The sequence below is a fragment of the Zalophus californianus genome, chromosome 10 (assembly GCF_009762305.2).
Source record: "Zalophus californianus isolate mZalCal1 chromosome 10, mZalCal1.pri.v2, whole genome shotgun sequence".
In the NCBI taxonomy this organism is placed as follows: Eukaryota; Metazoa; Chordata; class Mammalia; order Carnivora; family Otariidae; genus Zalophus; species Zalophus californianus.
Genome location: NC_045604.1, coordinates 112,184,819 through 112,306,714, shown reverse-complemented (window position 1 = coordinate 112,306,714; position 121,896 = coordinate 112,184,819). Strand labels below are relative to the sequence as shown.

The following is a 121,896-nucleotide window of genomic DNA, read 5'->3' as shown; positions in this document are numbered from 1 at the left end:
CAGGCTGGAGGCTTCGTGGAAGGGGGCCGTGGACGTCACGGTGGGCGGCGCTCTCCTCTGTTGCCCTTTGCCTCACGGTGTTTTTGCGCTCAGCACTGACCTGACACCTGGAAGAGAACATGGGCAGGAGGGGACAGCTGTGCTGACCCGGAGGGAGTCACCTGAGCTCGGCCCGCCGCCGCACGCAGCTGCAATCTCCAGGTCGGGTTTCTCAGATGTGAACTTACTGGATCTGGCTTCTGTGGGACTTTTATCAAATGTAGGATCAGCTTGTGCACGCCAGTTGTGGTTCTCATCATGAGGGCGCCCTGTTTCACGACCTGGCAGCGGCTTCCCCGGAGGCTGCTGGGAAAAGCAGGGTGCAGCATGGCCTGCCCGTGCAGACACCTATGGTGAATGCCAGTTGGGCCCGGGGTGTGGCATAGATTGGCAGCCGGCCTGGGAAAGGCAGCTAAAAACCACGTCCTGAGCAGAAACCGGAAGGTCACTTCAAGTTGTTCTAGAAATGCATCTATGGGGAAAAACATTTATAGTCGAGATGAATTTCATTAGATGTTAGTTGGTGGGATTGGCCCCCCTTTGGTGGAAAGGCTCCAAGGCCAAGCCTCGTGGCCCTCAGGCTCACCTGTAGACCAGGTGAGGCAGTCTAGGAGCCCTGGCGTTGCCCTGACAATGGGTGAGAGCGCAGACACAAAGGCTGGGCCGTGGTCTGGAGCCCGACCCCGCGTCCCAAGCACGCACCTGGCTTATGTCCACTGGGGCCTGGGCCACCCAGCTGCTTGGGGCCTCCCGAACCACGTGTGTAGTCCCACACGTGCGGTCCCACGTGTGCAGACAGTTAAGGACTGGCTGGGCTCCTGGGGCCTGCTGATGTCACCAAGGCAGGGCCGGTGGGGGAGGCGGCATAGGCCGGTCGCCTTGCCTGCCAGGAGAGCAGGGAGCACATCATGCCCGCCGGTCCCACGGCCGGCCCCGCTGCTGGCCCTTCCCCGGCCCGGGGCAGCCCAGCCATGAAAGAGGTGGAGCCCAAGGACCAGCAGCTCATGGTGAGCATCTTCCCTCGTGTTCCCGGATGGCCCTACGGCTGTGTGTCCCTGAGGCTGCCTGTCCTGACCCACTCACTGCCCCCGGTGCCGGTTGCTTGGCACAGGTCAGGTCTCGGGGTACTGGTCCCCGTCTAGGGCCCCACTTCTGCTCCCCTTGTTCCTGCCTCTCCCCTGCCCCCCCCCAGCCCTGTGATCTCCCCAACAAGCTCCAGGCCCTGCGAGGGCTGGCCAGACCCGTCTGCTGGGGGGCTTGAAACTTCAGCCCACTTGGTGGTGGGTGGATGAGCTGAGGCCCGGGCCTTGCCCCACACCTGCCGGCTGGTTACCCTGGTTACCAGAGACCCCTGTCGTGAAGCGGGGGGGCCCTGGTACACTGGGAGAATGGGGAGCAGCCTCGGTGGGGCCCCTGGAAGGCAGCTGCCCCGTGTGCTGCCCATAGGTAGCGCTTCGGATCCGCCCACTCAGTGACACAGAACTGGAAGAAGGGGCCACCATCACTGCCCACAAAGTGGGGGACCAGGTGAGGCCGTGGGGGCACGGGCGTGCAACCACGGGGTTGGGACGCTCACCTTCTGCATGCGCTTCACTGACCTGCTCCCTACCTGGCTCAGTGCTCGCAGACCCCCGGTGGAGCTGAGAGAGACAAGGGGCCGTCCCCACTGAGCTCCCTTTCTAGCCAGCCAGCCACTGGGGAGTTCAGTGTCACAGAGGATCAAGCCGGGCAGAGGCGGTCACTCTCCAAGACCTGGCGCAGCGCCCAGAGGAGGCGGGAGGGAAGAGTCAGGCGAGGGGGGGGGGGGTCGGCTCCAAGGTGGCGGCTGGTGTGGCCGCTCAGAGGACACGGGCAGGAGGGGCAGGTCTCGCTAGGGCCTAGGTCCCCCGACTGAAAAGGGCCCCAGTGCTGAGGGTCACAGTGGGGTCTGCGGTGACCCCTGCTCCTTGGAAAGCCCTGAGATGCTGGCTGAGCGGGGTTGCGGGAGTCATATGGTGGAATGAATGCCAGATGTGGGGTAAGACAGATTTTGTCAGAGGAATTGGATTTTTCCACTTGTTATTAGAAAGGCAGCTCTAAGGAGGGATCGAACGTCGTGTCTAGAAGGTTTGCACTTCCGAGGCGAAGGTCCAGGAGGCTGGGGAGCCCTGAGTGCTGCTCGCCACCGGGCGGGGGTGCCCAGCGCTGACCGGGCAGGTGGGGAGCTCCTGAGGACGCCGTGGGAAGAGGGAACAGAGCGTCTCGGCTGTGCAGGCCCCTCAGGGTGTGCTGGGCAGAGGCTGCAGCGAAATTGTGCTGAGTTCGTAGACCAGTAAGCAACACACGGTGACGGCCGTTATACTGGGGGGACCAGGGTCGCACAGGACAGAGTCTGGCTCAAGGTGTGCAGAGTGTATGTGTTCGTACTGTGGGAGCATCGATCCCGCTGAGGTCGTGCTATAAGGGGCTCAGGGATGCGACAGGGGACCCAGCGGGGCCGGTGTCACGTGGGCCCGGTGACCACCCTCAGCAGAGACTGCCGTGCACGGTCAGAGGAGGGGAGCGCCCTTTCACATAACTCTGAAGGCAGCATAACAATTTGCTGGAATCGACCGTGGTTCTCAGGTTAGTGTCAGTAGTCCCCAGACCTTGGCGCTGGCCCATCTGGGGACCGATGGGTGTCCTCCCAGGGGAGCGCCCCCGCTGTCCCTGGTGCCTCCCGTCCTCCCTGATACCGGAGGTCAGAAGGACCCCTTTTTGTCCTGCCGGCCACAGAGCTGGGAGGTGACCGACCCACACGTGCGAAGTGTCCCCTGCTGGCCCTGGTCCCGGGCAGCTAACCCGTGGGCATGAGGGCTCACGGTGGGAATTTCTCCCGCTTCCCTGGCTTTGGGGATTCGGTGACTTTAGGGAAACAGGACACTTCTGGATGGTGGGGGAAGGAAGCAGCTCTTGTGAGTTGGAGCTTCACGTTTCCCGGGGCTGTGGTCCTTCCGAAGCCTCGGACGTCGTGACCTGGTTGGTCCGCCCAGCAGAGGTGGGGCTGTGTGTGCGAGGGCGACTGCCCGTCCCCAGGCCTCCCCGAGCCCTCGCCGCCCTCCCTCCCCCCACATTCCGTGGCAGGGTCCTTTCAGAGCCCACCTGGGGCCTGGCTCCAAGGCCGTCCGGCGCTGCACTGCACAAAACACAGCTGGGGTTTTAAAAACCGGAGTGAGACTCCCAACATTCGGTTCACTGCTTTAACCTGAGCAACTCAGGGGCCACTACGACATGCAGCGTTGTGCAGACCCCATGTCTGTCGGGTTCGAACCGTTTCCATCTCCCCAGAAGGAGGCCCTGCCCACTCCGAGCTGCCCCCACCCCCCTCCCCGGCCCCGGCCCCCGCTGGTCGGCTTGCCGACCGACCGGGGTCCTGCGGGGCGTGGCCTGCTCTCACCCAACCCGGTGGTTCTGAGGCTCGTTCGTTTCCATTTAACACTGTGTTTCGATGTGACTTCACACTAGGGGCGGTGGGACCCACGTATGCGCTCCCGTGTCGTCGGCAGCCACGTTTCCCACGCAGGGGTGCCCGGCCACGCCTGCTCCATCCTCCTCTCCCTGTGTGTGCGCTCCTTTTCCCTGGGCCGCTCGAGACATCGTGCCCTTCCACACCCAGACATGTCTGTGTTCCTTAAAAACGGGGACATTCTGTGACTCCAGGACAGCGCCCAAAGTCAAGAAGTTAATATCGATATCACCCGAGCTGCACGTGTGTTCACGGTTGGCTGATTTCTCTCAATCGTGTTACTTATAGTAAAGAAAAAAAATATTCTTTTGGGGGACAAGAGCCATTGCCACGGATACTTCTTGGACACTGAGCACATGATCGCTTGTACCCCTTACGGCCGTGGGTTCTTACAGATGGGAGAACAGAGCCCAGGTTGGTGGGGAAACTTGACCAAGGCCTCCCCGCTGGTGGGAGCCCGTTCTGAACCCACCCGGTCCCCCGACATTCTGGCCTGGCGCACAGCACACTCACGTGGTGGGCACTGCATGGATGGGGGCTACCCCCCGGGTCCCTTTCCTGAGAGCCTCTCCACAGCTGGATGGACAGGAGCATGAAGTTTGAAAATGGTTAGCTTATGTCATGGAAAACGTGCTGGCCTGAAGCCGGGGCAGGCCCTGGGGGCTCCGGGCCCCGCCTGACTCCCCAGGAACCTCTGGGCAGCCCTTGCCTCCTGAGGCCTCTATTTCCAAAGCTGTGGATCAAGGGAGGGGTTGGCCAGGTGGCCGGGGGTGGGGGGACACAGGATGGCCAGGCTCTTGGTCTGCCCAGTTGTGCCCCCAAGATTCCCCCGGGGCCCACGCTCCCCACTAGCCCAGGAGCTCCTCCCGGAGTAAACAGAGCTGATTGGTCTCTAATTGCCCTGCCTCCACCCCCCCCCCCCCAGCCCCAGAGGCCCTCCTACAACTTGCTTCATAATTACGTATTTGTGTGAGATGGGAGAGGCCCCGGGGAGGGGGCCACCATGCACTGGCTTGGAGAAGCAGAGAGGGGGCTGCAGAGCTTGGGGGGTAGACACGTGAGGGGCATGGACGCATGCTTGGGCAGCTCGGGGGACGGGGGGCACAGAGCACAGCAGCTCCTGCCGTCCCTTCTTCCTGCCATTCATCAAAGGGCCCCGTCCCTGTTGGGTGGGTGCTGGGGGGCAGAGCTCAGCAGACCCCAGGGGTGCAGGGGCGTGGACAGGAAGCGGAGAGGGTGCCCAGGGCTGGAGGACCCCCGCCTGGCTGAGCACAGAGGCCTGCTGCCCTCCTGGGACACAGACCAAGGACACAGACACCCCCGGTGTCCTCGAGCAAGGGCCAGGCCTGGGGTCCTTCAGGGTGCACGGAGCCCGCCCTGATTCTGGGAGCAGCCGCTCCTCTGACACCTCCCTCCCGCTGCCCTAGATGGTGGTGCTCATGGACCCTGGCGAGGACCCCGAGGACACGCTGCGTGCACACCGGTCGCGGGAGAAGACCTTCATCTTCGACACTGTTTTCGACCAGCATGCATCACAGGTACCCCGCGCCCCACGCCCCCTGCATCCTCCCGCGGGGCTTCACCAGACCCTGGAGCCCCCCTGGGAGGGCTTGGTAGCCAGGTGGTCCCGTCCACGACTTGTCACAGGAGTGTCCCTGCTGAACAAGGAGGTTGGCACGTGGGCCGTCCCAGGGGCAGGTAGTGGGAGGGCCCGGGGTTCACACACATTCTCGTTCGTCCATCAAGACAACAAGGCGGGGTCCCCTCTGCCATGTGGCTGGAGCACACTCCCTGCCCACAGGGGCCCCCATCCAGCGAGGGAGGCGGGTGCCCAGTGAGCTGGGACGTGGAGGAGGGGCGAGCCAGCGGGGCAACGGCAGGGGATGAGGGGCCCAAGCGCAGGCTTCAGCCGGCCCCTTCCTCAGACCGAGAGCAGGAGTTTGGGCCCAGTGTCAGGTCGCACGCACCAGACCCCTGCCTGTGAGAGCCCGGAGGGCCCGGCAGAGCAGGATTTGGACCCGGGCTTCTGGAGGCGGGCTGTCGCACGGCCAGGGTATGGCGCCTGGGGGATGTTTGGCCCCGAGACCCCATCCTGCCCCTGCAGCTGCCCGCTGGGCCCCAGCACGGCTTGTCTCGGACACACCGGCCCTCCCTCCGGACGCAGCCGTAGCTAGAGGACGGATTTGCTCCACGTGAGCGGACTCGCGGCTTTTACCCCTGAGATCTTCCTGGGGCTGCAAGCAGGAGGGGGCTGGCCATCAGCCTCTGTTGAGCAGCGGCTGCCTGCCAGGGGCCGTCCTGGTGTGCACGGCTTTGCCAGCCCCTCAGCAGCCCTCTGCAACACCCTGTGATGTGGTCCGCGTTTTACAGATGGGGAACCCGAGGCTTCTAGCCTGAGGGTTGCAGGCCAGGTCTCGGCTGCTGACGGTGTAAGTCCACAGTTGAGGAAAACAGTTACCCGTGCTCAGGTGCCGCCGTGAGCCGCGTCGCCGGCCGGGGTTACTGGGACAATTCAGGGACACGCCAGGAGCAGGGTCCAGATGGGCGCCCAGGAAGGGCAGTGGAGATGGGACTGTCGTTTCTGTCTGGGCCAGCCACAGCCACACACCTGGAGCTGCCCTTTCTTGAATACCCCTGTAGGCAGGGAGCTCACTACCACACCTGTTGCTAGGCATTGCTGCCTTAGTGGGACTCTGCCGGCCTGAGGCGCTCAGGCCTCGGTCCTCGTGGTTTTGTCCCGTGAGGAGGAGTCCTGATGCTCTTCCCAGACGTGTAAGTCCTGTGCTGCCTTCCAGTCCCAGGCACCGTGTCGGACTTCTCTCGGCTCCTGAGAAGCCCCATCCGCGGCCAGCACCAGACCCATGTCAGGCCCCATGGCGCGAGCTGTCCTGCGCTCTCGTGTGATCTCCCGGACGGCTGTGCTCCGGGGGCCCGGCCCCCTGTCAGCCCCTGGGGCGGCACAGCGGCAGGAAGGAGACGGCAGCCCACGCCGTGTCCAGGCTGGCCCCCGCCTGAGGGTCCCGGCACACACGTGTCCGACTCCGGCCAGGCCGCGCATCCCACTGTCTGTCCTTCCATCCATCCACAGGAAGACGTGTATCGTGCCACCACCCAGCACCTGGTGGAAGGTGTCGTTTCTGGATACAACGCGACGGTGTTTGCCTACGGCCCCTCAGGTACCGCCGAGGGCAGGGCCCCAGGAGGGCGCGGGGCTGGTGGCAGTGGCGCTCTCCCTCCCAGACAAAGCACCTATGGTGCCCCGGCGTGTGCTGCTCTCTCTGCGCCCACGGGCTCCTTCCAGCCTCGTTGCGGCCCCCACGGGCAGGTGGAGCCGCCCCCTTGCCACACGCAGGAAATCTGAGCCTCAGGGGGCTCACCCGGCTGGTAGGAGTGCATGTGGGGTCCGGCCGCACCTGCACCTTGCTGCCCGCGAGGACCCACAGACTTCTCCGCAAGGACGAGCAGCTGGGCTCGACAACGGTCCACAAAGCTGAGCCACCTCTCACGTCCTGAAAACTAGGATCGCCGAGGGAGAGGGCAGTTGGGGAAACAGAGGCAGGGAAGCGCCTGGTCCAGAGGCACAGCCTGTGGATGTCATCCATTCGCTCAGTAGCCGTTAGCGAGCGCCCGCTGTGTGCCAGGCTCTGGCGGAGGAGGGGCCATCCGGTCTTTGGGGAGCAGGGGCGGGGCGAGCAGCATCCCTGTGACAGGCATGAGTCCGGCGACTGTAGGAACGGCTCCCGCGTCTTCCTGAGAGCTAGAGGAGGAGCATGCACCCCGTGGTTGCCCCTCATTCCACCCGTCCGGCCCGCGTCTGTGCTTCGGTCCCGGGTCTCCCGTGTCCACAGTTTCTTCCACATCGGACTCTTGAGGGCTTCCCCCCTGGTTTCCGAAACGGAAAACGAGCGTGTCTGAGTGTGCGGGACCATTTGCCCAAGGTGGCGGAGGTCTGAACCATCTCTGGTGGCGAATGTCCAGGCGGGGTCAGAGCCCGCCTCAGGAGTCCCCGCCCTGGCGGCTGTCTGCCCGCCCACAGGCGCAGGGAAGACCTACACCATGCTGGGCATGGACGCCGAGCCTGGCATCTACCTGCAGACCCTCACCGACCTCTTCCGGGCCATCGAGGAGAGCCGCGACAACGCGGACTGCAGTGTGTCCATGTCTTACCTGGAGGTGAGCCTGCCCCCCAGCCTCGGGGAGACCTCAGCCCTCGGGGCGTCGGAGCCTTCTCAGGAGACCTACATCCTGTGCTGCTTTTGCCCCAAAGCTGCTGCATGTCCCGCTTCTGTCTCTCCTCCCAGATTTATAACGAAGTGATCCGGGATCTCCTGAACCCATCCTCGGGGTTCCTGGACCTGAGGGAGGATTCTCGGGGCAGCATCCAGATCGCAGGCATCATGGAGGTCTCCACCTCGAACGCCCAGGAGGTGAGAGGCACAGGGGCCCACGGAGGGAAGGGGGCCTGGGCCTCGGCGGCCGCGCTCGCCAGAGCTCACAGAGCGGAGCCGGACACACGACGCCGCGCTGTTTCCCGGCTAATGGGGTGCCAGACAGTGCGCTCAGGGCAGACATCACTGATAGACCACCATTCTTCCCCCTGCACCTGAGCCCCTTCCCACGTGGCGCCCCAGCCAGTCCCAGCCCGTCTGAAATCCCCCACAAGCTCTGCGGTCCCAGCACCGCCCGGCAGACGGCAGGTGCCCCGTCGAGGCTCGTCGGCGTGGCTCCCGCCCGGCGGCTTACCCACAAATAGGTTGCAGCCCACCTTCCAACCCCGGCGAGCCCATACGGGGGTCTGTGGTGGAAGGTTCTGGGACCGGCTCTGTGGGGAAGACGTGGGTGATCCAGTGGCCAGGTGTGCCCTGGGTAGAGGAGGGGGAGGGTGGCACAAGTGTGTGCCATCCGCCCTTCCGGCTGGATTGGTTGGCTCGGTCACTTAGTCACTCCGTGCCGCAAACCGGAAATGGCTTGCGCTGGACGAGGTTCTGTTGCGAAGAGCTGCCCAAGAGGGCTCGGGGTCCAGCGCTCCTCCCTGGCCCCGCGTGGATCTGGAGGGCGCGTGTGGCCACCCACCCAACTCCGCCTGTGTCTTCAGATCATGCAGCTCCTCACCAAAGGCAATCGGCAGCGCACACAGGAGCCCACGGCCGCCAACAGGACGTCCTCCCGTTCCCACGCCGTGCTGCAGGTCACCGTACAGCGGCGGAGCCGCGGCACAGACATGCTGGAGGGAGTGCATGTCGGGAGGCTCTTCCTGGTGGACCTGGCGGGCTCGGAGCGGGCATCGCAGGTTCTCTGGCATCCCCCCCGCCCCCTCACACGCCCCCACAGTTACTCACCCCCTCACAGCCCGCCGCGAGCGGGGCCCTGCCCCTCCTCGTCCACCAGCCTCTGCAGCTCCCAGGGCAGCGCCGAGCCGCCTACGGAGTGAGTGGAGTCTCGAGTGTCGAGAGGCGAAGCCCACGGAGCCGGTATTTACAGATTCACAACTGCCACGTGGCAGGCTCTCCTGACGACGATCGGCGCCCAGACCCACCCCCAGGGAGCGCCGAGCGTCTGCGTGAGCTGATAATTACGGCACGGGGAGGCCTGTGCTTGGAGATTCCGGGTCCGCACAGAGGCTGGGGGGGCCCGGAGGGGGGCACGGTGGTGGCGTGCGGTCTCAGGGCCGAGCCTGAGAGGGTCATTAGGAGTTTGGTGGGGTGCAAGGAAGGGCATGTCAGATGGAGGGAACAGCATGTGCAAAGCATGGCTGTTGGGAGGACGGCCCCCAGTGTACTCCAGCCCGACATGGCTGTAGGCCCCGACAGTCCTTCCGAGGGTCCCACCTGCCTGCCCCCAAGCCCTTGGCTCGCCTGTGCTTGGAGGCACCTGTCGCTGGGAGCGGGGGCTGTGCTTTACCTTGTGCTGCCTCAGTGGCCTGAGCGTTCCTTGAGGGTAGGACCTAGCCCAGGACCCGGCACAGAGCGGTGCTGGACAGAGGCGGTGTCTGCACAGTAATGTTATCGCCAAACCTTAGCAGGTGTAATCCCCATAATCTCCCAACACAGGATAAGGTGGGCGGCAGATGCAGGGCCGGGACCCAGGCGGTGCCGCGACTTGGCCGTGCACGAGGTGTTTGGTGCTGCATCCAGGCTTTGGACCCGGGCATCTGGCCCAAATCCCTGCGGTCCACTCCTGTGATAGTTGGCCCCCGGTTTGTGCCAGATGCTCTGCGTCCTTAGGGTTTGACCACTGAGTCGTCTCATCCGTTCACTGCCCTGCGCTCAGTGCTCTGGGACCTGAAGTGAGCGGGGCCAGGGCAGCAACCGGGGGCAGACTGGTCTGAAATACCGTGTGTTCATAGACAACTTGAGGCACAGTAGGGCCAGGAGACCCGGAGATGACTGCCATTGGAAAGATAGTCCTGCTAACAATTCCAAGAGGAGGGGGCTCGGGATTTCACGCAGGGAAGCACCGGGGCTGGTCAGGAGGCAGAGGGAGGCCGCGCTGTGGGCGAGGACCCTCTGCTGGTTTCCCCGGGAAGGAGGGGGCAAGGTGGGGTGAGCAGGCTCAGGTCCGGCTAGTTTGAGTAATTCCAGGGGCCTGGGGCATAATGGCTATTTGTCTGGTCCCTGGCCCTGGGGGATCAGGGCAGGGGGACAGTGGCCCGGAGGCAGGTGGTGGGGGTGTGGGCTCTGGGCTGGCGGTCTGCATTTGAAAGGCTCGTTCTGTATCTCTGGGAATTGGCTAAGACTGGGAGGGGCAGTCCCTCCAGGGTCAGCAAGGACTCCAGATGTCAAACATCAGAGCACGGAGAATAAAGGACACGGCTGACCCACGGACAGATGTGGGTGCAGACAAGTTCACGCAGGGAGAGCCCCGTGTGACAGAGGTCTGGGACTCTGGCCTGTTCTAGCTGAGCCCGGCTGCGTCCACGGGACAAGATGGAGAGGGCTGCAGGGAAAGGGTCCAGGGTCTGGGTCCTTGCTCTTGCTCTGTTCTGACTTGCTGTGTGCCTTTGGGTAAGCCACTGCCCCTCTCTGGGCCTTGGTTTTGGTTTAGTTGTCTATTCAAGTGGCCTACGTGAGCGACTTTTACAATCTGCTTGGCTCTCACGAGCTGTCATTTTTTCATAGAAAATCACTCTTAAAGGACTTTGTTCTAGGGCACGAGGTCTTTGAGAAGGCCCTGAACTCTGTGACACAGACACCAGCATCTACGGTCCTGCCCTGCACTGGCTCCTATGTAATGACCATAGTAGCTGGCATTTACCGCTTGCCTCTGTGGGCCCAGGCCTGAGCAGGCCTGTTGCACATGTTGAGCACTAAATCCTCACCATAACCCTGTGAAGTCGGGAGATTGCCCCTTTTGGCAAATGAGGAAGGTGGGACAGACTGGGAGATCTGTCGGAGATTTGCAAACCACGCTCCAGGTTGGCTCCGAAACCCATGCCCTTAAAGAGAAAAAGATTTGTGTGTATGTGTGTGTGTGTGTGTGTGTGTGTGATTTCCAATGTATTAGAAACACAGCACAGAGAATGTGGAAAATACAGACAAGGGGAAGAAAGTTAGAGACCCTGCCGTGCTTGCACTCAGAGGTGTTCATCCCGAGGGCATTTTGGCTCCTTCGTGCGGCCCCCCGCTGAGGCCTGGGCTCCGGGGACGCTTGGCCGCCATGGAGCCTGGGATCCAGTGGGGAGCGGGCAGGAAGACGTGGGACCCGGCAGAGAGCAAGGCAGCTGCCGGGGAAGTCAAGTGGTGGAGGAAATAGGCTAAGGGACCGGCTGCTGCGGCCCCCACTTCAGAGAGAGAGGCCGGGGTGCCCCTGCAGGAGGGGACACTGAGCCGCGGCCGAAGGACGGCAAAGTTCTGGCATGGGGGGCTGCCGAGGCGAAACCCACACGCCTGTCGGTGTCTCGTGCACCAACAGCCCCCTACCCCAGTTCTCATGTCACTTAACGAGCATGTGGTCACCGTCAGCACGCAGCTCGGCCGCGTCCCCTCCACGCAGAGTCCTGTGTCCTCGGGGCCCCAGCTAGTGTGGTGCGGGCGGTCTGAGCCACTCAGGCCCGGGTGGGATGGGTCGGTGCACCGCCCGACCTCTCCTCTCCCGCCCAGACCCAGAACCGCGGCAAGAGGAGGAAGGAGGGCGCCCACATCAACCGCTCCCTGCTGGCTCTGGGCAACTGCATCAATGCGCTCAGCGAGAAAAGCGGCAGCCGGGCGCAGTACGTGAACTTCCGGGACAGCAAGCTCACGCGCCTGCTGAAGGTATGGCCGCCCGCCTGTGTGGGGCCTCCCTACCAGGAGGGATGACCAGACCTGGGTCTCAGGGCCCCGCCAGGAACCCCTGGAGGCATGAGAACCCTGTAGAAACCATGGCTGGTCACTGCCTGACTCTCGCTCCATCCCCCTGAGTAGGGGCCAGCCCGGGCTTGCATACTCCCAGCCACAGGGAGCTCACTACCTTACTGAGGCCGCCTGTCCCATCCTGGATGGTCAGACAGTGAGACATTCCCCTCTATTCTGAGCTGGACACCGTCCGCTCTATTCCGTAGCAAAGGTGTAGGTGAACAGACAGGCAAAGCAATACGTAAACGTTCCCATGGATTCGGCTTCACGGTCTACTCTGTTCTCCTCGGAGCAGAAGTCTGATGGGGTGGTCCAGGAACAGTTCTCACTTCATCCTAGCCTCTCCTCCCCGAGCACCAAACCCTTGGTCCTGGCATCACCTGCCTTTCTCGGGGTTTGGAGCAGGAACTGCAGAGGGCTGGTCCAGAGGGGCCTGGGACGGGAGGTGGGGGCCCCGTTCCCCTTACCCCCACCTTGGACCTTCTGCTGAGCAGGACGCCCTGGGAGGGAACAGCCGCACGGTGATGATCGCGCACATCAGCCCAGCCAGCACATCCTTCGAGGAGTCTCGGACCACCCTGCTGTACGCCTACAGGGCAAAGAACATCAAGACGCGGGTGAGGCCCCCACTTGCTGAGTTCTCACTCGGCCCTCCCTCTGGAGCCTCTAGCGGAGGGTCCCCTCCACCCTGGGGCTCCTGGCCGTGCTGGGCGTGTGGTGCCTGACCTCTCTGTTTCTCCTTTCTCTTCTCTGATGAGGACACTGGCCTTGGGTTTCAGGCCCCCCGAATCCAGGAGGGTCTCATCTCAAGATCCCTAATTACATCTGGGTTTGGGGTGTTTATTACATGGACTTAACCGTCCTCCAGGAGCACTGTGAGCACTAGATGTCTTCATTCAATTCTTTACCTCCTTCTCCCCGGGAGGTGGGGCCTATTATCAACCCATTCTGCAGCCTGGGCAGGGAAGCGCGGAGAGAGAGAGAAAGCCACTTCTCCAGCCTTCCAACAGCCCGAGCAGAGCTGGGCATTGTGGCGCAGAGCGCCTGGATCCGGAGGCCGCACTGCTGTGCTTGGAGCAGAGGACTCGCATCGGAAGGCTGGACGCGGGCTCAGGGACGCATGCCTAGTGGTCAGCGAGTGGAGGTGTGATCCTCACCAACAAACCTGGGATGAGCCCTTCCCACCGCACGGCTCTGAGCTAGGCGCTAGGACAGCCTCTCTCTTAGTCGAACTTCGAGCTTCGCTGTGGGGCGAGGCAGATGACAAACACGACCTCCCACAGATGAGTATGTCCCTTCCAACTGTGGTCAGTGCTGTAAACGGGAGCCACGGGGTGCTGCAAGGAAGAGTGGCCGAGAATATGGAGTTGAGTGGCTCGGTCAAGGATGCCGGGCCCCGAGTGAGGGAGGGCAGGGTGTGCAGACGCGGGGCGGTCAAGCGCCTCTGTTCGGCCTGAGACCAGCACTTGCACCCTCCAAACCCACCAGAGAGAAACTTGGACCCATGTGCTCTACTTGAAAGCCCCAAAGTACCCATGGAAGGGGACGGGGCGTGCAAACTGGTGCATCCGTCCCGTGGACCACTGTGCAGCTTCAGAGAGAATGGGGTAGACCCATCTGTGCAGACGGATGGCGTCCCGGCCCCAGCGCTGGATGAGGAAAGCAAGTTAGAGAAGAATAGCCCCAGGGGGCACCTGGCGTCCCAGTAGGTGGAGCATGTGACTCTCAATCTCAGGGTCAAGCCTCACGTTGGGCTGGAGCCTCCTTTAAAAACAAAAACAAAAACAAAAACAAAAAACACAACAACATGAAAAAGAAAATAATAGCCCTGGTCTGATATAATTTACGTAAAAAACCAAAGCCAAGCCTATACCAAGAAACTCCCCGTGTGTGTCTCTGCACGTATATACGCACAAAACTGCACAGAGGATGGTCCAGAGGGCACAGATGAAAGTGATCGCGGTGCTCACCCTAGGGGAGGGGTTTTAAAAAACTCTTGACGGATCATTTGAAATTTCTTGGCTGGGGCAAAATATGCATGACATAAAATTTGCCACTTTAACCATTTCTAAGCGTCCAGTTCAGGGGCACCGTTCCCCCCCCCCCCATCCAGCTCCAGAATGTTCCATCCTGTACACGGAGACCCTGTCCCCGTGATGCACGGACCCCCCCCCCACTCCCCCCAGCCCGGGCCCCGCCGTCTGCCCTCTGTGTCTGTGAGTCTGACGACTCTGGGACCTCGTGGGAGTGGGGTCCCCGTGCGTGTCCTTCTGTGTCTGGCTCGTGTCCTCGGGGCTCATCCCCGTGGGGGCAGGGGTCCAGTTCCCTTTGTCTTTAAGGCTAAGTTGTATTGATCTGAGTTTTCCTAACAAAATGTGTCGGCGTCCTTGTAGCATGAATACCTCACGTGGCGGGGCAGTTCCTGCTTGCTCTGACCTTGGCCGTGGGTCCCACCCACCAGGTGAAGCGCAATCTCCTGAATGTGTCCTACCGCATCGCACAGTACACGGACGTCATTTCCGACCTGCGCAGGGAGATTGAGCGCCTCAAATCCAAAATTGAGACGCAGGAGATGGAGAAGACACGTGAACCTGGCGTCCGGGATGCGCGAGGTAGAGCCGAGGTCCCGGGGCCCCTGTGGTTTTGCCGTCCCCTGCCCGGGACGCGTGGCCGTGGCCGTGGCCGTGGGCTTCAGTCCCAGCCCACCACGCGCTGCCTTCCATCTCCTGGCCCGCAGCATGCGGAGCGAGCGGCTGCCTTCCCGGCCTTCTCCTGAGCTCTTCCTTCCTACCTTTCCTCTCCTCTCACCTCCCCACTTTTTTGTTTCTTCCCTCCTCCCAGATCCGTTTTTTTTAAAAACATTATCTTCCGTTCCGGAATAATTTTAGATTTACAAAAAATGTTGCAGATAGTGCAGAGAGTTCTTCACTTCCCCTAATGTCAGCCTCTAAATTTGTATTTATTTACTGAGGCAAAGCTCACACAACTTAAAATTCACCATCTTCACATGCACAGGTCCGTGGCATTCGAGGCTCGTCCACGGTGCTGTGTGGCCACCACCTCCATCTGGTCCCAGAGCATTCCCGCCTCCCCAGAGCAGACCCCATGCCCATCACACAGTTTCTCTCCATTCCCTGCTTCTTCCCAAACCAGCCTTTGGTACGCCTACCTTAGGGGTAGGCATATCATAGCTCTTCCAAAAATTACAAAACGAATCAGTAAGTTAAAAAGGTACCCTTAAAAATGCCGGTAAGAAAGGCATACGTATGTGTGTACATGTACATACGTACCTACATGCGTACGTGTTCTTTTGGCTGATTAAAATAAGCGTTGCCATAATAAATAAAGGACTTTTGAAAACCAATAAGAAAGAACCACCAGTCCAGAACTGAGGGGAGGAAATGAATAGGTGATTCAGAGAATTCCTAGTGGCCAACAAACACAGGGAAAGATTCTTAATTGCGTCAGGAAACAGACACACATTGAAACAATTTTCATTTATCGGATTGGCTAAAGCCACAACGTCAGGTCATAGTAAACGGATGCTATAAAATGCAGGATGTAGATGGCAGCATAAACACTCTTCCTGGGTGTGTGAATTACCCTGTGTCTCTGGGAGGCCGGCTTCGTGGCAAACTGTTCACACAGCGTGTGCATTCTGTGCTCCAGCCCCCTCACCCCTCCAGATCTGCGATGAGGCACGTGCCCTCCAGTGCCCAGGAGGTTGTGGGACCGTAGTGTGCCCCCCGAGGGGGTCCGGATGAGCAAACTGGTGTGTTAGGGAGGGGAGGGCAGGGCAGGCCCGTCTGTGCATCCCGACCCCACGCAGGCATGTGGCTCATGTCTTTTGTTACGGGAATTTCCGGCACTGGTGGAGGAGAAAGGCCACAATGGCAGCCCCCGACCAGAGCCGCCACTCCTCGCCAGGCTCGCTCTGTCCTCCCACACGGCCCCCATCCCATCATCTCGAAGGGTTAGGGTTGGTAGGCATGCATGTTTCTAGCAAGCCCATCGGTGTCATCGGGCCACACCTCAAATGTGGTCTCTTCTATTAAGTGGGCATCCCCACTTAATAGAAGAGAAAAAAAGGAAAACCCTTTTTGTGGTTTTCCTTTTGAGTCTTGCTGAAGAAACTGAGTCATTTGTCCCGTGGATTTGCCGACAGCTCCATGCTCTGAGTTCCTATAAATCAGTAGTTGTATCTAAATGTTGGGAAGAGGGGGCGTTCCCTGAGGCCACTGCTGTCATTTTGATGTGAGCCTGTCTGGATTGTGTTCTGTGCAGCGTCCCTAGAGAGGGATGCGTGGTTTGTGCGCATGTACGCGTGGGGCAGGGGATCGGCTTTGGGCTGTTAGGTAAGTGACACCAGCCTATGGCCGTTGCTCTGTTCCTTGTTTTCCTCACCCAGCGGTGAGTCCTGGGGGACATCCACCTGCGCAGTGGGTCTGCCCCATTCTTTCTAACAGCCACGGAGCATTCCACTAGAGTCTGAGTATCTCATCCTCTTTGATGGGTACTTTGGGGCTTTCTAGCTACTCTGCCTCCTTGGGCACATGGGTGCCCATTTGTCTTAGGTGATTTGGAGAGCTCAGAGTTCTGTTGGAGCAAGAAGGTGGAGGAAGTGTTCCATCAAGAGGGGCTGTTGCTGATGGCAGACTGAGTCCCGTGGGGCCAATGGAGGGCTGGGAGGCCGGTGGGGGTGGAAGATGGGGTTGTTGTAGAGCATTTGCAAAGCTAGGTGGTGACCAGGATGCTTGGGCTTCTTTGGGGCTGGGGGTGAATAGGGAGGCATGCCACAAGGGCCTTCACCCTGATGGCCTCTTAATTATTGGGGCTGGTCCTAGGTGGTCTGTACTGGGGAGGCGGGCAACATCATAAGGGGGTGGTGGTCTCATGGTGAGCCCTGAGGGTGTGACGGGCTTCCCTTGGGTCCTGTGGCAGTGGGACACTGTGTGTATGCCTCTGCCGGGAGCATTATGAGAATGTCCAGGGTACCAAGTACTCCCCCAGAATCGTGTAATGACTACAATGGTCCAGTCTCTGGATGCGTTGCTCATTTTGCCCGTCTCAGATCACTTGGCATTTAAGGAAAAGGTGCCCTTGATCCCTGCCCTCCAGGTCAGGGGAATAGACCATGTGTGGCCAGAGTGGAGCTACCAATGGGACAGTAGGGGAATACCGTCAATTAATCGTGGACAACTATTAGGTAGGGACCTACATGGGAAACAAAAGGACAAAACTAGGTTGCTCTGTGGAACTTACATTCTAGCAGGAAAGAGGTGTCAAATGTATCACAAAACATTTATCAATTATCGATATGCAGAGGACTGTGAAGGAGAAGGCAGGATGTTATCAGAACAAGTGGCAGGTGGACCCAGCTTGAGATTCTGGGAGGGTTTCCATGAGGAAGTGAGGTCTGAACTCAGATGGCTAGCCCAGCCACACCCCTCCTTGGATCCCTGAGACTCAAATCCAGGTAATCTGACCCCAAATCAGGCAAAGAGACCATCTAAACCATCCATCCAATTATCTACCTATCCACCCACCCATCCATCCATCCAACCATCTCTCCATCCATCTCCTCATCCATCCATTATTCATGCACCTATTCATCTGTCCATCCATCCATCCATTTATCATTCATCTACCCATCCACCCATCCATCTCTCCATCCATCCATCCATCCATCCATTATTCACCCACCCATTCATCCATCCATCCATCATCTACTCATCCATTCATCCATCCATCCATCCATGCATTATTCACCCATTCGTTCATCCATCCATTCATCATCTACTCATCCATCCAGCCATCCATCCATCCATCCATCATCTACTCATCCATCCATCCATCCATCCATCCATCATCTACCCATCCATCCATCCATCCATCCATCCATCATCTACCCATCCATCCATCCATCCATCCATCCATCCATCATCTACTCATCCATCCATCCATCCATCCATCCATCCATCCATCATCTACTCATCCATCCATCCATCCATCCATCCATCATCTACCCATCCATCCATCCATCCATCCATCCATCCATCATCTACTCATCCATCCATCCATCCATCCATCCATCATCTACCCATCCATCCATCCATCCATCCATCCATCATCTACTCATCCATCCATCCACCCATCCATCCATCCATCCATCCATTATTCACCCACCCATTCATCCATCCATCCATCATCTACTCATCCATCCATCCATCCATCCATCCATGCATTATTCACCCATTCATTCATCCATCCATTCATCATCTACCCATCCATTCATCCATCATCTATCCATCCATTATTTATTTATTTAAGGGAGAGAGAGCGAGAGAGCAGGAGCAGGGGAGCAGAGGGAGAGGGAGAAGCAGGCTTCTTGAGCAGGGAGCCTGATGCAGGGCTTGATCCCAGGGACTCTGGGATCATGAACTGAGCTGAAGGCAGACGCTTAACCGCTGAGCCACCCAGGCACCCCTACCCACCCATTATTTACCCATCCATTGTCCATCCATCCATCCATCCGTCCATCCATCCATTATTCACCCATCCATTATCCATCCATCCATCCAAACATGTGTATAGAGTTCCTCCCTGGTGCGGACCCGGTATTGGTGGGCAGGCATGGAGTTCAACCCTGGCTTAGGTAGCACTGCTCCTGGGGCAGCTGGCTCTCTTCCTGCCCCCAGTCATGACTCCCCCCCATGATGGAGAGGAGGATAGCCACCTTCAGATGAACAAGATACGGGCGCAGCTCCTTGGGGCCTTCAAGGAGCAGTTGGAGATGCGGCGCAGCCTGGTGGAGCTGGAGAACACCAATATAGAGCTGCACGTTGACACATCGCGCCACCTGCTGACCATTGCAGAGTGAGTGTGCCCACTTACCGTCCCCGTGGGGCAAGGAGGCCAGCCAGAACGCGGGGAGCCACTGGTACGAGTTCCTCTTGTCCAGCTTCTCTCTACTGCCTGCAGGTTGCCAAGGGGAACTTCAGTGAAGGGCTCCCTCTCTTCCCGGGCAGGACTCCTGGCCCAATCCCTCCCTGCTCTCCTGCCCCCGTAGCTAAGCTGGGCCAGGTGGGGGAAGGCTTCTGGGTCCCTGTGATCTCTCCGTCCAAGGCTGGAGTCCAGAGCCAGCCCTGGCAGGTTAGGATCAGCCCCATTTCACAGAAGAGGACGTTGAGGCTCAGAGGGGATGTGGGTTTGCACACCCACCAGGCCAGGACTCTTCTGCCGTTCCACACGTCCTTGCTGTTTGGACCTACTGCGAATAGACTGACCACATGTGGAGGGACTGATCGTGCTGTTTGTCATCTGGAGCGGGACGCGTTTGAGGGGGGAAGGGGCGCTATTTACAGTCACACAGGGAGCAGGTGTGCCCAGCCCTGCCCTGCACAAAATGGGATGCCTGGCTTCCCCTGCTTGCGGTAACTTAACGCCGAGCGCTTTCTTGTCCGGTCCTCCCCACATTTCTCCTCCTCCTGCTGCTGCTTCCTCCTTTCTGTTTATTTTCTGAGTTATACAAACAGTGTGATAGCTGCACCGGGGGAATTCTTACACCAGGAAATGCCCTCCCTCCATGCGTTGCGCCCGGCCCTGCTGCCGCTTCTGTCCTCCCTTCCTGCCGTTCTTCCCCCATGGTGCCCACCGTGCCCCTCTGAGGGGTTGCCCTGAGCGGGGGTCATCATGTCAATCCTCAGAGCCCCGGTGCACTGTTGCCCTCCTACGGCCACGGGAGCCGGGCTCAATGGGGGCGCGTTTGCGTACAGGTGGCCCGAGGTTCCCGGGCAGAGCCGGGCTTGGAGGCAGGGGAATCCTGCGCTTGATCGTCCGGCAATCCTGCTTAATGGTCACTGCCTCTTTATTTCCTTCCAGTTTTTGTTCATGCCTTTTTGTGTTTTACGAGTGTAGAAGCGATGAGGCGGCAGACCCGATTCTGCCCAGGCCCGCGGGTAGGCCCTCCCAGGCGTGGCTTGCACCCTGACCCCCGATCCCTCTGTTGCGGCTGCAGCTGGGAGCGGGAGAAGACCCACCAGCACGCACACAGTGACGGGACTCCAGAGAGGGACGAGGAGCCGGCAGAGACCGACGTGGACGGGGACGAGAGCGAGTCCGCGGAGCCACACGAGGTGGCTCTGGCCAGAGAGGAGGTCAACATGCTTCTCGCCGAGCAGCGGAAAACCGCGGCCATCAAGGTGGGGGAGGGGGCTGCACATGCAGGTCACAGCAGGGGTGTGGCCACAGCGCACCGGGTCGGGCCGCCAGCACCGTACTGCGGACGGGGACGGCTCAGGGAGCCGAGATAAGCTGTTCCGCGTCCCTGGAGGCGGGAGGAGCTGAGCCGGGATGGGACCTGGGCCGACCGCAGAGTCCATGCCCTTCCCGCTAGTGACGGCCACAGGGGGGCGCAGGGGGCAGCAGGGGGCAGCACGCAACAGGGGCGGCCCCGGCTGGAGAGCCACTGGGTCTGCACAGTGGTTCCCGTGCGCAGGTGTCTGTTCAGGCTCGTGGAGGAGGCATCTGATGAGGTCGCGCTGCTGATGGCAGGTGGCACTTACTTCACTTAAAAACCACGTAGCCAAGCTGAGAACTCCTTATGTTGTCGCATCTCCCCGAGCAGTTTGGAACCTCCCTAGCACTTCCTTTTGGAAGTTGCGCCCTCCCAATCTGAGGAGGAAGTGAAAGGCTGGAGCACGTGGTCCTGGGCCACACTGGGGGTGTCATCCCACCTGTGCCTGGTACCGGGACCCAGGGGGTGGGCACGCACGGCTGCTTTGGCTGCAGCACTGGTTTCCTACTGTGCACACAGCAGTGAGGGCTGAGTCCTGGGGTGTGTTCTGAAGTGTCGTGTGTTCATAGACGGTCTGAGGCACAGTAGGGCCGACAGACCAGGAGACGACCGCCGTTGAAAATCTAGTCCTACTCACAATTCCAGAAGGAAGGGGCTCGGGATTTCATGCAGGGGACACACAGGGCCGGTCAGGAGGCAGAGGGAGGCCGCAGCAGGGGTGAGAGCCTCTTCTCGTGGTTTCCCCGGGAAGGAGGGGCGAGGCTGGGTGAGCAGGCTCAGGCCCGGCTAGTTTGAGTAATTCCAAGGGGCTCTGGGGCTGAGGGGCTGTCCTGGGTGTCTGGTCCCTGGGGGATTAGGGCAGGGGGGACAGTGGCCCAGAGCATGAGAGCCCCATTTAGGAGGGGGTTGGGGTGCAGGCTCTGGGTTGGTTGGTCTGCTTTTGAGACATGTGTTTCCTGGGTGGGTGGTTTAGGATCCTCAGGAACGAGCTCGCCTTGGGAGGGGCAGTCCCTCCAGGGTCGGCGAGGCCCCAGGTGTGAAAGCATCAGAACGCAGATGATAAAGGGCGTGGTTAGTGCAGGGTGATGGCCACACGTTTTCGTGAGGCCAGGGTGCGAGGCCGAGCCCCCTGGGACGTGCTGGCTGGGAGCATGGACCGTAGGCGCCCGCCCGAACGCTCCGTCCCCCCACAGGCCGGGCTGGAGCAGCGGCTGGCCAATGCCAAGAGGAAGGCGTTGCAGCTGGAGAAGCTGCTGCCCACACAGGTCATCAGCGAGGACCAGCGGGAGGTTCTGCGGCTGCTGTGCTGGGCGCACGAGCTAGAGCTGGAGAACACCGAGCTGCAGGCCGGCAAGCTCCGCCGGAGGCACCTGCTCTGTCAGAAGGACTTTGTGATCCAGCGTCATCACCAGCACCGGCAGCTCTGCGAGCAACTCATCCGTGACCTGTGGCAGCTGATTCAGGGTGAGGCCGCCCTGCCCCGGCCCCAGAAGGGGGAGGTGGGCACCGCATGCACGTGCTCGGACAAAAGCCTGGTCCCTGGGTGTAGGAGGGGACCCCCGTCGGCCTTTACCCAGCCCTGTCCCCTGCCCTGTCCCCGGCCCTGTCCCCCACCCCCGGCCCCCAGCCCCGGGTGTGAAACACTCTGCGATGTGAGGGAAGGCCAAACACAGTGTCAGAAATCCACTCAGATGCACACACGGGGCACAGACCGTCCATGGGAGAGTGCGGGTAGCCCCCCTCTCTGGAAAATCCTCCTTTATCAGGTTGGAATATCTGCCTTCAAACTTCCAAAAAAAGAAGACACTGTCTTTTGCCCAAGTAGGGATGTCTGGCCCATCTGCGTGCTCTCCCGTGTCCTGCAGATGGCGGCATCCCAGTGCCGGAGGCCCTGGACCGGCGCTTTCGCCGGTACACACGGGAGCTGGGCGAAGGCTCGCTGAACCGTCTGTTGTTGCTGCACTCGGTCATGTCCAGCTCCCTGCAGGTGAGTCGCCCTGGGGCCCCTCCCGCCAGCCCCGTGAGGGGACTGACCCTGATACGGGGGCAGGAAATTCAGGGAGCCCCCAGCCAGGTGCCAGAGCCGGCAGCACCGGGCCGGCCGAGCCAGTGGCCGGGCTTCGGGGAGGTCTCGGGGGCGCCCTGAAGGTTTGCGAGGAGGGTGTTCTGGGGCTGAGCCCGGGGCCAGCGTGCCCTTCACCCCGCAGGCCTGTGCCCCTTGGCAGCTGCAGATTCTGTGTGGGAGACCGGGGGCGGAGGGGAAGGAGGCCAGAGCATGGGGCAGACCGTGGTGCCTCAGGGACCCTGGGAGGGGCGTCTTCTGGGGAACCTCAGTCGGTTTAGCTCTCCTCTGGGGCGTGCCGGCAGTCTCCTGCATGTTGGGGGCATCTGGGGTCGATTCTGGGGGCTCCCCAGGGAAGAGGGCCGGGGGGAGGGCCCTGCATCCAGTCTTCGGAGGACTGCTGTTGTCACCACCTGGACCCCTGCCTGCAGCTAGGGCCTGCTGCCCCTGCCCCCCTGCTTCACCTTCTTAGGGGAGAAAAGAGAGCCCCCCCCCCCAGGCTTCAGGCAGAGCAGGCGAGGGGCAGTAGTCCAGAAGCGTGGCACGGGCGGGGTCCAGGGATCCAAAGGTGTGTAAAGCCGCTTCCCACCCCGGTGAGAGGTCCCGGGTACCCGCAGAACGCGGCCACTGGGGGCTCTCCTTCCTACTCCTGCCGTGTGTCCTGTAGTGCATGTCAGGGTCCCCAGGACCACCCCCAGGCGCACTTCTCTAGACGCTCTCCCAGAACTCAGGAAGGCTGTTTTACCGAAAGCAAGTCCGTCCCCAGGGAGCACGCAGCCCCTGCGCCACCGTCTACTCTCTGTCTTTATGGGTTTGGTGACCCGGTGACCTGATAGTCCTTGTCCATCTGGCATTGGCTTCTTTCACCAAGCACGACGCCCTCCAGATCTGTCCCTGTGGGAGCCGGCCTCACAACATCCTTCCTTTCTAAGGCCGAGGGATGTTCTGCGGTGTGGATGGGCCGCCTTGTGTCTGTCCAGCCGTCTGCCGATGGACGTGGGGCGCTTCCACTGCGTGGCTGTTGGGAGTGATGCTGCCAAGAACATGGGTGTAGCAGCATCTGCTTGAGTCCCTGCTTCCGGTTCTTCGGGTGCATGCCCGGGGGTGGGATTCCCGGGTCACATGGTGACTGTGTGTGGCTTCTCGAGGCTGTGCCCTGGCGCTCCGTGGCACTCGCCCTTTGCACAGAGCATCCTTTCTGTCTCTGTGCCGGGGAGGCACAGCCCGAAGTGAGCCTCTCTGCCTGTCCCCAGGATGGCTCGGTTCTGAACCTATCCCCCCCACCGCCGGACGAGGCTGGCCACGACCAGCCAGACAGGAAGGACCTCCCATGGGGCGCCCAGTTTGAGCTGCCGCGGATGCTGCTGCAGACGGACAGGTACCCACGCCCTCCCCTCTCCCGCCCGGGCATGGCCGTGCCCTTGGCTGGTGGGGTGCAGCCCCAGGGCTCATGGCCCCGAGTGTCCTGTCGGGAAGTCCGGCTACCGTCCCTTCCTTGCAGGGCTGTTTAAGATGAACACACACGTCCCAGGAGGTGCTGGCTGTGCAGGGAGGTTTCGAGGCTGGGGAGCTGGCTGCTAGAAGGGTGGCTTTCACTTTGGGTGTATTTTGTTCCCTCGGCGTCCCACCGTGTCCCACGGCCAATGCTTGTCCGCCCTCCTGCTGACTTTTGTCTTGGTGACTTCCACCACCAGAGCAGAGCCGTAGTCATCACTCACAGACTTGCCCCCAGTTTTCATGTTAGCATTGACCAGGTTGTGTCCCCGTCTTAGCCGCTCGTCTGCCTGATGGAACGTCCCGGGCAGGCGGGCTCACACCCGGCGCCTACCTCTCACGGTTGTGGAGGCCCGGCGGCCGCCGTGGAGGAACAGCGGGGTGCGTTTCTGGCGAGGAGCCTCTCCCCGGCCTGTGCACACTGTGTCTGTGCCACGTGCTCATGTGCTGGAGAGACCCCTCTCCTCCTCTCTCGAAGGACGCAGTCCTGTGCCCTCAGAACCCCCCCATGCTGACCTCCCGAAGGCCCCTCTCCAGATCAGTCGCGTCGGGGGCTTCAGCACAGGAGCTTTGGGAGGACCCGGTTCAGGTCACACACATCGTGACACGTCCCCCCAGAATGCAGTTCTACAGCTGGGACACCTCCGTCCATGACCACAGTGCAGTTAGCATCCCCAGCAAAACTAGCGACACGTCTTCGGCGTCACCTCTGATCCTTGCTAGGGTCACAGTTCTCCAGTTTGACCCCAAATTCCTGTGCCGCTGGTTTGTCTAACTCACGTGCAGCGAGGGAATGGGGGAATGAAAACAGCAGGGCTCCAGCCTTGGGGTGTGCATGTGTGTGTGTACATGCGTGTGTACATGCGTGCACACGCATGTACATGGGCTTCTTGGTGTGCAGGTACCTTTATTGTGCAAGTGCGTGCATGTGCGTGTTTCAGGGTGCGTGTGTATGTTTGGGAATGTGTGTGCACGTGCGTGTGCATATGAGAACAAAGTGCCCCATCCCCCCAGTCAAGACTAGATGTCTCTTCCACCTGCTCCTTGGCCCACACCTGCCTGAGCTTGCCGCTTGACCCATGGATTAGAGAGGACGGGTGTTGGCCCCACTCTGACACAGGGCTGATCGCAGGTCGGTTGTGAAGTGGGCCCTTCACCTCCAGCCCTCAGTGTACGGAGGAGGGGGTCTGCCCTGAGGCGGCCCAGACTGTGGCAACACAGCGGGCCAAGCCACCTGCAGGCCGTGAGCCAGAGTGCGGGCTCCATGTTCCAGACGGCACGAGAGGAGCTGGGTCTCCCCGCAGCCAGGCTGGGCTGCTGACACCCTGCCCTAACAGGGTCGAGTCCCTGGGACCCTGCCTGTGGGCCGTGGGCAGCCAGCCTTTAGGCCAGGCTGACCGGTGCTTGAGTCCCTGGTCTGCCAGTCACCTGTACCATGATCCTGATCAAGCAGTTGCTGGGGTCAGCATACCTCCGTGCAGGGCGGCATGTGCCTGACGTGGTGGGGACGCACTACGCAGAGCTGCCGTCATGAGGGCAACCCGACGCGAGGGGGTGGAGGAAGGAAGCCGGTCAGCCTGCCTCGCATGTGAGCAGGACTCCCGTACTGGAGTTGGGCCTCTGTCCCCAGACCCCTTCTAGCTTTCCGGTCACTGTCGGTCCTGACAGAATGCTTTTGGCTGCAGGTAACAGATTTCTCAATGAGATTGCTCTAATCAACACAGGTGTGTATTATCTGACGAGAATTGGGAGGATGAGGGGGCTCAGGGCCATGATTTAAATGACTTGATGATGCCCATGTCCCAGACATGTAAATAATGTCTCCCCTTAGAGTCGAAGAGGCTGCCACAGCTCCACAGATCACACCTCCATATAACCACAGCTTAAAGAGGAAGGGAGGGCTGGGCTCTCTTTTTCATCTGGGAGAAAAATCCCTTCCAGAGGCTTCCCCTGTAGATGTCACTAGGTCAGTGGATCACCTGCTCTCTGCTAGGCCAGTTCCCTACAGAGAAGGGAAGAGGGGACCGTGACAGGCTCGGGCTGAGTCTGACCATGTCTCAGGGCGGGCCACGCCGTCACTCTGAGTCACACTGGCGCTCGTTACCCAGCGAGAAGGGGCGGCCGCTGGGCGGGCAAGCAGAGTATCTGCAAACCTCACTACGTGTTCATTGAGCACCTGTGCCAGGCAGTAAGAGGTGAACAAGATGGACGTGCCCCCTGCCCTCGACCTGCTGTCCCTGTGGCTACAATGGGCAGGCCGGCGAGGAGAGGGTGCAGTTTGCTCCCAGACCCCAAGGGGGTTCCCATGGCAATGTCCTGAGTCTGGAGCCGGCATAGGAAACTTTGCTGCCCACGTCCGATGTGGCCTTCGGCGGGAGGGAGCTGGGCGCTCCGACGGCGTGGGGCACCCCGCACCAAGTGCATACATAGTCTTATTCCACAGGTGCCAACAGGGCTGGAGGGGCTCAGCAGCTTGCTAGAGGTTCACCATGAGGAAACGCCAGCCAGGCATGTGTCTCTAGTTTGGAGTCCTGGCCATGGGGTAGGCGGCCCTGCACTCTCCTGATAGCACCCCAGAGGCCTCCGCGGTTCACACGGTGCTTAAACCCCTTGTCATCAGCCTCATGGTGAGCGAGCAGTCTTCCCAGCAGCTCGGCCTATCACCACTTGGATCTCGTAGACGAGAGAGCAGAGGTCAGGGGCGCAAGCCCACTCGTCAGGGAGCCTGGGTGTGACGTGTGATGCTTTGTTCTTACTCTCGCGGACGACCTGCCTCGACAGGAGGCTCCTAGAAAGCCCTGTTCTTGCAGAGTAGACCCATAGGACCGGGGCAAGTTCTGGAAGGTTGTCTGCAGTTCCTCCCCTTCCAACGGCCAAAGTCTTCCACATGCAGGGTCCTGAGCCAAGTCTATGTCTCTGTTCCATCCTCCTCTCCTTGCTGTGTCTTGGATGTGCCAAGCTGGTCCCTGCCCCAGGGCCTTTGCCCGTGCCATCCCCCAGCACTCAGCACAGCTCTTCCACTGCCATTCCTCGGGTCTCAGCTTGGACGTTCCCTCCTGTTCCGTTTCTCCCGTGGCAGATCTAAGGCCAGCTGGGTGTGCGGCAGCCCAGTTCCGGCACTAACCACCCAGAGTTGGTGTAGACCCCACCAGGTAGGGTCTCCGTCCTCTACAAGATTGCCCCCGTGTCACGGAGGCCGGCGGCCCAGCCGGCTGCAGGTGGAGTCCCCGGGCCACCCGCGCTTCTGTCCAGCTGGCCACCACTTCGGGGGTTCCTGCGGCCCCCTCACGTCTGATAAGGACTCAGGGCTCACGCGCCCAGTGTGGCCCCCGACCTTGCCCTGGCCCGACGTGGGCCACAGCGTCCCATGCCTCAGGCTCTGCTTTCCTCGGCTGGACAAAGGGCTGAGGGGCCCCGGCAGCTGGCTCAGCAGATGCGTCTGTGTGTCCCCCGCAGCAGCGGCTGCAGATCGTCGCAAGCCACACCATCGAGAGCGCTGGGCAAGCCTGATTCCCTTCTCCCACCACCGTCCCTCCGCATCCTGCTAACCCCACCAGCTCACGAGGTTTGTGTGCCGCCCTAAGCAGGGCCCGGGCTCTGGGGAGGCCTCCCCTGCCCCCGCAGAGCTGCGGGACTGGGCAGACAGCAGATGGAGGGGCTCCGGGGAGGGGCAGGCTGTGAATATTCACGCCTTTCCTATGAACTATGAACTATCGTTAAGAAGCTGCTAGATTTGTGATTACCAGTGGTAGTGTGAGTGAGCACTCTTACCCTGGGTCACATGCTGGGGATGCCCCCTGTCCTAGTGGGGGTGCTGGGAAGCTCAGGCCCCTGGAAGTAGGCCCATCCATGACTCCAGGTGGTGCGGAGATGCCCTGGGCTCCTCGGCCCTTGGGAGTGCTGACCCGTGGCTCCAGGGTGTCCTGGACCCAGGGACTGGCTTCTTCACGCACCTTCCTTGGCCCTCCTCCCACCCCACTTGCCCCGAGTCACTGGCCCCGAGTCGGTTTCTGGGGCCCAGCGGGGGGCGGGCCAACCGGGGCAGCCTGGTGATGTCTGACCATCGCTGACGCTGGTCCCTACAGCCATCGAGCTCCCCAAGTATGAAGAACTTGGTCTCCAAGATGTGCCCCCCGACTGGCCTGGACCTGGGCCGCTCGCAGATGGCGGCAGAGGCCGGCGGCCCAGCCCTGAGCGCTCAGGCCCTCAAGGAGATGGCCATGAGCACCAAGAGCATCGCTCTCATCGCAGCCACCCGGCGCTCCAAGGCTCAGGACCGTGAGGGTGGCAGTGGCCACTCCTCCCTCCACCTTCCGCAGGAGGTGGCCCTGGACTCCAGGGACCCGAAGGCCACTGTCACCCCGGAGCCGAGCCCAGCAGAGCAGAGGTGGCCCCTCGCCAGCCCAGGCAGGGGTGGTTCTGCAGAGAGGAAGGCCAGGAGGAAGCGGTCACCCTCCCTCACCTGGAGCGTGCAGCCGGTGGGTGGACATTGGCTGGCCTCCTAGCCCAGTCGCGGGGTCGAGCTGGGATGGCAGAGAGGGAGGGTCGGACTGACCCCCACTGTTATGGTGGAGGCAGGAGGGCCCCAGGTGCGGAGGAGGAGGAGAAAGGACACCTGGGCCCCCACCCCTTCTTCATCGGAAGCTGGGTGCGTGCCTGTTTTCAGTAGCCACATCACAGGGCGGGCACCAGCTTCTCATCTCCTGTTCTTCCTAAATGTTCGTTTATAAATTCTCAAGTGCCCACGTGGTATTGGCATTTTTACCCTGAAAAGGTACATTGCTTGGTTCTAGCTCCCGTCAGGCACATAGTAACCGTGTGAGTCGTGAGGCGCTGCCCACCACGCGGTGTCTCTCCTGCAGGAGCCTGGCCCCGGGCCTGGCCTTCCTCTCTGCAGAGAGGTCCCTGCCCGGGCTGGCGAGGGGCTACCTCCGGTCTGCTGGGCTCGGGTCCGGGGTGCGCCTCCACTGCTGGGACTGAGCTCCACGCGCTGTCCATTGTGCGGCCCCTGATGGTCGTCTGCTCCCCATCCCGAGGCCAAGTAGGCCGTCTTTCATTTCTGACCACTTCAGCATCCCTCTGTGGGCAGTGTTCCTTGTTTCTAGTTACCTTTTTGGGACACTGGACCGTGTTGACCTGTGGAAGTCTCCACAACATTTAAGCAGAATCCAGCACACAGCAGAGCGCCACACTGATCACTCCCTGGCCACACTGATCAACTTGCTGACCACATTGATCACTCCCTGAATGCACCGGTCACTCGCTGACCACACGATCAACTTGCTGACCACGCTGAACACTCCCTGGCCACACTGACCAACTTGCTGACCACACTGATCACTCCTTGACCACACTGATCACTCCCTGGCCACACTGACCAGTCACTGACCACTCCCTTGCCACACTGACCACTCCCTGACCACACTGATCACTCTCTGACCACACTGATCACTCCCTGGCCACAGTGAGCACTTTCTGACCACTCCCTGGCCACACTGATCACTCACTAACCACACTGATCACTCGCTGACCACACTGACCACTCCCTGGCCACACTGATCACTCACTGACCACACTGATCACTCACTAACTGCACTGATCACTCTCTGGCCACACTGATCACTCACTAACCACACTGATCACTCGCTGACCACACTGACCACTCCCTGGCCACACTGATCACTCGCTGACCACATTGATGACAATGGTGTGAAGTAATGTTTGCATGGGGGAGAGGGTGGGTTTGGCACAGGTTCTAGTCCATATGGGAATGGTGTTCCCTTGGTGAGGTTTCTTTCCATCCTACTCTTGGTGAAATAAACTGGAGAAAGTTAGCAGGTTCTCTCTGGGCGAGCTGGCTGTGGGCCAGGGGCCTGACAGATGTGGCTCCGCCTCTGCCAGGTGCACAGTGGACACTTGCTGATTCAAGCTGAAACCACTCTGGCAATCAGGCAGTAGGATTGAAGGTAGGACCGTAGCAGGGGTCAGAGGGTGAGCGTACCAGTCAGAGCTCTCCAAACAGAACCAGTAGGGTGTGTGTGTGCGCGTGCATGACACAGATGCTCACACACTCACACATGCATACATACTCTTATACACACTCATGCGGGCACACACACACACACACATTCACATACACAGACACACACACGCATTCACACATGTGCACACACACACATATGCATACACACACACACACAAAGCTTTATTATAAGCAATTGGCTCGTGTATTTATGGAGGCAGACAAATCCCAGAGCCGTGGTTGGCAAGCTGGAGACAGTTTAAGTCCAGAGCCAGGAAAACCCAAAGTCCCATCTCAAGGCAATCAGGCAGGAGGAGTCTCTCTCACTTCCAGGATGGTCAGCCCTTTTGTTCTATCCAGGCCTTCAACTGATTGGTCGAGGCCCACCCACACAGCTGTGGGCGATCTGCTCTACTCAGTCGATCGATTTATTTATTTTTAAAGATTTTATTTATTTATTAGAGAGAGAGAGACAGTGAGAGAGGGAACACAAGCAGGGGGAGTGGGAGAGGGAGAAGCAGGCTTCCCGCGGAGCAGGGAGCCCGATGCGGGGCTCCATTCCAGGACCCCAGGATCATGACCTGAACTGAAGGCAGACGCCCAACGACTGAGCCCCCCAGGCACTCCTCAGTCAATCTATTTAAATGTTAACCATTTAACTCCCCCCCCACCCGTTTTCGGGGGCACTGAGAGTAGAACATGGGAGGGGAGACAACCAACAGCCAGGAGAGGATCATTCATTCATTCACTCATTCATTTCTCTCTGGGGGTTGGAGGAGCGCACTAGCAGTGATCCTGCTTCTGTCCACTGAGGTATGTCTCGTGCCTGCAGCAGACTGCCACATAGTAGGCCTTGATCCGTGCGTGGCTTTGGGTCAAATGCCACTGACATGTTACCTCTTCTGTGCCCACTCTCTATGCCCTGCCCTGCTGTGTGCTTGTCCCTGCAGGTGGTCAAGCCTGTGGCTGAGAGCCAGCCACCCCCGGCCCTCCTGCAGCTGACAAAGTCGTCCGGAAAGAGCTTCTTCCCCGCTGTCCCCATGGCCTCCAAGATAAAACCCAGCCTCAGTGTCCACGCAGGTACCAGATCAGAAAGATAAGATAGCATGTTGGGGCTTCGTCTGCCCCTCCTGCCAAGGGTGAATCTTTGGAAAGTGCGACGTTTTGGGCTGCTATCAGCTGTGTGCGCCTTGCTGTTAGTTTGAGGTCTTCAGGGCCGGGAGTGGGCCAAGGCCACTGGCTTCACGAGACGAAACATTCCCAGGGGCACTCGGCTTCACTTCTGGCCCACCTGGCACCCCAACAGAGTTTGAAGCGGTGGCTCAAAACACGGTGGGCTGCCTGCGTGCGGTCCTTCTTGGTCTGGGTTTGAATTCTGGCTCCTGAGCACAGGATGAGCTCGTGGTGAGAACTTTGGAATGCAGGTAAAATCCTCCGCGAGAGAAGACCGCTGGTGTACTCCCCCGTAAGGTGGCCTCCTCCTGGGTGAGTGGCGGCACAGACACCGGCCCCTGTTGTAGGCTAGCCAGTATGGCTGGCATATCACAGCTGCAGACACAGAGTGGGGGTGTCGGCGCTCCTCCAGGGGTGCCCACAAACTGTGCCTGACAGAGGATGTCGAGACCCAGCTTCTAGAAAGCGTGCCACCACTTGGGATAAATGGCCTGCATCCTGTCTCTTTGAAAATTTTCCCATTAGTCTTTCTAGTGATTCATCTTTATTCTATTTGCAAAAGTATCAGCCCCATCGAGGCTGGGAAAAAACCCACAAGCAGGTCAGTCCTGGCCACGGATGAGCCTGTTTCACTGACCATGTAATCAGAGCTCACGGTGACAGAACGCTTGCTCTGTACCAGGCGCTCGGCGGGTGTCAGCTCACTTGTCCTCACAGCAGCCCTGTCCCCGTGGCACAGAGAAGGAAACTGAGGGACCAAGGTTCAGGGCCCTGCACGAGGTCACACGGCTGGGAGCGGCAGACCCGATCCCTAGTGCTCGACCGGACTTTTATGCCTTCCCTCACGTCTGGTTTCGGTATCAGGGCATGTGTGGGTCAAGGAGGGAGTGCATCCTAGGGCCGTGGCCGCGGACTTTGAGGACCGTGGCAACGTGCTCTGTCTCGCTGGTGGGTGTGCACCTTGCACAACCCGGCTCATATCCGTGCTCTCAAATTCTTCAGAAGTCTCTGATCCTGGGACAGAGTTGGGACCCACCTGTGATTTCTCGGTTCGGCTCCTGGGACGGCCACTGGCGACACAGGCCTGCGATAGCACCGCAAAAGCTTAGAAACTCTTCAAGCGTTCTCCATCCGCATGGGATTTGCCACTTTCAGGAGCTTTTATTAACTCGTCCTCCTGTTTGCATGCTCGTGAACAGTCACACGGTCCCGGAGAGCGCAGTGGCATCAGGCGTGCAGGGCCGGGCGCGTGCCCACCACTGTCCTCCCAGCGGGCGGCCAGGCGCCCCAGGCGCCCGTCCCCAGGCCCTCCCCTGGAGGGGCACCATGGGAACACCTGCTGGGGCAGCTCTGGAGAGGCCTGGCTGTGACCATGTAGCCAAAGCCACTGGGCTCCTGTGAGCTCCCGTCCCCTAGAGACAAGCCCCTTGGAACCTGTCTCTACAGGTGATTTAGAAAGGAGTTTGCTTTGTCCCCCCTCCCCCGTTGTATTATGAAATTGCTAATGGACCCAGAAGTAGGAGCAGCTTCCCCGTGCAGCAGCGGCGTTCTCCACCCACTCTGCTCCTGCACTCCCGAGACGCGTTTCCATCCACTCGAGCGTTGTCTGCTTTCCTGGAGAGGTTTCAAGGAAATCCCAGAGCGTGCCGCGTCCCCCGTGAATCTTTCGAGAGCTTTCCCTCTGCGGTGAGAGAGCGTTTATTGCACATGACAGCTAGACAGTTCAGTGCGCTTCCTTTTTGTCTGTGTGCAAAAGAAACCAGCCTTTTTCAAATAAACCAGAGTGGGTGAGAAAGGGAGGTGCCGAGTCCCGCTTTGTGGGCACCCTAAGCAAAGGCTGGGCCCACCCCACAGGAAACAGAGGTTCCCCTCTACAGCCCTTTGTTTCTGTGGTGGAAGAGTCTGAACCTGTTATAAGCATCATTGGTCCTCCTGGATCTGCAGCCGCTGGTTCAAATGGGTTAACTGAGCCGAAGTGACGTCTCCAGGCCCACGCTGAGTGTTGCTGTTGCAGCCAGGGCTGGCGCTCCCGTGCCCCTCCCGCTGGGCCTGGCTGTCTGCTTGGAGGAGGAACACACGTGTCCTTGGCAGGTGTACAGGGAGGCCCTGCAGGTAGCGGGAGTGGACCAGGGATCCCGTATCGCAGGCGGGGGCCGTGCAGATCCGTGCAGGGAGCCCGAGGATCACCACTGACTGTGTTTGCACAGGCCTGGGCTCCCCTGGGGCAGGCTGCTTGGGCTGAGAGACCCTTGCAGTAGTAGTCTGACTGCTTGTTCGCAGTTTCGGGCGGTGGTGTTGCTGGCCCTGCACTCAGGCCTGAGGTGTGCAGCGTCTGGGTGTGCAGCGTCGAGCCTCAGCCCTGCGGGCATCTGAACGGGGGAAGAACAGCTGTCACCGAGTGGACAGCGGTTGGGTGCCAGGAGGGAGTAAACGTGTCCCCTCATTTATCACTCACGGAAAACCTACCACGTAGGGGCCCATTTCACAGAATGGTAGACACCCCCAGCGAGGAGGGGGCGCCCAGGCCCGGGCCGCACAGGTGCTCCTACACCTTTCTCTCATCCCTGTCCTGGGCCAAGCGCAAGGTGCGTCTTCCCCATGCCCCCTGCTATCTGCCAGCTCATTTGGGGAGCATGAAACCCGCCCTGAAACCTTCCTTAAAAATGGTCGAATCCTCTAAATGAGGAGCCCTTTCTCCCTGATGAGCTGGAACAGCTCAGGACACTCATCCCTAAAGCAGAGACGACAGCCCGGCAGTTCGGTCGCATTGGCTGCCCGGCTCGCTGGGTCTCTGGCCTCCCTCCCTAGTTGCGGCTCCTGACGAGCTTGTGCGCGTCTCCCTGCGCGGGTCAGGGGTGTTCTTCAGGTCCGACTCCCGTTCCTTTAAAAACTGCGGTAAAACTCACACACGAAACTCAGCAGTGTGCAACGCAGTGGCATTTAGTGTATTTACGATGTTGTGCGTCCCCACCACTGGGTGGTTCCAGAACATTCCGTCACCCCAAAAGGAGACCCTGAACCCCACTCTCCCCCCCCAGCCCCTGGCAGCCACTGACGTACGTCCTGTCGCTGCGGGTTGGCCTGTTCTGGCCACTTCCTGCTCACGGACTCCCACGACGTGCGGCTGTGGGTCTGGCTTCTCGTGCGGGGCATCCCTGGGCTGTGGCAGCATCAGAGTTCATGCTCTGTTATGGCCGGTACTAGGTCACATGTTTGTACTGTCGTGAGTGGTTTCCACCTCCCGGCCATCGTGAATCTCTGAGTACAGTGTTTGCTTAAACGTCCGTTTCCGGGTCTTTGGGCTAATACCTGAGAGTGGGTCTGTGCATCACGACGCAATCCTCTGTTGAATCTCCTGGGAAACCACTACCCCGTCTCCAACCAGGGCCGCACTGTGGCGCATCCCCACCAGCAGTCCCGAGTCTCTGTCCCGCTCTGCGGGCTCAGTCCTGTGCCCTCTGCTGTGCCCAGACCTCTCGATTCCCCGTTCCTTCCCTGATTTGCCAGCAGTAGCGGGCCCAGCCCTGGTTAAGCGTCAGGTGCGCTCTGGGCCGGGGTGGGAACGGCCGCCCAAGAACAGAACAGCCCCCTCTTGTGGGGACACGTGTGCCAGGTGGAGGCAGGGGTCGGGAAGAGAACAAAGTGACCAGGGCACACCACAGGGCCAGGAATCCGAGCTCAGGCCGTCAGGTGGCCTCTGCTTGGGGGCGCCCAACCGTGTCTGGGGGAGACACCCTCTCCCTCGCTGCTTCCTCTTCTGTCTGACTGAACTCTGCTCAGTAACCCCGGGAAACCCTCCCCGTGGCTGGGCCATGGCCGGCTCAGAGCAAACAGGGGAAGGAGAGGGAAGGAGAGGGAAGGAGAGCATGGTTGCTGGCGGAGGGAAAGGAACCAAAGCCAGAGCGGGGAACATTCCAGAAAGGCCTGGGCTGTGGGGAGTACAAACAAGGTGGCCTCAGCAAGGAGCCCAGCGGGCACATGGTAGGTACTCAACACGCTGCGTAGATTGCTCATGATCTCCTCTCATCCCCAGGACTCACGGGGTGGCCCCTAAACTAATGTCCTCTTCTCTCCTGTTCACTGTGTAGACGAGAAGATGCCCCCGGTGCCTGAGGTCAGCTTCACCCTCCCCAGCGCCACGTGGCAGAGCGACCCGGGCCTAAGTAAGGCCCCGATCCTGCCCAGGGACGTCCGAGGTCAGTGCCCGCGCCATCCCACAGCTCCCGCGCCCGTGTCTGCCCCCGCCACCCCCCCAGTCTGTCTGTTCCGCTCCCCACGCACCCCTGCCGAGTGTGCAGCGGCCACCTGATGGGACGGCTCGGGTCTAGAACGTGAGCAGAACCACCGCGCCAGCCCGGCGCTTGCATTCAGAAACAATAATGCTTGTTTCGTGTAACTGATGTTCAGAACAACCTCCCAGAAGGGTTGTGCTAATTTTGCACATTCGCCCGCGGCGTTGGGAAAGCGCCAGTTTGACCGTGACCCTGCCAGGCCTGGGCGTTAACCTCGAAACACAGAGGACACATCCCATTCCTCTTCTGCTCCCGTGTCTCAAAGATACATCCCGTGTTAGCATCTGCCCTCATGTTACCCTCACCCCAGCCTGGGAGGTAGGGGCTGCCCGAATCCTTTCGGGGGTGGGACACTCCCTCTGGAAGCTTTTCCCGCCCCCTCCCACCCCGAAACCAACACACAGCTGAGCCATCAGGAAGGACAGATATAAATCATCAATAGGCCTGACGCCCACCCGGGAGGGAAGTTCTTCCTTACGTCTAACCTCAGTCCCTCTTACTGTAGCTTTAACCTGCACCTTCCCGCTACCGTTTCAGAACAGGTCCAGAACTCGTCATTGGGTCCTCCTTTCCAAGGGTTCTTGGGGAAGGGGTCTCAAAGGCGCTCGCTGGCCGTGCCCTTGTGGCCACGGGCGTAGGCCGGATTAAACAGCATGGGGGATGGGAGATGCGCCACGAGGACTCTCCCACCCTAACTGCATGTGTCCCCTGCGGTGGAGAAAGTGGCTGGTGGGGGGGGTGGTCTCGGGGACAGGCCTGTGTCACTAGTGTGTGTGGGGAAGCGGGGCCCTAGGCTGGGGAGGCGCAGTCCCACAGGGCGCAGGCGGAGCTGGAGGAGGGAGGTGTGCCCACGCGGGTCCTGAACCGAGTCTGGCCGGCGGCTCAGGCCAGGACATCCGCACCAGGGACCCGGCCGTGGGGACTCTGGCTTCGTCGGAGTCAGCCTCAGCCATGGACTAGAGTCTCCCCACCCCTCCAGGGTCTACAGATAGTGGAGGTCGGCACCACAGCCCACTGCCCCCCAGCGCCCCCCGCAAGCCCCGGGGCAGCGCCAAGCGACCACGAAGGCCCCAGTGAGGACATGAGCCGGCAGGCCAGGCACGTGAGGGCAGGCCACAGAGGCCTGCCCCGGAGTTGGGTTCGAGAGACAGGACCCTTCGGGGGCAGCCAGCCAGCTTTCTGGGGCTCTCTGTGCTGGCAGCTGCCTCGCCAACCCCCTTCAGAGGGAGGGCCGTGGATGGGATGTCAGAGCCCTTCTGAAGGACGCCTCAGGAGGAGCCTCAGGCCTCATCTGGGTCATTCCCAGTCGTGGGTGCTCGTCCCGGGATCACTCCACCCAGCTGTTTCTGCTCCGGGAGAAAGCTTTCATTCTTCTCCTGATTGGGCGAGGCCCACCCACACTGCCGAGGGGGCCTCTGCCCCGGAGTCTCCTTGCTGATTGGAATGTTAATCTCATCTGAAGCTCGCCTTTCGCAGCACCGAACACCTGGGTGCCATGGCCCGGCCAAGCTGATGCTCACATTAACCCTCACGCCCCGCGAGCCTTGGCCGGCAGAGTGACACCGTCCCGTGCCCGTGTTTGCACAGGCTCCGGAACAAGCCAGCGTGCAGCAGACCCGGTGCCCAACGATCAGGAGCCGGCCGTGGAAGCTGTGAACCCAGGAACCAACGTTCTAACGTTCAGCAGGATAGAAAAGTCCAGGAAGCCCCCAGGACCGTCCCTGGGGCGCCGGGGCGCCACCTTCTCTGGATCTGCTTTTGACACTTGCTGTGGCTTTGAATCCACTGCCCAAGTGACAGGCTCTCAGGGGCACCCCGTGTGGAGGCCGTGGGGACCGGAGCCACCTCCCTGTGGCAGGAGCCACGCCGGGTGAAGCATCCAGTGGAATCGGCGGGTTTGGGGAGTCAGCCTATAGCACATCAGGGCCGGAAGGTGGAGGTGGTGTTGTGGCCTCGCGGCCTGAGTGGGAAGCAGGTTGTCTTGGACTCGTGGGTGCCTGGCGCAGGGTGGACACCCCAACGTGTTGTGCAAACTGCACGGCCGGACGCCACGGTCTGGCTCCCCTCCCGTCCTAAGACCCGCTGTCAAGGAGGACCCGCTGGGGTCTTGTCCTCTCTGGGCCTCCTGGAGGAGTGTGTGGAGGTGGGGAGGTGGTCCCACATTTATCTTTGGGGGCTCTGCTGCCTGCTGTGTACAGATCTGCCGGGGGCCCTCTGATGCCCACCTCCCCTTCCCCGGGGGCAACGCTGAGCCTGGGGGCCCTCTGATGCCCACCGCCCCTTCCCCGGGGGCAATGCTGAGCCTGGGGGCGGGGATGACTTCTGCTTTCCCACCCTGGCCCCAGATCCTGGGTAGGGCAAGAGTTACTGGTTGCCCCCCTATATCTGCTCGCTTTCTTCCAGGATAATAGAAACCCCAATTTTTAGCTAGTCACACGGCTCCCCAAATAAGGACTGTATCTCCCAGCCTCCTTGGCGGCTGCATATGGCTGCGTGACTAAGCTCTTACAGATGGGCTACAAGCCAGAAGCAGCTGCTTCCAAGAACCTTCATCACAAAGGATCATTAGCATGTTCCTCACGCCTCTTTCCTTCTTCACTTCCTCAATCCTACTACCTAGAATTTGAATGTGATGGCTGGAACTCTAGCCACCATTTTGAGGCCTTGAGGACAAAGGCCATGCCCTCAGGAGGATGGAGCTGGCAGCTGGAAGGAGCAGAGATGCCTCTCAGCATTGTTACATCCTACCCCCAGATGTGAACTTGAGAGAGGAATGAGTGTACCTCATCCTAACTGATCGGGGAGGGGAAGCCCAGGCAGTTGCTGGTTGTGGCTGAAGAAGTCCCTGGTACTTTTGTGGAGTGATGTCAACAGATTAGAAACGACAGCATGGCCCCCAGGTTGTTCCTAGGCTGGCGTGAGCGTATAGCAGAAACTCCTGGTCTTTCTACACCCTGCCTTGAGCTGGGCAGGAAAGAGAGCAGTGGACCGGCCCGTGCACCTGAGAAAGGGCTGAGGAGGCACTTACATCGGGGGCCGGGGGTGGGTAGGTAGGGTCCCAGCCTCACGGGGGTGTATTAGTCAGGGTTCTCCAGCAAAATAGAAGTACTAGGGTGTGCGTGTGTGGAAATGTTTAGTTTAGCCGTGGGATTGCACAGGCTTGGCGAGTCCACTGTCTGTGGGGTGGGCCAGCAGGGGGGGCCCGGGGCAGTGCCGTCTGCTCAGGGAAGGTCAGCCTTTTGTTCTATTCGGGCCTTGGGATGATGGGACGAGGCCCACCCACATTATGGAGGACCATCTGCTTTACTCAACGTCCGCTGATTTACATGTTAGTCTCACCCCAAAACACCTCCACAGAAACATCCAGAATAACATTTAACCGCCTGTATGGGCACCCAGCCAGGCAGACATGTGAGATTCGCCATCGTAGGGGGCGACACAGGACCGGGAAGAGCCAGGCCGGAGAGGTTCACACCCTCTCCACGCCAGCCTGTGACAGCCGGGGAGGCCCCCGAGCTCAGGGTCAACCCGGGTGACGGAGGCTGGGGGAGGATCTTGAATTTGGCCCAGTTTGAACCCAGAATGACTGAGGAAAACTGCACAAGCATCTGAGTGTCCCCAGGAGTTGTCTTTGGGCGCATCAGAGTTCAGGTGACTGTAGATTTGCACCTGTGATGTCAAGGTCACACTGTGATCTTGAAAATTATATAAAGGGAGTGATAAAAACGTCCTCCCCTGCCCCGTGCTTTCTCGGAGGTAAGTCCTCTTTAATGATTGGGTGCATGCTCTTCTCGGTTTTCCCCTGAAATAACCCCAATTCAGAAGTGTCTCAGCTTAGGTCCCCACAATGGCAGAGCCTATCACAAACTAGGGCGCAGGTGGCTTCTTTGGGAGGTGACGCTAGGGGGCGGTGGGGGGAAGCCACCAAGGGCGGGCACCACCAGAGCTGCTGCTGGCAGCGGGAGGCGGAGTCGGCCAGGACCCTGCGCTTACAAGCAAGCCTGTGGAATCGACCCCCCAGCACCAGGGGACGGGATCCGGGGGGCACTGGCCCTACATTAGGCTGTGTTCGCAAGTGGCCCGAGCATTCTCGCCCCGCCCCCTGCAGTAGAGGGGCCCCAGGGCAGAGAATGGAAACTCTGGTGCAAAACTCAGAGCAAAGTGCATTTTGGCACTGTCCACAGGCTGCAGCTGAAGGCCAAGGCGAGGCCTGGGGGCCAAAGGCATCCAGGAGACAGAACTCCTTTGCACACACACTCCCTCATGCACTCACGTGCGCACGCACGCACACACACACACACACCCATGCGCGGGTTTCCCGCCTGCCTCCCTGCTGTTGCTCCCACGGTCCTCTCTGCTTGGAAGCCCTCCCCACCCTCCCTGCCAGCCTCTGGTCCTCACCCAGGAGGCCTCCTCTCCTTACCTGCTGGGCCAGGGACTCAGAGCCTCCTCTGTCATGGCACACATGGACCATGTGACAACTGTCTATGCAAGTGTCCCCATCACTGCACTTTCGGCACCTCAGACAAGGCCCTGCCTTCCATCTGTGTCCTCCCTGGCCTGGAGCAGGGGCCTGGGCATGACTGCGGAATGAAGGGGTGAGTGAGTGAGCGAGTGTGGGCAGGCCCTGCGTTCAGAGCTGGAGGTGCAGGGCCAGGGCCCCAGCCTGGGACATCTGTGTGTGCTGGGAGGCCGGGCCCTCTGCAGCCTTGCGTGCTGGGAGGCGTGCAGAGGGGTACGCGTGCAGAGTGGCCATCCAGGGGCTTCGTGGTGCCCATGCTGGGACCCAGCTGAGGCTCAGGAATTCAGGCACTGAAACAAACGACTGTCAAATGGGGGGGGGGCAGTATAAACTTTCCCAGGCCCTAGCCTCGCTGCAGGCCTCTGGGGCTGTCATCGGCCTGTGGCCCGGGGACGTGGAGCACGCTGTGGCTACTCATGACTAGGTGGCTGAGCTGGGCTTTGAACCCAGGGTGTGTGGCCTCTTCCCTTGTCACCCCTGGAAGCCAGGCCAGATATGCTGGGCAGTAGGGAGCCACAGCATGTTCACGAGCAAGGAAGAAACCTGAGTGTGTCTCACTGTTGCATGGAACCTGGCTCTTCGCATGCACCTGCTGGGCGGTGGTGGGCTGAACGCTGATGGACGAGGAATGGGAATGTTAGAGAGTCCTTTAATGTTTGCAAACCGGGTGAGATCCCATGGTATATGCAGTATACATGCACCTGTGGGTCTACACTCACCTGTATGTGCTGGGTGGAAAAGCCATGGAAGGAAATCCTAGAAACGGGTCATAGTGAGGGGCTTGGGGGCATGTGGGCAGCAGACCCCTTTTCACTGCATCCATTTTCTACCCATTTGGATTTTTATCGTGTTCCTGTATGACTTAATGTGAAAAAAAGAAAAGGAATTATTTTAAAAATAGCCACGGTTCTGTTATATGCTGGTGTGGGCAGCTCTCTGAAATACACCGACTGAAAAACAAATAGAGGCTCAGAACAGTATGTATGATATGCTTTTATGTCTATATGATGACAATTACATAACGTAGGCAAATATGGTGGATGTGAATTATTTCTCTAAGAATTCGCAAAACACAGACAGAAACCGGTGCTGCATCTGCAAGGCCCAAGCCACTGATGAGAGCGCGGGTGGGGCTGGGAGGAAGGGTTATAGGACTCAGCCCTCGGAAAGGATTCTTTGTTCTACGGACAGATTCTCCACAAGTTTCTGGGGCTGCTGCGTCCCCAGTTAGAGCCCTGGTCAGCACTGTGTGCGTGCTGCGTGAGTGGCAGGCCAGCCCCGGTCCAGTCCACGGGGCCCCTCCCAGGAAGGGAGGGAGCTTTGTACCGCCCTTGACTTTGTTAAAGCTCTTCCTAGGTTTGCTCGGAGGCTCAGAGGGTCAGCTTTCTCCTCTGCCTGTGACCGGAGGTCCAGGCGGTGCACAGGTACCAGGTGGGTCAGGGAGGGAAACGGAATCCCGGGGGTTCCAAGGCGGGGGGCCGAATGGAGCCCCAGCCGGCACTAAGTGCCGGGGATGCAGCCGCCACTGGGCGGACACATACCCTTGCGGAGCTCACGTTCTAGAGAAGGTGGGGGCAGAGAATGAACAGGAAGCCCTCTGATGAAAACAAGCTACAGGGACAGAGTGCTGGGCGGGCTACTTTAGAGAGGCTGGTCAAGCAAGGCCTGCTGGAGGCAGCACAGTCCAGGTGGGAAGCAGAGCAAGGGCAAAGGCCCTGGGGCAGACGGGTAGTGTTGGCTCTGATAACGCAGCAAACATCAGAAGCTCTGAGCGAGACTCAGGAGGTGCTATGGCCTCAATGTTTGTGTCCCCCCAAAATTCCTATTTTGAAATCCTGACCCCCCAACGATGGTGGTATTAGGAGGTGGTGGGGCCTCTGGGAGGAGGCGCTTGGGTCATGAGGGATGGGCCCCCATGAATGGGACCAGTGCCCTCCCCAGCCCCTCCACCATGTGAGGACACAGCAAGAAGGTACTGGCCACAGATAGGGAGGAGGACCTTCCCCAGAACGTGGCCATGCGGCCCCTTGATTACGGACTTCCAGCCTGCAGGACCGTGAGCAATAAATGTGTGTTGTTTCTAAGCGTCCCGGTCGGCGGGATCTTGTTATAGCAGCAGGAATGGACTGAGATAGGAGAGCAGCAAAGGAGGGCTCCGGGCAGAGGCGTGGGTACTCCAGCAACTTTAATACGAGAACCAGAGGGTCCTATGGAGGACTGGAGCTTTGACAGAGGACGTGTGAAGACTTCTGAATTGCCCCCGCCTGCCTGGAGGGCGGATGCTGTCCCACAGCTTCACCCGGGGTCCTGGCATCCTCTACAGGACAGAGGCTGAAGCTGCAACAGAGGGGACTCTGCTGGAAACATCCCATGTTCAGCACCGTGTAGTTCCAAGGCTTTGCTGCAGGAGGAGAGGAACGTGGGGGAGATGATTCCAGAATCCGGCCTGGAGAGAGATGGGCAAGGAAGAAGCCCCTGCTGGGGAATGGTGGTGGGTTTTCCTGCAGAGGACGATGTAAAATCTGGGCAGCCCAGAGGAGTGAGCTTGCAGGTGTGCAAGCAGGGACAAGCCCCTGATCACACTGGTGACCGAAGCCATCAGGTGGCAGGATGTTTAACCCCTCTCGCGCTTCCTCCTGAGAACGGGTCACGCATTCCCCGAGCTGGCTTGTCCTTTCTGAGCCTGTATGGATTAGCCTGTGTGTGGATCATGAGGGCTTGGGTACAACTCAGCTAGTGGCTTCTCCTCCCTCCAGGGTCCCCAGGCTTCCTGTCCATCCCCCAGGGCAGCCCTTAGCAGGTGGGACTGGGGGTGCAGGGTCTCGCTCCATGAGCCAGAGCCAGGGGCCCCTCACCTTGGCCCTCCAGGGGCCCCCTTTCCTTCCCTCTGGGTGTTCCTGCTGCCCCTCGAGTGAAATGGAGCCTCGGTGGCATCTGTCCCCTACTGGCCGTTCCAGCAACCAGGAGGGTGAAGTGGAAGGCGGTGGAGAGGGTTTGCCAGGACTGGGTTTGGGGTGAGGTGCATCGGGCTTGGCCAGACCTCTGGGGTGCTGGCAGTCACTGACATCACTTCTGATGCTCCCATCTCCAGCCAGCAACCCTTTTCCCTGAGTCCAATAATCAGGCATCCTTCTGTCTCCCTGACAGCTATGTGCTTCCGGCTCAGCACGCACAACACCAAGTTCACAAGGCTTGTGCCCCTGGACGGTTCTCCAGCGTTTGCCACCTCTCTTGGGGGCACATCCTTGACTCCTCCGTCCCTTCCCTCCATCAGCCAGTCCTAAGCCTGCCCTCTCCATTCCACCCCCGTCCTCTCCCCACACCACCACCGGGCAGTGGGACCCCCCAGTGCCTCCGGGCTGGTCTCCCTGCACCGATGCTGTCAGGGGCCAGCTCTCTGCACACACCGTCTCTCTCAGGCATAACCATTGCAGGAGGTGAGGGTTATCATTTCCAGCATTATCCAGGTAGGGACGTGGGGGCTCAGAGAAGCTAGAAGACCCGCCGAGGTGGCACAGGTGCTGGGAAATGGCCCCGCCACCCGGTAGGACATGGAAAAGCAACACTGCCGTGAGCCCGGGGTGGGCAGAGGGCGCATGCGCGCAGGATGCGTCGGCTCTCTGGGATTTTTTCCTCTCGCCTGCAAAGATATCCTCGCACCTCCGCTTTGTTTTTTCATTTCTCACTGATGCTCTCACCGATCCGGCGCCCAGTGAGCACCCAGAATCTCCCCGCTGCTTCTATCAGAGGCAGATAACACTTCCTGGCCCAAGCCGCAGCCACTTCTCTCTTTGTCCTGTGGCGATGCTGGCTATGAAACCAGAAGGAGTTGTCGGCGACATGGGACATCGAGGTAATTCAGACCAAAACACGGAGGCTGAGCCAGACTGTGCCAGCCTGGGGAGGCTGCAACCTTTGCACCGGGGCCCAGGGCCCCGGAAGGCGGGCCACAGCCAACCAAGTTGCTGTGGAGACAGACGGACAGACAGCTGGGGTCCGCCAGCTTGAAGGTGCCCAGGGCCTAGAGGAGGGGGAGATGAATGTCACCTCCAGGGCAGAGCTGGCCTGCTCACAGGCCCCTCATAGCAGGTCCCCCCCCCACCCCACCCCCGGTCGGGGCCCAGGCAGCTGCTGGAGTGCAGGGTAGCTCTGGAGCCCCGACTTTGCTTCTGGTCCTCACTCTGCCACTTACACCGCTGTGTGCCTTTGGCTAGTCGCTTCACCTCTCTGAGCCCCTGCTACCTCATCCACAGCAGGTAAGTAAGAATGGAGGTGCAGAGCTAAGGTTAAGAGTTGGGTTTGGGGTTGGTTTGCTTTGTTCAATTGAGGTGAAACTGACATAAGACAAAAAGCAACCATCTTAAAGTGAACCCTCACGGTGCTCGGCAACCCTGACCTCCATCTGGTTCCGGTGCACTTCATCGCCTCCAAACGGGACCTGGCCGCATTCAGCTCTTGCTCCCTCCTCCCCTCCCTCTCCAGGGAAACACTGGTTCCATCTCAGCACCAGGTCCTGTCAGGTGAGACCCTCACCCCATTTCCCGAGCCTGAGTCCTGGCTCTCACCAAATGGCCTGGAAGCTTTGTTCAAATTCCCAGCGAGGCTTTGCCAGTAAGAGATGGTGGCCCCTGGGCATCTGAATCTCTGTTCAATCCAAACAAACCTTTCACCAACCCTCCCACACGCGGAGCAACTCCTGGGGAAATTCCTTAAAATCCACAACATGCTTTATCCTTGCAAAAGGTCTGAGAAGTCTGGCCGTAATTAAACATTTTAACTTTTATTTCCTGGGCCCACTCTTATTTGATGGGGGAACACTTTTATCTTATTGCAGGGGCGCCCATAACCCCCTCTGTAGGCGGCTGTTTCCAGGCATAGTTGGGGAATTGCTGGCCTAGAGGAAATATTAATCGAGCACCTCTGAATGCAGGGCCCCTGGTTTAAATGATTTCATCTTCATCGTGCACCACTTCTTCATAATTAGGAAAACTTGGCTGGGAAAAAATTACATTTAAGAAGATTTTTTAAATGAAGATATTTAACTTGCACGTCACAACATTTATCCTTTTGTATGGGAAGTTTACGGAAGTTTCGACAAACTTAGCCATGTAACCACCAGCACCGCAATCAAAATCTAGAACAGTGTCATCAGCCCTAAAGCCCCCCCCCCCGCCCCAGTGTCGTCACCCCTCCCTCAACCCCAAGCCCCATAAAAGCCCCAGAAAGCACCTGTCGCTATAGTTTTGCCTCGTCCAGAACGTCATCTAAGTGGAACCACGGGGTATGAGCTGTTCTGAGGTTGGCCATCTGATCGTTTGCTGGTTGAAGGAGTTTTGGGTTGTTTCCGGCTTTAGGCAATTATGAATAAGCCACTAAAAACACTCATGTGCAGCTTTTTGTGCAAATAGAAGTCCTCATCTCTCTTAGGTAAACACCTAGGAGTGCGTTTGCTGGCTTGCGCGGTAGACTTACGTTTTCACTTTTTACAAAACTGCCAAACTGTTTTCCAAGGGGCCGGGCCATTTTGCCTCCCTCCCAGCCATGTAGGAGAGCTGCAGTTGCTCTGCATCTTCATCAGCGCTGGGGATTGTCACATCTTAAAATTTTATTTTAACCATTCTCATAAATATTTAAAAGGGAATAACATTTTAAAACAGTTTATTATTATATAGTTTTTGATAAATACTGTTGTGGGCTAAATTGTGTCCTCACCAAAAAAGGACACGTTGGAGTACTAACTGCTAGAACCTCAAACGTGACCTTATTTGAAGATAGGACCTTGAAGAAGGAAATCAAGTTAAAATAAGGTCATTAGGGTGGGCCCTCATCCAATGTGACTGTGCCCTTACAAAAGAGGAAGTGTGGACACAGAGACAGAGGGAAGTAATGTGAAGAGACAGAGAGGATGGCCAACAAGCCCAAGAGAGAGGCCTGGGACAGACTGCCCCTCGCAGCCTCAGAAGGAAGCAGCCCCTCCGGCTTCCAGCCTCCAGGACTGAGAGAGATTCAATTTCTGCGGATTAAGCCTCCTGGCCTGTGGTGCTTTGCTATGACAGCCTGAGCAAACTAAGACATATACAAAACAAAATAGGTGAAATAAATATCTTAAATTTTGAATCTTGCTAGTAAAATGACTTATCCACCATCCAGCACTAACTTAAGAACTGGAATGTAACCACTACCTTCTCATCTCCCTGTGTGCACCTTCCCCTGTGCCATCCCGCCCTGTGTGCACCTGCCCCATGTGCACCCGCCCTGTGCCATCCTGCCCTGTGCCATCCCACCCTGTGTGCACCTGCCCCGTGTGCACCTGCCGCATGCCATCCCACCCTGTATGCACCTGCCCCATGTCATCCCGGGAGCCCTGTGCCATCCCGGGAGCCCGGTGCCATCCCGCCCTGTGTGCACCTGCCCCTGTGCCATCCCGCCATGTGTGCACCTGCCCCATGTACACCTGCCCCTGTGCCATCCTGCCCTGTGCCATCCCGCCCCGTGTGCACCTGCCCCATGTGCACATGCCCCATGTCATCCCGGGCGCCCTGTGCCATCCCGCCCTGTGTGCACCTGCCCCCTGCCGGCACTGTCTGCCTGCTGGAGAGGACCTCTTCCCAGGGAGTGGAATGAAGGGAACTTAGGGAAACTGGAGGCTGTGGAGAGAGACCTGCTGCTTTGATGTGTTAGCTGAGGAGGTGATAGCTGGAGGGGGTAAAGGGTACTGTTTTTTTGTTTTTAAGCTGGGAGAGGCCTGACGGCGGTTAACGCCAACACGACGATCCAATGGAAAGGAGCAGTTGGTGGACTTGTTTGTTAGCTGTCTCCCCCGCTAGAAGAGAGGTTCCGGGAGGGCAGGGCCTTGCTGTGTCTCGGGACCCAGCAGGTGGGGACTCCGTGATGACTGGCCGCTGGGCAAGGAGTGAGGACAGAGCCTCCCCTCGAAAGGCAGTCCGCGGTCCCCTGCGAGGAACCAAAGAAACCATCACGGATTGGAAAAGTTCTGTGGGTGGCTGGCGGAGATGGCTGCACAAATGTGAATGTGCATGAAACACGGTTCTGTGGTGAATTTTGTCATATGCGTATTTTACCCCTATTGAAGAAAACCCATCGATGCTAAGAACAAGGGTCATCTCGCGGAGCGCTTCGCGACCTGCCTGCAAGGTGAAGGCACCACCCTCTGGACGGACCTGGGACAACCTCGGAGAGGTTTGGTCACCCGCCCCAGGCCCCGGCCGAGGAGCGTCGCGATCCTCTGCTAGCGGTCGGGGGGTCGCGAACGAACGGGGCAAACAGCAGGCGCTCCGTAAGTGCAGGCTAGCGGGACCGCGCCGGGCTCCAAGTGGTGTCCCGCGCACCCCTCGCGCGGAGCCGCTGGAGGCGGAGCCAACGCCGCGGCCCGCAGAACTGGATTGGCAGCGGGGGAAGGGGGCGGGCTGCCGGTGCCGGGGGGCGGGGCCGATCGCGGGTCGTAAATACGGCGCCACATGGCACTGGTTGGGGAGGGCGGGGGGGGCGGGGTGCGGAGGGCGCAGGCGCGTTGAGAGCGGGCGCCCCCAGGCCTCCGTGGCCCCTCCGCGGGCCGCCATTTCTCGCGAGACGTGAAGCGGGAGGCGGGGCTCCGGGCGCCGGGGGCGGGGCCGACGGAGGAGGGGCGGCCTCGGGAGTGTCGGCAGACGGCGAGGCGGCCGCGGCGACGGCGACGAGGTGAGGTGAGGTGAGCGGAGGCGCGCGAACTGCGGGCCGCGGGGCGGCGTGCGGGACGGGGCGGCGGGCGGGTCCGGCTCCCTCCCTCAGCCCGCCGGCAGGTCCTCCGCGGCCCCGGGCCGAGCCCCCGTGCCGGCCGCTGTGTGACCTTGGCCCGGCTCGTACCCTCTCTGAGCCCCCGGGCGGCCGGCGCTGGAGGGCGGCGGAGGCGGGTGGGGCGCCCCGCAGGCGCGCTCCCGGTCCTCTTGTGGGGTACCGCGGGAGCGTGGACGCCAGCTCGGCGGTGCTCGGAGCCGGGCCCCACGCCGCAGTGCTCCCAGGGCCCGGCGCTGGGACCCCGGGCCCGGCGGGCGCCCCCACCCCTACACCCCGCCGCTGCGCTCCTGGGGGGCTGCGGGCACCTCCCGCCGGCCTGCGCTGCGCGGCCCCGCCCCGGGGGACCCCAGGGCGGCCGCTGCGGGGCCGTGAGGCCTGGAGGGGTACCCCTCCAGGGACCCTCTGCTCAGAAACAGCAGGGGTGCTTCTCCCGCGCAAGGAAGCCGTGCACTGGCCACTAACAGAGGGACCTCCATCTCCCGCTCGGGCTCCTGGCCACCGGGCATCCTGGCGAGCCGTTGGCGCAAGCCGAGGTTCCGCTGGCGCGGAGCACAACAAGCCACAGTGTGTCCGCAGTTTATTAAATTATTTACTCTGTGCTTGCACTCGGACCGGCTCGGGAGGCCCGGGATGAACGGGGGGCATGCAGACGCACCTCTAAGGGTGCTGCCCCCCAAAGTGTAGGTGCAGGCTGCGGGCGGCGGGGAACCGGCTCAGCGGGCCCTCACCTGCCCCCGCGCAGGACACAGTGCAGCCCTTTCTCCTGGAGCACCTGGCGTGGGGCGTGTGAGTCAGGGCTGCGGTCTCGGGGGAGAAGGAGAGCACACAGGGATGTCAGGACACTGTTTTAAATGGAAGTAGAGTTGAAATACATTGCGTGGGATGAAGGTGTTACAAGGGCGGGTTTGGTACACTTGCATGTTGCAATCTGCGCACAGCAAGAGCGTTAGTCCACACCTAGCGCATGGCTACGGGAAGGCAGCGCTCCTGTGCGTGTAGAACGCATCTGCATGGAATTGCTTGGTGGCTCGTTTTCTTGCAGATTAGTTTATAGGACTTTGGGTTGGTATTTGCAGGCCTACAGTACTGCTCAGTGTTACTGCGTGCGGGCTTCGTCAGTTCAGCAAACACTGAGCCTCTTATTTGCAAGATGTCAAGTTGGACTAGCTGCCGGTGATAAGGTTAGGCTGATTATAATACAGCGTGACTGGTGCGTCTAGGCAATTATTTACAAAGTGTGAAGAAATGGGAAGAGTGAAGCGTATTTCCTGGTGTTGGAGTTTTCCATGGTGGAGACGTTGGATGAATTTGGGGGACTTGAAGGACAAGTGAAGGTTGGAGAGAACATTCCAGGTGGAGGCAGCAGGGCGTGTGGAGACATGGAAGGGAATGGGGCGTTTGGGGGGGCAGCAAGTCCCTGGATTCATTGCCAGAGGGGGTTTGGGGATTGGGGAGGAAGCTAAGGTTTCTTATCAAAGGGCCTTGAATGCTATTCTAGAGTTTGGGCTGCTATGCTGATCTTCAGTGAGGGGGTGGTCAAGGTTTTGGGTGAGATGTGATAGGTCCGTGTTTAAGAAAAGTAGCAGTAGGGACAACAGGGAAGGCGGGTTCAGGGTGTGGGGAGCTGGAGACTGAATTGGGTGCCATTGTAGGGGGAATGGCTTCGGGACGGAAGCCGAGAGAGTGGAGGGAATCATCAGATTAGAGCAAGTAGGAGAACCCACAGCATGTGGCACTCTGTGGGGTGTGGTGAAGGGGAAAGAAAAGAACGCTAGAGTAACCAAGGTTTGTCACTCAAGCTGCTTGAAGGACAGAGCTGGTGCCTGTGATGAAAAGTGCTAGAGTGGATGTGGATGTGCGTTTTAGGCTTGCAGAATTCATGGTGTTTGTGGGCCATCCTGGATGAGACACCTTCTCATAGAGTGTCTGGGGCAGAAGCCTGGGCGATACCAGCCAGGAAGGGATAGGTGCTGGAAGAGAAGCGTGTCTGATGGCCGACACCGGGCCTGCGGTTTATGGCCATGACTGCATATTAGCACAGCTGGGGGGTGATTGTCTTCCAGAAAGGTCTCCAGGCTCAAGTGCAGCTGTGGAGGAGAGACCAGTTAATGATACTGCTGAAGCAGATGCAGGTAGCTTTTCATTTAAAAAAAACCACAACTTACATCTTATTTTCGATTTCTTAATTGTCTCTTTCTCTTCAGAAGCTAGCGGTTGGTTTCCCACCTACTTAGCGTGTGTGTGTGTGGCACTTGCCAGTAGATGGGCCTCGTGATAGCTGACACAGCTGCTCCGTCCTTCCTGCAGTTAATCAAGGTGGCGGTTTCTGTAACTGTTTAGAGAACTTGACAAATATTTCAGAGAGGAGTGGGAAATGCCAGGCATAGTTGGGTAGGGGGAGAGGGGCGATGCTGTGCCTAACACAGGGAGATGCAGTGAGTGGAGTCAGCGGCCTCCAGAACACCACCAGCCGGCACTTAGGCAGGACAGTGGAAGAGTCTGGGGAGTGTGAGTAGCTCAAAAGAAAGGACCTAAAAATAGTGACACCAGGGGGTCCCCGGTAAGGAGGCTCAGGTGGATCCCTCACTAGTAAAGCTCATAATTAACAGCCTCCCCCCTCGGTTCAAAGCTTCCAAGTTCTTTTGGTGCCCTGCCTCTTAAATAGGAACAGATAACCAAGGACGTGTGAAGACACCTCTAATTTGGAAAGTAAAGACCCTAGCACACACTTGTAGGCCGTGGAGGGTGTGCAGGAGGAAGACTGAACAAGCCGACCGACGCTAACATGCGCACTCAGAGAAGAGGAACCACTGCATGCAAGAAACAACAGCGGGCTGCTGTATAAAAAAAAAAAAGTGGGGGAACACTTGAAGAACCAAAAAGAGAACTCTTGGATATAAAAAAAACATAATGGCAGAAATAAAAAACCCAGTTGGTGGGTGAAAGATACAGTTGAGGAGCTGGGGAAGATGAACCTAAAAGCAAAGATGGGAAGTGAGAGAAAAAAAAGGGAAAGACCAGATTAGGAGGCTGACAGCTGACTATTCTGTTTCAGTAAGAAAGAAGAGAAAATAGGGCAAGGCCGTCCACAAAATAATGCAAGAGAATTTCCTAGAACCAAAACTTTGTGTGGAAGGGGCCTCCCAGGCGGCCCGCTCTGCAGGTGAAAAGGCAGGTGTCCTTCGCTCTCCCTGTCTGCTCAGCTCCCAGTGTGCGTCCTTGCAGTGTGGGGAGCAGGTGTGCACAATGAGGGATGCCGAGTTTCCACAGTAACGAGTGAGAGTTTGGGAAACAAGGGATTTATTTGGAAATGCCTGTGAGACCATCGGTTTCAGAATTTGGGTAGTGAGAGTATGGATATAGAGAGAGATGTGCACACCCACTCCAAGGCACATTGTTGTGAAATCTCAGAACTCTGGGACAAGGAAGATTATGCTGGCTTCTAGAAAAAGAATAAAAGCAGGCCACCAGCAGGTCATCACAGAACAGAGCAGAATGCCTTGGGGACCTGTCCGCAGCACCGCTGGAAGGTGGAAGGCAAGAGAGCATGGCTTTCAGAATTCCGAAGGAAACTATCTTCCACCTCGAGCTCTATGCTCAGGCAAAGGAGGGTAGAATAAAGATATTTTCAGACATGCTCCAAAAGTTCACATCCCATGTACTTTAAGGAAGCGACTGACAGACATGCTTTCCCGAAATGAGGTGGTGAGTCTGGAAGGACAGAGCCAGAGGAGATGGGGTTTTCCTGAGAGGTAGGGAGGCCAGCGTGCTCACCTGTCTGGGGCAGATCCCCCGGGGGAGAGTTCTCGGGGAAGGTGAACTTGCCAGGGCACCTGATGCGCTGGGACATCTGGAGAGGAGATGTGGACAGCTGGCCAGGCTGGGGCTGGATTAGTGATGAGTCCATGGAACACAAAGCAAATGAGAGCACAAGACTGTTATTAGTTCCAGGGAAAATAGACCGTTGTGCAGGAAAAGAGAAATAATTAACGGTGTACTGCAAGGCTCGGCTGTGAACAGCCTTTGCACGATGATAATAATTGATGTAAACATCAAATATTGCTCTAATTGAAACGACGATGCGCCTGTCGGGAGATGGTGTGGGGGGGTGTGAGGGGCCGGGGGAGGGAGGAGACACTGTGCTTCCACCTGTCCCGAGGGCAGGCCCCTTCCTAAAGCCAATCCAGTGGTGGCTCAGGAGCCTGCTCCTCAGAGGTGGTGGGGAGCACCCAAGGTTCGGCCAGCAGAGTGGAGGTGGGTAATGGGGAACGGACGGGGGCTGCTGTGCTGTGTGGTGAACTGCCCAGCACGATTTCATCCTTTAACGTATACACGTGTGTGCCGAACGTTGGTAAAGACAGTGACACTGCGCTCCCCGCCCTACCCGAGTCTCGCCCATGTTGGGTGCTGGGCTTGCTCACTCATGGGCCCTTTTCCTCCTCCCAGAGAGTGACTTGTTCATCTCCTCCTCATTGCTGTCAGTGTTCCGTCTCCTGCCTCCTGGTTCCTGTGGAGGCAGGAGATGGACCTGCCGCACTCCAGCCTCCAGAATGTGGAGGCTGCCTTCCGGACCTGTTTTATGTTTTTCTTAACTTATCATAAAGGAATTTTAAAGCATATTGAAAAGTAGAAAGAGCACTATTGTGATCTCTGCATTCCCTGTCACCAAGTTTCAGAAATTATAAAATCAGAGTCAGTTGTGTTTATCTGTTTTCTGTTAGCCTAATAGCTCTTTATTGAGTACCTTCTGTATACCAAGCACTGTTCTAAGCCTTGAGGCCACCTGCCTTCTCAAGTTTATATTTTAGTGCAGACAGACAGTGAACAAGTGAGCCCAAGAACATGTAATATTGGAGGTGATGACACATGCCACAGACCCAGCAGGTCTGGACGATGGGGAGTGACCAGGGAAGGCCTCACCGATGACGTGAGCTCTGAGCAGAGATCAGAAGCAAGTGCGGGGTTGAGCCACCGGATTCCCCAGGTGTGCACGTCTAGGCAGAGGAGAGTGGGTGTGGGCCTGGCAGGGGGAGCCGAGGAATAGCAAGGAGGCCACTGCGGCTGGAGTGGGGCCAGTGAGGGGGGCAGTGGAAGAGATGAGAGTGTGGGGTCCCATCAGGTAGAACTGTAAGGACTGGAAATGGGAAGCTGTCAGACTCCAGTGATTGGAGGGTTTTGAGCAGAGAAGTGACACGGTGTGACTTGTCACGGAATAACCACGGCTGCTGTGTTGGACGTGGTTTGTATGGGCTCGAGCGCAGAGAACAGGTTAGGGACAGCTGTAGCCATGCAGGTGAGAGCTGAGGCCTGCTGGACCAGGATGCAGGTTAGGGACAGCTGTAGCCATGCAGGTGAGAGCTGAGGCCTGCTGGACCAGGGTGCAGGTTAGGGACAGCTGTAGCCATGCAGCTGAGAGCTGAGGCCTGCTGGACCAGGGTGCAGGTTAGGGACAGCTGTAGCCATGCAGGTGAGAGCTGAGGCCTGCTGGACCAGGGTGCAGGTTAGGGACAGCTGTAGCCATGCAGCTGAGAGCTGAGGCCTGCTGGACCAGGATGCAGGTTAGGGACAGCTGTAGTCATGTAGGTGAGAGCTGAGGCCTGCTGGACCAGGATGCAGGTTAGGGACAGCTGTAGCCACGTAGGTGAGAGCTGAGGCCTGCTGGACCAGGGTGCAGGTTAGGGACAGCTGTAGCCATGCAGCTGAGAGCTGAGGCCTGCTGGACCAGGGTGCAGGTTAGGGACAGCTGTAGCCATGTAGGTGAGAGCTGAGGCCTGCTGGACCAGGGTGCAGGTTAGGGACAGCTGTAGCCATGCAGGTGAGAGCTGAGGCCTGCTGGACCAGGGTGCAGGTTAGGGACAGCTGTAGCCATGCAGGTGAGAGCTGAGGCCTGCTGGACCAGGATGCAGGTTAGGGACAGCTGTAGCCATGCAGGTGAGAGCTGAGGCCTGCTGGACCAGGATGCAGGTTAGGGACAGCTGTAGCCATGTAGGTGAGAGCTGAGGCCTGCTGGACCAGGATGCAGGTTAGGGACAGCTGTAGCCATGCAGCTGAGAGCTGAGGCCTGCTGGACCAGGATGCAGGTTAGGGACAGCTGTAGCCATGCAGCTGAGAGCTGAGGCCTGCTGGACCAGGGTGCAGGTTAGGGACAGCTGTAGCCACGCGGCTGAGAGCTGAGGCCTGCTGGACCAGGGTGCAGGTTAGGGACAGCTGTAGCCATGCAGCTGAGAGCTGAGGCCTGCTGGACCAGGGTGCAGGTTAGGGACAGCTGTAGCCACGCGGCTGAGAGCTGAGGCCTGCTGGACCAGGGTGCAGGTTAGGGACAGCTGTAGCCATGCAGCTGAGAGCTGAGGCCTGCTGGACCAGGGTGCAGGTTAGGGACAGCTGTAGCCACGCGGCTGAGAGCTGAGGCCTGCTGGACCAGGGTGCAGGTTAGGGACAGCTGTAGCCATGCAGCTGAGAGCTGAGGCCTGCTGGACCAGGGTGCAGGTTAGGGACAGCTGTAGCCACGCGGCTGAGAGCTGAGGCCTGCTGGACCAGGGTGCAGGTTAGGGACAGCTGTAGCCATGCGGCTGAGAGCTGAGGCCTGCTGGACCAGGGTGCAGGTTAGGGACAGCTGTAGCCATGCAGCTGAGAGCTGAGGCCTGCTGGACCAGGGTGCAGGTTAGGGACAGCTGTAGCCACGCGGCTGAGAGCTGAGGCCTGCTGGACCAGGGTGCAGGTTAGGGACAGCTGTAGCCATGCAGCTGAGAGCTGAGGCCTGCTGGACCAGGGTGCAGGGGCCAGGTGGGCACTAGAGGGACTGGAGGAGGTGAGAGTCTGGTTATATTTCAGAGGTACAGCTCCACGCAGGTTCTTAAACTAATTGTGAAATTTATCATCATTTTTTTCCCTTGAAATAATTTATTTGAATTATCTTAACTCTGAGAAATGAGTGCTCACGTGACTCCAGAGTCAAATACCATGCAGGAAATAACTTGAGTCTTGTGAGGAAGGTAGAAGGTACAAGAGATACGATCCGCCTCTTCTAAGAACTTGAAGTTTGGGAATACAGGACTGGTATGCGTGCCCTAAGAGCCTGTCTACACGGAGCTATCAGTGGGGCTTAGGGACGAGGGGCCAAGAGACCAGTGTGAGTAGATAGCCCTCCGTGCCCTGAGCCCAGCTCCGGGGGGAAGTTACTTTACTTCAAAGGCCAACTTTGGGTTCAATTTTCATTCAGGTCTCCTGCCTTCTGCCTCCCTGAAACCTTCTGTTTCATCAATGTGACCATTTATTACTTCTTTTTATGTGGATACCCTGTCAGATGTAGTTTTCAGGGTTAATGGAATACAAATGAAGTAATTCTGTAAACAGATGAAACCTAGTGCTGGTGGCATCAGGTGAAACTCTGTTTTACCGTGGGGGTTTTAGTCCAGCTCCAAAGAGGCAGACACAGTGCAGAGAGTAAATGTTGAGACCACTCAGGGAAACTTTCCAAATTTCTGTTGACTTCAGTGATGGGAACTGCAGTGATTTCTTTGCTTTATATAATGTGTTTGCAAAGCTGAAAAAGAAGTGGGTAGTTTCTGGTCTTTTTGCCTGTCTCATAAATAAGTAAAACTGGAAACATTCTTGGACTTCTTAATGAAGTCCATGTCACTTAATTTAATGCTCAGAAGTTGGTTATTTGCACAAGAAGAAGCAAATTCTTTCAGAAATAAAGTAATAAAAATTTGAGTGTCTACCAAAACCCAAACAGTTGTGCATGGACTATCTACTGTGGAGGCTGCTGGGGGTAGTGGTTGGGAAGGTGGGGTCTTAAGCCAGTTGCCTGGGCTCAAATGCCGGCTCTCAACAGGTGCTATAGCTCTGTGGACTTGGGCAAGTTGCCTGAATGTTTTGCCCCAATTTTATCACAATTAGTGTAAGGATTAAATAAATTAATATACGTAAGACCTTACGATACCACTTTTGAAAACATGTTAGCCATTGTTATAATTATGATAAAATCAGTTGAAAGAGTAGACACTTTTTGGCTGATAATCAACTATTGGTAGAAACTATGAGTAATAAAAAAATAACATTATATGAATAGAATACAAATATTTGAGGGCCCGAAAAAGTTGGGAAAATAAATAAGGCCAGTGGCCTAGTCCAAAGAGAGTGGCTTAATATTTTACAGAATAGTTCATATGTTATCATGTTCATATTCTCAGTAGCTCTGGTTAGCAGAAAGACTTCGGTCGGTGTTTTGTGGACAAGGAGCTGAGACTCAGACTTGAGGTGATGTCTCAGGCCACTCAGCAGAGACTGGACTGGGCCCCAGAACGCCTTCTGTCTTCCTCCTGATCTGTAAATGTCTGTAGGACTTCCGAGGCTGGTGTTTTCATCCTGTATTGTGGAAACTGGTGAAGGCTAGTTCATGGAGTTCATGTTGGAAAGGTTTAGCTTCTGGAGATGGACTTAATAAGGCTGTTGACATTTTTTATCCTTGAAATAAAATATATTGAGGCATAATTTACATACCGTAAAATGCATACATTTTAAGTGTACAGTTTGACAAATGTGGACAAATATGTCCACCTGTGTAACTACCACTGCCTTCAATACAATAGAACATCTCCTTCGCCTGGCTTCCTCCTGTCCCTTGGCACACTATGGTTTATGTCATTGTTTTTGCCTTTTGAAAACTTCCTGTAAGTGGAATCACATGGAATGTACTCTTCTGTGTCTGGGTTCTTTTGTTCAGCGTAATATCCGAGAGATTCAAACGTGTCGTTGCATGTACTGATTCATGAATCAGTGGCTCATTCTCCTTTATTTCTGGGTAGTTTTCCACTGAATGAGCCCACCACAGTTTGTGTATTCATTCACTTGTTGAAGGACCTCTGGGTTGTTTTTAGTTTGTAGCTGTTTTGGATAAAGCTGCAGTGAGCATTCTTGTACACATCTTCGTGTGGACAGTTATTGCATTCATGGATCAGGTCTTTGGTGCTGTATCTAAAAGGCATCACCACACCCAAGGACATCTAGGTTCTCTCCTATGATCTCCTATGAGTTTTATAGTTTTGCAGTGTACATTTAGGTCCGTGCTCCACTTGGAGTTAATTTTTGTGAAGGCAGTAAGGTCTGTGTCAGAAATCTTTTACGTGTTTATCTTTGCATGCGTGTCCAGTTGTCCAGCACTCATAATTGAGGCAGGCTGACTTTGCTCCATTGGGTTGCTTTTCCTACAGATCAGCTGACTCTATTTATGGGGGTCTATTTCTGGGCTCTCTGTTCTTTTCCATTGATCTTTTTCTCTGTTCTCTTGCCAATACATACTCTTGATTACTGTGGCTTTATGATAAGTCTTGAGGTCGGGGAGTCAGTCCTCCAGCTTTGTTGTTCTTTAGTATTGTGTTGTCTATTCTGGGTCTTTTCCCTCACATATAAACTTTAGAAACTGTTGATAATAACAAAATAACTTCCTGGGATTTTGATTGGGATTTCATTGAATCTATAGATTAAGTTGGGAAGAACTGATACCTTGGCAAACATTGAGTCTTTCTGTTCACACACAGGGAATATCTCTCCATACGTATTATAGGTATTTTGTCAGATTTATACCTAAATATTTTATTTTGGGGAGTTCTAATATAAATGGAATTGTGTATTTCATTTCAAATTCCACCTGTTCATTGCTGATATATAGGAAACTAGTTGACTTTTGTAAATTTGTATTCTGCAAACTTGCTATAATCGCTTGAGCCCTTAAGATTTTGTAAGTGAAAAATCAATAACCTAAGATTTGTATATCATATTTTGATGATCAGTTTGATTGGTCTTTAAATAGAGTCCCTAAGCATTATTGTAGTGTATCTACTTTTATGGTTCTTGTAGAACCTTCTAGGAACTGAAAAATCTGCTTGATGTTTTTTAATACCGACTTTTCTGACTTTTAAAAAGTCTTAGCATAAAAAAAGAATCTGCTCTGTATGCAAAAAGAGTTGATACCAGTTTTATTCATAGTGGTCAAAAAGGGAACTAGCCCCAAAGTCCATCAGTTGGTAAATGGATAAACAAACAGTGGTAGAGCCATATAATGGAATACTACTCGGCCATAAAAAAGGAACTTCCGACGAACATGAGCAGCAACCTGGACAAATCTAAGAAGCATCTTGCAAAGTGAAGAGCCTGCATCCTACATGGTTTCCTGTAGGTACATTGTAAGGAAGGCAGAACCAAGCACAGAAAACAGATTAGTAGTTGCCCAGAGCTAGGTGTTGGGGAAGGAGGAGGGAACTTTTGAGAGTGGTGGAAATGTTCTGGATCTTCATTGTAGTGTATCTTAATAGTGTACATTTGCCAACTTATCAGAGTCTACAGTTAAAAAGACTGAGTTTTACTGTATGTAAATCAGATTTCAATAAACCTGATTAAAAAAGAAAAGAAGCAGAGGTGCCAACATGATTTAATCAGGAAAGAAGGGTCTTTTAAACACATGGTGCTGGAACAGCTGGGTGTCTATGTGGGGAAAAAATTAATCTCAACCCCTCCCTCTGGAGTACTCATATTGGATAGTGACTGAAATTCTCCTCATTTGAAATTCCTTTTCACCATGGCAAATAACTTTATATCCATTTCACACTTTTTTTTAAGATTTATTTTAAATCTTTATGTTTATAAATAAATAAAAAATATATAATTTATGTTTTAAGATTGATTTTTAGAGAGAGAGTGCACACGAGTTGAGGGAGGGGCAGAGGGAGAGAGAGAGAATCTCTAGCAGACTCCATGCTGAGCACGGAGCCTGACTGGGGCTTGATCCCATGACCCTGAGATCGTGACCTGTGCCAGAACCAAGAGTCGGATGCTGAACTGACTGAGCCACCCAGGTGCCCTCTGTTTCTTAACACTTTCTGTTTAGTTCTCACTGGTTCAACCGCTTCTGTCTGTAATGTGTAGTAAACACACATAGCCTCCCAATACAAGTGACAAAGCAAATATATGTATTAGGGTTCTCTAGAGAACAGAATCCATAGGGTGTATGTAAAGAGATTTAAGGAAGTGGCTCATGTGATTATGGAAGCAGAGAAGTTCAGACCCACGGGGGCAGATGGTGTGTTCCAGTCCAGGTCCAAGCCTGAGGGCAGGAGACTTCTGTTCCAGCTCACAGACAGGCAGAGAGGAAATTCTCTCTTCACCTTACTGTTCTGTTCAGGCCTTCAGTAGATTGAGCGAGGCCCACCCACGCTGGGGAGTGCCGTCTGCCTGACTCAGTCTATGGAATCAAATGTCAGAAACACCCTCACAGACACACCCTGAATACTGTGTGACCAGTGAAAGGGACACAGAATCAACCGGCATGTACCTCCTGACCTTTCTGTCCTGTGGTCGTCAGTCCTGCTACGGAAGTGTAGAAAGTGCCCTGACGCAGGTCCTCCCATGGGTCTGGCCATGTGGCCCGCTCTTCCCAATAAGGATGACACACCCCAGAATGTGAGGGAGCTCAACCCCCCGCGGTCTGCCGCAGACCGCCCTATCGTCCCCCTGATTTTTGCCCACTGCGGGTGTGAAGGCCCCTTCAGACCAGCAGCCTCCCATGGGTAGCCGGTGTGGGGCTCCTGTCACCATGTATGTGTGAAGAGGAATGTTTAGCAACCCCACCCCAAGCTAAGAAACAACTCTTTCTGCACAGCCACCTTGTTTTGGGGTTAAACCTAACCTGAAGCCTGATTGTTCACAAGGGCGTTGACGGAGCCCTTGCAGAAAACCAGCCCCCAAGGGTGAAGCTTTTGGATGAGACTTCGCCGTCCATCCTCTTGGCTGGAGGCAGAAGCCTGAGACTGACTCGCAGCAAGCCCGCTGTAAATCATTTCCTCAGCGGAGCCTCTTCGTGCCCTGCTGCTTCAGAAGCTATAAGGCTTCTTATTGACTGCTTTTTGAAGTCGTGGGAGATTCATGTTTGGAAATAATGCCCTTATTTTTTGAATGACTACTACTTTGGGGTCAGTGTTGTTCCCTGACTTGCTTCTGTATCCAAAGGGCTCCCAGCTTCAGTTCTCCGCTGGCTCCCCCCCGCCACCACTGTGCTGCCGCTGTCCCCAGAAGGCAGCCGAGTGTTCCCCCAGAGCCCTCCCTGACTCCCGCTGCCTCCGTGCCTGGACCAGAAACGCGTAGGTCCCGCTACATTTTAAAAAGTAAAGCTTGGTGGTGGTGCTGTGTGGTGGTCTTTTTGTCTCTGCTCTTTGTCTTTGCAACCCGGAGGAGCTGTGGAGCCTGCTTGAAGCAGCACAGTCCCTTCCTTTCGAGGCACTGCTCACACAGGCCCTTTAACACACTCACCCCGCCTTGTCTCCACAACTGCTGTGGGCTTGTTTGAGGTCAGAGAGGGCAGCACCCGGGGCTGCTCTAGTTCCCTGACATTAAAATGACCCGTGCCCTCAGCCTCATCGGCAAGCGCTGCCTCAGGTTGGTGTTGAGGTGCTCAGCACCTCGGTTTGGAAAGGCCTGGAAGGGCTTGCCCCTGAAGCCAGTCTGGTTCTGGGGCAGGACTCCAGGGCGAGACAAGGCTCCCAGGACCAGTCTCACAGGTGAAGAGCCAGGCGCATGGGGTTTGGGGTATCCCAAAGGGAAGACTTGTCTTGTTTACCTGCACCCATCCCCTCATTGTAGGATTCTAAAACTTTAACATTTGTGTGATGAACAAATTGTAGGTAAACCCAGCCCGTTGAGCTTTTGTGCAGGGTTGTGAGGCTAAGCTGTGGCTCTAGGTTTATAGCCTTTGTTACTTACGGCTCTCTCCCCAACTGAAGGAATCCTTGTCTTTGTACATTTTATTTACTTTTATTCATGTGTTTATTTTTTACACACTGTCCTGCATTTTGCTTTATTTATTCAACAATACCTCTTGTCCGTTCCTCCAAGTCCACTGTTGTAGCTCTAATTCATTCTTTTCCAATTTTTCTATTGTGGTAAAACACACGTAACATAAATTTTATCATAACCATTTTTGAGCGTATAGTTCACGTAACATGGAGCACAGTCACATGTTCGACCATCACCACCCTCTGTCTCTAGAATTCATTTCATCTTTCCAAATGGATCCTCTGTCCCCATTGAACACTGACTCCCATCCCCTCCCAGGCCTTGGTAACTTCCAGCCTGTATCTGGGAACATGACTCCTCTGGGGACCTCATATGAGCAGAAGCACACAGCATCTGTCCTTTGTGACTAAGCAGCAGGTCCTGTGGGTTCATCCATGTCGTAGCAGCTGCCAGAGTTTCCTTCCATTTGGAGGCTGCGCGATAGTCCGTTGTATATGTGTGTGCGCCACACTTTGTTACCTATTCATCCTTCCGTGCACACTGGGGTGCACACGGGCGCTTCCACCTGTTGGCTGGTGCGAATCATTCTGCTGTGAACACGGCTGTACAAATACCGCTTTGAGACCCTGCTTTCAGTGCTTTTGCATATAGACCCAGAGGTAGAATTGTTGGATTGTATGGTCATTTTATATGGTAATTCAATTTTTAATATTTTGGGGAGCCTCCATACTGTTTTCTGCAGTGGTGGCACCAGTTTGCATTCCCATTAATAGGGCCAGAGGGTTCCAGTTTCTCCACATCCTGGCCAACGCTTATGTTCTGGTTTTGTTTTTGTTTTGTTGAAGATTTTATTTTTTAAGTAAGCTCTACACCCGGTGTGGGGCTTGAACTCATAACTCCGAGATCAGGAGTTGCACACTCCACTGACTGAGCCAGCCAGGCGCCCCTGTATTATTTTGTTTTGTTTTTGATTGGAGCCATCTGAATGGGTGTGAGGTGGTATTTCACTGTGATCTTGGTTTGCGTTTCCCTGATGATGAGTGATGTGGAACATCTTTTCACGCGCTCATGGGCCATTTGCATGTCTTCAGGGAAATGTCTCTTCAAGTTGTTTGCCTTTTCTTGAATTGGGTTGTTTGATGTTCTTTTCTTTTGAGTATCATGAGTTCTCCATTTATTCTGGATATTAAGCCCTCATTAGATACATGATTTGCAAACATTTTCTTCCTTTCTGTGGGACTCTTCCCTGTGGATAGTGCCCTTTGATGCACAAAAGTTTCCAATTTGCATGAAGTCCGATTGGTTGATTTTTTTCTTTCGTTGTTAATGCCTTAATTTTTTATTGCTGTGTATCTTTTGTAAAAGGAAAAATGTTTTTTTCTCATAGTAAAAAACAATCAGTGCTCAGTATAAACAAAAACAAACGTAAATACAGAAAGCCATGAAGCAGTAAGTCAGAATCACGCAGACGGCTGCTGCCCGGGGACGTTTGCCAGCACTGGGTGGCTGGGGCTGGGTGGTGGCGGTGGGGTCCTCTTGCCTGTGTGCAGCCCAAGCTTACCTGACGGCCAGCCCCTAAGCCGGAACTCTGCCTGCAACGACCCGCGGGCCCACTGAGTGCTCTAGTCTGCACGATGCGAGTTATGAGTCTCCTTATAAATAAGTTAGTTGACTCGCTGTTTACAACATAAGCTGTAGATTCACTGTGAGGATGAGAAGAGCCCCCTGGGGGGCCACCCATGTGACCTGCTGCTGGCCCAGGGCCAGGTGGTGAGAAATTCAGGACCTGAACGGGGCTCCTCACTCCTCAGCTGGAGCACTTCACCGTGCCTAGTCATACTCAAGTAAGTATTTATGGACTAAGAACAAAACTTTAGATACTGAGTGTATTAAAGACTAAAAGATGATAGTGTTTGGTGCTAATATGCCAAATAAGGAAAAAATTAGAGCAACTTCAAACGTCTTCTGGTTAAGAGAAGACGGGCTTTCTTTGAACTTAGAGAACCACGTTCAGGACAGGTAATGAAGAAACGTCAGGTGCGTCTGCTCCACCTCTGCTGGGTTACAGACTCACCCGACGGGAGCGTCGAAGACTAGTTGTAGGCTGACTGCATCTCGCTCGGCTGTGACCTCTGCCCCCAGGACCCGTGCCTCCACATCTGTTGGGTCAGAGAAGCCAGGAAACGCACCCATGTGGGACAGAGATGCACCTGTCGGCACCTGAACTTAAAAGGAAGCACAATCCTTCTAAGCCCCTTCTGTTCACCAGATTGAACCTAGACCAAGAAGAAACTTGCACGTTTGACTTCAGTCCCTGGGGGGAGATGGGAAACTGTGGTGGGGGATGTGTGTGCGCCATGTCTTACCGGGCGGCTGCGTATAAATGCTTCCTACAGCGGGGTACCATCCAGATCCAGAAAAGAAGGAGCTGTTGATCTATGTGACCACGCGGATGAGTCTCAAAGCTCACCTGGTGTGACTCCATTTATAGAACACTCTAGAAAATGCCAACTAACTTATAGTGACAGAAAACAGATGAGTGGCTGGAGGGGAGGGATGAGCTCTGGGGGTCGATGGAGGTGTCACTCTCTGACCATGGTGATGGGGTCGCGAGTGCACACACGCAGCCAAACGCGTCAAACTGTACCCGTGAAGCGTGAAGTCGGGGCAGTCGCTCGTGGGCCACTCAGCCTCACTCAGCAGTTCAGAGGAATGAGGATGTCTAACAGCAGAGCCGCGGGAGCGTGAGCAGGGCTGGACTTTGGGAGTGAGGCTTGAATCTAGATGTTGATGTGACACCTCTGGGCCTCGGTTTCCTCAGCTGTAAGGGGGTCATTCTGCCCGCCCTGAGGCCGTGTGCAGAGAGCCTGAAGGAATGCCAGTGGGTGGCACGCTCCTCCAAGCGCTTTGCACTCGGTGGTAAGGGCCCTTTAAAGGGCAGCTCGTATTAAAAAGATATCATATGTACGTATCATATGATCCATGTCTTTTCCTTGCAATTACACTGAAGTCGTGTGAAATGATTAGTAAAGAGAGTCCGTTTTCACAAACTGCTGTAGACCCTGGCATTTGTCAGTGTGCATGTACTACTTCTTGGCTGAAAAATAAGCAGAGGCATTTATTTGTATATCATGTGTTGTATTTTTAGATTATTCATCATAACCAGATAAGTCCCTTACCTGGTTCTTGGCATTCTCAATACACAAATGACGGCGTGTCCCTGATGCGTGGTGGTGCCTATGCCCACGGACGGGACTTGGGGACTCTGCCCCACCTCCACGGTGCTTGTGAGTCTTGCTCTTAAAACTGGAAGCTGAGCTCTCAGTCATGTGACATTTTCAGTCACCTTTTCCCTTTGCTGCTTTCTCAGCCTTCGGCAAAACTTTTTTTTTTTTTTTTTTTTTGGATGTGGTTTCGTCTTCTCTAGAAACCGTGCAGCCTTTTACATCCTCCAGAGAGGATGGTCTTGAAAACTTCAATGGCACACCCTCAAAGGGAGCTCGCTGACCTCTGGCAGCAGCTGTGTGAGAGACGAGTCACCCCTAATTGTGATGGTTCTCAGGCACAGTAACTGCCTGCATCCCGTGTGATACGTACATGAAGCTGTGTGCTGCCCTGGGCCATGGCAGCATGGGGTCGGCCAGGTTTCTCCGCACCCAGGCTGGGTTGCCTTTCCTGTAGGGGTGCACTGAGAGCGCTGGGGGCTCAGGAAGGACTGATGAAGGTGGCAGTGACCAGAATGTCCTTTTTTCTCTGTCACTTGCCTGTTTCAGCACCTTTCACATAAAACCCACACTACCCTTTGCATGCCGACCTTTGTACCGTGAACATGTGTTACCTTCTCCATTAAAAAAACAAAATGAACTGAGCATAAACAAAAGCCACACGGGTGGAGATTGCTTCCACATTTCGGCCTCATGAAGTTTTAGGTTCATGTAGTGAAAATGCATCAGATCCCAGGTACATAGTTGAACGCATACAAGGAATACAGACTCGGAGAAGTTCGGATAGGGAGAAGTCAGAGAGCATGTGCGATGGGGGACCCTCCCTGGAGCACCCCTAAGACGTGCTCCGTCTTTGTCTGCTCAGATGTCCTCTGATACTGACAGAGCTCCCAGTACATCTTAAAAATGGACATTCTGGGTTTGGGCCACTTTATGGTAGTGCATCCATTCTCTCGTTAAGCTGGACCAGTGTCTGAGTTTTGTCTCCTGAAGCCACACAGGATAAGCCTGCTCCCCTCCTATGGGACAGCCCTCCAGCTAGTGGAGGCCTTGACGCAAATCTCTCCTCTGATAGAGCAGCCCCCATTCCTGCACCTGCTCCCCTCCCACAGGTGCTGTGAGGGAAGAGAACCTGAGAGCCCTCAGAAGCCGGAGGAGAGGCAAGGACCCCACTTACTCTTAACAAGTGGATTAAGACACATGCCCATTGAACGCTTCTACCGAGAGGAGGTGAAGGCCAGAATAGAGGGGTACAGATCTTGAACTTTTCCAGAAACCTCGAACTGTAAGGTCACACTCACTGAACACAGGTATGATGATTTGTCTTTTACCCTCCTCCCTCTGAAAGGGGCTGTTAAGACGGTCCAGGTCTAAAACATGGACCTCAGAACAGAGAGGTAAAGGTGAACGATCTCACTGGAAGGGATTAGCATCTTCCGAGACCCATGAGCGTGGCCAGCATCGTTCCTTAGAGCTGATGTCCCAAGACTGCGCTGGGCACAGGGGCCAGGTGTGGTGGGTCTATACCTGCAGGCGTGTGTGTTCATGCAAATTAGTACCACGTTTACTTTTCTGTCCGCCTCATCTTTTTTGCCTTGTGTCCAGCTCCAAGGTCTCTGTCCTGTATCGCTGAATCTTTTTTACCTAGCAGGACAGCTTGATGTTCATCCCAATCTCAGTGTCCAACTCTGATTTTCAACCCATCTTTCCAGCTTATTTGTTCATCTTTCTGAATCTAGTTTCTACTCTCAGTTGCTGGCAGGGTGGGCCAGCTCTGCTGGTGGCTTGGGGGACTGCCCTCTGGGGGAGAGGTAAGCAGAGTCACACACTGGGCAATCTGGCAGGGGACCAGGGGGTACGCTGACCCTGGCAGGTGGCCTTCAGTGGCTAACCTATGTTGATTAATACTGACAAATGTTTTCCATCCTGGAAATGTTCCATCCCAGTGATGATGGCCTGGTGCGGAGGGGCAGGCTCAGCTCCCCTCACCCCCCGGCATCTCCTTTTGTAAGGGGAGGGGAGTCCAAATGTGAATACCCTGCTTTGCACCATCTTCTTCTGCCTGTTGGTGCCCGGTCGGGGAGGTTGACTCACTGCCCGGCCCTGCTGAACTGCGAGGGTGGGGGTGGTTTTTCCACTGATGCCTGGCCTAAGTAGAGCAGGTGTTTCCAAAAAGATGTTTCTCTTGTTAGGTTACTGTAAGGTTAGGAACAGTTCTCAAGACCCTTCTCAGTCCTCACACCAATAGTAAATGGGGAGTGGGGTCCCAAGACCACCCTCAGGTTGGATAATTCACTGGAAGGACCCGCGGAGCCCTCGGAAAGGTGTTGTACCCACCGTTATGGCTCATCGCAGCAAAGGATTCAAATCACAAGCCAAGGGAAGAGGCGCGGGGGGAGGAGTTGTCCCCTCTCAGCGGAGGTCTGGACAGGGCCGATGCCAGCTTCCATTGATGTGTGACGGCGTGCGTGGAGTACTCCCCCCAAGCCTTCACGTCCACAGTCTCTCCTGGGCCTTTGTCATCAAACAGGTAGACTCCCCACGTGGCTGACCTCAGCCTCCAGCCCCTCTGGAGGTCGGGCTGACGCTGGGACCCAAAGCCCCTCGAGCCCCCAATCACACTCTTAGCCTAAGGCCCCCAGGAAACAAAGACACTCCTGTCAGGCAGAGACCCGTCCCCCCCCCGCCGAGGAGCCGCGGGCAGGAGGGGTCTCTCTGGGCAAGGTTCAGCCCTTTACTGCACCGCTCTTGCCTGTCCTTTCCCTGGGCTCTTCTTCAGAGGCTCTTCTTGGAGCTTTTTCCCTGTGCCTGATGGCTCTTCAGGGTTGGAGGCAGTGCCCTCTGGGAGGTGGGACAGGCTCTTCCTCCTCTTGTTCCTCGAGTAGCCAGGTCCCTGGACTGTCCTTTCCGAGCCTTCCTGTGCCTGTTTGTTGTGTCACATCTCTAGTTGTTGCGTTGTGAGTGGGCAGATCTGTAATGGAGTGGAACCCCGGGAGGCCCTGGGCATGACTGCACATCCTCTCATCCCCGGGCTAGAGTCCTCCCCCGGGGTTACCTGCCACCTCACCAGCGTTCTCTGTCCCAGCACTCGATCGGACACCACATCTTCCCTGTGGTGCCCCTAGCACTTCGCCAAGTACCCGGGACAGAGTTGGTGCTCAGCATATCTGTCAAACGGGATGGGCTCCTCTGGCATTTCTGGTATTGACCTTGACTGTTGTCAAGGACAGCCTTCAGTGGAAGTTGTAAGGGAGCCACAGATCCGTTGTCCGACCTGCATCTCCCCATGCACAAGGGTGGCCGCCTGCCCCTGAGCCAGTGGGCCTGCTGGTGGGCCTGCTGGTCGACCTTGCCAGGGTGCAGCCCCAGCACCTGCTGACATTCACAGCTGCCAATCTGCACCTGCCTCCCTTCACCCTCCCACCACCACCCTTTTCTTTTTGAAGATCAGTCAGCCTTTCCCCATCTCAGCCGTGGGTCTGCCACTGTCTCGCTCCTCTGTGGGGACACCAACAGTGCTCTTAGGGCCTGGAAAGCTCTCGCGTGGGCCCCCTTTCATCTGCCCGGTGGACCCTCCGCTGTCCCCACTCTGCCCTTGAGTGCGCTCCACCCTTTCCACATAGAGGGGGACAGAGACGGTGCACAGTGCCCAGCACACGTCAGCGCACACGGTGGCCTGTCTCTGATGTGGTTATTGGCATTAAATGTGCACAGCGAAAGGTTTTTCTCAGGGGCTGGGACGTCTTTAGCATTTTTATAAGTTGTAGCATGCATTCAGCTTTAAGCTCGTGTTTTGGTTTCGCTGACCACCTCGTCTTCCTCCTCGGCATTTCCTACGCATGAGGCTCTGAGTCCCTGCCTGAGCCTGGTCTGTCAGCGCCCCCTTCTCAGTTCAGTGATAAAGGATCTCCAGCGACCTCACCAGCCACACGCGTCCTTCTGGGCTCCCTGGGCCCCTCGAAGCAGTGTTAGAAGCAGCATGGAGGGGCTGAAGCTCAGCAGGCAGCCTCACAAAGCTTAAGTCGTGGAGGATGGAGGTGTGAGGGGCGGGGGCAGGGACTCGGACCACGATGGGAGGTCTGAGATATCAGCAAGCACCGTCGGTAGGAGTCCCGACTGCAAGAGGACCCTTCGCTGGACTGTGGTCTTTAACGTAGCTCTGTGTTACCTTTCCAGGGTCCTGAGAGCAGTGTCCCGTCTCCATGAAGCTGACGTGACCGCATCCAGGTGAAAGGGCCCCCCGCCCTGTCCATGGACAGAATGACCAAAACCCGGCTCTTCCGCCTGTGGCTGGTCTTGGGGTCCGTCTTCATGGTCCTCCTGATCATCGTGTACTGGGACAATGTGGGCACCGCCCACTTCTACCTGCACACTTCCTTCCCCAGGCCACACCCCCTGGAGCCACTGCCCACCCCCGCGCACGGGGCAGAGAAGGGGTTCACGTCAGACGTGGACACGTTTCTGCAGAAACTCTTCAGTGGCGGCCTGAAGCAGAACGCCCTTTCCGGTAAAAGGACGGAGCAGCCCTCCGTGCCGGCCTCCAGCAGGCCCGTGCTGAGCAACGCGGAGGAGAGCGTGAGGGGCTATGACTGGTCCACCCACGACGCCCAGCAGGGCCCGGACCCGGGGGGGCAGCAGGCCGAGAGGAGGAGCGTGCTCAGGGGGCTCTGTGCCAACGCCAGCTTCGTATTCCCCACCAAGGAGCGCTCCTTTGACGACATTCCTAACTACGAGCTCAACCACCTCATCGTGGACGACCGCCATGGGGTCATCTACTGCTACGTGCCCAAGGTGGCCTGCACCAACTGGAAGCGCGTGATGATCGTGCTGAGCGAGAGCCTCCTGGACCGCGGAGCCCCCTACCGCGACCCCCTGGACATCCCCCGGGAGTATGTCCACAACTCCAGCACCCACCTGACTTTCAACAAATTTTGGCGTCGCTACGGCAAGTTCTCCCGCCACCTGATGAAGATCAAGCTGAAGAAGTACACCAAGTTCCTGTTTGTGCGGGACCCCTTCGTGCGCCTCATCTCGGCCTTCCGCAGCAAGTTCCAGCTGGAGAACGAGGAGTTCTACCGCAAGTTCGCCGTGCCCATGCTCAAGATGTACGCCAACCGCACCGGCCTGCCCGCGTCCGTCAGCGAGGCCTTCAGCGCGGGCCTCAAGGTGTCCTTTGCCAACTTCATCCAGTACCTGCTGGACCCACGTACCGAGAAGCTGACGCCCTTCAACGAGCACTGGAGGCAGGTGCACCGTCTCTGCCACCCCTGCCAGATTGACTACGACTTCGTGGGGAAGCTGGAGACCCTGGACCGGGACGCCGCCCAGCTCCTGCGGCTCCTCAAGGTGGACAAGCTGCTTCACTTCCCCCCGAGTTACCGGAACAGAACTGCCAGTAGCTGGGAGGAGGACTGGTTTGCCACGATCCCCCTGGCCTGGAGGCAGCAGCTTTACAAACTCTACGAGGCCGACTTTGTCCTCTTTGGCTACCCCAAGCCCGAGAACCTTCTTAGAGACTGACGGCATCGGGGCGGGGGGGCAGTCCCGGTCTCCGGGACAAACGGGGCTAGACGAGGGGTCTGCTGTAGCACGACCTTCCTCCAGGGATGGGGCGATGCGTTGCCGCGTATATTTTTTTATGGCTTTGCGTCCCTCCCGGTCTGACCCATGGCGCAGTTCCACAACGCTCCCGTTGACGAGGCAGCTGGAAACACCCGGAATCGACCGTACCCACGCTCCGGTTTTTAAAATCACCTACGATTTTGCAATCTGGACCTACTGTTGACTCCACTGCCTATATTCCTTGAGTACTGTGTTAATATTGTTTTTTAAGATTAATATATTTCAGATATTTAATATGAAAAGTGGAGGAGAGGATGGAGTAAATGTTACGTCTGCTTCTGCCGCCTGCTTCCGTGGTTATTCTGGTAGAGCGACAGGGGCTCGGTCAGGGGCTCTGAGGGACTTGACCTCAGAAACTCGGGTGAAGGCAGGGAATTTTCATGGTCGTCGTCAGCAAAAAGGAGGAGCCTACTCTTGAAATCAGGACTCACCTGTATTTTTAAAAGGGTAGCAGATCCTTCGCAAGCGAAAGCTCTCTGACCGTGTGATATTTCTGAGGAGGGAAATCGGTTAGAGAGGGTCTTCTGCTTGAGACCGTACCTCAGGGCACAGTCACGGAAGCGGGACATTAGTCGCAGCTGTTCCCACGAGGTTATCAGTCATGGACGTAAGGATGTGCCGTCCCAGGGATGGTGTGAGTACGAGTCTGTCCCGAGAATCTGTTCTCTGCCGTCAGCAAGGTGAGGCTGGGGTGGGATTGTCGTCACAGTCTTGGCTGGTCGGCTTCAGCTCCCGCGACCGTCCCCCTTGAGGCTGTGACTGACCCTGGGATCTCATTTGGTGGTCCCGACTCCGTAGCAGGGTCTGTGTGGGCTGGGCCGCGAAGGCTCTTTCTAAGCATCTGGTTCAGACTGACGTGCAGTTTGGGCCGTGACCCTGTAGTTGGTGGGAGGCGTGCAGTTGTTCGCGGTGTGTGGGCCTCAGCTGTGACCTTGTCTCCTTAATCGGTAGCATTTGGTCCTCGCGGCCCTGTCCCCGAGCCGCTAGCCGCACACCGTAGAGTCCTCCCGCTGGTGCTCCATCGTGGGTGCTGTCCTTGCTCTTCTGGCTTCCGGGTGGCACGGAGGTTTGAGCCCATGGCCTCTGGGTGCCCGCCTCACAGGCTCGGGCTCCATGGGGCCAGAAACCACGTTTTCCCTTCTGTAAGTTCCCCTTTCTATAAAACAGTTGGCAGCAAAGATGCTCCAAGTCACGGAGTCCGGTCTTAGAGTCCCTGGAGAACCATCACCGTGCTGGGGACTTCTGGGACGCCTGCTCAGCCTGTAGTTGGCCGTGGCACCGCGAGCACAGGGCTTCAGGTCACCAGGCAGGTGGGGGGGCTCTGCCTTCGGGGAACCCTGTGACCCTATGATGTGAGACGAGAGCAGGGACCCCCGGCCCAAAGGCCTTGAAGAACAAGGCATCAGGAGGTGAGGTGAGGTGAAGGTGGGCATCCTGAGGAAGGCAGCGCTTGAGCCTGAAGGATGGGGTATGGCTTGGACATCCGCGGTAGAGCGCGTGATGTCAGCACGGGTGTGGGGCACGTCTGGAGACAGGTGGGGTACTAACCGCTGGTGTTCCTTGCCAAGCGCCTCCTTCACGTGTCCTTCCACATCCCCTCGGTCCTGTACTCTGGTGAGGACCGTCGCAGCAGAGATCAGTGGAGCCAGGTTTTGGAGCTGGCGAGCTTCCCCACCACCCCCGGGATGCGGATGGGCTGTGAGTGTGGAGTCTGGCAGCCTTGGCTGTCAGGCCCGGGACCTGAGATTTCACCGAGGCAGCAGCGAGCCGTGGTGGAGGTTTGGGGTTGGAGGAACTTGGGTTCTTTGGGGCCAGCGTGCTCCTCCTCGGGGTGAGGGGCGGAGGGGCCAGGAGGCCGGTCAGCAGGCGATGGCAGCCGCCCCGCTCCGAAGGGGCCTGCACAGGGATAGAGGGGTGACGGTATTCCGGAGGGGTTCCCCCCGAGCTGCCGCTGTCCTTCTGGTGTGTGACGAAAGAGAAGTGGGAAGAAGTCAGGAAAGCACAACACAGACCTTTCTGCTGACCTGGTAACATCCCCCCACCGATAGTTTTATCGTGGTCAAATACGCATAACATAAAATTGATCATCTGAACCACTTAAGTGTCTGTTTCAGGGGCACTGAGGGCCGTCACGCTGGTGTGCAGCCCCCACGGCCCTCGGGCTCCAGGACGTCTCATCTCCCCCGAGCGACACCCTGAGCCCATTCCTCCTCCCCCTGCCCCCAGCACCCACTCTCCCGCTCGCTGTGTTTGTGGCTTTGACGACTCCAGGGGCCTCACAGAGCTGGGATCCTACAGTGTCTGTCCCTTGGCCTCAGCCTCATGACCTCGAGGCCCGTCCCTGTGGTAGCAGGTGTCAGCACGTCCCTCCTCGTAAGGCCGCGGGGTGTTCCTCGGCGTGGGTGGGCCACGTTGTGTGCGTCTGTTCGTCCATCAGTGAACACTTGAGCTGCTTCTCCCTCTTGGCTGCTGTGAGCAGCGTTGCCATGAACATGGGTGTGCAAATAACCGGTTCGAGTCACTGCTTTCAGTTCCTTTGGGTCAGTACCCTGAAGGGGATTGCTGAGTCATATCTGACCTGATCACTTTTTATGCACTGAGTCAGTATGGGGAGACACGCAAACAGCATGTCACGGTGCCAGAGGTGAGTTGGGAGGATGTCCTGGGAAAACAAGACAGTATTTGGGATCGTTTCAAATCTTTTTTACGTGTATTAAGTACACTGTGGGTTTCAGTCCTGTGCTGTAATTTTCAGTAACTGGTTTTCATCAAAATGGACCATAATGTTGAAATAACAATTCTGAAACACTTCTTCGGCATGGCGCTTGGCATCTGCCTCTTGTGATAGTTTCTCAGTGAAATGTGCTTATTTCAAGAATGTTCAGACAAATGTCAAAATTCACTGGGTGCTGGGCTCGTTAAGGGCAGGGCCCACCTCTGCATTTCTTTATTCTTGGTTCCACGCACGATTACACTGTAGGTCAGGTTCCGTGGGTGTCGGGGGCGTGTTTGCAGGGACCATGGGAGCAGGTTCCTGCGGCGTCCACACACCCGTCCAGATTCCTGTGCCACCAGCTGGTTCCGACCTGGGGGCCACCTGGGGGACGACTCAGGATGTGATGGCAGAGAAGGTCCTCGTCGGCCATCGGCCTCCTCCTTCCATGGGGGGGGGCCCACCTCATCCCTTTCTGGGGTGCCTCTTATTCTTTGCCATTTCCCTGACCACAGAATTGCGTCCTGTAAAGAAATTAGGCTCTGTATGTTTTTTGTGTGCAGACACTGTAAAAATTTTTTAATTGATGTTGCAATTAGCTAATTTAACCAAAGGATTCCATAGAACTGATTCTTTAACTCTACTTACCTCTCACCTCCAGCCATTACTGACACATTTGCCCACTGTCCTAATTACGCCATGGGCTGTGGTACAGGATCCTCCTCATGTTGTCACTGAGCCCCCAGCACGGCCACCAGGGCACTGTGCCCGTTTACGGTTGGGGAGAGGGATGTGGGATTCGCCCAACGCCCGAGGCATCTGTGTGTGTGTGTGCGTGCGCGCGTGTACGTGTGAGAGAGACACCGTCAGTCCTCGTTCCTCTAAAAATGATGCACATTTCCATGCATCGACGCAGAGTTCCCACCACGGCTTCTGATGCACACTTACGGGGCCTTGCAGTGCTTTCACCCTCTGTTTTGAAGGATTTTCCCCTACTGGAAGAATTTTAAGTCTTCTCGGCAAGGGTCAGGTTCTCGTTTCCTCTTCTTGGTGCGGTTAGTGTGCACCTGGGCACCTGCCCCCCGTGCTACGGTACAGGTGGGGCTTCCACCTGGCTCTGCCGCTGGTGGGGAGCAGTTAGAGGAATGCAGAGGAGCAGTGCCTTCCTCAGGGCGCCCCCCCCCCAGGGCATGGCTGTCCCCAGTGGGTCAGGCGGCAGGGAGCAGCAGGGGAGGCGTTCCCACTCCTGGGTGCGACAGGAGCCTGAGAGCGGGGGAGGCAGAAGCTGTGAGGAGCATGGCTGTCCACATGCCTGTCCCGTGAAGCTCCGTTTCAGAGCACACGTGGAGCCCCCCGGGGTGGCCGAGACCGCCGTCCCATGCTTCTGTTTGCAGCCGAGTCTCTGCACTCAGGCGTGGGCAGGGACAGCCCCGGCCACAGTCGGAGGCCGGGCCCATGGTCACTGCGGAGGGAGGGAGGGAGCGAGCGAAGGGGTGGCGTCCCTGAGCCTGGTTCCGAACCGGCTGGAAGGGCTGCCATCGTCCTCTCTGGGTGTTTGTAAGGTGACCGTGGCTCCTGGAGGTGCTGTGACTGGCCCTGAGTGGCCTTAGAGCTCACTGCTTCTGACCTCCAGCACTTTCCAAGCACCGCAGGGTCTGTGGGGTCCAGAAGGGCAGCTTGCACTGTTCCTGGAGAAATTAGCTGTCCCCTGTTTCAGAAAGGAACGGTGTGTCTTCATTTCCTTCCTGTGCTCTCCTCTCCCCTGGAAGATGCTGGGGCTCCCCTGCCCTCCTCCCAGAGAGGGTGAGGACTGCTGTGTCCATGCGCACCTCCCACAGCCGCCTCGAGGCGGCCGTGGGCATCAGGAACGGCCCAGCTGCCCTCCCCCTGCCCTGCCCTCGTCCCAAGAGGGCTAGAGCCTGGAGTGGAGGACGCAGGCGGGCTGGTCTGGCCCTGCAGGTTGGATGGCTCGTGGACACCCACCCCCGCTCCTGTGGGTCCAGGTGACGTGTGTGTTTGGTGACTGTGCAGGTCCCCTTCTCCCGCGGGCCCTTCAGAGCTGTCCCGGGCACCACCTCGTCTGCACTGTGAGGGGAGCTTGGCTCTGGACCAGCAGTGTGGGCCCGGTTTTGTAACACATAGCACCAGACGGGTTCCCAGCGGCCACACGGACGTCCCCAGAGCCTTCTCCTTCAGTTTCTCTGGGGGGAAGCTCGGTTTCCGGTGGGACTTCTCTCCTCTGTGTGTGCTTTCCTGGTGGACAGCTCGGGGGAGGGGGGTGGTCTCTTCTCCTTTGTGGTCCTGTCCTGCCCGGAGCAGGTTCCCAGATACCGCGCAGACCCCAGGGGGTCCGCTCACCCAAGCAAATTCTCCAGCGGTAATTACTGCCCATTTATTTATAAACTACACATCCTTTTCTGCCCACCCCGTAAAACTGGGGTAGCATAGATGATCAATCTGTTCAGATGAAGGACCCCTTGTGGTAGATGCCTCTTGTTCTTGCCAACACACATTCCTCCTGGTCAAAGAGCCCAACTCTCTCCTTCCCTCCCAGCTGGGAGAGTTGGGTGGGCCATCCCACCCCACACCTGAGCTCTGGTGGAGTGTCCACGTGCTTGACAGAGGCAGGCCTCCACCCGCATGTGGACCCATCAGACCCAGGGCCCGAGGCTGGAAGTCTCTGGAGAGGGGCTTGGCCTATGGTGGGACTCACGGGCTAGAGGGCCGCACAGAGAGTCAGACCACACGGTCAGGGCTGGAGGTTGTGCGCACCTGAAGCTGGGTCCACCTGCACCTCCCCACACCAGTAGGTGTGGGGCCAACACGCTTCCGTTTCCTGAAGCTCCTTTGAGCTGGATTTCTGGCATTTAACATACAGAACCCTGACTCTGACACTGGGTAATCGCTATGTTGACGTCATGAAGTCAGGTTGGAGCTGTTCCGTTAACGAAGAGAAGCCCTGTGACCGCTGAGCATGGGGGTTACAGTTCGTGTAGGTGTGAGCGATTCGCATGATGGAACTTTGTCTTCTTACTCCACCAAGACCCCGGGCCAAGAGGTCCCCTGTTGGGATACTAGTTTAAACCAGCGGAGAGGTTAATTAGGGACCGTGGGCTCTGTCTTCCCTCGGAATCATTTCTTCACGCATCATCCAGAGGAAAGCTAATGGGGAACAGCACCAGGTTTGAACTCATCTCTGTGCGTGTCCTCCGGTGCCTCTGATGTGCGCCAAATGTCGATCGTCAGGCCTGCTGCAGAGGATCCCACTTGGCTGTCCTGGGCGCCATCTGGATGGCATTTGCTCGTGGTGATGGCACTGTCACGCTTGTGTGTCACGGATCTGTGGGGTGACTTTGTGGGTGATGAATGAACCCAAGCTGTCTGCCTGCCTGCTGCACTTTGTGGATTTTAGTGTTGGAGCTTGAAGTCCTGCCTGGAGGCTGGCTGGCAGGCAGGTGGGCCCGTGAGCGTGTGTGTTTGCCAAGGTAGAGCCAAAACATATGGCGCCCCCGGGGAGGGGATGTTTGACCCGAGCTCAGAGTGAGAGCCTGGGTGCCCAAAACTGTCTTGGCACTTAGGGGATTGGGCACCCTTAGGCTGGGTGTGGTTTGGAAGGGGCACAGTGCGGAGCTTTGAAGAGAAGGAAGCTTCGTTGGGGGGCAGGAGGGGGTGCCAGCCCGGACGGTTAGCAGGGGCGCCCACGGCAAAGGGGTCTGCAGGCTGGTCTGTGAGTCACCTTCTTACACTCTGAGCTTCCTTCTGTTTCTGCGTGGTACACATCATCACATGAGTAAAAAGGTTTCTGTACCTTCAAGACTCAAAAGAAGAACAACACTACCCCAGGAGATGTGATCAAAGAAGCCATTTGATAAGGGTCCAGAAAGCAAGCTCTGTTCTCCATCTGGTTCTGGAAATTCTTGGGCTGGGGAGCCCAACGAGACTTCTGGTGCCTCCCATTTCTGCATCCCTGCACCATCACCACCTGACGAGTGGTAATAAGTCTGCTGAAACGCACTTTGAAATTCTCACATGTGCACCCGTGACATGTTGTCTGGACACCTTCCCGAACAGTTGCCCTTTCCGGTGTCGGGGCAATGTTCTGCTTATAATGTTTCAAAGAGCTTCAAAGTGTGGGGGCCTGTGCTCGGCGAGTGCTCTGACCTGTCAGGAGAGATGACCGGGCCGCACTCAGCTCAGAGATTCCCACAGGCCTCAGAGGGCTCAACCCCCGTGTCGTTAAAGGGTCACCTGTACCTGCCCTTATGAGTCTGGCTTCTTTCACTGAGCATCGTGTCCTCGAGCTTCCTCCGTGTCAGAGCACGTGCCGGAGTTGCCTTCCTTTTTAATATTCCAGGGTGCAGATCTGTCCCGCTTTGTTTACCGGTCCATTCACCGGTGGACACGAGAGGCTACACCTCTTGGCCACGTGAATAAGTCTGCTGTGGGCACGGGGGTGCAAATGTCTCTTCAGGACCTGCTTGCAGACCTTTTGGGACTTGGGAGTGGGACTGCTGGGTCACATGGTAATTCCAGATTTAATTATTTGCACAGTTGAATTTCAGCGCTTTGGATTGCCGGAAATGCTTACAGACGATGACATGTGAATGTAGCACACGGTCGGTGTTCCCAGTGTGTGTGCTCCCGTGATCCTGCATGCAGTTCTGGTAATGAAGGCGGAGCTGCCGCCCCCCGGCCCCTGGCACGCCTTGTGCTGCGGCGGTCCCTGTGCCCACTGGTCTGGGTGGGCAGGGACAGTGAGGGAGGCATGGGCCTCCAACCACAGACCAGGGGCCACGAAGAGACATTCCCCCCCTCACCTATCACATCACACGTGGCATGACCCTGCAGAGGAATCGGCACCCTTGCTCTCCGGCTGGGCACAAGCCACCTCTGACCCGCGGCTTGGCAGACCCGTCCTGGGTGATGCTGCCGTCAGGCCAGCAGCACTGGCACCTCGGCCGTCTCCTGGTAAACGGGGAAGTCCCTGCCCTCAAGAAAGCTCCACCAGCTGAAAACCATAAGCAGAGCCGTGTAACTCCGGACCCTCGACTCACCCCCGCTGCCACCTCCAAGCCCAGGGCTCCCCCACGACCCGTGCATTTCCAGGCGTTTCCCTGTGACCCTCACGCCTCCTCTGCACCAGGAGCCAGGGCTGGTGGTGACAGGGACCTGCCCCCATGTGCATACACAGTGGTACCTCACGGGGCCTGCCAGAGCACTGAGGGTGGGAAAGATGAGAAGTCAAGAGACCCCAGGCCCGAGTGTGCGGGGCAAGGTTCCAAAGAACTGTCCCTGCACCGTCCCCGCTTGCCCACCCGCGTCCTGTGGTCACTCTGTGCCCACTCGGACACAGGAAGGGCTTACAAGGCTCGGAAGAGCTGCGGGCCAGGCTGCGGCAGATCCTGATGCAGGCTTTTGGGTGGGCTTCCCCACCCCCACTACTGGAGGACAAGCGTCCGGGGGAGGGAAGCGTCGGGAGAGGGTGCTGGGCCGAGGCTTTGGGAAGGAGCAGTGGAATCCAAGATGCCTCCGAGGCGTGGACGCCGCTGTCTACCGCGTGGACGCCGCTGTCTACCGCGAGGACGCCGCTGTCTACCGCGTGGACGCCGCTGTCTACCGCGAGGACGCCGCTGTCTACCGCGTGGACGCCGCTGTCTACCGCGTGGCGTGTGGGTGCGGAGCAAGTACTTCTGCGCACCTGGTTCAAAAGCCTGAGCTCCTTCCCGGGAGCTTTCCCAGCGGAAACTGCCATTGACAAAGCCTGGGGGCATGAAAACAATCCGGATGAAACCATTTTTGCCCTTTCAGTTGGTTTTCTTCCAGAGTATCTTGCTTCTGGGAGGTTTCCAGAATACTTTGACGTCAGAACTTTGGGGCACAGATTCCCAAAATGGATTTGAAAGTGTCAGGTTTCCAAATAGGTTGGCTTTGACATGGTCCGGGCTTCTGAAAGTTTTGGTTGAAAAACGTTTTGGTTCTAAAATGTTCCAAAACTGTGTCCCCCTGCAGCGCTCTGGGAAGGGGCTGGAGTGGAGCGCTGGGTGAGGAGAGGAAGCGCGTCGGTCCCGGTGGGCGGACCAGGGCGGACAGGGCCATCCCCGCCTTGGCGGGGTCTGTGTGCTTGGTCCTCCATCACGAGGTGGGGGCTCAGCTCACGTCTGGCTCGGGTGAGTGTGTGTGTCCTCAGAAACCAGTTCCTGCCCTTTCCCCCCTTCCAGCCCCGTGGGACATTCTGCTGATGGGTCCTCGGCTCTTTGTGAAGGACCTCATTCGCCCGACCTCAGTCTGCACGCCTGGCTCCTGGGTTCCTGTCCACGGGCGTCGGACTCCAGGGAGAAGCCTGACTGGAGACTGACTATTCCTTTCAAGAAAGGAGACTTGTATGGGAAAAGGTGTCTGAGTGGGAACTCGGGGCTTTGTGCAGAGTTCTTGTGAAGTCAGTGGCTGAGCCAGGACTATTGGTCCCGTTGTCCAGATAGGAAAATCGAGGCCCAGAGAGGCTGCGTAACCTGCTCAGATCCCATCATTACTCCAGGATTCACATGTTCTGACCCCAAACCCCTGCTTTTCCCAAACCTTTCAAAGGCCCCCCCCCTCCCTTAGGAGCCCTACCTGCCATCAGGGCATTTGAACTAGGGCCCTCCCATGGCCCATCCGAGTCTGCATGTGTCAGCCCCAGGGTCTGCGGTGCCAGGCCTGGCCTTTAGAGGAGCCAGCCTAGGCCCAGACCATGTCTGAAAGGGACGGGCATGGCCTCGGGTGCCTTGGCGCTCAACACTGTTGACGGTGGAACATGGGGAGTTGGTGGGAAGGGCGCATAGCTGAGAGCCAGCCTCATGTCCTGGGGTGGAGTGATGTGGGCTACCCAAAGTCTTGGCAGAGAGGCCCAGAACAGAGAGGAGGAGAGAGGAAAAACCCAGCACTTAGGAAAAACATCGCCAGCCCAGGGCGTGGCTGGGACGCGAGCACCGTCACACCCGGGAGCGGCCCCACCCTGGGCGCAGTGCCCGTCCAGGGAGCCAAGAAGATTGCGCCTGAAATGTGTCAATTAATTTTGGGGCCACTTCCCGTCCAGCGGAGCTCATACCACTTGGGCGGCTGCCAGGGAGGGCTGGGCATGCCTGTGTTCAGTGCTGCTGGGTCCTTATCTGCCAAGGATGTCTGAGGCTTCCTGCTCTAACTGTGGCCACGAGCTCCTCCCAGAAGCCCATCCCGATGCCCCTCAAGGGAGGGAACTCATGGACATAACCCAAAGGAATCTGTCCTGGTACAAAGATATCTGTGGAGCATCAGCCCAGCAGGGTCGCGAATGCCCAGCTGCCTCCTCCCCCATTCTTACATCTTCCTGGGCAGCGGGAGCCCTGTGCCCTCAGCCCATGAGAAACCAGACAGCCCTGGCTCCCGTTCCCCGCCCTCTCCTCCCCGAGCTGGGACTGTTTGCTGCCTGGCGGCTGAGGCACACACATGGTGGTGACCTGGCCTGGCCTGGAGATGGGCCCCAGTCCTAGACCATGAGTTCTAGGCTAAGCACAGACAAGAAGGTCCCCATAGAGCCCCCTGGCCCTAGCCTGACGTGCTGGGGGTTTGGGGCTCGGTGCTGGGGCCCACCTTCCCAGGGACCGGCGGCTCCTAGGGCCCCGCCGAGGGCCTCTCTGCTTTTGCTGTCTGCCAGCTTGCTGGCACGCTGTCCAGATGAGCTGGAAGGACCTGAATGTCACCTGGGACAGCGGGGAGGTCGGTGGGCGTCGAGGTGGGCGCCACATCTTCCCATGGAACTGGATGTCTGCTCCTGTGGGCAGGGCCGTGCTCTGTGGGTCGCTTGCCTTGGGCTGGTGTCAGCCCCACCTGGCCAGCTTCCCTCTTCTCTCTTGCCTGCCCGGCTCCTGAAGGCAGCCCAGGACCCCCACTCTGGAGGGACTGAAACCAAGGTGCAGATGGGGACAGACTTGCCAAGGTCGCAGAGAGGGCTGGAGCCAACCACCGGCCAGCCTCCCTGTACCTACTCCCGCCCTCAGGGTGCAGTGACTGCACGGCCCTGTGGCGGCCACACCACGCTGTGGTGGCCGCACTGCCCTGTGGTGACCGCCATGGCTTCTCCTGAGCATGGGGTGTCCTCTGGTGGGAGCACATGGGGGCTGCAGGGGACCAGAGACATTGGAAGGAGGACAGCAGGAGGCCTCCTGCCCAGAGGTCCTAGCCCTTCTCCCCGCTGCACGGCTCCCACTGTGCCAGGCCCACGTGTGTGCAAGGCTGTCCATGGCCCACCATCTGTCTGGCAGAGGCCAGGCTCACTCTGCGCCACCGCCACTGGGTGAGGCTAGCAGCCCCCTCACGGCCTCCCCTTGCCACTTCTAACCCACCCTTGTTCTGACAACACCTTCAGGCCATAAAGGCCACGGGCTTTCTCTAAAGTCGCCTCCCTCTTGCATCTCCCCACCCACCTTCTCTCTCCCTGCGTGGACCCTGTCTGCATCCACATGGGAACCGCAGAAGGTCCACGTGGGAGCACAGAGGTTATTTTGCAGGACTTTCCTGAGAGGTGGCTGTTTGGTGTACCCACTGCCCCCTCAACAGTCATCTGTCGAGAGAATAAACACACTTAACATCTCTACCGGTGAAGGCAATATTTGTGTTGGAGGAGGTCTTGGTGTCACCACGGAGTCCACGGCGGCCTTGCCTTGCACACCCACCATGGCAGGGAGCTCCCTACCTCACTGCCCCTCCTTGGTCGGATAATTGGCCATTTACAATCTTCGACAAATGTTGAGCCAGATCTGCCTCCTCTGAAGTTGGGAGCTGCACAGAACAAAGCGGTGGCCTCGTCCACATGAGATGCATTTAGATCTTGGAAGACCGTGCTGTGTCTTGTGTCCCTCAGTTTTCCCCCAAGAAAGAGTCTCGTGAAGCTGGCAAGAGTGGAAGTCAGAGCCTGGCCACCAACCTGTCACTGCTTCGGGGGAATCAGCAACCCCGCCCCCACTTCTGGAAGAACTTTCTAGACGGGCAAGCAAGAGGTGGCCTTTCTGTCGGGGGTCTGAGCCATCTGAATCTCTCAGCCAGTGGAGATGCTGAAGTCTGCTCTGCTCAGCACATGGGTCGTGTTTTGTGGAAATGTGTTCTGTCTTGTACAAACACCTCGTGTATTATGTAAGAATTGGCCCCTGGAAGCTGATTTCCTAGCCTTTCCTGAGCCCTGTGCACTGGGAGGGTGTGAAGACAGCAGCTGGGCATGCAGCCTGGCCACAAAACTCAGGAGTGTGTGTGTGCGTGCATGTGTGTGCACATGAGTGTGTGTGCATGGTGTGCATCTGTGCATACGTGCATGTGCACACCTGTGTACATGGGGGTGCATGATGCATGTGTGTGCACATGCATGGGTGTGCGTGTGTCTGCATGTGTGCAGGTGCATGCACATGTGAACATGTGTGTGCGCGCGTGTGCACACGTGTGCTGCATCAGTGTGCATGTGTGTGCACGTGCCTGGGTGTGCGTGTGTCTGCATGTGTGCAGGTGCGTGCACATGTGCACACGTGTGTGCACGGGCATGGGTGTGCATGTGTCTGCATGTGTGCAGGTGCATGCACATGTGAGTGTGCATGCATGTGCACACGTGTGCTGCACCAGTGTGCATGTGTGTGCACGTGTGTGGGTGTGCATATATGAACATGTGTGCACACATGTGCATGCATGCTGCGTGTGTGCTTGCATGCTTATGTGGGTGTGTGTGTGCTCCAGCTAGGCAGAGGGAGGAGCAGTTGGGGGACCACCTAGAAGTGCAAGAAAACACAGCCCCAGGTGTCAACTGTGCCTTACATGGGTTGTGATCAGGGGAGCAGAGAGAGAGCAAGCAGATCCTCCCCTCAGGCACGCGGATGGAGGCTTGGGGCAGACTATGTGCCAAGGAGTGTGCAGCAGCGTGAAAAGGCACCCACAGAATGGGAGAAAATGCTTGCAGATCGTAGATCTGATAAGGGAGGAGTATACAGAATATATAGAGACCTGAAGCCCAAGAGAAAAACAACCCCTTTCAGAAATGGGCAAAGGACTGGAATGGACACCTGTCCAGAGAAGACAGGAGCGGTCAGTAGGCACAAGAAAAACTGTTCAACATTGGCAACCCGTCCGGGAACTGCAAACCAAGACCACAGTGAGCCATACCCTGTCCCCCAGCAGGACGGCTGTGGTCAGACTGGCAGGTGCTGGCGAGGGTGTGCAGTCAGGCCCCTGGACCCTTGGGCACCGTGGGCAGGCATGTCCGAGGGTGCTGAGCCCAGCAGCCTGGCGTCCAGGGCTTGGGGAGGTGGGCATCCTCTGAGGCTCAGCCCCTCGGTCGGGGAGAATGTTCATCTCTGGCTTTTCCCGTGCCCAGCCCCCTCTGAATCAACTGGGGGACTCAGCTAGCAGGAACAGGTCGGGGTGCCCGAAGGAGGGCCTTATCCATGCAGGCCTGTCTCTGGAAGCTTGAGGTGTGTGGGGGAAGAGGGGGTCTCAGGGCCGCCCACCAGTCACATTCTCCGGGACGGGGATGTTGTCACCAGGCTGGCCGTGCTCACATTTGGCAGGGACGTTGCCTTGTGTGATGAAGGACAGGTGTCACGGACACCTGGAGTGGAGCCGGTGGGTACGGGACCTCCTGCTCATGGAGGCCACGTGGCCTTGAGGGGTGCCCAGCCCTCCCCACTTCCCCTGACTACAGCCCCTGCCCCTGACCCACAGGTTTGAAGCAGACACGTCTTCATCAACTGGTGACTTGGATCCAAGTTCATTAAAAAAAAAAAAATTGTTTTTCGTATAAAGGAGCACAATTATGGAACAGAATGCAAAATTACTATGAGTTTGTCAGATGCTGGTGATGACGGGATTGGCTGCCCTTTGTCAAGGTTTACTGATCAAATCCTCCAGAGCCCTTTGAGCCATTGTGGTGACTTAAAATTTGGGTTGGGGGAGAACTGCCTTAAAAAGCAAAAAGCAAGGGGTAGAATTAAATTGGATAATGTACTTGACCCAGTATATCCAGAATATTGTCATTCCAACTTGTGAGTCATCTCAGAACTATTTGTGGGATAGTTTATGTTTTGGGGGATTAGGGGTTTTTTGTTCCCGGACGCATCTTACACTTGTAGCGTGTCCCCGGTACAACCGGCATGCTCCACATGCTCAGTGGCCACCGTGATGGGCTGCAGGAGTCTGAGGAGTGAAGTCCGTAGCTATATTCCCATTTTATCTCTGAGGAGACTGAGGCTCAAGGTCACACATCGAGGCCACTGTGGAGCACCTGCTCCGGGATCTTCTCCCTCGCCAGGCCAGGGCCTCCCCGGGGACATTGTCCTGGTCCCTCTGATTTCCCTGGGCGTGATACCAGTGCTTCCACAGGGCCGATGCCCCCTCTCCCGTTGGCCACTGGGGATCCTGCAGCCTTGTGCACAAGGGAACATGAAGAGCAGGGGCCCTCTGAAGAGGGGGGCCAGCAGCCCAGGCGGCCTGGAGCTGGGCCAGCCTGGTCCCCAGCACCTCCCACCAGGGGGCAGCCTCGGGTCAGAAATGCGGATTGGCCGGGGGCTCTTCTGGGGTCTCCAGGGGCACTCCCGCAAGCAAGCCTGCACCGGCCTCGCTGATCAAGTGCTGGGCAGTCACACTTCCGGATGAATCTTTCTGGGATGATGGGCCCAGGGCCTCGAGATGGCTGTGGAGGAGCAGACCAAGCCCTCTGGGCAGAGAGCCTCTGTTGGGGGTGAGTGGGAGGTGCCCAGCCCGGCCCGGAAGCTGGGTTGTGGTCACCAGAGCCCTGGGTGGCCGAGTGAGGATGGCCCACACGGAGGGCAGAGAGCTGGTCACCCCGGCCTCACGGTGGATGACGCCAGGCCCCTTACCCAGAGTGGGAAGCCAGCGGGAGCTAGCGTCGCCCAGGCCAACCCATCCAGTGACGGGGCAGGGCGGGGCTCACGCCCCAGGTTCCGCCACTTGTCATCCCTGAGGAAGGGCACTCTCCGCCCTGGGCTCCTCGTGGGGGGTCCAGGAGAGGTGTGGCTCAGCGTCCCCTAGGCCCTGAGGCCCTGCAGATGTGCCCCCTGGACCACCAGCCCCGAGCCTGTCTTTGGGCCTTCTCTATCCTGGAGGTGGCCCGGGTCATCCTGACACAGAGGGACCCAGACGTTTGCCATGTCCGCGAAGCTGCCTGAGTGTGGCAGGGCCCAGCCCCTCCCCTCCAGCACACTTGTCCACCTGAGGGGCCCCCAGGGGCAGGCGCTGGTGTACCTTCCCACGAGTTGCTGCCTCTGCCTGGGCCTCTGACCCTCAAATCCCATTTTCACACCCCAAGGAGCCTGCTGCTGGAAGCCCCCTTTGAGGGATCCCTTAGATAAAGCAGAGGGTCCTTTTGTTGGGGGACAAAGGCCTGTGCCAGCTTCCTGGGGCAGGGTCCTGCTGCATTTCAGAGCCATGGTCCTGGTGTGGACCCATCATCTCCACTCAAGCAATGTCTTGTCTCTAGAATGTTCTGTCCCTGACTTTCCTGGGGGCTTCTGCCCACTGGCTCCCAGCCTGCTTTGCTTTCTCCCAGCCATGGGTCCTCTCCAGGCCCCTCCTCCAGGCAGCCTTCCCGAACCCCCTCTAAACTCCTGCTGCACTTGAACTTGGAGCATTGGCTCTCCGCGCCCCACCTGAATTGATATTCTGATCGCCTCTTCCCTGGGACATTTGTCGGATTGTCCTTACTTTCCAAGTCAAGGATCACCTATATACAATTCAGTGCAGAAATCCCAAGGGCACAGCCCGATAAGTTTTCACATACGTGTCTCCTGTGTAACCACCACCCAGACCAGGATACAGAACCTTCCCAGCTCGTGGGTGATGGGGATCTCCCCTCCGGGGTCCCCTGCCTCCTTTCCCTCCCCTCTGTGCAGGTCATTCCGCTTGCCTCTCCCTGTAGCTGGGCTCTGAGCATGTTTTCCTCAGATTTGCAGAGACTCCATGCTGCCTACAGAGCCCCTGACATCCTCAGCCTGATTGCGAAGGCCTGCCCAGATACTGCCCACACCAGGCGTCCCCTGCATACACTGTCCACACCGGGCACCACGTCCCACCTCGCTTTCCCGCCTCCACGCCGTCGTCTGTGCCGTCCGCCCACCCCCTTACTTCAAGTTCAGCTCATCATTCGGGAGCAGCTCTCAGAACCAGGGGCTGTCCCTGCCCTCATTGCGACCTGCCCCAGCTGACCATGTGGACCTTTCCTGTCCTCCTGAGACAGCCTTGCTTGTGTCCTTGTGCCTGGAGCGGAGCAAATGCTCCACGAGCACCTGTTGGAAGAACAGATGTGGGGTTTTTGCCTGGATCAGTCAAGGTGACAAGCAACCAAAACTGACTTTAGCAAAATTTAATTAAAAAAAAAATTTTTTTTGATGTCTGGGGTCCAGATGGTGATTGAAGATATGCACCTGCTTTCATGCCCTTTGCAGCTTCCCATGAATGACAGTAATAAGAGATTTTTACAGGCATAAATCTTCAGGTATAAGGAGGACAGCAGAGGACGTGACAGCAGCAAATGTTAGAAACCGGAACAGAGACGACAAATGGTAGTGACATGCCGTCTCGGAGAAGTCAACCCTCAACAGCCGTGGGAAAGCTGAGACCAGCCTGACTTGTCTCCCGGATCCTCAGAGGGGCTGACAAGGAGGTGTTACTGGGACGTGCAGGAAGGGGGCGAGATAGTCCCCAGACGCCCCTCCCCGACCCCATGTGTCCTCTCCCCAGCCCAGCCCTGAGAGGGAGGGAGCGGTGCTGGGAGCTCCTGGGGACCCCAGGCCCCACAGATGGCAGGCGTCCTGGACTGACGGCAGACGGGGACAGACTTCCACGCCACTCAGAAAACGAGCGTCTTTGGGAACGGAGCAGTCCTAGAGGAGAGACCCAGCAAAGACCCTGACAACAGCTCCCTGCCCGGCCGTTTCCTCCAGCCGGCCGGCCCCACCCAGCGTCCCCCAGACGGTGGCTTCCTCCTCTCTCTCTCCCGGTAACTCTCTCTGGGGGGGGGGGGGGGGAATGCCAGCACATGTCAGGACACTCAAGTGGCCCTAAGGAGGGTCACCGGTCAAGGACTCAAGACCCTCACCAATAGCCAGTGGGAAGCGGGGCCTCCTACCCCAGTCGGGCCTTCAGATGTCAGCAGCCCCAACCAACATTTGCCCCCTTGTGAGGGCAACCTCGTGAGAAACCCCAAGCCGGAGCCACCACGTGACGTCACTCTAGAATTCCCGACCCACAGAAACAGATAATCAGTGATCGCTTCTGTGGCTGTTGTTCTAACCTCTTATTTTGAAATAATCACGGGAAGCTGCAAAGACAGCAGAGAGGTCCTGTGTTTTTCTCCAGCGGCTACATCTCATGTGATCATAGTATCAGAGCAAAACCAGGAGGTTGACGTTGTACAACAGGTGTGTGTACTTCTGTGTCCCTGATCACGTGTGTGAATGTGGAGCCACCACCACAACCAAGACCCAGGAACACTCCATCCCCATGCGGAACCCCCTCGTGCCGCCCCTCAGTCGTACAGCCGACCCCAGACCACCATCCCTCATCCTGGCGACCACGAGTCTGGCTTCTGTCTCTGTGGTTTTGTCATTTCGAGAATGTTACCTAAATGAGATCATACCGTCTGTCGCCTTTTGAGGTTAGCGTTTCTCACTTAGTGGCGCCATGATGCCAGGAAAAGGTTCATCCTTTCCATCCCCATGCCACAGGATGCCCCACTGCAGATGCGCTGCTCGTGATTCGCGAGCTCTTGTAGCGGGCGCAGAAGCGTGCTCTGGTCTGCATTTGCCCAGTGGCTGGTGCTGTTTGTCACATCCTCTTCAGTGAAACATCTCTGCATGTTTTTGCCCATTTGGCAGGTTTTGTGAGTTCTTACATACTCCAGATATGAGTCCTTTGTCAGATAATGTGGTTTGCAAATGTTTGCTTCCGGTCTGTAGCTTGTCTTTTCGTCCTTCAGGAGGGTCCTCTGCAAGGCAGCAGGATTCGATTTTGATGAGGATTGGCTTATTGATTTTTTTCTTGTATAGATTGTCATTTTGGTGTCAGTTCTAAGCTCTAGATCCTGAAGATTTTCACCTGTATTATCTTCTGAAAGTTTTATATTTAATGCACGGTCCATTTTGAGTTAGTTTTCTAAATCAGGTGGGTTGTGTGAATTGCAGTTTGCTTTTTGCCTGTGGATATTCAGTTGCTCCAGTATTGTTTACTGAAAAGGCAATCTTCCCTCCACTGAATTGCTCTCGCATTTTTGTCAAAAGTCAGCCACCTATGCAGGGCCTTTCGTGGGTTCTGTACCCCGGCCCATTGGTCACTGTATCTGCCTTCTGCCGATCCCACCCAGTGTTGGTCACTGCCACTCTCTAGTAGGCTTGAATTTGGGTAGACGGGCTATTCTCACTTTTCTTGTTGAAATTTGTGTTACCTCTTCAAGTCCTTTGCCTTTCCCCGTCAATTTTAGCATAATTATGTCTATATTTACAAAAAAGAATATTTCCAGAATTTTTATAGGAATTGCATTAAATCTGTATATCAGTTTGGGGAAAAGTGACATCTTCCCAACGTTGAGCCTTCTAATCCATGAGCATAGTATGTCTTTCCATTTGATTTATTTCTTTCTTCAGAGTTTGCAGTTTTTAGTATAGACATCTGTACACGTTTTATTAAATTCACATCTGTGCGTTTTGGAGTTTTTTTTTTTTTTGAGTGATTGTAAATGGTACTGTTTTTTTTCGTTGTTGTTTGTTTCTTTTAGAGGAAGAGAGAGAAAGTGCATGTGTGTGAGCAGGGGTGGGAGGGAGGGGCAGAGGGAGAGAAAGAATCTCAAGCAGACTCCATGCTCAGCATGGAGCCCGAAGTGGGGCTCGATCTCACGACCCTGAGATTATGACCTGAGCCTAAATGAAGAGTTGGACGCTTAACCAACTGAGCCACCCAGGCACCCCTGGTATTGTACTTTTCACACAACAAAATGATATAACAAACACAGATACAATAATACCACAAAAATAATCAATGTTTACTTTTTTAAAAATGTCTTTGTTGAGATGCAATTAGCACAACATAAAATGTACCTGTTGTACATGACTCCTACCAAATTTACAGGATTGTGCAACCACAGTCCAGTTTCAGAACCTTTCCATCACACCAGAAGCTTCCCCCAGCCCATCTACCGCCCATCTACTGCCCATCTACCGCCCATCTACCGCCCATCTACCGCCCATCTACACCATCTTCCCCCTGCCCCCCTGCTTCCACCCAAGCCCCGGTCATCAAGTCCATAAATCTGCCTTTTCTGAATGTTCACATACATGGAATCCTTCAATATGGAGTCCCCCGCATCCAGCTGCACTCAGCATCATGTTCTTGAGGCTCATCCATGTTGCAGGGATCTGTACCTCATTCTTTTCCTGGTGAACAGCATTCTGTAGTGTGGATGCACTACATTTGGTGCATCCCTTCCCGAGCCGATGGATATTTAGATGGTTTCCAGCTTGGGGCCGTTATGGAAATACCACTACGAACATCCATATACTCAGCGTGTGGATATGTTTTCATTTCTCTTGGGTAGATTCCTGAGGATGGAACTCCCGGGTCGTATGATAAGTTCATGTTTAACTTTTTAAAGAAGCTGCCAGGCTGCTTTCACAAAGTGACCATACTGTGTTATACCAGCAATGCATGAGGGGTTCCAACTGCCCCCCATCGTGCGCTTAATTATTGTCTTTCTTGATTATAACCCTTCCAGTAGGTGTGTCCTGGGATCTCATTGTGGTTTTAATTTACATTTCCTTAATGACTAATGACGTTGAGCATCTTGCTTATATGCTTGTTATCAATTCATGTATCTTCTCTGACCAACTGTTCAGGTGTTCTGCCCATTTTTCCATTAGGTTTTCTTACTGACTTGTGTTTGTTTTCTATATATACATGTGTATATGGACACGAGTCTTTTATCAGATATACACTTTACACATATTTTCCCCCAGTTTATGGCTCATCTGTTCATTTTCTTAATGGTGTCACTTGAAGAGAATTTTTTTTATTTTTGATGAAGTACAGCTTATCGATTTTTCTTTTATGGATTGTGCTTTTTTGATGGTATATCTAACTCAAGGTCATAGAGATGTCCTCTGTTTTCTTACAGAAGTTTTATAGTTTTCGCTGTTACATGGAGCATTTTGAGAGATTTCTTGTGCTTGGTGTAAGGTTTATCCTGTGTTTATAATACCCAATTGTTCCAGTGCCATTTGTTGAAAAGACTATCCTTTCTCCATTGAATTGTCTTGGTACTTCGGTTGAAAATCAACTGCCCATAAATACAAGGGCTCATTTCTGGACTCTCAGTTCTGTTCCACCGATCTGTATGCCTAGCCTTGTGCCGGTACAGTACTGTCTGGATTCCTGTGGTTTTATTCCAGTTTGTAAGCTGTGTAGTGCCGGTCCTCCAGCTTCACTCTTCTCTTTCAAAATTGTTTTGGCAATTGCTCTAGGTCCTTTGAATTCCCATATAAACTTTGGGATCAGCTTCTCAATTCCTACCCAAAAAAACCTACTAGGATTTTGATAAAGATCGTATTGAATCTATAGGTCACTTTGGGGAGAATTGAATATACAATGTCTTTCCATCTACTAAAGTACTACTTGGGTCAGTGACGTTTTGCTCTCTTCGGTGTACAAGCCTCGTCCTTCTTTTGTTATGTTTATTCCTAAGCATTGTGTTATTGTGGATGGAATTATTAATTTTATTTTCGGAACGTTCATTGCTTGTATACAGAACTATAATTGATTTCTGTATATTAATCTTATATCCTGCTACCTTGCTAACCTGGTTTATTAGTTCTGGTAGCTCTTTGTGGGGATTCCTTAGGATTTTCTACATTAAGGATTATGCCATCTGTGAATAAAGATAGTTTTACTTCTTCTTTTGCAGTCTGGATTTCTTTGGTTTCTTTCTTTTTTTAGTTCATTTTATTTATTCCTTATTCCACTGGCTAGAGTCTTCAGCATAATGTTGAATAACAAGGATAATAGATATCCTTTGTTCCTCAGTCCTAAAAGGGGAAAAATCCAGTCTTTCATCATTAAATACAACAAATAGCTGTAGCTTCTTATAGATGCCTATATCAGTTTGAGGAAATCCTCTTCCATTTCTAGTGTGTTGTGAGTTTTTATTATCAACTGGTGTTAATCTTGATCAGATGATTTTCCTGCATCTATTGACATGATTGTGTGTTTTTCGTCCTTTATTCTATTAATGCACATTATTGGTTCTGAACATTAAGCCAACTTTGCATTCCTGGAATAAATTCCGTCTGGTCATGGTGTAGGATCCTTTTTGCATGTTGCTGGATTCTGTTTGTAATATTTTATTAAGGATTCTTGCATCTGTGTTCCTGAGGACATAGATCTGCGGTTTTCTTGTGATGTCATTGTCTGACTTTAGAATTAGGATAACGTTGCCCTCATGCTTTATCTTGTGATGGATTTGATATTATTTCTTCTCTAAGTATATGGTAGAATTTACCAGTAAGGCCATGTGGGCTAGACTTGCATTTGTGGGAAGATATTAACGTAGCCACCCCAACTCTCACATGGCTGTTCTTTACATATCCATTTACCTTCATCTCCTTCATCTGTTTGTGTCTTTGAATCTAAGGTTTAGGCAGCGTGGAACTGGATCTTGATTTTTCTTAAGCATTTAGAAAATATAGTCTGAAAACCTCTGCCTTTTGATTGGGATGTTTAGACCCCAATTTACCTTTAATGTAATTATTGACATAATACCTATCAACCTAATTCTGTGATCCTCCAACACCAAAAGAGTGTCCTACAGTTCAGTTCTGACACTAACTACCTGGAGTCAGTGCAGACCCCACAGGTGAGGGGCCCCCACTTCAGACATCAGCTGCAAGTCCAGGGTCCCCAGGCTGCCCGCACACCTGTCTGACTTGGCTGCACATTCATTGGCTCCCATGACTTCCCTCAGGGTCAGTAATTCACTAGAATGACTCCTAGAACTCAAGAAAGGATGATACTTAGGATTACAGTCATAATACAAAGAATACAACTCGGGAACAGCCAAATGGAGGAGATGCACAGGGCAAGGGGGGGGTGGGGAAGAGGGGTGCCCAAGGTTCCACACCCCCTCCAGATGCACCACCCTCCCAGCCCATCTATGTCACCACCTGGAAGTTCCAGACCCCCTTGTTTGGATGGGGTTTCACTACTTAGGCTTGGCTGATTAAATCATTGGCCATTAATCATTAAACTCAGTCTTGAGCCCTCTCCCTTCCCTGGAGGCTGAAAGTTCCAACCCTCTAATCTTGGTTGGTTCCTCTGGGGCCCACCCCTCCCAAAGCTGTCCAGGGCACTGCCCCATCTGGCGTCCCCTCATTAACATAAACCCAGGTGTCTGCCACAGGGGCTGATTATGAATAACAGAAGGCATCAGTCAGGAAATTTCAAGTGTTTAGGAGCTCTGTTCCAGCAACAAAGACCAAATATATACACTTGACTATTCCACAGTTAGGTTTACATCTTTAATTTTGCTGTTTACTTTCTATATGTCTCCCGTCTGTTTCCTTCCTCTGTTCCTCCTTCGCTACCTTCTTTCATGTTATGTAAATGTTTTTTAATGTGCTGTTTAAATTTCTGTTGTTTTTTTTTAACTCTGTTAGTTTTTTCTCGTAGTGATTGCTCTGAGGAGTGCATGTGCCTCTTAACACAATCTCCTTCTGATTAATCCTGATTTAATTCCAGGAAAACATGGAAACTTTACTGCCTGTAACTCGGTGTCTCCCCACTGCCCTGTGCTGTTATTGTCAATACAACACTTCAGCGAGATGTGTGCATGTAGTCTGGTGTGTTAATATGTGCAGTTATCCCCAGGGCTTTCCATTTCTCTCCGTGGACTCAAGTGACCACCACGTGTTGTTTCTTTTACAGCCTGGAGGACTTCTTTTAGCTTTTATTGTAAGCCAGGTCTGCTAGCAACATTCCCTTAGACTTTTCACACCTGGAAATGGTTTAACTTCATCTTCATTTTTGATGGATAGTTTTGCTGGATATAGGATTCTGGGTTGGCTTTTTTTTCCCTTTAACACTTCCACCATGTCTTTCCATTGTCTTCACTGTCTTCTCTTGTTTCTGATAAGAAGTGAGCTGCTAAAGCTGTTGTTCCTGAATATGTGAGGGTGGTTTTCCTCTTGCTGTCACATACTTTTCTCCCTGGTTTGATTATGGCCTTGTGGGGGCCTTGAGCCTGTGGGTGCAATAGCTCTGACCTTGCAAATTCCACTCAAGACGCAAGTCTGGGAAGCACATACGTCAAGCAGCCTGTCCTTGCTGATCTGGGCAGTGAGAAGAAGGGTCCAGCCAGAGGACCCTCCAGGTACTTCCAGGGTAACTCCCAGAGATGGGAGGGCAGACTCCAGGATCATCCACACCCCAGGACCACACTGTGCAGGGCAGGGCAGGTCTCCAAAGGGAAGTTGGCTTGTGCTTGGAAAGGGGCAAGTGAAACAGTGTCCCTTCCCACTGGATGGGGAGGAGTTAAGGAAGGTGACAGTGTATAGGGAGAGAATCAGGAGAAGGGCATTAGGGCAGAGTGGTCAGTGGGGGCAAAGGTTTGGAGGCTACACAGTGTGCGAGCAGTATGTGCTCTTGTCTGCCTGGGGACAGGAGCACGGAGGTCGGGAGGGACTGGTGAAGCCACCCCGTTGCCTCACATGGGCTCATGATCCACATCATAGTGATGCTGTCATTTCGCCAATGCTGCCCAGCAAAAGTTGGGCCTCTCTCTCACCCATTGTCTGGTTGAAGCAAGCCCTGACTCAGAGACTCAGAGCCTTATCCAGGGCTGGCCCTGACTCCTAACTCATGTCTTCTCCAGGCCTCGGTTTCCCCACCTACCAAAGCCAGGGTGCACTCACCTTCCCAGGCTGCTGAGAGGCCAGAGCGTGGGAAAGTGCTCAGCTACACGTCCATGGCCAAAGACACGCCAAGGCCATTGTACCAGCCCGGTCTCCTGGGCGGTTGCCACACTCTGGCGCCCCAACAATGCCCGCCTCTGAGTGGAACTGCGGGTGGGCCGTAACCATGGCGAGGGGCCCTGCAAGGCAGCAGCGCCAACTGCCTATCCAGGGTCAGCCCGGCCTGTGGCCCTGGTTACGGCTTTGTCCCGCGGGCTGGAACCGGTCCCGTGCTAGCGGGCTGAGAATGGCTGGCTGTCAGGGAGGGCAGTGCTTACCGAAAAGGAATGGAGCTCTTGGCTGGAGAGGAGTTGAGGTTGAGAGGAAGATGGGGAGCTGTTTCCAGGGTCCTGAAACCACAGCCGGGTTTGGGTCGGAGTGCAGCCTGGGTCACCGCACTCCTGGCAGTGCCTTCCCCGCAGGGCTGTGAGGAGCCTCTCCACCCCCACCACACCCCCCACCCTCTGTGCAGGGCCCCACAAGGTGCAGGAGGCTGCCTCTCCAAGTTCCGGGATGTTCCAGGCAGCTGGCCAGAGTACACGGGGTCCCCTCTGGGCTTCCCCACGCTCTCTCACAGCCTGGCTGTGGCTCGGCCACCGGCTCTGCCTCCTTCCCGTGAAGTGTGGGGCATGAGTGTGGGGCCTCTGCCAGGCCCGGAGCGGCCAGCTCCTCTCCAACCATGGGGATCAGAGTCTCCCCAAAATTTGTGTTTACAAACCCATGTTTGCAAACTTAAGACCTCATTTTTTTTTTAAGTAAGGAGAAAAACAATACAAATGGGACTCTGCATTTATGTATTCTTCCAATTGCAGCCGCCCAAATATCTAGAGGACTCTGGAATCGGATCGCCTGGGTTCAAATCCCAGCTCTGCTCCAGACATGCTGTGTGACCTCAGGCAGATGCATCTCCTCTCTGTATCTGAGTCCCCTCATCTATGAAGACAACCCCGTAGGGCTTTTGTGAGGATAAGCGAGGTCATCACTGAGTGTTTAGAAAGGACACCTGCTCCCCTGAGCCCTCAAGGGCCTGGCCCTGCTCCGAGCCTCCACTGCTCCAGCTCTCCTGAGTTCCCTGGCTGACCTCACCTCTGCCAGGTCTGCCTTTAGCCCCTGAAACCCTCACGAAGAACCCAGCCAGGGAGGGCGAGAGAGCGGAGAGGGAACTGGGTGTGGGAGTGGCCCAGACTCTGGAGGACCTAACTGTCAGAGGCGTTACCACCCACCCCCAAGCTGGGGTCAAGACCCCACCCCACTGGAGGGGCCTCCAGAGGAGGTGGGAGGTTAGGAAGAGCCTCAGGGGGAGGGGGAGAGGCAGGGTGGTGTTTCTTCCCCCACCAGTCATCCTCTCTCCTACTTGGAGCCCCCCACCCCCCCTTCCCTGTTGGTCTGGGCTGCCCTTGCCTCCTATCTGCTCTCCCCACCCATGGGAACCTAAAATAGGGCTGGGGGGCTAAAGCACAATGAGGCCAGCCAGACCCTATCCTACCCCCCTCTGCAAACCAGAGGCACTGCTCCCCAGTAAAAAGCCAGGACCATGCATGATACAGAGAGGGGGTTTGGTCCTCTCTGTAGGACCCCACCCTCCGTGGACCTCCATGGCCTGACAGGCCTTGTCTCCAGGACCCGCCACGCCACCGGCCAGAGGGGACAGCCCCAGGGTCAAGCACCCACACCAGTGCCACCTCGACCTCCTGCAGGAGAACCATCAGGCCCAGAAGACCCAGGGCTGAGGATCCCCCCCAAGTCAGCTGGGGGCTGGTGTGCTGGGCTCCCGTGGTGACATCCATGGTGCACCAAAGCTGGACCTGGGGTGCCCTGCAGAGAAGGGGTGCAAGCAGGGGGTGTCATGCTTCCCTTTTTGCCCCACCCCCACCTCCCGGCAGTCCTGGGGCCATGGAGAGGGCAGAGAGGGAAAGCCTTTGGGTCTCATCCAAGAGGTGTGCTCCCAAGGGGAGAGGACCCACTGCCCCGTTGCAGGGAGGACATGATCCTCTGGCAAGTACTCCTACAATGAGAGCCCTCACGGGCCCTCCCCCATCTTGGCCACCCTACTTGTCCCACTTTGACCTCTGCCCCTGGGTGAGTAGAAGCCACAACCCCTGCCCAAACCCCTCCTTCCAAGCTGTCCCTCCTGCCCAGGGCTCCTCCCCTATCCCAGCTGCGCCCCACAGGTGCCCATGGCCCCCCAGCCCCCCGGGGTCCCATCCCCTTGGGCGGGGCTGCTCATCTCCTGCCGGGGTGGGGGGGGTGTCTCTGTGGCCACCGCTGGGGGTGGGGGCTCAGGTCCTCCTGGCCCACCCTCTGGAGTGGAGGGCTGCTCGGCTTGGTGCTGAAAAGACAGCTCCGGTCAGCGGCCAGAGGATCCGAGGGAGGGAGCTTGGGAGAACCGCTCTACTGGCAGGCCTGCCGCGGTGATGCAGGGTGACCAGTGGCGAGGGGCTAGCTGAGTCCAGCGTCCAGGTCGCACCGCCGCCCCTCGCTGTTGTCCACACCTTGCCCCCCGGCCCCTCTCTGTGTGCCAAGCGTCCCCCGCCCGGCAGCACCAGGCCCCACAGCCCGCAGACTCCTGGAGACGCTACTACCCCATTTCATAGGAGAGGAAAGTAGGCCTCAAAGAAGAGCTACAAAGGGGTAGCGAACGTTCGGGATGCGTGAGCTGGGGTGTCCAGGTGCGGGTCTGAGGTCGGCCACTTGGGTTGAAATGCGTGAAAACCCAGGACGGGGCAGGAGGAAGCCATGGGGCAAAGCGCTAGGCCCTGAATGCAGGGAGCAGCAGAGTCACAGGCGTTCACTGAACGGCATTTCCACTTTCCGTACGTCTGAAACTTTTTGTGACAAAATGTGGGGGGAGAAATGCACACACCCCTCCCCGTCACTGCTCCGAGCAGCCCATGCAGCCAGGTTTCCCGAGCCCTTCGAGATGGTTGACGGTGCACAGTCCGGCGTGTACCTAGCTCTTCTCGTCCCACCGTGGGGCAGGCCTTGCTGCCCGTGGGCTGCTGTCCCCACTGCTGCCGGCGTGGGACCTCCAGCGTGGACACCTGCGGGGCCCCCGGGACAGGCAGCACCCACACCCTGTCACAGGATCGGCCCTCGGCGCCCCAGGTGGTGATAGGCTTTGCCACTCGAGGCCACCGAGGCAGAGGGGAGGTGCACTGGGGGTGTCACTGTAGCCCGAAGCACCTGGCCCTCGTGGCCCCCAGCCCTCCAGGGTCCTGCTCGGCATCAGCCTCCCTCCGCACCCCTACACTCATGGTGGCTGTTCCAAAACCTGCAGGAAGAGACGGGTGAGCCGAGGCCCAGGACACCCGGCGTGGGCATGGAGACATCCAGGGGGCCTGGCAGGGAGCAGCTCTGGCCTGACCCCGCGCTACCCTGGCAGGGAGGGAGCAGAGGGGCTCATGCAGGCCATGTTCTCCTGCTCTTGGGGGTGCTGTGTGCTCCTCAGAGCTGTCCCAGTCCCATCTACAGAATGGGGAACTGAGGCTCAGAGAGGGGGTGACTTGCTCAAGCCCACATAGCGTTTGTGCATTCACTCCATCCTTCAGCCTGGTGCCAGGCCCTGGCACCTGCCGTCAATTAGGCAGGGGGGCTGCTGGCCATTCCTGATGCTCCCCGTCTCCACCTTGGGCCCAGGTTCTCATTCTGGGGAAACAAAGTATGGGTCTTTACCACCTGGATTTGGGGTTGAGGGGAAACCCGTGTCTGGAGTGCCCTCTGCTGGGTGGTCTGTTTCTCATGGGGCCCTGGAGGCTTTAGGAAGGGGCTAGAATATTGGGGTGGGGGGGCAGAAAGGCACTCCCCCACCCTCAGGTGTCCAGGTGAGACAAAGCAGGGTGAAAGTTGGCTTTAGACCAGAGGTCTCGAACTGACTGCCCCTGGGGCAGCTTGCTTAGAGATTGGTGCTGGGTTCAGGGCTCACCATGGAGCCCAGTATTTAAAAACAGAGGTATCAGATGCATTAACTTCAGATCTTTTAAAATCAGAAGATCTGCCCACTCTGCACGCTTTCCTGTGCATAGGAAGAAGGAGCTGAGTGTGATGGGCTATGTACCTTCCTGTTAGCCACAGACCACACTGGTCCCTTTCACCCTGTGCCCACCTGCCTCATTTCGTCACGTGGCCCCGTGGGCATTTGCCCTGTCTTCTTGGCCGTCCAGAGGGCCTGGTACCTTCAGCCAGCCGGTGGCATCAGAAGCCTGTACACCTAACCCTGCAAGGGCCACCGCCTCCTGGCCAAGACAGCTGAGCTTCCCCAGACAGGCCTGGCCCAGTGGACCACCCCCGTGCGTGTGTGCATGCACACGCACACACAACTGGGGGGAATCCGGCCCTCTGAGGGGTTGGCTGTGCTTGCCCGGAGCAGGGGGCTGTCCTGGTGGGCCTCTTCTGACTCCTCTGGCTGGAGCACCCCACCCTGCTGAGGTCTTAGGGTCTCTGAAGGGTATCGAGGAATGTGTGGCCTCCTTCGAAGGAGCCTCCGTTATGGCACAGAGGAGGGACGGACGCGAAGAGCAGATTTAAGCCTCCTCTAGAATTTGCTTCAATCACTACTGTGGTAGGGAGTGAACTGCTTGTCCCTAGAATGGTTTAAGCGGGGTCTGTTTCCGTTTACTCATTTATTTAACAGATATTTATTGGTGCGTAGGATGTGCCAGGCCTTGTCGCAGATGTGAGGACTTCCATGGTGACCTCCCTGGGCGGCCGGCCGTGTCCTGGAGCTGACCGTCGGTGGGGACGGACAACTGGTGCACCTGTGGTGGATGCTAAATCCATGAACCACAGGTGCTAGTTGGGATGAGCAGTGGGAAGGAGCAAGCCAGGCTGAGTGCTGGGGAAGAACGGCAGGGAGGTGCTGGTGCCAAGGCCCTGGGGCAGAGATGGCTCCGCGCGCTCCAGGATGGGAAAGGAGGTGAACAAGCAACAGGATGGATGAAGCCAAAGGTGCAAGGCCTTTGGGCCGTGGCGGGGAGGAGATTGGGCTCGTTCTCATCTCTCGAGTTTAGGGACCAGCTTATTACAGTCGGAGCCCTTATGATTCTGTGGCCCCTGTTGGGGGGTGACGTCTCTAGCTTGTTCAAAGCTCGGAGTGATTCTCTTCAAGTCAGCCATTCAGTAGTTCACTTACTCTTCAGCAAATATCTCCAGAGCCAGCTGTGCTCTGGGGCAGCCGGGGCTGGGGGCTGGGGGCTGGGGGAAGACCTGGCCCCCCACCTCCAGAAGAGGCAGTGTGATGGGGGTGGGGAGGAGAGGCCAGCAGAGGGTGTAAAGCACAGCTGGAGGTCAGGGAGGGCTTCATGGAGGAGGCGTCAGCTGAGGGACCAGCCACGGGACTGCAGTGCTGCGCTGGGACACAGTTCCAGGCCCGCCAGACAGGCACCCACACTGAGTGCTGAGGGCAGGGGCAGTAGCGGCAGGGGCCATCACGAGGTGTACCACCTCTGTGTCAGGACCCTCTGAGCTCATAGCTCCCTGCGCCCCCTCTCACAGAAGGGGAGACTGAGGCCCAGGAATGAATGCATGGGTCCAGTGCCTCTGTGGTCTGAATTGCCCCTTGGCAGCTTGTAACCGGGAACAGGCAAAGGGCTGATTCGAAGCTGACTCAGCTCGGGGCCAGCAATCGAGGGATGGGTATGCGTGGGGTCCGTCAGGCCTGGAATTTTTGGCTCCCTCCCTCATTTACTGAGCCTCTCAAGTTACTTAACCTCTCTGAGCCTGTTTCACATCTGCAGGATGAGTGTTGCTCTCCCTACCTGGCTTGAGTTCTTGGGAGATGTGCGGGCCTGGCCCTTGTGTAGAGCCCAGCAAAACTCAGAGGCAGTGTGTCCGGCTCTGAGCCACAGGCCATCCCCAGGCTTAGTGCCCCCATCCCCGCCCCCGGGAAAAGAAAGGCTGGCCTCGAATTTTGCTTTTTTGCCCTCCCACCTTGCATGGCTATTGGGGAGACAGCACTTCATGACAGGGGCCTTTGGTCTGTAGGGAAACTGAGGCCCACAGAGGGTGAGCCGCCCACTCAGGTCACAGAGCATCAGGGCCTGGCACCAGTCCCCAAGAACAGAAGCAGCCTGGCCAGATCACAGACGCGGGTCGGGACGCCCCTGCCCCACACGGCGTGGGCACCCCCTTCCCAATACCCCAGGCCTTCCCAGGGTACGGGCCAGCCTGCCGGCCCCCAACCTCCCCCAGCCTCCGTCTCATCTGTCATGGACACAAAAGGCCAGGCCTCCCACAGGCGGGGGCAGGGCGGGAAGGGGCTCCTGGGCCAGCTGGGCTGTGGACACCGGCAGGGAAGTGCGTGGAGACAGGAAGGAAGTGCACTGCTGGAGTCTGGGGCCACCATTGTCTCACCTGGGGGTGGGGGTGCTGAGATGGCCCCACCCTGCGGCTGACTCCTGCACCCTAGCCTCAGTTTCCCTGTCTGGAAAACCTCAGGCAGACGCGTGTGTGTCTGGAATTGCAGAGCAGGTGACACGTGCAGCCGGCCATCCAGTGCTTTGCCCGGATCCACTCACGGGCTGAGGGCTCCACTTGTCCCCACAGGCTCCGGAACCAGCCCAAGGTCATACCTCAGGGCAGCAGGGCTGGAACCCAGACCTGGGCTGCAGGCCCCAGAGTCCAGGGCCTTACCTGCTCAGCCCTCCTGTCTGCTACACCCACCTGCCTCTCCCTTCAGGGATCCCTTGTTCAGGCTAAATCCTGGGGAGCCTCATCCTGAGCAGCGACATCCCCACTTTCATCAAGATTGTTGGATAAACATACGATAGGTGGATAGAAGGGTAGACAGACGACTGACTGGTAGATACAGCAGCTGGGTGGAAGCCAGCACTGGGAAGCTGCTAGCTGCACTCCCCGTCCCCAGACGAGATTTTCAGGGCTCCCTCCCTTCCTTTGCGCCCACCCTGCCCCCACTCCTCTCTCTCTCTCTCTCTCTCTCTCTCTCTCTCTCTCACACACACACACACACACACACACACACACACACACACACACACACACACACACACACACACACACACACACACACACACACAGCAGGGCTGGAGCACGTCTCACTTCCAGGTGGGACCAGGAGAAACAGGAAAGACTCCTTCCTTCCACCCAGCAGGAAGCAGGGCCAGGAGGCTTCGGGACCTCCCAGCAGACTGGGACTGGGCAGGATGCTTCCCCAAGGGCTGAGCCAGAGGGGGTGTGCCCAGGGGTCTTGCAAGGGCAGCTGGCCAGGAGCCCCCCATCATCCGATGTCATCTGACACTACTCCCCTTCCAGGGAACGAGGGGAAGGGGGGAGGGGTCAGACCATCCCCAGGGCACACAGGTCTCAGGGGACACCCCACCCCATCTCTGGTGGGGGAGTCTAGGGCTGCATCCATCACCCCGACCTCACCCCCTCCGGTCCCCCCATGGCAGCCGAGCCCCTGCAGCCTGCTCAAACTTTATTGAAGGTAGAGCTAGAATAGGAGGGGCCAGAACCACAGACCACTCCCCTCAGCTCCCTCTGCGTGGGCTCCACTGGACAAGGGATGGTTGATGGCCGAGGCTCCCTCCGGGGACTTCGGGCACAGCTCAGTGGCCCCCATCCCTGCAAGCATCCAAGACACCCGCCTCAGCCCCAGCCCCAGCCCAGACCCCAGCCCGGCCTTGGGGGTGGGATGTGGACAGGGGGCCCTGTTCCCTTGGGCTTGCAGAGGACCAAGCAGGGCCCCCCGCCCCCGGGGCTGCTGGGGCCTGATGGGTCCCCCGCGTGCGGCAGGGGGGCAGAGCTGGAGAGCGGTGGGGCGGGGTGGGGGCAGGTACGTTACCACCAGCTCAGGTCCCTCCTGGCCAGCTCCACCTGGGCCAGGCGGTGGTCACTCAGCACCTGCACCCGGGTGATGGCCGCCAGTGGCCTGTGGCGGTGTGCATACTGCAGCACCTTGTGCTCCTGGGCGTGGACATGGAAGTGCTCCTCATCTGAGCTGACCTCCATCTGGGGACGGGAGGCCGGTGACCCACGGCCTGCCACGGAGCCCGGGTCCCCTCACCGCGCAGAATGCCCCGTCGTGCAGGCCCGCCCCAGTTGGGAGCCCCGAGCCCCGGCCGGACGGACGTCCGCTTCCTCACTGAGGGGTGCACCCACCCGCACCCAGCAGTGAGACTCCCCGCGGTCTTTACCTGTAAACCTCCACAGTATGTAGGGACACAGCGTCCTTCCCATAAAGCAGCGGTAGCTAAGCTCACAGCCCGATAGCCTCACGGGTACCCCAGTCCTGGCCTCCCCCTCCCCCCACGGGCCTCCGCTCCCCCCTTCACCTCAAAGGGCTCCCCCAGCACCAGCCGGAAGACGCTGGACACTTCCTCCTGGCCCCAGCGGCCCCCCTGGAAGGTGTTGCCCACCAGGGTGGCGCTGGAGAACCGGGGCTTGACGTGGAAGGCAATGTCCCCCGCCTCAGACAGGAAGTTGATCTCAAACCTGGGGGGTGTCATGGGGGCTGTGAGACAGCAGGTGCCTGGGGAGTCACCCCGCCCAAGGCTGAGAGGGGGCCCCTGGGGTGGGCAGTGACCCTTACTTGTCCTCTCCAGAGTCAGAGTGTCCCTGGACCAGCAGGCTCCAGCCAGGGGCCAGGCCCCCTGCACAGAAGGCTTCGAACTGCATGCAAAAGAGGGGCAGAGTGTACCCCATTTGTCCAGGGGGCCCCAGCCAATCTCACGCCCAGCTCGGGCTCTTCCCCCAGGACCCTGGCCCTCTGAGCAGCGTTCCCTTCACAGCGGGGCAGTAGGAGTCCCCCACCCCATGCCCTCTCGGCCTGCAGGCCTGGGGAAGGAGCACCGGGGATGCGGGGAGCCCCTGCCTGGGCCTGCTTCCTTCTCACCCACCTGCAGCGCCATCTCGCCAGCTTCTGTGGGCGCGGAGCATGAGCCAGGGCATATAGGCAGGCGGGCAGGCCGGGCCGGGTGCGGAGCCCCACCCCGGGGACAGCCAGCAGGCTGCTCCGCCCCTCCCTGCCCCCCACCCCGCCTCTCCCCCCCCCCCCCCCGACTATCAGCAGGTATGCCATTCAAGCACCAGAGACAGGGTGGCTGGCCCTGGGCCCCTCCCCACCCCCACTTCACTTTCTAGGGTCCTAGGAAAGCACTTCTGCCTCCCACCCCCAACAGCTTCCTCCGGGCATCCAGGGACCCAAACCTTCATCACTGCTCAAGTGGGGGAGGGGGGACGGCAGGCCTACCAACACTGCCTGGGCCTTCTGGGGGCCAAGCCTGTGTCCCCCCCCCAGCCCAGCCCAGCTTCCCCGGCTGCCCTGCTCCAGCCAGCTCAGCTGGCCCCATGGGGCACTGTGCTGGGATTAGGCTGGGGCTGTGGTCAGCGCATTCCTGGGCTCTGGCCGATGGAGTGGGGGAGGGCCTTTCCCACACCCCAACGCCCCTCCTGGCCTGGTGCCTCAGCCCCTCTCAGCTGAGCTGGGGAGGAGGCCAGGCTGGGGTCCCCACCGAGTGTCTAGGGGAGAAGGACAGGGTCTCCCCAGGCTTTCGGGGCAGCTATGGGGCCGCCTGGCTGGACTATCCAGGGAGCTGGCCCAAAAGGGAGCCAGGCTGGGCCCGTGGAGCGCTGGGGCTGCTGCATGCGGTGAGTGTGCGGGGAGTGTGGGCATGTGGTGAGCGCCGGATCCTGTGGCTGCACGAGCAAGTGTCTGTGCACACGTCGTGTGCGAGTGCACGTGTGTGTGCCTCCGGCCCCCCTGCTGTTTCCCTGCCCAGTGCATGTCAGGCCCAGGCCCCGGGGGTAACCCGGCTGCCTGCAACCCCGTCGTTCCCCTAGGCCTCCCCCCGTGTGCGGGGCCGTCTTGGGGAGGGGGGGCATGCTAAGGCCGGGAAGGGACACGGAGATGGCTGGACAGCCCACTGGCGGTGCAGGGCACGGCACGGGCAGGGCTGGCGGGGCCTGCAGGGGGCGGCGCTGAGCAGCGGAGGTGCTGCCCAAGGAGCCTTCCTCGGTGGTATCCTGGCTGCCACGGCTGGCCTACCTTGCAGAGCCCTGTCCCAACCCAGTCTGGCTGTCCTGGGGTTCACAGTCTGCAGACCCCTCGTACCTGCCTCCCACAAGGACCACAGAGAAGGGAGGCCCTGGCACTGTTGGCCAGCAGGAGCTGAAGCCTGGCCCTGCCTCCCCACCTCCCTGTCCTGTCCCCTATCCTTGGGGTGCTGGGACTAGGCAGTCAGGGGTCCAGAGAAGGCTTGAGCTACTAGCCTCTGAGCCTCGGTCTTCCCAGCTGTGCACTGGGCTCAGCAGTCCCGCTGGGCAGTGCTGACCTCTACCCCCTGGGCCTGTCCCCTCGGCGGGGGAGGGTGGCCCAGGCACAGGAAGCTGGGCCACTGTCACCGTACTTTGGGCTCAGCAGGGGCACTGGTGGAGGGGCCTTGGGAGTCAGCTGCCTAGAGCCCTCGCCGGGCATCAGGGGGCCTGCGAGTGGGGCTTGTCCCCCAGACTCCCTGGACAGAAGGCCCAAGTACTCTGCCTGGACAAGGGTGCTGGTCTGGGGTGAGGAGGCCTGAGGGACCCCTGGTTCGGGTAGGCCCGCCCCTGCCTGAGTCTCAGTCTCCCTACCTGGGCAGGTAGCCGAGGGGGCCTCGAGGGGGCGGGGGTTGTGAGCCTGGTCCGTCCGCGGCCAGCCTGGAGTCCTCCAGGAGTCCCGCCTGCATGAAGCAGGCCCTGGGCCTCCACGCACACTGCGGCACTTGCACCTGGCCTGAGCGGACACTTGGCCAGGCTGTGGTCTTGCATGGCCCAGGCTTTGGAACCTCTCCCCCGAGGGGCGGGAGCCAGAAGCAGCCCAAGCTCTCCACGGCAGGGACCCAAAAGGCCCGTATGGGGCCGGGGAAATGAAGAGAGGGGCAGCGAGGCCCCATGTGGCTGGCCCAGCCCTGCAGGCAACCCCTCCCCCCCTAATGTCATGGAGTCTAGGTGGGACCTCAGCCAGGCCCCAGGGGTCGGGGCAGCCGTGGGCAATGCCCCCCCATCCCGCGTTGCCGGCCCTGGAGCAAACCTGCCCATCCGGGCACCGCCCCGCCCCCCTCCTGGATGTGTGGTTTTGCCCTGGGCTGTTGACTGTCATAGGCTGAGAGGGGGGCAGCGGGGTCTCCACCCAGTTAGGCTGAGGATCTTCACCAGCACTCAGACCCTCATCCAGTGGGATGGGGCGTTATCAGGGTTGGCTTCCTGGAGGAGGTAGTACCTCAAGCAGGTCTTGAAGAATGAGAAGAACTTAGAAGGGTGCTGGAGGGCAAGGTAACAGGCCCAGCCCTGGGGGGATGGACTCGGGAAGGATCTGACACACCTTCGGGACAGCTTTCGAGGATCCATGACCTCATCTTTTGGGAGGGCACCCACCTTCCACGGGCATCCTGGAACCAGGCATCCGTGCCCCGGCTGGCTCAGACTGGAGGAGGCCCCCGGAGCCCCTGGGGAGGGTGGCAGTGCGAGAATACGGGTGCCCGTCCAGTGTTCTTCTCAGCTCCCCATCCGCTCTTATCCCGCGGCCCCCCCCCCCCCCGCATGAGCACCCAGCCCCGCCCAGCCGTGAGCGAACCCAGGTCGTTGGGGGTCTTGAGCCAGCCCTCCCCCGACCCCCACACCATCCCCGGCCCACATCTGGAGCCACTCGCTGATGGCAAGGTCAGCACAGAAAGTCTCAGCCCCCACCGGGCAAGGGGCAGCGCTGGAACCGGGACGCACGGCCTCAGGCCGGCTCTCCCCCTGGCCGGGCGCTTGGCGGCCTTTGGCACGTAGCGGCTGTGTCTTTTCCTCCCTGCTGGGGCTGTGGCGTGAGTGTGCATTCTGGGTCAGCAGGGAGACGGAGCCCAGCATGCAGAGTGAGGACAGTCAGGAGGCACCGTGCCACCGTGGCCCAGATGGGGAAACTGAGGCCCCGGAGCCCCAAGGAGCCCCCTCATAGGGCCTGCTAAAGGCTGGGAGGGGCTGATCCGGGGCTGACCAGGACCCAGGGCTCCAGGGCGAGGATAGCAGGGTTCCCCACTCCCTGGTGCCCCCTCGCCTGTCCCTCTGGAATCCCCTACCAGCTATGCCCAGCCATCACCTGCCCCGAGTCCCACTCCGTCTCTCATAAAGCCCTCCTGGCTCTCTCCCTCCTCTGAATCATTCTCTCACTCAGGGCAGAAGTCACTGTACCCCGGGCCATTCACGGAGGCCCTGCTGTGTGCCAGGAGCTGCCTGGTACTCTCCAGGGTCAGGAGGAAGGAGGCAGGTCTGAGCCCGGCCCCTGGGGGCCCTTCTCTCGCTCGGTGTGGACGGAGGCCCCCCGGCCCAGGCCAGGGAGACGTGGGGCCGATCGGGGAGCTCAGCTCATCGCGGCCATGGTGGCTGTTACTTCTACGGTGTGCTTAGTGCCATGCCTGGCACGTGTGCCCCTCGCTGGTGGAGGGAAGCAATCCGCTGCTCACTCACTTGCTCAGCACACGTTTGTTGTGCACCTGCGATGTGGTAGGTCCTGAACAGGTTCACAGACAGACAGACAGACAGACACGGTCTGTGCCCTCGCAGAGCTCCCAGGGTCTGAGGGAGGGCAGCAGGCATTAAATGACAAATCCAGCTTCACGTTATCCAGTTATCAGGTTCTGAGGGGAAATCTGGGGAGTGACAGTTGTGTCCAGGGGGGCATGGCCTGATACCGGCAGGTCAGGGAGACCTCTTGGAGGAGGTGACTTGGAGCTGAGCCCAGAAGAGGAGGGGGTCGCCAGGAGGAGGTGGGGGAAGAGTGTGGCCAGCAAAGGAAACGGCATGTGCAAAGGCCCTGGGGAGGGCGGAGCTGTGGGAGTGTAAAGGCCTGGGATGGGGCTGGGGAAGGCACGCTGCCCCCCCCACCTTTGCTGCCTGGCTGGGGTCCAGCCCTTCCAGCCTCCCCTGCTAGGCGCCACCTTCCCCTCCCCTAATTTGGCCCGGCATTGTTCCTGGCCAAGCCACCCACCCAGTGCCTGGCCATTGTCCGGGTGTCCTGCTTCCCGCCCTTGAGTCTCTTATCACGCAGAGAATCTGCTCGCTTGGGGGCATTTGGGGGCTGCTGAGGCTTTACAGGAGCCAGCGCTAGGCCAGGGCTGCCAGTTCTGACCCCACCCCTCTTGCTGGCATGGGCTTGCCAGCAGCGGCCAAGGGACACTCAGCAGAGTGGCCTGGCCTCCCTCCTGCCGGGACCCGCGGGGCTGCCCCTCCCGCTCCACACCTTTCCCTCCATGCCCTACAAGTCAAAGCACACCCACCTGCTTTTGACAGGCCCCTTTCTGGGCCTCAGTGTCTCCATCTGGGGTCGTGGGATCGTGGGCATGGTCCAGATCCTCGGCCAGGGGACAGAAGCAGGGCTGCCCTTGGCCCAAAGTGGGGGACACGAAGGTGGGGCTCTGGGCAGTCCGGGCCACTGGAGAGGCCACGCTGTGCAGGCGAGGCTGGGGTTTCTCCCTCCCCGACGGGCCTGAGCCTCGGGCAACAAATGGAGGCTGCCGCCCAGACAGAGGCGCTCCTGGAGGGCAGGACCCGTGTCTACCAAGAGCCCCCTGCCCAGACCAGGCCTTAGCCCCCGAGTTCTCACGACCCCCTGGGAGGGGGGGCACTCTCCCCCCATTCTGTTTCATGTCCCATTTTGTAGATGTGACCACTGAGGCTCAAAGGGGAGGTGTATGCGCCCAGGTCCCCGCAGCTGGTCTCCCGGAGCGGGGGGGGTGCTGCTGCTTAACCACAGCCCTGCAGAGGTGGGGCCAGGACTCGGGGGCAGGACAGAGCCTCCCACAGTGAAGCTCTTTGGCTCTGCATGCAGTCCTGCAAGTGTGTGCACGGCTGTTCACGGCCCTGCTGGGGTGAGCGTCTCCATTCCCATTTCACTGACGGGAAGACTGAGAGCACAGTGCCTGTGTCCCTGCTGGGGCGTTGCGGCCAACAACCCTCCAGGGGTCACCAGGGAGCCCAGTCCCAAGGATGTGCCTGAGAGGCCATAAAAGCCCTTGGTGGGCCGCTCAGGAGGCCCGGGGAGAGGGAGCAGGCTCCCCGATGGCCCTGGCCAGGGGAGGTTGGGGCCTGGCTGGCATTGGGGGACCCTCTTGGGTAACACCCGCAGGGAGCGAACCAGGATGGCAGCCATCTCCAAGGGAGCTCAGCTAGGCTGGACAGCCCCCCCAAAGGGCTGTCTGGGTGCTGGGGCCCGAGGCCAGGCACAGGAGCCTGCGGGAGTCCCTGCACAGGGCAGGGGCTGGGGGCCAGCTGTGCGGGGCAGGGCAGAGCTAGGGGTTAGCATCTGGCCTGGAGGGAGTGCCGTGATGGTTTCTCTAGACGGGCACTGGATTCCGTGGCCTCCAGGGATGCAGGCTGCGCCAGGTTTCTAAACATGCAGTAGCAACAGCTGGGATTCGAGGAAGGGAGAGCTGGGAATCCGATTAGATCAGAAAGCTTCAGGGTGGGGATCCTGGGGCTGGGCTGCAGGTGGCCTGAAGATGGGGTGCTGGAGCCTCAGGGACCCCGGGGCCCTCCCCTGGCAGCAGGCGAGAGCCTGGGACACCAGGTGTGGGTTCAAGCCCCCACTGTGTAGAGAGTGCTGCCGTGTGACCTGGAGGTGCAGCCCCTCCCGTGGGGGGGGGTGCGCAGACCACACAGACTCCCACTTACCGCACGGCCTTGTGGCGGGCAAGACAGACATGTGTTGCAGCGGGAGAGATGGGTAATAAGTAGCTCAACAAGTGCATGGAACATTCTAGATGGTGAATGGGCTAGGAAAAAAGTAAAATAGGACAGTAGCACAGAGCTGGGCAGTCCGGTTTGGTAGCTACTCACCACACGTACCCACAGAGCTGCTGAAATGGGTTTACAAGACTCAGTGCAAAATTAAAAAAAAAATCTCATTAATAATTTTTATATTGATGACTTGTTAAATGAAATTACTTTTGGATACAGTGGGTTAAATAAAATATATTACTAAAATTAATTCCACCTGTTTTAAAAACTTTTTTTTTTTTTTTTTTAAGTAGGCTCCACACCCGGCCTGGAGCCCCTTCCGGGGCTTGAACTCACGACCCTGAGATCAAGACCTGAGCTGAGACCAAGAGTTGGATGCTTAACCTACTGAGCCACCCAGGTGTTCCTTACAAAGTTTTTTTAACATGGCCACTAGAAAATGTCAAATCCCATCTGTGGCTTGCATTCCACTTCTATGGAACAGTGCAGGATAGAGAGGGTAGGAGGGGAGGGGTGGGCGCACTGGGGCCAGAGCTGGGAGGGGGCTCTCAGGGGAGGTGACCAATGCCCTGAGAACTCATGGTGAGAAGGACCCAGCCCAGGATACCCGGGAAGAATGAGCCAGGCAGAAGGAACAGCAGGTGCAAAGGTCCTGAGGTGGGAGCAGCCAGCAGGCTGGAGTGTGGGAGCATGGGGCAGGGGTAGCGTGAGGCGAGGTCGTAGAGGTGAGCCGAGGCCACATCTCTGAGACCGACAGGCTGGGGCCACGTGAAGAGCCTCCAGTGTCGCCTCCAGGGCAGGGCCAGCTGGTGGGGAATGAGCTGGTCTGGGTCTGCCCCCACTCTAGAGCCCTCTTGGGCGGGCTCAGCCCCCAACTGCTGCCGCCCTCCCGCCCAGACGACAGGAGGTCGGTGCCCTGTGCTGTGTCCTCACAGCCCGGTGTGGGCCCTGCCGCCACACGACCCCTCCCGCTTGGGCTGACCCCCGTGGGCTTCCAGCACTCCCGCCAAGGCTCTTGGGAAAGGCCCAGGGGAGCCGCCAGTTCCCAAAATAACCTTACACCAGTTCCAGGACATCTGCGGAGGGGCGGAGTGCCGGAGCCCAGGGCTGCGAGCACCCCTCAGCCCCCGCAGGCTGGGAGCTGGGAATGAGGATGGGGGGGAGGGGGAGAGGGACACAGAGAGAGGCGGGGGGGCGGGGGGGGGCGGTGAGCCCCAGGCCAGCATGCCTCCAGAGGACAGAGGGGCTGCACCCCGGAGTTGGCTTCTGGTGGGTGGGTGGTGCAACAGAAGGTGGGGCTGGGTGGAGGATCAGGGCCAGGCCCCCGCCCCTCCCCCATTTTCCCAGGTGGGAAACGGGGGCAGAGAGGCCCAGCACGTGTCAAAGGATCCCAGCACATGAGCGGCAGGCGAGGACAGGGCTGGCCAGGCGCCTTTCCCTTGGTGGCCTTCACACACTTGGTCACCGCCCTCCCAGCGGGCTGGCCGGCTGACAGAATGTTCTCCCCCGGTGCTGGGTCTCCAGGGGGCTGGGACTGTCCTCCGACCAGCATGGCCAGCAGTGGCCGGGACTGTGGCATTTCCCCAGCCTGAGGAGCCCCATGCTGGGCTAGCACCTGGGGGGGGGGGGAAACTGAGGCAGAGAGGGGCTGCCTGGGGGGCCTGGCCCTCCCTGATGCGGCGTCCAGCCTGGGATTCTGGAAAAAGGAACCAAGGGGTGGTCTTTTGAGATGAAAGGGTCTTTCCTCCGCGTCCCCCAGCCAGGTGTCCGTGATCCACCCATGCATTCAACAGTCACCTCCTGAACGCTTGCCGTGTGCTGGGGGCTGGGGGGCCACAGTGGATGCAGGGAACACAGCCACGTGGGCAGAGGGGAGGTGGGCAGCCCCGGGCAGGTCCGGAGTCTGCATGGTCAGCGCCGGGACTCTGCAGGGTCTGGGGAGCCCCCAGTCCACAACCCCTCGCAGAGAAGAGAGGCGCTTCCTGCTGAAGACCCAGCCGGCGGCTCAGCGGCCCATGGCCTGGCCCCCCGCCCCCTAGCAGGCAATGGTGGAAACTTTGCATCATGTTTCTCAGGATAGAAAATGAAAGCAAAGAAAAACCACTTGCATTTTAGCTCCTGTGGTGAGGAAGGACCTTCCATGGGACGTCCAAGCGAGGGCCAAGGTCAAGAAGGGGGTGCCCGCAAGGTGCCCCAGGGAGCAGTGGAACGTGGGAGGGCAGGCTGGGCTCACGGCGGCCACGCATCTGGCTGGAGGACACCCGCCCTCGGGGAGCAGGGAGCCGTCTTGGGGGAAGGCCAGGGTGGCTGGACAGAGCCCGGGGTGCCTCCGGGGGCAGGAGAGGGCCCAGTGGAGAGGGAAGCCGGGGTGCGTGGCCAGCAGGAGTGGTTTCCAGGGGAGCTGATCTCCCCAGTGGAAGGGTGCAGGAGGGCTCCCAAGAGTCACCCCCCCAACCTTGGCTCAACAGTGGGGGGCCTGGGGCAGGCAGAGGGCAAAGAGTGGGTGGGAGGAAGTGGAGACCCTCCTCCCACATGCCCTTGGCCTCCCCACCCTGGATAGGCTCAGGGCCAGCTTACCAGCTCACTCCGGCCCACGGGGCCACGCTGGTCACCCCCACCCCAGCTCACTCCGGCCATCGGGTCCCCTCTGAGCTCTGACTGTTGCTGCCAGGCTGGGACGGACACGAGATTCTTTCAAAAACATTTCCTTTGCAAAATAATCCTTCGAAATATGTTTTTGGAAACGGACTCCTGATCTGAACAGGAAGAAGTTAATTACAGTCCCTCCCCAGAGGGGCGCGGGGGAGGAAGCCTGGTGGTCAGAAACATGAGTGAGGGCCAGGACGGATGCTCCCCGCACCCCACGCCTGACCTCACGTCCCCTTCCCCACGACCGCTGGGCCTGCCTGCTGCCCCCACCTCACCCCCCATGATGGCCCTCCAAAGGCGCAAGCTCCCCAGCGCACAGATGGGGAGACGGGGCCTAGGGAGGGCCAGGCCTCGGCCAAGGTCAGAGGTTGGAGGCAGAGCAGGGCGGAGCCCCTCCCCTGCGTGGTGTCCACGTGGATGTGGGTGAGCGTGTGTGCGTGCAGGTGTGCGTGTGGGGGTGAGCCAGCGGCGTGCTCCATGGAGGTGGCTGAGGAAGGCATGTGGGGTCTGTGGCGTTGGCTCGGTTGGCTGGGGCGGTGGGGGGGAGCTCTGACTTCCCCACCTGCCAGGCTACCTTCCAAGGTGCAGAGGCACTGGTTGGATCAGGATCCCCGGAGGAAGTGGATGGGGGCTCCCTTCACGCACCTGCCCTCAACACCCCCGACCACCCTCCACACAAGGGCCACCCGGGTGCCCGATAGGCTGCCTCTGGATGGCCCTGGATACCTCTGTCCCTCTCAGCTCCGACGCTCAGTTCTGGGCCGTGTGTCTTACAGGTACAAGGGCTTGTGGTTATCTCGGAAGTTGGGGTGTGTGAACTCCCGCCCAGCCTGGGGGCCCCCCCCAAGCCTACAGCCCTGGGGTCCGTCTGCGTGTAGGTCTAAGCCACGAGCCCCATCCACAGACCAGCCCTCCTGGCACACATCTGCGTGGTTTGTCGTCACCACTAAACAAGAGCACCGTGAACACAGGGTCTTCCAGGCTGGGGGTCACACATGGGGCTGACGGGCTGAAGTCAAGGCATCAGCAGGGTCCTGTTCGTCCTGGAGGCTCTGCTTTCTCCAGCTCCTCGGCGCCGCCCGCGTCCTCGGCTCAGGGCCGGCCACAGGTTCCACGGCCGCAAGAGCACCCCCCCGCCAGGTGTCAGCAGCCGGCAGCACTTGCCCCCAACGCCCCCGCGGAAGACCCCGGTGATTGCACTGGGGGGGCACCCACGGGACCCCGGATACTCTGTCCCTCTCTAGCTTCACCGAGCCACATCCTCAATGCCCCTTTGACCGTGGAGGGTGACATCGTCACAGGTCCCAGGGAGGAGGACCCGGACGTCTTTGCGGGGGGAGGGGGCTCCGTTCTGCCTGCCACATCGTCCTTCCGTGTGTCTGTCCGTCGGCTCATGCATTTCTCCGACCTCCGACCCTCCTGGACATTATTTGCCCATCTGTCTGGTCAGCCGGCTGGCCAGGCCTCATCTTTCCATCCATCAGCCTAACTTCCCTCTCCGCTTTCCATCCCCTGCCCGTCTGTTGGTGCAGCCATCCTTCCGGCCGCGCGGCCGTCTGTCCATAGGGGGCAGGACGCTAAAGGGGGAGGATCAGAGAGTCACAGCGGGTGTGGGGGGCACAGGCTGGGGCCCCGAGCCCTCCCACTCTGCCCAACGCAGTCTTCCTCTTCTTCACAGCTCCTTCCCGAAACCTGCAGCTGTCACCAGCCCCCCCGCCGAGGAGCAGCTTCCTGTGTCCAGAGCAGGGCTCTCTGAGTCCAGGGGGGCGCGGCCCACCCTCCTGGTCTCCGCCCCAGCCCCGTGGAGCCGGGGGCGTTTGCTCCGTGGGCTCAGACCCGGCGTCAGCCCCAGGGGCTGCGGAAGGAGCCACTGCCCTGCTGGACAGACGGCTGCAGGGCCGGGTGGGCCCCACAGACCCGCACGCACGCCCCCTCCGCCCCTCCTGAGCCCAGCGCGGGGGCGAGCCCCGGGTCGGGGGGAGGCTGTGGGAAAGGCCCCGGCAGACCCCTCGCCAGCTTCAGGGCGTCTTGTGGGGGAGTGTAGGTCACCCGGGGCTTGGGGAGAGGGCCCTGGACCGAGCCCAGGATGATTCGATGAGGAAAAAATGCCCCCAAGAGGAGGATCTCGCCTCAACTGCCAAGACAACCACGCTTGTCACAGCCTCATCTCCCTGGTCTCCCCAGCGGGACGAGCAAGGGGACTCCAGGCTCCCCGGCCCCTCAAGGGGGCCCCAAACCAGAGGCTGGGGCCCTCGGCACGTGCACCCTCTCTCTGTCTCCCTGTCTCTGTCTCTCACCGTGGCTGTGTCTCACTGTCTCTGTTTCTCACTATCTCTGTCTCTCACTCTCTGTCTCTCACTGTCTCCATGTCTCACTGTCTCTCTGTCTCACTGTCTCCGTGTCTCTCACTCTCTGTCTCTCATTGTCTCTGTGTCTCGCTCTCTCTCTCTCACTGTCTCTGTGTCTCACTGTCTCCATCTTTTACTGTCTCCCTGTCTCTGTCTCTCACTGTTGCTGTGTCTCACTGTCTCCGTGTCTCACTGTCTCCATCTCTTACTGTCTCACTGTCTCTGTGTCTCACTGTGTCTGTGTCTCACTATCTCTGTCTCTCACTGTCTCTGAGTCTCACTGTCTCTGTGTCTCCCTGTCTCTGTCTCTCAGTGTCTCTGTGTCTCACTGTCTCTGTGTCTCACTGTCTCTGTGTCTCCCTGTCTCTGTCTCTCAGTGTCTCTGTGTCTCACTGTCTCTGTGTCTCACTGTCTCTGTGTCTCCCTGTCTCTGTCTCTCAGTGTCTCTGTGTCTCACTGTCTCGTGTCTCACTATCTCTGTCTCTCACTGTCTCTGTGTCTCACTGTATCTGTGTCTCACTATCTCTGTCTCTCACTGTCTCTGTGTCTCACTATCTCTGTGTCTCACTGTCTCTGTGTCTCCCTGTCTCTGTCTCTCACTCTCTGTCTCTCACTGTCTCTGTGTCTCGCTGTCTCTGTCAGTGTCTCCGTGTCTCACTGTCTCTGTCTTGCAGTCTCTGTGTCTTCATCTCTGGCTCCCTCCATACCCTCTCCACATCTTCCCTCCCCCTGCCATGGAGTGTGATAGCCAAGATTCTGCCCTTGGCCCCCCACATGGCCTCAGGGACCTCTTCCCCAGGATGGCATCCTCGTGGCCAGTAGGAGTGGCCTCAGGGCAGGCAGTGACCCCATGGGTGCCCCCCAGGACCTGCATTCCTCCCTCTGCCTGCCTGGGTGTTGAGGGGTGGCCAGTCTGGGGTCCTACAACAGGATGCGGTGTGGTCAGGGCTATGACTCAGCATTGCCTGTGACTCAGCCAGCAGTCGGGAAGAAGTGCTGAGCGTGTGGGCAGGTGGGGGTGTGTGTGGGCAGGTGGGTGTGCGTGTGGACAGGTGGGTGTGTGTGGACAAGTGGGGGTGTGTGTGGGCAGGTGGGGGTGTGTGTGGGCAGGTGGGGGTGTGTGGGCAGGTGGGTGTGTGTGGACAAGTGGGGGTGTGTGTGGGCAGGTGGGGGTGTGTGTGGGCAGGTGGGGGTGTGTGGGCAGGTGGGTGTGTGTGGACAAGTGGGGGTGTGTGTGGGCAGGTGGGGGTGTGTGTGGGCAGGTGGGTGTGTGTGGACAAGTGGGGGTGTGTGTGGACAAGTGGGGGTGTGTGTGGACAGGTGTGTGTGTGTGTGGACAGGAGGGGTGTGTGTGTGGACAGGTGTGTGTGTGTGTGTGGACAGGAGGGGTGTGTGTGTGCACAGGTGTGTGTGTGTGTGTGGACAGGTGTGTGTGTGTGTGGACAAGTGGGTGTGTGTGTGGACAGGTGGGGGTGTGTGTGTGGATAGGTGTGTGTGTGTGGACAGGTGGGTGTGTGTGTGGGCAGGTGGGGGCGTGTGTGGACAGGTGGGGGGTGTGTGTGGGCAGGTGAGTGTGTGTGTGTGGACAGGTGTGTGTGTGTGGACAAGTGGGTGTGTGTGTGGACAGGTGGGGGTTTGTGTGTGTGGACAGTTGTCTGTGTGTGGACAGGTGGGGTGTGTGTGTGGATAGGTGTGTGTGTGTGGACAGGTGGGTGTGTGTGTGGGCAGGTGGGGGTGTGTGTGTGGACAGGTGGGTGTGCGTGTGGACAGGTGGGGGTGTGTGTGTGGACAGGTGAGGGGGTGTGTGGACAGGTGTGTGTGTGTGGACAGGTGGGGGTGTGTGTGTGGACAGGTGTGTGTGTGTGTGGGCAGGTGGGGGTGTGTGTGGGCAGGTGGGGGTGTGTGTGGACAGGTGGGGGTGTGTGTGGGCAGGTGGGTGTGTGTGTGGACAGGTGTGTGTGTGTGTGTGGACAGGTGGGGGTGTGTGTGTGGACAGGAGGGGTGTGTGTGTGGACAGGTGGGTGTGTGTGTGGGCAGGTGGGTGTGTGCGTGGACAGGTGGGTGTGTGTGTGGACAGGTGGGTGTGCGTGTGGACAGGTGGGGGTGTGCGTGTAGACAGGTGGGGGTGTGCATGTGGACAGGTGTGTGTGTGTGTGTGTGGACAGGTGTGTGTGTGTGGACAGGTGTCTGTGTGGACAGAAGGGGCTGTGTGTGTGGACAGGTGGGGGGGTGTGTGTGGACAGGTGGGTGTGCGTGTGGACAGGTGGGGGTGTGTGTGTGGACAGGTATGTGTGTGTGTGTGGACAGGTGTGTGTGTGTGGACAGGTGTGTGTGTAGACAGGTCGGAGGTGTGTGTGTGGACAGGTGGGTGTGTATGTGTGGACAGGTGGGTGTGTGTGTGGGCAGGTGGGGTTGTGTGTGGACAGGTGTGTGTGTGTGGACAGGTGTGTGTGTGTGCACAGGTGGGGGGGTGTGTGTGGACAGGTGTGTGTGTGTGGACAGGTGTCTGTGTGGACAGGAGGGGCTGTGTGTGTGGACAGGTGGGGGTGTATGTGTGGACAGGTGGGTGTGTGTGTGTGGACAGGTCGGAGGTGTGCGTGTGGACAGGTGTGTGTGTGGACAGGTCGGAGGAGTGTGTGTGGACAGGTGTGTGTGTGGACAGGTGGGTGTGTATGTGTGGACAGGTGGGTGTGCGTGTGGACAGGTGTGTGTGTGGACAGGTCGGAGGTGTGTGTGTGTGGACAGGTGGGTGTGTATGTGTGGACAGGTGGCTGTGTGTGGACAGGAGGGGTGTGGGTTAGTGGCTGAGTGTGTGGATATGTGCCCGGGTAGCTGGGTGTGAGGATTTGGCTGAGACAGATGCTTCACATCCACGGGTCCCAGCAGCGCAGTGGTGGTCATCGGGGCCTCAAGCCCGCCCCACAGCCGCTGGCCAACTCAGTGCCCCTGCAAGCTCCCCACGTGGCCTCCAGTGGCGTGGGCCCCTGGCACGTGGCCTCTGAGAGGCAGGCAGGAACGGGTGTGCCTGCCTCGTGGCCCGGGGCTGCTGGAGGGGCCGGAAGGCAGGCGGGCTGCGCTGGTGGGCATCCCAGAGGTCACTGGGAGCCGGGGCGGGCGGGGCGGGCAGCAGGGCTGCCTCCAGCATCTCTCAGGGCCACGGCAATGCCCGCACCCCTGCCGTGCCCTGCCCCCCCCCCAAGGCCTCCCCCGGACCTGCGTAGCCCTGCATCTGGGGCCCAGCCGGGTCTACACGTGTCATATCGCTGAGAGGTCCGGCTCCATGGAGCCTCCACCAGCATCGCAGACCCGGTGGGGGAAGGAGTCAGGCCACGGGAAAGACCCCTGACCCTGAGCCCCATGCGTGTGCCTGGCTCTGGGCCTCAGCCGCACGCCGGTCAAGAGGGCGCGGATCTCGCACTTCCGTCCCCACCCGCTCCTCTGGCAGCTCTGGGCTCCAATGGCCTGCTCCGCGAGAAGCTGAAGCTTGAGGGCTCCGGCCCTCCCCAGCGCCCGCCCTTTGTGCAGAGCCTGAGGCCCCTTACCCACCGCGTCCTGAAACCCCAGGGAGGCCAGAGGGGCTGCTGATTAATGAGGAAGGGGAGCGACCCGCTCTCCCGTTGCCCAGGCCAGCCCCCAGGGCCCCTGCCCTAGCGTACCTGCAGCTCCCAGGGGAGCAGGGTAGGCCCCTCATCTTGCTCCTGATGCTGCCGCGGCCCCCGCACCTATGAAGCGGTGGGGCCACGGGCTAGTGAACAGGGTCGGGGTGGGTCTCCTCCCCACATTTGGGGCATTCTCCACGTGTGGACTATGGAGGGGGCTGGGGTCCTGAAAAGGAGAGAGCCTGGTGGGTAGGGACGGGGGTAGGGGGGCTGGCAGGGAGGGTCGCAGGCCCCCTCTGTCCCCAGGCTGCTCCTTCTAGGGCCCCTGCCCGTCACACACGCACACGCACGCACGCACACACGCACACACGCGCTATAAGTGCTGGTGCTGGGCTGGGAGGGGCCTGTCAGGAGTAAGCTCTGGGGCGGTCATGGGACCTCCCCAGCTTCTTCCTCCCCGCAAAGAGCAGCCCCGCTCAGCCCCCACCGCCCGGCTGCCCTGCCCATGGCCGGCAATGGGGGCCCACCCAGACCCCGGCCTTTCCATGTGGGCAGCAGGTTGGGTCCTGACTCTCAGAGGCTGGCCCCCACATCCGCGGTCTGGTTCGTGCTCAGATGCCCCCACCCGAGTCCCAATTCTCCTTGTAGTGGAGGGGGGCCCGGGGCCCAGAGAACCACGCCAGCTTCTGGGGGCCGTGGCTGGCAGGCGGGACTAGCGGGGAGGCCGGGCTGTGCTCAGGGTGGGGGCTGCGTCCTGTCTGTCTGTCCATTGTTCCCAGCCAGCGCGGAGGGGAGGGGCTGGGGAAGGGGGGAATGTGGGAGCAGGGGTGGGGCGGGGGAGGGCCAGACCTGTTAACAAGCTTCTTCCCAGCCCCCACCCCTCCTTACCTCCCCGGCCCTTCCCAGGCGGAAAATTCAATTAGTTTCGAGCAACTGCTTTGCTGAAGAGCCAGGGAAGGGGGTCCGTGTGGCGGCTGGGGTGTGCACTGGGGAGACGCGGGAGGCCAGCAGCCTGCTTATGTCTGCGTGTTTCTGCCGAGTCCCTGTCCCCGTGTGCCTCCATCGTGTGGCTGTGTACGTGACTCTGTGTCCCTGGGTCCTTGCGCACCTGCCTCTCTGCCCCGCACAACGTGGCCCTCACAGCCCCCCACGCCCCCACGTGTGCACCGGCATCAGCCCTGACTGCAAGCCCCCTTCCGGGCTCAACTCCAGGCTCCGGATTGTCCTGAATTGATTCCTGGCTGTGGGCAGGGTGGGTGCACACAGAGAGGGAAATACCGCCCCCGCAAACTGCAGCAGGCCACCACCCACTCTCAGGGGTGGTGTGGCCCCTCAGCTCCCCAGGCTGGGTGCCGCCTCCTAATCTAGTCCTCATATACTCTAGCCTTCTGGCCACAGGGCCTTTGCACATACCCGCCCCCCATGCCTGCCGGCTTCCCCTTGAAGAACTCTGCCCCAGCGTGGCTCAGTCTTTGTTTTCACTCTCCGGTCACCCCTGGGCTTCACAGCAAGCAGCCAAAAGACTCCCTCTGCGAGGAAGTGGGGGTAGTCCTGCCCGGGCCTCTCTCTGTCCCTGTGCTTGGAGTCATGCTTGTAGATGTTGGCTGAGTGAGTGAAGTGCCAGGTGCACCCAGAAGTTTAGAAACACACTTCTCTGCCAAACAAACTCCTATGCACCCCTCTATGGCCTGGCTCCCAGCACCCCTTCCTCTGGGATGCGCGGAGTGCTCAGAGGGTCAGTGAGAACAAGGCACTGCAGCTTGGCCCTCTGCCGGGGCCATCTCCGCCTGCCTCTGGGACCTGCTGTCCCCTGGCCCGCGGTCTGCCATCCTGCACCCGGTCACCCTGACCCAGCGAGGACACGGACCCCCTCCTTCCTGCTGTAATCACACTCAGGACGCACTCGGGACCCGTGGGAGAGGATCTGGTCCGTCTGCCTCTTCATGGAAGGCCTCCATGCCACCCAGGGTGCAGGGTAGGGGCCGGGGTGCCCCTCTGACCCAGTCCTTTGTCCTGGCGCCTCTGCCCCCACTGCCCAGCTGGCCTTCCCCCTCGGCCCCCGCTCCCGCTCCACTCCCCAATTCCAGGGTCTCTCTGAGGTTGTGAGGAGTGGAGGGGGGCCACCTGAGCCAGCACACAGTGGGTGCCCAGGACACAGACGGGGCGGAGGTGCACACAGACTCACAGGGAGACCGGGTGGGGGGGGGGAGGCAGCGGCCTGAGTGCCAGGGAGGGGCCTCCGCCTTCCTGAGGGACCCCTCCCAGCGGGTACAGGGCCTACTAGGGAAGGAAGGAGGTTTGGGCAGGCCAGATGCGGGGAGGGACGTGTGCAGGGGAATGTGGGCCGGCCCCTCCTCCCCCCCAGGAGGGACAGAGGCAGATGGCAGCTGGGGGGTTGAGGACAAGGGGAGGCCCAGCCAGCCCAGCCTGTGGCCCCTCCTCAGTAGCTCTGGGGGCACATCCTTCTCAAGTTCCCAGCCCCCCAGCCTGCACCAGCTGTGTGCAGCTGGGGCCTCGTCCTGGGGAAACCCAACACTGATAGGGGGGCGGGGGTGGGGGCCAGGGCGCAGCCTGCTCCCCGGTCACTGTGCATGGCCCCCCCAGCCACTTGTGACCTCCTCATCAGTAGAGGGTGACGTGTGTGCGCACCCGAGCGGGGAGCCTGGGGGCTGACAGCACCCCAGAGAAGGCTGGAGGACGCGGTGTCCAGGGTGGGGGACCGTGAGGGGCAGGAGCAAGAAGCTGCCCAGGCCCTTCACCACCCCGGGCCCATTTTCCCTGGCTTGTCCCTGCCCTGGCCAGGCTCTGGCAGCTCCTTTCTCCCGTGGGAGCCTCCCCACCTCCCGGAGGGGTCAGGGCTGAATCCAGGACTCTGCGTGTGTCCAGGACAAGGGACTGAGGTCTGGGGAGGCAGTCACGTGCCTGATGCCACGCCAAGCAGGCTTTGCCTCTGGAGGCGGGCGCAATCCCTGCCCGAGGCTCTCCATAGCCCCCAGTGCCCACGCCTGCCCCTGCCCCACTTTGCAGACGGGGACACTGACACTCTGCCTGGGCTGTCAGCTGCCCCCAGCCACGCCTGCCCCAGCTCCCCGTGTCCTGCCCGGAGCCAGGATGGTGGAGACGCGCGGCGAGGGGGCTTCCAGAGGGCTGTAATCCCGTGTCAGCAGGGCTTAGACACCTGCCCAGCCTCTCCGCGCCCTCCCCCGGGGCTGCCCGCGCATTCCTGCGCCTCTCGGCTTGCACAGGGCTTCTCCTCCTCAGCCAGAGACTGGGCCTCCTGCTCTGGGGTGGGGGGTGCTGTCTCGGCGCCTGGTCCCTGGCCAGACTTCACTCCCAAGCACAGACAGGTCCCAAGGGCCAGGCCCGTTTGCTGCCCCGCGTCCTGCCGAGGCTACCTCAGCAGATCTCGGGCGCATTTTCTGGGCATGTGTGAGGCCCGGAAACACTCGGTGCTGGGAGCAGCCAGCATGGGGTAGCGGGGGCGAGGCTGGGGAGACGGAGGCCGGAGCACTGTGGAAGGAGCCGGCAGGCAGGGTGCCCCAGGGAGAGGGCAGGGCTCCCTGCGGCCCAGGCCCTGCCTAAGGCGGTTGCGTGGCCAGGGACAGGTCGCCTCTGGGGCCTGGAGTTGAAGCCCGAGGCAGAGCCAGCATGAGGGGGCGGCCTGGCTGTGGGGGTGACTCCAATGCTCTGTCCAGGCTCCCCCCACCCTCCCCTCCCCGGCGCGGGACAGAGGCGGCCACTCTGGCCCACCACCCCACACTGTGGCCCTCGGGCCTGGCTTGGGCCAGCACGACCGCATGGACCACGTGGCTCCAACACCTGCAGGTCTCCCCCTGGGGCCCCATAGCCCCCTGTCCAGTGGGTGTCTGGCTGGGTAACTCTGAGCCCCCTCAAGCCTGGGTGTCCACGCCCAGGACCACGTACACATGAGCCACAAGGACGGAGGCTCCGCTCCACGGGCCCGGCCTGTGCCCGGCAGTGTGGGAATGCAGGGGAGAAGGTGGGGGCCCAGCACCTGCCCGCCGCCCGCCCTGCCAGCCCAGTGGGCCCCCTCCTCCTCCGCTGCCTCCTTTCAGGGTCCGACAGGCCCTTTCATGGCTGACGGATGGCAGGTCTGGATTTCCATGTCAATGGGCCGGGCTCCGCCTGGTAAGCTGGTTAACAAGCCCCCAGCCCCACTGGGGAGGCTGTGCCGGTGTTAACACAGGCCCCTTTCTCCCGGGGCTCCGTGGCCTCGCGGTTGCCATGGTGCCCTGCGTGGCCTTTTGGGCCACGGCTAATCCTTTCTCTGAGGCTTTCATCCTGGCCGCCCCACCCCCAGGCTGGTCGCCGGTAACTGGGCCTTGCCCAGCAAGGCTGGTTTCTCTGTCGGGGTCAGAGGAGGCCATAAATCCAGCCCCAGCCCTTGGGTCCTGGCATTGTCCCCGAGTCTGCAGCCCTCGCCCTCTGGGGACCCCGGTGGCGGGAAGGGACCTTTGCCAAGTGGTCAGCTCCTGTCCTGTGGAGTGGGGATGCCCTGTCCTCTGCTTGTCTGTCTCTGTCCACCCTCGAGCCTGGGGTCCTCATCTCTGTTCTTGCCCCTGCTCCCTCCGTGCTGTTCCAGCCACAGTGCCTTTGCCCCAGCCGTTTGTGCTCTCGTCTGGAACATTCTTCCCCGGGCATCGCCCCACCCGACCCCCTTCAGATCCCCAGCAGACTGCCACCTTCCCCAGGAGGCCACGGGCCCTACGCCTCCCGCTCCTGTCCTGGCTCCGTTTTCCCCTTCGCCTCATGCCTTCCAGCGAGCCGCGAGGACCCCGTGTGCCGCCCTCCTTCCGCCCAGACCACCAGCTCCACAAGGGACGCCGCCGGCCCGTGGCAAGGGCGGGCACTCTGCATGAAAGACTGGACGGCTCTCGGCTCAGAGAAGGGGCATCTGAGCCCCAAGGACACACAGCATCGAGAGGCAGAGGAAGTCCCAAGTCTGGGCTGGTCTGACTCTACGCTTGAGGTTTTCACTGAGCCCAGAATCGCACCACAGAGACCACCTTTCCTTTGTCCTCAGAAGCCAGAATCCCGGAGTCCTGGAATCTCCGGGCTCCATCAGCCTGGCCTCCAGTCCCAGGCGTGGTCCCCACAGCTCCCCCCCTGCTTACATGCATCCAGCGACGGAGAACTCACCACCGGGGGTGTCGCCCGTGAGAAAGTGCCCAGCTGTGGGCTCCGGCTCAGACGGCAGGGAAGCTTAGCTCCAGTGGACGTTGCCTGGGGCTCCTGATCCTGGGGTGAGCATGCCTTGTAGCTGGCACACGGGGAGACTGACCCGTCTCTCCTCCCCATACGGCACAGATGCTGATGCTGGCCATGCTCTTTGGAGCCACTGGATCCACTTTATAGCTGTGAAAACGGTCTTAGGAGGACGAGGCTGGAGCCTCACTTCCGACCCCAAGACCTCCCCCAGGTCCCCTGGCAAAGCGGCAACGGCCAGGCCCCACTGCCTCTGGGGGAGGGACCCACGCTGCCATGACCGATTTCTGAGCCTCAGTGCACCCAGCGGGGTGGACGCAGAGGGCGCTCGTAGGGGCTCGCGGCCCAGGCCGGGCCCACCCACTCCCACCGCCAGGGCCACGGGGGCTGCCCAGATTCCTGCCCTGTGCAGGCCTGGCCCCGGGCAGCCCCCGACGGTGGGAGCCATATGGAGCAGGCCTGAGCCATGCTGGGGGTGGGCGGACAGCGGGGCAGGGATGGGGTGAGTGA

The 121,896-nt window shown here is 58.2% G+C and overlaps 3 protein-coding genes across 10 annotated transcripts; 2 read left to right on the top strand and 1 right to left on the bottom strand.

Moving 5' to 3' along the window:
* The first annotated feature begins 1,010 nt into the window (after positions 1-1,010).
* On the top strand, positions 1,011-47,429 carry LOC113932051 (kinesin-like protein KIF19). Its single transcript, XM_035722237.1, has 22 exons — positions 1,011-1,046; positions 1,486-1,566; positions 4,951-5,061; positions 6,612-6,699; positions 7,560-7,696; positions 7,825-7,950; positions 8,619-8,813; positions 11,623-11,775; positions 12,351-12,473; positions 14,318-14,468; positions 18,555-18,732; positions 19,874-20,057; positions 21,346-21,616; positions 22,018-22,139; positions 23,468-23,592; positions 27,165-27,273; positions 27,794-28,186; positions 30,681-30,810; positions 34,992-35,099; positions 36,783-37,023; positions 46,811-46,872; positions 47,269-47,429. The coding sequence occupies exons 1-22, from the start codon at positions 1,011-1,013 to the stop codon at positions 47,427-47,429; spliced, it is 3,285 nt and encodes a 1,094-aa protein (XP_035578130.1).
* On the top strand, positions 43,550-69,741 carry CHST12 (carbohydrate sulfotransferase 12). Of its 8 annotated transcripts, none has more exons than XM_027612030.2 (3): positions 47,370-47,425; positions 64,637-64,834; positions 67,701-69,740. In XM_027612030.2, the coding sequence occupies exon 3, from the start codon at positions 67,776-67,778 to the stop codon at positions 69,042-69,044; it is 1,269 nt and encodes a 422-aa protein (XP_027467831.1). In that variant the 5' UTR covers positions 47,370-47,425; positions 64,637-64,834; positions 67,701-67,775; the 3' UTR covers positions 69,045-69,740. The 8 variants fall into 8 exon arrangements, with proteins under 8 accessions (XP_027467837.1, XP_027467836.1, XP_027467830.1 ...); XM_027612032.2 differs by having other exon boundaries at positions 47,374-47,415; XM_027612031.2 differs by having other exon boundaries at positions 47,374-47,420.
* Positions 69,742-100,321: 30,580 nt separating this feature from the next.
* Positions 100,322-101,516, bottom strand: GRIFIN (galectin-related inter-fiber protein). The gene is made up of 4 exons (XM_027610448.1): positions 101,404-101,516; positions 101,147-101,306; positions 100,657-100,823; positions 100,322-100,436 (listed from the first exon to the last, which is right to left on the bottom strand). The coding sequence occupies exons 1-4, from the start codon at positions 101,514-101,516 to the stop codon at positions 100,421-100,423; spliced, it is 456 nt and encodes a 151-aa protein (XP_027466249.1). The 3' UTR covers positions 100,322-100,420.
* Positions 101,517-121,896: the final 20,380 nt, after the last annotated feature.

Bases quoted from the DNA above. Each gene is read 5' to 3' on its own strand.
- LOC113932051 (XM_035722237.1), top strand. From the start codon at position 1,011: ATGAAAGAGGTGGAGCCCAAGGACCAGCAGCTCATG. The intron at 1,567-4,950 runs GTGAGGCCGTGG...CCGCTGCCCTAG, and splicing joins CCCACAAAGTGGGGGACCAG to ATGGTGGTGCTCATGGACCC. The intron at 23,593-27,164 runs GTACCCACGCCC...TGTCCCCCGCAG, and splicing joins ATGCTGCTGCAGACGGACAG to CAGCGGCTGCAGATCGTCGC.
- CHST12 (XM_027612036.1), top strand. From the start codon at position 67,776: ATGGACAGAATGACCAAAACCCGGCTCTTCCGCCTGTGGCTGGTCTTG.
- GRIFIN (XM_027610448.1), bottom strand. From the start codon at position 101,516: ATGGGGTACACTCTGCCCCTCTTTTGCATGCAGTTCGAAGCCTTCTGT. The intron at 101,307-101,403 runs GTAAGGGTCACT...GACACCCCCCAG, and splicing joins TCTGACTCTGGAGAGGACAA to GTTTGAGATCAACTTCCTGT. The intron at 100,824-101,146 runs GTGAAGGGGGGA...TCCCGTCCCCAG, and splicing joins TGCTGGGGGAGCCCTTTGAG to ATGGAGGTCAGCTCAGATGA.